The sequence below is a fragment of the Cydia splendana genome, chromosome 11, assembly GCF_910591565.1.
Source record: "Cydia splendana chromosome 11, ilCydSple1.2, whole genome shotgun sequence".
Classification (NCBI taxonomy): Eukaryota; Metazoa; Arthropoda; class Insecta; order Lepidoptera; family Tortricidae; genus Cydia; species Cydia splendana.
In genome coordinates this window covers 3,445,486-3,567,381 of record NC_085970.1, presented here as the reverse complement: position 1 = coordinate 3,567,381, position 121,896 = coordinate 3,445,486, and the positions used below count along the sequence as shown (strand labels likewise).

At 38.7% G+C, this 121,896-nt stretch overlaps 8 protein-coding genes and 1 non-coding gene across 9 annotated transcripts; 6 read left to right on the top strand and 3 right to left on the bottom strand.

Annotated features, from left to right (window-relative positions):
• Positions 1–310: 310 nt before the first annotated feature.
• Positions 311–21,819, bottom strand: LOC134794697 (peptidyl-prolyl cis-trans isomerase D). Its single transcript, XM_063766467.1, has 8 exons — positions 21,543–21,819; positions 18,564–18,701; positions 12,984–13,090; positions 11,478–11,666; positions 8,943–9,059; positions 1,778–1,946; positions 1,128–1,231; positions 311–657 (listed from the first exon to the last, which is right to left on the bottom strand). The coding sequence occupies exons 1-8, from the start codon at positions 21,610–21,612 to the stop codon at positions 403–405; spliced, it is 1,149 nt and encodes a 382-aa protein (XP_063622537.1). The 5' UTR covers positions 21,613–21,819; the 3' UTR covers positions 311–402.
• Positions 21,820–22,009: 190 nt separating this feature from the next.
• Positions 22,010–23,660, top strand: LOC134794696 (AP-1 complex subunit mu-1). The gene is made up of 2 exons (XM_063766466.1): positions 22,010–22,090; positions 22,225–23,660. Exon 2 carries the CDS (start codon positions 22,232–22,234, stop codon positions 23,498–23,500), a length of 1,269 nt encoding a protein of 422 aa, XP_063622536.1. The 5' UTR covers positions 22,010–22,090; positions 22,225–22,231; the 3' UTR covers positions 23,501–23,660.
• A 475-nt stretch (positions 23,661–24,135) lies between these two features.
• Positions 24,136–48,615, top strand: LOC134794700 (DNA polymerase subunit gamma-1, mitochondrial). The gene is made up of 19 exons (XM_063766473.1): positions 24,136–24,508; positions 24,664–24,859; positions 25,261–25,415; positions 25,830–26,029; positions 26,445–26,593; positions 27,955–28,168; positions 28,485–29,005; positions 30,341–30,553; positions 31,753–31,858; positions 32,824–32,954; positions 33,345–33,514; positions 34,103–34,226; positions 35,113–35,202; positions 35,888–35,978; positions 36,800–36,972; positions 41,391–41,526; positions 43,499–43,667; positions 47,192–47,308; positions 48,412–48,615. The coding sequence occupies exons 1-19, from the start codon at positions 24,177–24,179 to the stop codon at positions 48,602–48,604; spliced, it is 3,480 nt and encodes a 1,159-aa protein (XP_063622543.1). The 5' UTR covers positions 24,136–24,176; the 3' UTR covers positions 48,605–48,615.
• Positions 27,651–27,722, bottom strand: Trnap-ugg (transfer RNA proline (anticodon UGG)). The gene has a single exon. It is a non-coding gene; the product is annotated as a tRNA-Pro (tRNA).
• Positions 44,605–45,792, top strand: LOC134795097 (lipase 1-like). The gene has a single exon (XM_063766930.1). The coding sequence runs from the start codon at positions 44,644–44,646 to the stop codon at positions 45,790–45,792; it is 1,149 nt and encodes a 382-aa protein (XP_063623000.1). The 5' UTR covers positions 44,605–44,643.
• A 4,814-nt stretch (positions 48,616–53,429) lies between the features above and the next one.
• LOC134794695 (probable RNA-binding protein EIF1AD) lies at positions 53,430–54,367 on the top strand. The gene is made up of 2 exons (XM_063766465.1): positions 53,430–53,690; positions 54,023–54,367. Exons 1-2 carry the CDS (start codon positions 53,568–53,570, stop codon positions 54,350–54,352), a joined length of 453 nt encoding a protein of 150 aa, XP_063622535.1. The 5' UTR covers positions 53,430–53,567; the 3' UTR covers positions 54,353–54,367.
• A 95-nt stretch (positions 54,368–54,462) lies between these two features.
• Positions 54,463–55,701, bottom strand: LOC134794694 (speckle-type POZ protein-like). Its single transcript, XM_063766464.1, has one exon. It carries the CDS (start codon positions 55,597–55,599, stop codon positions 54,589–54,591), a length of 1,011 nt encoding a protein of 336 aa, XP_063622534.1. The 5' UTR covers positions 55,600–55,701; the 3' UTR covers positions 54,463–54,588.
• A 533-nt stretch (positions 55,702–56,234) lies between these two features.
• LOC134794715 (ras-related protein Rab-30) lies at positions 56,235–71,619 on the top strand. Its single transcript, XM_063766499.1, has 4 exons — positions 56,235–56,647; positions 57,899–58,082; positions 61,431–61,582; positions 63,959–71,619. Exons 1-4 carry the CDS (start codon positions 56,477–56,479, stop codon positions 64,058–64,060), a joined length of 609 nt encoding a protein of 202 aa, XP_063622569.1. The 5' UTR covers positions 56,235–56,476; the 3' UTR covers positions 64,061–71,619.
• Positions 71,620–72,207: 588 nt separating this feature from the next.
• On the top strand, positions 72,208–103,230 carry LOC134794699 (coronin-7). The gene is made up of 23 exons (XM_063766472.1): positions 72,208–72,379; positions 72,851–73,228; positions 74,549–74,735; positions 77,583–77,783; positions 79,525–79,746; positions 80,150–80,277; positions 80,655–80,795; positions 82,783–83,256; positions 84,327–84,435; positions 85,369–85,470; positions 85,885–86,005; positions 87,602–87,700; positions 88,627–88,730; positions 89,188–89,301; positions 95,632–95,874; positions 96,377–96,636; positions 97,162–97,283; positions 97,576–97,714; positions 98,196–98,327; positions 98,831–98,905; positions 99,564–99,699; positions 101,197–101,309; positions 103,081–103,230. Exons 2-23 carry the CDS (start codon positions 72,920–72,922, stop codon positions 103,171–103,173), a joined length of 3,624 nt encoding a protein of 1,207 aa, XP_063622542.1. The 5' UTR covers positions 72,208–72,379; positions 72,851–72,919; the 3' UTR covers positions 103,174–103,230.
• Positions 103,231–121,896: the final 18,666 nt, after the last annotated feature.

The window sequence follows — 121,896 nt, the reverse complement described above, 5'->3', positions numbered from 1 at the left end:
CTAATACCTTTAAACGAGCAATTCTTGTTACTATATTAAATGGTGTGTTTCTACGATTTGACAGTTCGTGGACTAATAATATTAATTGTGACGTTTCACGGCAAAAGGTACCTTATGGCGGTTGGCGCTTACGTCGCATAGCGCCGCAATAATATTGAAGCGGCGTTAATAATAGCTTAAGTGCCAACCGCCATAAGGTACCTTTACCCGTAGGACGTCACAATTTAATATCGTTCGAAAAATGGGCCCCAAAAGTTAAGCTCATATTTTCATTAACGAATAATCAGAATTCATGGTACAAATTAGTAAACTCGCTTTCATCTTTGGCCATTTTGATTTCCACGTCATAAGATCTCATTTGCACATTACTTAAAAGTATAAATCAGTACTTTCAGTCTTAATTCAGTGATGTCCGACTGGGACACTCTCCGTCTTTTGGTCACGAAAAAACTTTGACAAGCGTTGCTTTTGAACGTCGTTGTACCTTTTGTTGGATATCCGGACCTGTTCTAACAGTTTGAGCACCGCCTTGTTGTTGGGGCAGATCTCGTCGGCAGTTTTGAGGTCGCTGAGGGCCGCCTCGTAGTTTTTGAGGGCGAAGTGGGACTGGCCGCGCCGGTAGAGGGCCTTCTCGTTGCGGGGGTCTAGCGAGAGGACCTGGTGGACAAGGTTTATAATCAAATAAATAAATCTATAGTTCGTTTTTTTTAGGCATTAGAAAAAGGGTAAACAATCTTGATGTGTCTTTTAATTGAAAAACACGTTTTAAAAATAAGTTACGGCAAATATGTAACAATTATGAATCTAATACGATCATTTATATTCTTCTGCTTTCATAAGTAATAGTTAATGATTTTTAAAAAGCGTTTTTCAATTAAAAGACAGATCGCTTACCTTCTTTATAATGCTAAAAAAACGAACTATAGATATAGATACAGATAAAGGGAGTGTTTTAAATCGACACGAGTTGCGAATTACCTATCCGCACATGTATCGTACGGTTTACAGTACATATGGCCCTTTAAATTTAGTACATAGTTACGTAACGTGCTAAATATCGCACGAGTGCAGTAAAGTAGCACCATATGTACTGTAAAAATTCAAATAAGTTTGATATTTTGAATTACCTCAGTACAGCATTTGAGGCAGGCCTGGAAGTTTTCTAGCTTGACGTGGCACGCCGCCAAGTTCAAGTTGCACTGCTGTGTGTACATCACTGCCTTGTTGAACGCTGAAACATAATGTTATTGCATATTATTATTTATTGCAATGGAACAAGGTGCATTATTGTAGGAGCATTATTGTATTCTTAATTCATAAGTAATGGGCGGACGACGGATGCAATATACGTCAAAATCATGTCGTCTTATTTAAACCAATTTTAATTACGTATATCGTTTGACATGATTTTGACGTATTTTGCATCCGTCGTCCGCCCATTATTCATAAGTAACTGTCATCTGACAAATTTTCTATCGGGACTGCCTTTCCTCAGCTCACCAATGGAGCGGCAGCTGACGTTCACAAGGTTTCATTAAACACTTTAAGAGTTATCGCTCGAGACGCATAAGATGCGCGATGTATCGTAACTTTTGTCATTATAAGGCATGATGGTTGTAATGTATAGAAACATATGGAGGTGTACTCACACGGCACGAGGGGTTCAGGATGAGGCGCTCGCTGGAACAGCTCCATAAGATGCGCGATGTATCTTAAACTTTTGTCATTATAAGGCATGATGGTTGTAATGTATAGAAACATATGGAGGTGTACTCACACGGCACGAGGGGTTCAGGATGTGGCGCTCGCTCGAACAGCTCCATAAGATGCGCGATGTATCTTAAACTCTTGTCGTATTTCCGTACGGCGCGTTTGTATCTGCCCTCGGCGAAGTATTTGTTGCCGAAGGTTTTTATTGTGCTTACGTAGTTTAATAATGTTTCTATCTGTAAAAAAAGAAAAGAAAAATTAAGAGCCCATCAACGTGCACACTAGCGCCACTGCTAAATAAACGTGATTATTTAAATTTAACGAAAGATATTTAAAAAAGGGGGCCGCTACGTACTGTATTTTGTATTTAATTACCTCTTGAATACATCAAACTAGTTTTGTTGCTGGATAAGCTGGATTCGACAATCTATGCGTCCAAAGTTAAAACGGCCGTTTTTGTTTCGAGTTCATAGATCGACGAATCCAGCAACATAAAAACTAGTTTGGTGTATTAAAAAAATACCTACTTAATTCACGCTCACGGTATGCTCTTATTCTCTTAACAATAAAGTCGCGTCAAGATCATTTTGAACACCTGGCCCGCTTAGCAACTTCTGCTGCTAACTGTACATTCACACGTAGCGGCCCCCTTTTTTTAATATCTTTCTTAAAATTTAAATAATCACGATTATTTAGCAGTGGCGCTAGTGTGCACGTTGATGGGCTCTTAAGAAAACCAAACCTTATGTATAATTTCATTGCAGTTTTCATAACTAGAGAACAAGTCGGAATTGACAAGCTCAGTGACATTATGTCTAATATGAAGGAGCGCTGGTGGCCTAGCGGTAAGAGCGTGCGACTTTCAATCCAAAGGTCGCAGGTTCAAACCCCGGCTCGTACCAATGAGTTTTTCGGAACTTATGTCACAGATTATATAATAGTTCTTACGAACAGATACTTATCTCTCAAAGAAAATGCAAATACCTACCGTTTTGATACCTACGCAATAATACAATGGAATGACCTTCGACGCGCCGCTCCCCGCACCGCGCGCACCGGCACAACGCTAGGGTTGCTGACGCTTAGAAATGATAAATAAATACCTACTTAAACAGCGGAGTGAAATAAAAGGAAAGCTAAATCTTAAATTATAATTAGGTATACCTAATATTCCGTTTATGCGTTAGTGTTTGCGAAATACTCATTTTAAAAGGTCATATGTCCCTGCAGTAACCGCAGTGTTTATGCCGTTTTATTAACCGCGCGCTTGATCCCAGCAAGAATTAGTTTTAAAACTTCGTGTAGTTTAAAACCTGTTAGAGATTTACGTTACATAATAGAGAAAACATCAATACAGGTATTATAAGACAAACGGGCATAGTTTAGTACTTAATACCTACATTGAAATAGCAGTAAGTACCTACTTTCGTTAAAATAAACGTGACAGTACCAAAAGGACTTAAAAGTTAGCTACCTACTTGTTTCAAATAGATACTTAGATAGGTATAGTACATTACTACAGAGGCTGGGAAGTAAGGGGTTGCCGGCCGAATGCATATAGACGGCCGAACGTAGTGAGGCCATGAGGCCGAGAACCCCTTTTCACGCCGAGGTATGTATAGTGCTTTTCTTAAACATGCAATGAAATAATAATAAAAATTGATGATGATGATTGTTTCATGTCCTAATGTGATAGGTTATTCAGTGGGGTTCATAAGGGGAACGAAATTTTTATTATTTTTGCGCTACGACGCACGGTTTAAGAGCATTTTTAGTTTTTTTTTAGTTTTTTTTTAATAATAATTAGGGGTTTCTTACAGAGGAACGAACATTTTATTATTTTTGCGCTACGACGCATGGTTTAGGAGATACAGCCCTACAATTTTTTTTTTGTTTTTTTTTTCTTTTCTTGTGTTTTTTTAAATATGAAGAGGTTTCCGAAAGGGGAACGAAAATTTGATTATTTTTGCGCTACGACGTACGGTTTAGGTGATACAGCATTATAAAGTTTTTTTTTCTTTTTTGTGTTTTTTTTTTTAAATATTAATTAAGGGTTTCCTACAGAGAAACGAACATATTATTATTTTTGCGCTACGACGCATGGTTTAGGAGATACAGCCCTATAAATATTTTTTTTTGCTTTTTTTTTTCTTTTTTTTCTTTTCTTGTTTTTTTGTAAATGTTATTAAGGGGTTTTCTAGAGGGGAACGAAAATTTGATTATTTTTGCGCTACGACGTACGGTTTAGGAGATACAGCATTATAAAGTTTTTTTTGTTATTTTTTTTTCTTTTTTGTGCATTTTTTTTTTAATATTAACTAAGGGTTTCTTGCAGAGGAACGAACATTTTATTATTTTTGCGCTACGACGTACGGTTTAGGTGATACAGCATTATAAAGTTTTTTTTTTTCTTTTTTGTGTTTTTTTTTAAATATTAATTAAGGGTTTCCTACAGAGAAACGAACATATTATTATTTTTGCGCTACGACGCATGGTTTAGGAGATACAGCCCTATAAATATTTTTTTTTGCTTTTTTTTTCTTTTTTTTCTTTTATTGTTTTTTTGTAAATGTTATTAAGGGGTTTTCTAAAGGGGAGCGAAAATTTGATTATTTTTGCGCTACGACGTACGGTTTAGGAGATACAGCATTATAAAGTTTTTTTTGTTATTTTTTTTTTCTTTTTTGTGCATTTTTTTTTTTAATATTAACTAAGGGTTTCTTGCAGAGGAACGAACATTTTATTATTTTTGCGCTACGACGCATGGTTTAGGAGATACAGCCCTATAAATATTTTTTTTTGCCCTTTTTTCTTTTTTTTCTTTTCTTGTGTTTTTTTAAATGTTATTAAGGTGTTTTCTAAGGGGTCATCCATTAATTACGTCACACGTTTAGGGGGAGGGAGGGGTCAAGAAAATGTGACATGTTGTGAGATGGGGGAGGGGGGAGTCACAAACATTGTGACGTCACTTTAACTTCATCAGTAACCGAAAATTGATTTATATTTTTTTATTCGCTGCACAGTTAAATAATGAGTTTTTGGAAGTAATTTTCGTTCCTAATTGGTTTTGTGTTATAAAATTACTAATATTTCTTTTACCAAAAAATTTTTTCATTAAAAAAAATAATGCCGAGTTACTATTACCGATTTCGTTGAAAACAAAATTGCCTAAAATGTGACGTCACACCAGGTGGGGAGGGATTTGCAAAATGTGACCAAGTGTGACAAGGAGGGGGAATGGGTCAAAAAACCTAGAAATGGCGCCCGGCTTTAGAACGCGTACAACGCGCCTCGTACACGCCCGACGCTTTGAGTAAGAGGGCGCCGAAGGCGCCCGGCTTTGGTAAGCGTACAGCGTGTCACGTACGTCGGGCTATGCCCGACATTTAGTATGAGAGAGTCGAAGGTGCCTGGCTTTGGACCGAGTGCAGCGCGTCACGTACGTCGGGCTACATCCGACTCTTTTACTATTAGGGCGCCGATGGCGCCCGGCTTTAGATCGCGTACAACGTGCCTCGTACACGCCCGACGCTTTGAGTAAGAGGGCGCCGAAGGCGCCCGGCTTTGGTAAGTGTACACCGTGTCACGTAAGTCGGGCAAGCCCGACACTTTTAGTATGAGAATGTTGAAGGCGACTGGCTTTGGACCGCGTGCAGCGCGCCACGAACGTCGGGCTACGCCCGACGCTTTGAGCAAGAGGGCACTGAAGGCGTCTTGGTAAGGATACAGCGTGTCACGTATGTGGGCCTACGCCCGACACTTAGTATGAGAGAGTCGAAGGCGCCTGGCTTTGGACCGAGTGCAGCGCGCCACGTACGTCGGGCTACATCCGACTCTTTTACCATTAGGGCGCCGAAGGCGCCCGGCTTTAGAACGCGTACAACGGTTTCTAGGTTTTTCGTGTGACGTAATTAATGGATGGTCCCTAAAGGGGAACGAAAATTTGATTATTTTTGCGCTACGACGTACGGTTTAGGAGATACAGCATTATAAAGTTTTTTTTGTTATTTTTGTTTTTCTTTTTTGTGCTTTTTTTTTAAATATTAATTAAGGGTTTCTTGCAGAGGAACGAGCATTTTATTATTTTTGCGCTACGACGCATGGTTTAGGAGATACAGCCCTATAAATATTTTTTTTTGCCTTTTTTTCCTTTTTTTTCTTTTCTTGTGTTTTTTTAAATGTTATTAAGGGGTTTCCTAAAGGGGAACGAAAATTTGATTATTTTTGCGCTACGACGTACGGTTTAGGAGATACACCATTATAAAGTATTTTTTTGTTATTTTTTTTTCTTTTTTGTGTGTTTTGTTTTTAATATTAATTAAGGGTTTCTTACAGAGGAACAAACATTTTATTATTTTTGCGCTGCGACGCACGGTTTAGGAGATACAGCCCTATAAAGATTTAAAAAAAAAGAAATCGTACCATAAAGCATAAACTGCCTATAGTTTTTTTTTAAAGCGGTGCGATAGTGTGTTATCACTTTAATGGCTGAATGCCACGATGGTGTGTCACACATATCTGTGAAATGGAAATTTAAAAAAAAATTACTTCCCGGCCTAGGCCTTAAATTTTGTATGAAATTCCTTTACAGTTCTCTGGAGTTGCTCCGCCCTAAACGTGATACTTCGAAGCCTGATATAACGCCCGGAGTGACGACATTTCATTGCATGTTTGAGGAAAGTATACAGGGTGGAAAGGCACGACGATCCTTTCCGGAAATGGGAGATAGTTTAGCCTAAGCTCTATATTTTCTCCATAGAAACTATGTTAATATGGGCAACCGTTTCTAAATTATGACCTTTTAAACATCCACGCAAAAAACTACTTTGTTCTAACCCTAACAGGTGACAGGGTCAATGAACTTACTTGTAAACAATCAGTGTTCGACAGGAAATTATGCTAATTTGTTGCCATCTAACCATTTTTAGGTCTGCTTACAGCACGGTAAGAATCATTGCAGGATTTTCGCTTTCTTAGTGGTTCCACTTGTTCAATACTTGAATGAAATAGTTATGTTATTCCTTAATATTAATAATACCAGAGATATATATAACTCCGTATAAGATAAATAAAGTCTAAGAAAAAAACGTGCCTCGGACGGCCAAGGAAAAGTCATTCTCGAATAGATGGCGCCATTACCTTTGGCCTATTCTCGGCTAGATGGCGTTAACGACACCGTTTGGTATTTAACAATTTTAACACATATCAGTGAAAGAACATGGGTCAGTATGGAACAATAAAAAATAAGAATCATTTATCCGTAAACATATTTTGATTATTTTATACATTTTCAATTTTATTTTAAGTTTTAAACGTGTGTCGATAGATGGCAGTAAATGTACCGTGACTACAAAATTGACAATGACAGGACCCCTCTATACTATCTATTCTCTTTGATAATACTAACCACAACATTGTTTACAACGACAGTTCAAATGGTGACATTGACAACCACTCAAAAGTACGCAATCGTCTTATAAATATCTCTGGTTTCCTTGACTGATAAAAAGGTTTTAGTTTCTTAACACGTTTCACAAAATTATTTTCGAATAATTGGAAACTATCTAAAATAATTAAAAATAACAAGTAGGTTGTGTTAGTTGCACCAAATGAACTTGCAAAAATTAAATACTAAGAATAAATCAAGAATAAATACTTCTTCAATACCAAACTAACAAACCTTCTTGCGTGGTAGGAAATAGACAAGACGTCTGATGTTTGAAATTAAATTTTCATTGAACTATACTTATTGAATGTCATATTCTTCAAATAAAAATGTTAGATGCTCGTGGCTATTTAAATTTGTGGGGCTGTGTAAAAGATATGGTGTACCAAACCAAACGGAATGTGAAACTGCGGACGAAATGAGACAAAGGCTAATTGGTGCTTTCTGCGGAGGATAAATGACGAAGAGCATACACTATATCGCATGTGCATCGACATACTCGGGTACGGGCTGCGGCGGCGTTGTAATACACGGAGGTACATTTGAACACCGTATGTGAAAAGAAGATAGTATTAAATATTGGAAAAAAGTAATTATCTAAGAAAGTAATAAAATTGTTTGTAATATTTTTGCATGCATTTGATTTATTTGACATTTATGCGTCATTCATACATCATTGCGATACTGTCAACGATCGGAAAAAAGTGTAAAGTCCCGAGCTTTCCCGACGGAGATCCTTAATCTCGCCGTCATGTGCACATGCTATAGGGTTATCACCACAGTTAAAAAGTAGTATTTTTGCAATTTTTATTTTTTACTCAATTAACGATTCTTACCATTACCAATAGTCTCTGTATCACTTAAACGACCTAATACTTCCGGGAAGGATCGTCGTGCCTTTCCACCCTGTATAACTATAAAATATGTGTCATTAGAAACATTACATCTTTAAAGAAATTTCGTAGCTTTTAACTATCGTAAAAACAACGGTAGGTTTACTTACTTTTCCTCATTTGTCGGAAGAGCAAAAAACGATAATTTATTATTTGATTTGGTATTTTTGCAGCCATAAACACTACAAGCTGTGTAATTTTTTTTTCGTTGCGATGACATTTCCTTCGTATGAATGATCTCACCGCGTGTGGCAACCAACTGGCTTGCTTGTCTACCGTGAACGCGAGCGGATTCGTAGGTATTAATCCGAGCTCGCGCGGCGAGTTCCATAGGCCTGCTTATGTACAGTCGACGTCAAAAACATGTTTACACTATTGCGCCTTATTACTTTGTAATAAGGCGAAAAATGTAAACATATCTTTGACGTCGACTGTACGAAATATCATTTGATATTTACCATTCGCTTTTCGCTGAAGGAAAACATCGTGAGGAAACCGGACTAATCCCGATAAGGATTTACCCTCTGGGTTGGAAGGTTAGATGGCAGTCGCTTTCGTAAAAACTAGTGCCTACGCCAATGCTTGGGATTAGTTGTCAAGCGGACCCCAGGCTCCCATGACCCGTGGCAAAAATGCCGGGATAACGCGCGGAAGCTGATGAGTGACATATGGTATACCTTTATTTTTTTGACGGAGCCCCCCCCCCCCCCCCCCCTGGGGAGCCATGGGGGATATGTGGGACTACCTCCTGCAGCCGCCCTCTCAAGTTGAGAGGGGGAGAGGAGGTATACCCACTAAAAGCCACTCCGGCGTCACCCTTCTTACCGTTTTGAAGGAGCCATGGGATGCCTGGGATTCTACCATGACTGCTTCCGGACATATGGTATACCTACCGAAAGTTCTTCTAACTGTGGATGATCCTCAGGATAGTCTGTAATTTTGTCCTCTTCGTCCCAGATCCAGTCTCGCCAATTTCCTATCACCTCACCGCAGTCTTCTATCACGCAATCCTGAAATAAAAAGAATTAAAATTCAAATTGTTTATTACACACATTAATAAGAAAGTTTACAAACAAAACTCTTAATCTATTATTTAGATTTTAATTGAGTTGAGTCCAAGTAGATCTAATGCATTAATTACATTTACATATATGTATGTATGCATAACAATTAATTACATATAAATTAATAATTAATGACATATAAAGTAATCTTGTCAGTAGAAAAAGGCGCGAAATTAAAATTTTCTTAGAGACGATATCCCTTCGCGCCTACATTTTTCAAATTTGCCGCCTTTTTCTACTGACAAGATCTGCTTGACCAAGTATATAAAGCTTCGAGCAACACGGAAGGGAGGTGGCATTCGCACTATTTCCCCTCTGCCGAGGTACAAGATTAGCGCGTCAATCTAATCTAGCGCGGGTAATAAAACTAGTTGCACTTGGATTTTTCACTAGACCGAGTCCAGACGCGCGCGTGAACACTGCTGCACAAAAATGCCTGTTTGCTCGGTTTTTTGTTATAAAAAGAGGTCGGGGACATCAAATTTACAAAAAGAAAGTGTTATATTTCAGATGTAATATTTTTTTTTTACATATCATACGTTTAATTACATTTAAACACAATTATTATATTTTAGTCTCATGTAATTGTTGGATTTATCGATTTTGCTCGCTCAGTACAAATTGCGGATCGGTCGAGCGACAAATCCGACTTCTCATCTCTCAGAATACAATAACATACTTCAACGAAAATGTGTTAGTGTGCGTGTTGTGACACTTGTCACTCGTCCGTACACAAAAAGAGATCGAGGTTTGCAAGATTTGTCTTTGACGTGTGTCATTTTCTATGTATTTGTGTCGTCATTACAGATTGGATTTTGTATGTAAGTGTGTGAGAAGTGCGACTGCGTGCACCTTTCCCCCCCCCGCGAAAAATGGCAGAAAGATTTGTACGGTGAGATATCGCTTGGGCCCCTCCCTTCCGACGTGTCGGAAGCCGGTGTTGCTCGAAGATATAAAGTAATATTTGTTAAATTTTATTGCATAAAAAATATCTATAGTGTACACTCACCTGCAATAATATGTTACACAACAAAGGCCGCAAAAATATCTGACACGATCTTATTTGTAGCGCAATAAGAGCGTGTCCCATAATTTTGCGGCCTTCGTTGTGTAACATATTATTGCAGGTGATTGTACATGAACTCATAATTAATGTCATTAAGGGCCCATTTAGTTAGACGATGCGAGAACTCGCATGCGAGTTTCATTACATTGCGGTTTTTGATCGGTAGGCTGAATTGGACGTAACCAACAGTCCGTAATGTAACTAAAATCGCATGAGAGTTAGCGCGCCGTCTCGAGTCTAACGCGATTAATAGTACATTATTGTCGAGGCTCGGAAGTAGCTAGGGCAAACCTTGGCTTATCGGTGATACTTGGTAATTCGGTGATAATGCGTTGTTATCTTACGCTGAGCTTACAATGCTGAAATGTAAGCAATTAAATCGCTGCCAACCCGATTGCAAGCATCATAACTGACAGCTGCCCATGATTTTATAGCTCGCATTTCCTCATGGTGAGAACTGTGTACGATTATAACGGAGTATCACCGAATTACCAAGTATCACCGATTAGCCAAGGTTTGCCTACTTGCAGCAAGTAGCCTTCCAGCCGAGTCATATATAGTGCTTTTCACAAAAATGGTGCAAGAAATATAAATATATTATAATAGAAATATTTAACAGAAGAAACCTTCTTACGTACAGAAAAAAGTAGAAACAATTGATAAAGTTTGCTTTGTTTGCCGCCTTTTTATTTTATTCTATTTAAAATAGAAGTGTATTTTTCTGCCGAAAATACGCCAACCTATTTGAGACAGCTAAATAGTCGCGGTACCAACATTAAAATAATAAGTACTAATCATCTGTTTGGCTGTTTAATGGGCCTGTGCCTTCATTTGATATGGCCATTTAAACTTTTAAAAAGTTTGGAACTCTACAAATAATGGAATTTGTATGCAACATTGCATTCCCAAAATCTTTAATTTTTGACTGACCATAAACTCCGCACTTCGCCACCTATTTTTTAAACGGCAAAGTCGACTTTGCCGTCCATTTTTGAGAAAATTTTATTATTTTAACTTTTTTCCGACGTTTGTACGAAACGCGAGAGTTTAAAGTGTTATGTACATGAACTGTAGAGAGTAGTATAGGAGCTTTCCTCTTTATTGGCTCGAAGTATAATAGCAAGTTTAAGTTTTAATTACTTAAAAACTACTAGATGGCGGACCCAGATGATACAGCTAGGATGGACTCAGAGACAGCGATGGTAGAGGGTATAGCACCACATAAGAAAAGCCACAAGAATTCTCCAATCCACAACAGAAGCGTTCGCAAAACCTACTCTAAAAAAGGTTCAACGTACCAGTCTAAGTTTTCCGTCCTGCTCGCCGTATAGCTGCATCTCTGTCACGAGCCCCAGCCCGCTAAGGACCCGGCCGAACACGACGTTCGTGCCGTCCAAGTGTAGACACTGTTGAGACGTGATGCAGAATTGTGAGCCGTTCGTGTGCGGCCGGCCTTTGTTCGCCATGCTAAGGACTCCCGGTTCGTGCTAAAAAAAAAAACCGAGTTAACCCTTCGGGTGGCAGCACCTCCGGTTGAACGGTAGGACAAATGGCGCGGCCATTTTTTTAAATATGCCTCGGCGTGGCAGAGGCCGCGAGAAGGTTCGGTCATAACAAGCCCGTAATTGGCAGAGACCGTCTCGCGGCCTCTGTGCGACGCTGCATTTCGCGCCTAAAATAAAACCGTTAGAACTATGCCTTGCTTGCTCACTCTTGCAAGATGCATTCGTCAATAAACAAGGATGGTATTCCCTAACGGTCGAATTCTCGCGTAAAACAAAGTTAGCTAGAAATGGCGTGATGTTCCTGCCCCACCTCGCCCATTACGCGCCGACCGTCGTCGAGCCGCGAACATTCAAACGGAATACGCACTGATAAAAAGTGAAATAAACTGTGTGAATCGTGTTAAATGTATTGTTTTGTCATAAAGACTGCTTTTTCTACAATCAATTGTTTTATTTCGTAACTATACGTATTTTTACATAAAAGTAGAATAAATATGAGATTAGAACAAGTCTAGCATAATTCACATAAATAGAATAGAATTCATTGGTATACAATCAAATAACCCATTTTATGCTGAATTCAGTGATATATAGTTTGTATATATCATTCATAGATTTTTTTTGGGAAACGGTCATATTTCTAACACGCGCCAAATTCGCGATGATCACCCGTTGAGGCCCCGCCACTTGACGTATATTTTTCCAAACTGGCTGCGCCACTCAACCGGCTTGTTATGTCTGTCCGTCTCGCGGCCACCGCCACTTACCGTAGAGACCTCGAGGAGGACAATGCCACTCGAAGGGTTATCAGATTGGATCAGTGGCTTCCAAAGTTGACTGGGCTCCGACCCACCTAACGAAAACTGCCAATTTGGGGATCCACCTCTTGGCTGTCTTAAAAAGGGGGGCATAACAAATTATTTGTATCGCTCAGATGCCGTAGTAGTTTCAGGGCCCACTCAATATTCGCGCGCGATCCATTTGGGTCGCGACCCATAGTTTGGGAAATGCTGCAGTGGACAAAACTATCGTTAAATATAAACTGTGATTTCATGTGATTCGGCGTATACCAGGAAATCAGAACCTTAGGAGTGAAAAGTTGGAGAAGGAAGGCCACAAATAGATCGGAATGGAGAGACTTGCTTGACCAGACTAAGGCCCACCCGCGGCTGTAATGCCTCTGATGATGATGAGATGATGATTTCATGATTCTTAACAAACACATTTATTGCTACGAATTTTTGCACATTTCTGGAAATGCAAAGCTTAAGTGGCCACTCATGAAGGACAATTACCTACCGGAAGTTTAAAGTTCTCATCTTCAAACGTGGGTCCGTATATGCTCTCGCCGCTTGTGCCATCGTTCTTCACCGTGTCTCCGCCCTGCACCATGAACTGTGACAACCCTGGAATAAATCATATAAATACAAATGAAATATATATATACCACTAGGATCAAATGGGACTGGGCCAGAGCTTACCCACCTAGCCACCAAGTGAATGCCGGTAGAGGGACGTGAACGGGGCAGGCCCAAACGCAGATGGCGGGATGGCCTGGACAGCTTCCTGAACAACTGGCCGGAGGAAAGACCAAATCGGAAGTCATGGAAATCAAGGGGAGAGGCCTTTGCCCAGCAGTGGGACACTCAAATAGGCTAGAAAAAAAATTAACAAATATAAAGAAGCATGGCCTATCTGGAAGGCGCTGAACAGTCTTAGATCTCAGGTTGGCCGTTGTAAACAGAGCATGGTCGGATGGGGATTGATAATTTTACATTTTTGATGAATAAATGTTGCTTCGTGGCCACTTCCCAATATGCTTGCGGCACAGCACAGCAAACCATGGCGCACCTGCCGACCTAGCCAAGGTGACGACCGCTTGCGCTTCGCTATCGAATCGCTTTGTGTCTCTCTATCACTCTTCCATATTAGTGTGACTGTGACAGTGACAATTGCGTTTCGTTCGCTACTTAGCGTTAGCGATTGGCATGTTGTCTACCTGGGCATGTTGGCATGCCCCGCGTGCCCGCACTCCCGCTCTGAATCTGACCTGAGAGACGCCACGGTCAGGGCTGTCAGGACAGCACAGCTGCTTTCTGGGCATCCACTGTTTAGGGGAACCTCGGCACGAGAGAAGAAATAATAAGTTGAAGAATGGATGAGGATCGGGGCTCTAAAAGATACCTGGGACTAACAATTGACGCAAAATTGTATAGTTTTTATATTGATTTATACACGTTTTAATCGAGAGCATAGAGCAAATGCATAAAAACATATACATACACTTAAACTAGACTATATTTACAAGGTCAGACCCTCAACAAAACCTTATGTTTAAAGTATATACAAGGCTCTATAGAAAAAAAATCACGAAAACATGTATAATTTTCATTTATTTTCAGTTGCATGTCCGCATATGCTAAGTTCACAGTTCAGGGCGAACTAGGTACCAAAAATAGTACCTAACTTACACACACACACTTAACACTTGTGCGTCATATTCAGTATTAAAAAAAAACTGGTTTACTTCCAGCCGTGGTAAGTTACACGTGTTCGCTACCTGAAGGTTGTCTGGAAGAGATCGCTTTATTAGCGATAAGACCGCCTGTAGTTGCTTAGCCCGTTATGTTAATTATAATGTATTTAATTTAATATTGTTTTAATTGTGCACAATAAAGAATATTACTACTACTACCAATCCAGAGGATAAACTAATATAGTCCGGTTTCCTCACGATGTTTTCCTTCAGCGAAAAGCAAATGGTACAATTTCTTTTGAGAAATAAAGTTCTTTACGCATCAAATGCCGAGACAAAGCTAGGATGATGATGATGATGATGATGATGTGATGTGCGCGGTGACCTCCTTTAGTAGTGGTATCGAAATATCATTTGCGAATGGTAAATATCAAATGATATTTCGATACGACTACTAAAGGAGGTCACCGCGCACATCACATCATCATCATCATCCTAGCTTTGTCTCGGCATTTGATGCGTAAAGAACTTTATTTCTCAAAAGAAATTGTACATTTCCCTTCATGAGAATACATACTAAAATAAAAGAGAATCAGTGAGCATCGCAATCGCAAGTCATTTTGCCACGACTTGGGAAGCCAGGTCCGGTTAGCAAGCCAGGAATAGCCATTTTTATTTAGTTTTAAGCCCGGCGCCCACTATCGGCACGGCGAGGGATCCTTCGGCATATTATCGAGGCGTCCTTAGGTATGCCGAGGCGTCCGCAGGCATGCCGAGGTGTGCTTGGGAATGCCGAGGCATCCCTCAAGTGTAAAAGTTATACCAAGGTACGTTGGCAGCGATTATGATAGCACAGACTGAGCAAGTGTTATTTTAAACGTCATAATTTCATAGAAGTTTGAATTGTAGCATACCAAGGTGTCTTAGACATGCCGAGGCGTTCTTAGCAATTCTGAATAGTGGGCGCCGGGCCTTAGTGTCCCAGTGCTGGGCAAAGGCCTCCTCTCGCTCCCTTCACTCGACCATGTTGTCTACCGTCTACCATTCTGAATACATCGAAGTTCGCAAATTTCGGGCATCTTTCTCTTTTACTCCAATAAAGGCGTAATTAGAGTGACAGAGATAGTTGCACGAAAATAATGAACTTCGTTTCTCGCGGTTATAGCCCTGTGTAGATGCGTCAAACGACCCGCGCTTAAAAGGTCGCTCCATTGTTACGAATTTTTCAATGACAAGTATCCTGTTATGCTAAACCTACAGTAGACTATACCTAATTAGTCTTACCAAAGAGAATATATAGTATAGAGGGGTCCTGTCATAGTAAATTTTGTAGTTACAGTAAATTTACTGCCATCTATCGAGACACGACGAAAACTCAAAATGAAAACGTATAAAACTATCAAAAAATTAATATATTTGGATAAATTATTTTATTATTTTTATATCATTTTGACCCATGTTCATTCACTGATACCTACGTGTTAAAATTGTTAAATATGAAACGGTGTCATCACCGCCATCTAGCCGAGGATAGGCCAAAGGTGTATGCGCCATCTGTCCGAGAATGACTTTTTCTTGACTTCCGAGGCACGTTTTTTCCTTAGACTTTATTCATCTTATACGGAGTTACATATGTCTTTGGTCTTACTGTCTAGTCGCCAACGTCATTCACAAGGAAACGAGACAGAAGGTCGTTTGTGAAACTAGGTGCCTTTGTAGAAACAGCAACACTCCTAACTGTACATCGGTGGACCTTATTATAACAAAAGGAATAAGGTCCACTGTACAGTTAACAGAGTGGGCGATGGTTGGGGCTTTCATAGGGGCTTCCCACTGGCATCAACGCCTTTTTCTCCAGTGCAAGTCGCTCGAAAGTTCTATCTTCCAAGAACTATGTCATTACTGTAATTTGTTTAACTTTAGCCAGTGGCGGATTTGCCCTAAGGCCCAGTAGGCCCGGGCTAGACGTGCGCGCCGCCGCGGCGCGCCGCCGCCATAGAGAGTAAGCGCGCCGCCGCCGCCGCCGGTAGTCTAGAATTCGCGCCGAATATTTTTTTATAAGACAGTATTATGCAGCGTTAAAATATGTAATAGGTTATAGACCGATAAGAAATAGTTGAAAATTATTGCGGGCGCCACTTCCTACGTAACTCTCACATTTTTGATGTAAAATACTTACTTACTTGGCAATAATTTAGTACGGAATTTTTTTGGTTATTGTATAATTTATTTTCTACAATTTTATGTCGCACCAACACAATACTAACTATTTCTTGTGGCAGTATGATTTACATAAAAATGTGTTGTATGTATGGGTAAAACACATTTACAAAGTATAATGTCCAGTGTTTTAACAGTTGTCGATAACACGGCACTTTTGCTAAGTCCAGTATGTTGGACATTGCCAAGTATGCGAAGAGTAAAATTATCAAATTTTCTGGTAGTTTTTATGGTAAATTAATTAAACAGAGGTATGTTAGGTGTTTCAAAACGTTTTAAAAATTCATTACTTGTAGTAGTAGTAGTAGTAGTAGTAAACTCTTTATTGTACAAAAAGACATATTAAAAATAACATACAATTAGTAAGAAGTACAAAGGCGAACTTATCCCTTTGAGGGATCTCTTCCAGTTAACCTTTGAGTAGATGAGAGGAGAAAGTGAAAAGAGGGTGACAAATGCAGCAAAATGTACAACAAGGTACCAGAAAGATAAAGGATATAAATACATACAAAATTTATAGGATAAACATACATATATTACACAAAAAGGAATGGGGAAAATACACTAACTTGTCGGTTTACAACGTAATGAACGAATGAACCAAATAGATAAAAAAATATTTTTACTGATTTTTTTTTCCTGTGCGTTCATCAAGACATCAAGAGACAGACCCGATTTCATTTGAGAAATTTCTTACGAAAATATTGATAAAATTGCATGTATTATTGTAAAAACCATTGCTCAGATGTTGCTGCCTCCTAGTCCTCCTACGATACCCCGCTAAGTTTGATAAATGACGGTAAAATTTTACCACCTACGAGCTATAAAGTTTTTGGAAAAATATAAAAATAATAGGTTTGACTTTAATTCATAACATAAGTTGACATTATCAGTAAGTGTATTTGTAATTAAAAAATGCAATTATTCTATATTTATTAAAAAAACATGATTTGACAAAAAAAAACCTTATGCACATAAAGTACTGTATGTATCCAAAATACTGGACGTCTTTTCATTATGCGGCGTATCTTTTTATTTACGCCGAACCTGGCAACATCCAACATATTTAACATACGTATGTTTTTTTCGAAACTATTATAAATATATTTTTTTCATGATTTTTCTACAATAAACAACCACATAATAAGATAATAACAGCAAAAAAATTATACTAACACAGTTTTTTGAGATTTTTTTCCCTTGTCGAGGGGCTACCCGAGGTTTTCATCGATTTTTGACAAGTTTTGAATCGTATCTCCTTTTTTTGCACTACAGATAGAATTATAAGACAAACGGTTATCGGTTTTTCAATCTTTTATCTCCAGTTTTGTCCACCGGATTTTGAAAAAAATTAATAAGTACTTATTTTTTTATGAATTTTTTAAACATTGTCTAAAAAACACTTTTTTCGTATCCAGTTTGCGGTGATCTTACATGTACGAAATCTACATATTTGGGTTCGTCTTTGACGTCTCGAAAAACCTGTCCCGGGTTTTAATTTTAAACTAATTAACACAAAAGTTATGGCCAGCAAACCAGTTTTTTAGCCTAAAATTGTTCAACTTAGATGCCAAATATCTCGAAGACAATGAACTTTGAAGTAAATATGGGATACTATATTGCTTAAAGCCTTGCTGTTAATATAATAAGGTACAAAAAACATTAGAAAACTAACGGATACAGATCGAAGGTCATTGGCGTGGGGTAGCCCCTTAAGGGTTAAGCGTAACTTTTCATCATACGTCTTAATATTGAAAAGTTGAAAAATCCCACGCCGCCGGCGTTACGCCGCCGCCGTGGATTTTTTCGTGGCGCGCCGCCGCCTGATTTTTTTCGACCGGCGCGCACGTCTAGCCCGGGCCTAGAGCGGCAAGATATTGGGGGCGGCAGTCTATATATGGGTGCTGAGAAAGGAGAGGCAGTAGTTACTACAGGGCCTGGGGCCTAGGGCGGCCAACACTGCAAATCCACCACTTACTTTATAGACCGACCGCTTAAATGAGCACAATGCAAATGCGCAATAGTGCGGGCGTACGGCGCCCGCACCTTTCCCCGCCGCCCTTAGTCGTCCTACCCCGTCGCCCCCGTACCGCGCAGGCGAGGACTCATTTAAGCGGTCGGTCTATAGCTTTGCAACCCGTATAGCTTTTCTTCTAAAGAAACGAATAATAAGAAAACCATACCTTTGTGAAATTTGGTGCCTTTGTAATGTAGGGGCTTCCCGCTGGCGCCGACTCCCTTCTCCCCAGTGCAGAGGGCTCGGAAGTTCTCTGCCGTTCGAGGAACTACGTCGTTACGTAGCTCGATCACTATGCGGCTAGCTGTAACAATCACACTCTCAGTTAAGTTGCGAATTAAAAAAAAACCGGCCAGGTGCGAGTCGAACTCGCGCACGAAGGGTTCCGTACCATTTACGCAAAAAACGGCAAAAAAATCACGTTTGTTGTATGGGAGCCCCACTTGAATATTTATTTTATTTTGTTTTTAGTATTTGTTGTTATAGAGGCAACAGAAATACATCATCTCTGATAATTTCAACTGTCTAGCTATCACGGTTCATGAGATACAGCCTGGTGACAGACAGACGGACAGTGGAGTCTTAGTAATAGGGTCCCGTTTTACCCTTTGGGTACGGAACTCTAAAAAAGAAAAAAGAGCATGTAGTCCCTTTAACCCATCGATCGAAAAAGACGTCAACAGGGCTAAACCGCGAAAATCGAAGTTCGCAAATTGCGGGCATTTTTCTCTGTCATTCTAATTACGCCTTCATTGGAGTAAAAGAGAAAGATCCCCGCAATTTGCGGATTTCGGTTTTCGCGGTAGCCCCTCTGACCCGCGCAGCTACAGCGCAATATCAACTAGAGATGGGCCGAATATGGACTTTGCCGAATATGGACTTTGCCGAATATGGACTTTGCCGAATATGGACTTTGCCGAATATGGACTTTGCCGAATACGAATATTCGGTTGGGCTAAAACTGCCTAAAACGCTAAAGCAGGCGTGGCTCACTCCGCGATTTCGTCGCTTTGCTACAGGTAGCTAAAAGTACATCCGTTCCACACCAATTTTGGTGGCTAGCCATAAGCTGCGCGTGGCGCTGTCGCCACCTAGCGGCCATATCTGTCCTGATCGTAACGGACCCGTTTTGTTAGAGAGTGAGTCTTCTGTACCTAGTACTATTATTTATTCTGTGCTAAAACTGCCTAAAACGCTAAAGGCAAGTTCATTCAGGTCCGCGGTCTGTACTCATAACGTGTTTTTGACCCTTCTCCTCCCGACCTTTATGAAAAGAAACGGAAACGTCTCATACATACAATCGCAAAGAGCATCCGCGCTAACTAGCGGACACCCTTAAAAAATTGTTTATTCGGTAAATATTCGGAAGTTCGAACCGAACAACTATTCGGCCGAATACGAACATTGAAAAATATGCCGAATACGCCGAATACCGAATAATTATCGAATATGCGGCCCATCTCTAATATCAACCTTCGTGCATTATAATATTTTACTCAGTCTTTCTAGCATTTACAAAGTTTTTGTTTACTTACTCTAACGGTGATATTTAACGGCGCTTGAAATCAATTACAATTTATGACAATAATATTTACGCAGGAATCTTGATAAGAAATACATTTCAAGAAGTTTAGTTAATAATAATATAATAAAATAAAATGCATTTCACGCAAAGGCATACTTTGTTGTAATTTTATTTCCAATTTCCAAATTCAACCTTAAGTTCTAAATGGCATGGTTGATTTTCTAAAATCTATGAGAATTGAGATAAGGAATACCTAGAAATTGTACTTGTAACCTGACTCATTACGGAAGAGATAAGAAAACCATAGAAATAGGCCTAGCTGAATATTGTAGTAAATTATTGAAAATTAACCAGGGATCTTACATTCAAAGTGGACAATAATGGATATTGTTACAATTTTTTAGGGTTCCGTATCCAAACGGTAAAAACGGGACCCTATTACGAAGACTCCACTGTCCGTCTGTCTGTCTGTCTGTCACCAGGCTGTACCTCATGAACCGTGATAGCTAGACAGTTGAAATTTTTACAAATGATGTATTTCTGTTGCCGCTATAACAACAAATACTAAAAACAGAATAAAATAAATATTTAAGTAGGGCTCCCATAGAACAAACGTGATTTTTTACCGAGACTGACTGAAATAGCAGGACACATTTGTACATTTCCTTAAAAATATGAAAGAAAATAATTATGCACTAGATCTGTACAGAACCGCTTGCACGATTTTAATTTTATCAAAAGTTGTTACTCTCTACCAGTAATCATAAATTTATATATATATATATATATATATATATATCATATATATTATGCAAGTAAGTATATTGCATTCACACATTGTCATCATGCATATACATATTTGCATTACAAATTTTAAGTTGATTGTCTGAACAATACATTGGGTCAAGTCACCATTATAATGTGCCAACTAGGTAGTAAGAAATTCATAAATAAATAAATAAATATTATAGGACAATTTACACAGATCAACCTAGTCCCACAGCAAGCTCAATAAGGCTTGTGTTGTGGGTACTAGACGACGATATATATAATATACACATATAAATACTTATATACACAAAATACATATAAAGTAGAAATAAAGCTTCTAATTAAAAAATAAAACACTTAAGGCAATAGACATGTAGGTACCTACATAGTTAAAAAAAACACTTAAACAAATATCACTTAAGGCAATAGATATGTACCCACATAGTTAAAAAAAAACTTTTTTCTAATGCCATTACAGGCTAAGGTACAATAGCTAATACAAAACTCACATAAATCAAGGAGCCTTTATACCATTCAATTACCAACCTACGCTATGGCGGTGTAATTATTTCTATTTTTAATTAGAACAAAGTAGGAAATAATGACACCCTATTTATATCTTTATAAAAAAACATAGTGACTTTTTTTTAAGTAAAGGCGCATAGATACGTAACATAAATACATTCTAATACATAAACATCGCGAACATAAATAAACTTGAAATATACAATAAATAATGCAATGCAGTAACGAGTCTCGCGTCCTTGTCCTACAGAATCGATTGACCTAGAAACGCGTTGCACATGCACTTTAAAAATACACTTAACTTAAAATGTATCCAATACTGACCTTTCTCGCCATCAATTGATACATCTAGGAACACAATAGAATTGTTTTCATTTACTTCTGGTCCCACCATTGCTTTGTTTCGAAATCTAACAAAATATAACAATGGTATAGAACTCTCTTTCTAACGAGAGATATTAGGGAAACATCGCTACTTTAATTGACCATTGTTACGAAAGTTATTTAGTTATTTACAAACAATTATGTGTTCATTCAGCATTCATGAACACTGACAACAACGCGAATACAATACTAATAAAAATAAAAAATTATCCGCCAGTATTGAAGCCATTCAAGCCCTGAAATGTCAGTCTGACAGCCGACAACTTAATGTCAAAATAAGACTGCCCAAGATTTTATTCGGATGTTTTTACACATGACTCAAATATTTCCCGCTACTACTATTCGACCTCTTATTAAAAACGTTTGGATTTATTATCTTACCAAACCCAAAAATGTCACAGCTGTCATTGTGTCGTCCCAACTTGCGTCATCCCACGTACTTATTTCGGAAATAATGAGATTTATTTAAGAAAATAGTGTATATTTCCGTAAGTAAATAAATGTATTTTAATTTCGTCCACGTATTTCAATTTAAGCACTTGAGACAAAGCGTAGTTTTTATCTGTATGCAACTTAGTCACCATATCATAAGTGGATTAAGATTGTGCTCATTTGGTTACAGCCCCAAGATGTCTTCGTCTGCGATATACATTTTGGACGTCAAAGGTAAAGTCCTCATATCGAGGAACTACCGCGGCGATGTGGACATGGGCGTCATCGACAAGTTCATGCCTTTGCTGATGGATAAGGAAGAGGAAGGGATGTTGACACCTTTGCTGCAGACTAGCGAATGTACGTTCTCCTACATCAAGACCAACAACCTCTATATCGTGTCAACTACGAAGAAAAACGCTAACATAGCGCTAGTTTTCGTATTTCTCTACAAGATCGTTGAAGTCATGACTGAGTATTTCAAGGAGCTTGAAGAGGAGAGTATTCGCGACAATTTTGTGGTTATCTACGAGCTGCTAGACGAACTTATCGACTTTGGGTATCCTCAGACGACGGACAGTAAGATCCTGCAGGAGTACATCACTCAAGAAGGACATAAACTGGAGATGCAGCCGAGAATACCAATGGCGGTCACAAATGCAGTATCATGGAGGTCAGAAGGCATAAAGTACAGAAAGAATGAAGTGTTCCTAGATGTGATTGAATCAGTCAATTTGCTTGCCAATGCTAACGGCAATGTGTTACGGAGTGAGATTGTTGGTGCCATAAAAATGAGAGTTTATCTGTCGGGCATGCCGGAGCTACGGTTGGGTTTGAATGATAAAGTGCTTTTTGAGAGCACAGGCCGAGGCAAGTCCAAGTCTGTTGAGCTTGAAGATGTTAAATTCCATCAATGTGTCAGGTTATCCCGATTTGAGAATGACAGAACCATCTCCTTCATTCCTCCCGATGGTGAATTTGAGCTCATGTCCTACAGGTTAAACACTCATGTGAAGCCATTGATTTGGATTGAGTCAGTTATTGAGCGCCATGCTCACTCCAGGGTTGAATACATGATCAAAGCCAAATCGCAGTTTAAAAGACGTTCCACAGCCAACAACGTGGAGATTATCATTCCTGTGCCTGCAGATGCTGATTCCCCTAAATTCAAAACGACCATTGGCAGCGTGAAATACACACCGGAACAGAGTGCTATAACCTGGTCTATTAAATCCTTCCCAGGAGGCAAAGAGTACCTAATGAGAGCTCATTTCGGTTTACCATCCGTAGAATGTGAGGAGGTTGACGGCAAGCCACCAATTCAGGTCAAATTCGAGATACCCTACTTCACTACATCGGGCATTCAAGTCAGATACCTGAAGATCATTGAGAAGAGTGGCTACCAAGCTCTGCCATGGGTGCGGTATATTACCCAGAACGGAGACTATCAACTTAGAACCAACTGAGCAATATAAGTTGTTATTATTACATTCCTTTTATTATAAGTTGCACTTATCATGTTATTAATATTGTTTGCTGAGTTAACACTGTCATTATAGGTATGAAATAATGGAAATAGTATTATGTATTGACACGGTAATAAAATAAAATATTCTTACAAGATAACTTTTATGTAATTATTTTATTGGACACATTACTACGAACAGCATTGATTTGATTTGATTACACACGAAAAAATTGGCAAAACTAGGCTATCAAGACCAAGACTGCCAATGAGACAGATGTATGCACTAAACAGAATGCAGTGTAGCCCGCCCAGCTTGATCCTACATGTTATATTCTCTTTGCCTAAGGTTTACATGAATGGATCCTTTTCATATCAAGTTCGGTTGTCACAGAGGGTATGTTCAGAGACTAAAAACATTTTATTCTTAGGTTATTATATGTATAAAATTAAATTCTTGCCATTTACTGCAAATTTAAACAACATTGTTTGAGCATTTCACTAGAATTTAGTTAAATGAAAACAACTATATTAAAATTGCTACTATAAACTGTACATGACACTTGGAAATTAATGTTATATAAAAACTGATTGAAAATAAATTATAACATGGTTTCGGAACGCACGTTGATCGCGGCAAAGTTTGTGTTTGTAAATATTTGAATAAAAAATAAAAAATGCAACGAATAAACGTTTCGATGTGCATAAAAAACTTTGTAAAACTATCTCGGATTCGTCCACGATGTTACTGTGATATAATTCCCAAAAGTCAAGTGACTATTGTAAGAAAAAAGAATGCCGAATCGAATAACCTCAAAACAGAAAGTATTCAAAAAGAAAATCTTAAAGAAAACATATCCAAAGAAAGTTTTCAAGAAGCTAATCCTAAAGAAAACGTTTCCAAAGACTTTAGAGTTAATGAATATAATATACAGATGATTTCTAAGAACATATACGACCAGTTATTCAAGGGTCCTAGTCCTAACGTAGATTCAAATATCATTAAAAGGTATTTATGTTTATGTGTTTATCTTGATTTTTGACCAAATTTCACTACAATTTACAGTTATTCAAAGGGGCTTATTAATAAAACAGGTCACAATGTTATACATTACATACTACTTTGTATGATAGTAATTTACCGAGTTTTTCTTGCTTTTCAAGTTGTCAAGAAAGTCTAATAAGACATGGAATAGATTACAAGCAGAACCCGTATGTGCCTGACGTAGAGTTGAAATTGCCTGAGCTGCAGGGTAAGGATGTTGTGGAGCATTTTTACAACATCGGTGAGCAGCAGTCTGGGCCTTACAGAGAGCTGTTGAAGACTCTGGCCAGCGCCAGCATACCACAACCACCTAAGGTATTTTTTTTAACTTTTTGAAAAATTCGTCTTTTAATAAATAATAATAATAAAAGACGTTTATTCAAAAAGTTTGGACAATAGGTACATAATGAAAGTACACGATAATGCTTACAAACTAATTGAAAGGGCAAGTGGCTCAGCTTATGCTCTTCACCCCTGTTAATGCGATTCAATTTCTCTTATTCCGATTCTATAACTACAAAATTAACTTTAAATATAGTGTCTTTTCAAAAGGGCTTATATCTCTATGAAATCCATACAAAAATAACACCTATTGGAAAGAGGCTCCTCAATTAGTTACATGTCAATTTGTATATGTTTGTTGCAGGAGGCCTTCACCTAGAAGGGGTCTAATAAGAGGGATAGATTTAACTTCTTTTATTACAAATGTTTTACAGGAATGGTCGAAAACCTACGGGTGGTGCAAGTACTCCGGTGACAGCGTGGAGCAAGTGCCCTGCCCGTCTGACAACGCGCTTATATTAGATGTGGAGGTTTTGATGTCAGCCGGGAAGAGACCTACTTTGGCCTGTGCAGTGTCACCTGATGCTTGGTAAGATATTTTAATACAATGGGGTTGGACGGTCGAAGTATTTAGCAGATGGCGCCAGCATAGCTTGCCCTGGCAATCCCTAGAAATGTGTCAATTTATGGTTTTTTTAATTGAAATTTTTGCCCTAGATGAAAAAGGGGCAAGCTATGAGGGCGCCATCTATGCAAACCTTTGACAGTTCCCAACCCCATTCAGCCTATATTCGTCCCTCACAGGTCTCCCATGCATGAGAGATTGGGCTATAGCCCCCACACTGACTACCCCAAAATGTGTTCAGGAATTCACACTTTCAATTTCTTCGCGGATGTATGCAGAGTTGCAGACCTATACTATTCAGTTCTATTTCAACTGCCATTTTTCTTGTATGAATGTGATAGGGCTTTAGAAGGATAAAGACATGATTTTTCATCACAGGTATGGCTGGGTAAGCCGTCCTCTAGCCAACGGCGAGCCCCACCAAACCTTCGACCACGTGAACTACAAAGACCTCATACCATTGGAGACTGACGGAGACCAGCCTTTTGGAGACCTTGAGAGACCTAGAATAGTTGTTGGTCATAACGTGTCGTATGATCGGAGTAAAATAAAGGAGCAATACTGGCTGGAACAAACAGGTACCTAAATTAAGGTCTGCGCAAACCAGTGGAGCGCAGCGCAGATCACTTTAAAATTATCAATGTATTTTCTTCCCTATTTCAATTACCTTCAGGTATAAATTTAAATACTTTGAGACCAACCTCGGAGCACCACGGAGGATTGTTACTCCGCGGCATCGAGGAGCACACTAGAGGATACCGCGGCGGTAGGCGCCGGCATGCCGCGGCATCCCCCGGCATGCGCCGGGGCCTCCCGAGTGCGACGGAGTAGCGCCAGGACGACGGGGGTGAACTCCGAAAACCCTCTTAATCCGTAATCAAAACTGCAAGAAACGGCCGCCATCTTGGATTTCTTTATTCTTGGCCCAGTTGAAAATGTATGGCGAAACCATTTAAATGGCCATTCAAGTTGATATTTCTTTGTCCGTTACAGGAGTGCGATTCATGGACACCATGTCCATGCACACATGCGTCAGTGGGGTGACCAGCTATCAGCGGACAGTCCTGAAATCTAAAACGAAGGAACCGGACCCTACAGATGACTATTGGATGGAGATCAGCTCTCTCAATAGTCTGACAGAAGTAAGTAATAACAATAACGACGTGTATATCTTACGAAGTAGTGTATAATTATTTTCCATCGTTTTTTCACGGAAACCAGGCGTGGCTCACTCCGCGATTTCGTCGCTTTGATAAGGTAGCTAAAAGTACATCCGTTCCACACCAATTTTGGGAAAGCCATAAGCCGCGCGTGGCGCTGTCGCCACCTAGCGGCCATATCTGTGCTGATCGTAACAGACGCGTTTTGTTAGAGAGTGAGTCTTCTGTACCTAGTACTATTATTTATTCTGTGCGGAAACGTACAAACGTCTTGCTATTTCAGTCATTCTTGGTACAAAAAGTACTGAGGACACCGAGGTTGACTGAAGTAGCATGATATACGTAAATACGCACGTTTCCGTGAAAATACGATGGAAAACGATTATGCACTACATACACAACACACACCACAAAAACAGTTAAAAAAAAAAAGAAATGACATGACAACGTCGACCCGGTCTCGGTTTCAGTATGCAGGGATTGACGAAAGCATGGCAAGCATGCACCATCAAACCGTGTCAAGTGGCGAAAGAAAGGGGTGGTCTGTGCCGCAGTGGGACACATAATATTAGGCTATTAAAAAAAACTTTTGTGAGACTTTTCATCACAGATCAGAATTAATGCGATAAAGCGTAAAATGATTTTAAATTTCTTGAATCATTCGCTTCGTTCAGAATTCAATGTATGCCCTTTTGCTATATTTTTTTTGTGACACATCAATCTCCTACATATTGAACATACAGTACAACATAAGAATTGTGAAATAGGCCATCTTTTCCCTAACTAAAAAAAATTATATGTTTTATATATTAATCACTTTTACAATTAAATATTTAAAAAAAACTATGTCTTATTTCCTTTTAGGTTGTATAGTTATTTTATGATAAACATCTTTGATCTAACTAAATATATATCAAAAAATAAATAAATAAATAAACAAAAATTATTCGTAAAATTAATTTGTAAAAAGCTATAACGCCACCAATAAATATACAATTAAATTATGCATACAATTTTTTTCTAACTAAATACAAAAAGTGGGCCCCTCCGGGATTTGAACCCGGGACCTCCTGCACCCAAAGCAGGAATCATACCCCTAGACCAAGAGGCCACTTATTCAGCTGATCGAAATTTCCTATTACGTTTGGACCCGAGGTTGACGCGACACGAACAATATGGTTAACCGACTTGAACTAAAGGGGATGGTTCTGAATTTGCATTTTTTTCCAGAACTTCCGCATTGAAATATAGAGTGATTTGAATATTTTTGAAGGACCGATAATACATAGCTTCAGTCTTAGCTAACTATACACCTAATAATGAGTTAATTGTTATTTCTCCAGGTACACAAACTGTACTGCGGCGTGCCCGTCGACAAGGCCACGCGCGACACATTCGTGGACGGCGTTATGCAAGACGTGCACAACAACTTCCAGAAGTTGATGTCGTATTGCGCCCACGACGTGATCGCGACGCACAACGTGCTGGGACAACTGCTGCCGCTGTTCTTGGAACGGTTTCCACATCCGGTTACTATGGCCGGCATGCTCGAGTTAGGTCAGTTTATATACTAGCACAAGCCTAGTGTGCAAGGCACTGTCTCTCTCTCTATCTAGTATGACGACGTCTCTCTCCCTCTAACAGGCACAACGCAATACCAACTAAGCAACCAAAACTTACCCGTCTGCAGTTAATATTTCCAGCAATGTTATATTACTTATATAAGCCTTACGGGAGCACCTAGCTACATTTTCGGGAAGCTTATCCTATCGCTGTGCAGCGCTATCTACTTCAGCTATCAAACTTTGGCATAAACATAATTAAAAAGTAATTATTTAGTTCTCATTCAATAGTAAATTAATTTGTCCTACAGGTTCAGCGTATCTACCCGTCAACTCCAACTGGCTCCAATACATAGACTCATCAGAAACTATATTCGAAGACTTAAAACTGGAATCCAAACAAATATTATCCCAAAAAGCCGACGAAGCGTGCAAATTAATGGAAAACGACGCATACAAAAAGGACCTTTGGATGTGGGACCAGGATTGGTCTACTCAAACTTTAAAGTTAAAGAAAACCATCCCTAAAAAGAAAAACGAACCAGAAACACTGGCCGTAAAATTTGAAAATCGAACATCGAACAAAGAATTCGATGTTCTATGCGACGAATACATCGAAGCTATAGAGTCAAATTCTTACCGGCCAGATACTTTTGAAGGGGTTGAAGAGTTGAGTAAAAAGTTTGCATATCTGTTTGATTTGAAGCGGGCTTTGCCGGTAAAAAGGCCGTATTTGGCGGGTTATCCGGCGTGGTATAGGAAACTATGTACGAAACCGGGTAAAGAGGATGACTGGGAGCCGGGGGCGAATAATATTACCACTAGTATGCAGGTATAGTGATTTTTATTGCTCTTTTTGTTTGAAAATTGTCCTCAAAATGTATATAAGCAACAATCTAATTGTTTTATAGCTTATATTTACACTTAATTTCCATAGGTACTTAGGCGCGGATATGCAGCTAAGTGTTCTCGGGTTTTTTAAAATCATAATTTTAATTTTGAGATCAATTTTATCCTAAAATCCTTGTCACTCTACTAATAGGTATCTATGAGTTATAGCCTCTTTACAAACTTAATGGCAATTGATAATTTATGAGTAAGTAATAACTTGTCATATGCATATGCATAAACAAAGTCATAGATCCGTCAAATTTCCCGCCATATCGATGGCACTTGACGTATCGTAGTTAATTCATGTAGGATAACCATGTATTTAGTGGTTATTAGTTTTAATTATGTTTTAACTTTTAATTAATTAATCAATGAGATAATTGCGTGAGACCTAGCCTAATAAGTTTAATTTGGGCTAGATATTAATATTTTTCTACTCCTGATCACCGATTAAAAATCATCGTGTATTTAAGTGGTAGGCAACTTATAGTGTATATGGTATGCATACTTTGGCTAGAAAACTATTTGGCACAAGTCCAAAGAGTCTTTGTATGCAACCATCGTGATATTAAGAAATTATTAAACACTAAACCTTCAAGAAAAGAGCGTACTCCCATCTTAAAGGCCGACAACGCACTTACAACCCCTGTTGCAGAGGTCCATGGGCGGCGGTAATCGTTTACCATCAGGTGATCCGTCTGCTCGTTTGCCTCCTATATCATAAAAAAAACTATAATCACTAGGCACAGCCAGCAGCACAAAAGGCTAAGCAGTTGAGGTTGTCAAAGATATCTGCACACGATTTTACTCCTTTGAAAATAACATTGAAAAATAAGAAATAAAAAAAAACAATAAAATTGTGCAATCATTTTGAACTCCTCGCCCGCTTTGCGACTTGTACTTGATTGATTGAAAATTATCTCAGAGTCTATCTAAGCTAAGCTAACGCACAGACAGAGTGAGGCAGCGCCACCATAAACGACTAATTGCTGTGAAAATCGTTTATAGTGGCGCACATGCCAAGTCGTTGCAGATTCGGAATCTAATTACCTTTTATTCTTTTTATGCAGTAAAAGCGACCTTGAGGCTTTAAATTTAGAATTGAAGTTTGATTATCATTGCCAAAGGTGGTATTCCAATTTCTTTGTCCGATGGGCATTCCGTCTCACTCTCGCATTAAGCAAAATGTGAGATAGATGCAAATACACATTGGAATACCACACCAACACGATATCACGTCGGCACACAAAGGTTTAATCATTATTACTACTTCCAGATAACTCCAAAACTTCTCCGCCTGTCCTGGGAAGGTTACCCCCTCCACTACATAATGGGCGAAGGGTGGGGGTTCCTGGTGCCCTTCAGGAGACAGAACAGCAGCGAGGACCAGCCGAGACTGCCCTTGGAGGAGTTATTAGAGAAATGTCCTGTGGCGGAGTGTAAGGAGGGCCCGGAGGAGGATTGTTATGTATTGCCGAAGACTGTTGAGGTTAATAGCCTTTTTTACCGAGCGAAACGAAGATCTTACTTTGGCTTTGTTCATATGTGTTACCGTTAAAACCCGTTTTATTTTTAGTTAGAACACGTTTTGCATAACTTAAATAGTATTTAAACCTCGTTGGACATGTCGAGTTTTTTGGTGACGGTTTATCTAAAATGCTCCCTCTAGCTTCAATCGTCGTCACACCTGTCTTCGGACTCTTAAGAGTCCGCAGCAAGCTCGGTTCTCCATACAAACGTAGTTACGCTCTCATTTTAAAACGACTAGCTAGATTGCTCTGAAACTTTGGACTTACAATAGGACAAAGTGTAAATCTAGTCCTGTAATTAGTTTATGTAGCTTCAGATACAGTAGTTAAAAAATACGTAAAATAAGTTTTTCATACAAAACTTGTTCTTGCTATTTCGTTTATTTTATCAACTGGAGCTATATAAACTTTACAGGACTAGATATACCTACCTAATGTCATTGTATGTGCAAAGTTTCATTACAATCCAACTAGTAGTTTTAAAATGAGAACGAAACTTTCGTTTGTATGGGAAGGTGAAATTCGGCCGAGGTTACTCTTAAAAGAGAGGGGACTCTTAAAAGACAGATCATCAATGCTTTAAAGTTAACTGATCGTTTTATTTATTAACCTCCTGAGACTAAATGTACATTACAATGTACATATTCGTGCAATCTAATTTGAACCTTTCATGAACCAAATAAAGTAGCATTTCTTTTGTTTAATTGCTTTTTAAAACAAACGAAATTCGTTCTCATTTACTTATAGAATAAGGTTCAAATAAAAAAAAAACTTTATATGGTGGGTCGTGGGTGGTGGGAGCGGTGGTGGCCGAGTGGATATGACGTCCGACTTTCAATCCGGAGGTCGCGGGTTCAAATCCTGGCTCGTACCAATGAGTTTTTCGGAACTTATGTACGAAATATCATTTGATGTTTACCACTAGCTTTTCGGTGAAGGAAAACATCGTGAGGAAACCTGCATACATCTGCGAAGAAATTCAAAGGTGTATGTGAAGTCCCCAATCCGCATTGGGCTAGCGTGGGGACTATAGCCCAAGCCCTCTCGCGCATGAGAGGAGGCCTGTGCCCAGCAGTGGGACGTATATAGGCTGAAATGATGATGATGATGATGATGATGGTGGGTCTTAGGAGGTTAAATAATATAATAATTGTCGTAGGCGGACCTGGGCAGACGAGCATACTTCGCCAGGAAGAAATTAGACGAACAGGCGGCGGCCAACCAGTACCACGGTTTAGGTGTGTGGTGCGGGATACAACTACAAGGTGAGGTAGACAACGTGCATATCCCACCCCTGGAGTTACAAGGGCTCTGGTAACCGCTTACCATCAGGCAGGCTGTAAGCTTGTTTGACACTAACAATGGTATAGTCTTATAAAAAAGTAAAATTGCTTTGGGAGAGCCAATGTGTTTGTAACCGCAAGTCGTCTTATATGTAGACTCAACGGTATGTCAATCAAATACGGGCAATAAATTAAATCAGTTATAGAATTTATCCGTGTAATTATTAATTAAGGGGTATTTTAAAAGTTACACTTAATTATAACACCCGTAATTTTTTTTTTAAATTACCGAGCAGCAATGTACCTACTGCAAACATTACAAGTACCATATTTTATGCAAATAAAAGAATTTTATTTATTTATTTATTTATAACATGATATTGCTAGATACGAGCTTTTTATAGTAACTGCCAACCAGCGTTGACAGTAGACTTATATCGACCGGGATATGAACCGTGATTACCTTTTGTATTGTTTTCGAGCTCCCGATATTTCGACGCGGTTATATGCATCTTGTCTCTATAAGATACCGATCGATATAAGTCTAATGAAACTAACCGCGAATCATTCAAAACTGTCAGTGACAGTTACTTCAAGAGCGTTTCTTTTATTTTTCGCCATTTTTATATATAGTGACCTTTATTGCCACTTTTGTGTTATTTCTACTCAGAATCACGAGCTCTTTCGATCCTAGTGGGATAAAAAAATGTCCCAGTGTTTTTTCCTATTGTGTTACCATTTCCCCATATACTTTGTATGGCGGTAACAAAAAGGAAAATCTGAAAAATGAATGGAAATTTTAGGACACTTATTTTCTCCTATTTGGATGAAAAGGGCTCGCGATCCTGACTAGAAATACCACAAAAGTGGCAATAAAGGTCACAATATATAAAAATGGCAAAAAAATAAAGAATCGCTTTTAAAAAAAGCTGTCTTTTATTTTCTAGGATGTTGCCACTTCCTAAGACTGCCTCACAAAGATGGCCCCAAGTACAAAGTGGGGAATCCCCTAGCGCGCGACTTCCTGGACATGTTCAGTCAAAACGTTCTCTCGGCGCAGGGGAATGACGCTGAAAAAGTGAGAAAAGCCCTTTTTTTGTTTTCTGCCATATTTAACGATAGTGTTAAGGGCAGGTAGAAGAAGAATAATTTATTAACAGTCAAAGAATTAAATTTCCGACCCATTTCATAATTTAGGTCAAACAATAGTGCATGATAATTTTATGTTTAAAAAAAAAACATTTATTGCAAATCAATCATCCATAGGATTTTAGTAACAATTTTGACTTAATAACTAAGTAGTAAGTAGGTACAGAAAATATACAAGAAGGAGAAACACGACAAATTGGCCCGCGATTGGTCGCGGCCTCATCCTATTTGGCCCTGCCGATGTCCACTTCGACCCAGTATTGTTGTTTTAGGAGTTCTTAATCGAGTAATATTTATGTCATAATTTGACAATTTGTAGGTACTCTCCTTCGGCCGTATGATGTCCTACTGGCGCAACAACCGCGAGCGAATCATGGGGCAGCAAGTAGTGTGGCTGCCTGCTACAGCGCTGCCGCAACATTTGCGCGGCATGCGGCAGTACGGCGCCATCTTGCCGCAGGTTGTCGCATGCGGCACGCTCACTAGGAGGTAACATCTACAGGGATATATGTCTTACTGGCGCAACCGCGAGCGGGTCATGGGGCAGCAAGTGGTGTGGCTGCCTGCTACAGCGCTGCCGCAACATTTGCGCGGCGTGCTATAGTATGAATTTTCTGTTAAACAAAAGCCATTGTTTCTTTTGTGCGAGCGTTGGGCTACTGTGTTGAGCGTTGAACCTTAAAACCACCACGATACAGCCGCTTTTTAAACGGCATTGTTGCTTTGGCACGCGCTCAACACGGTAGCCTTGCACACTCACCTCACTCACACCTCACTGCACCTCAACACGCTTGCACAAAAGAAGCAATGGCTTTTGTTTAACAGATTAGCTGCCCTCCTAAGCTAAAAGGACGTATTTTCAAAGAAAACTAAATGCAAATACCGCTTTTTAGCTTAGAAGGGCAGTTAGGGTCTTAGGCGTTAAAAAAATTCATACTATACACATGTTACTATTTTTATAAGGATCAAATTGTATATGGGACCGACTGCATCGACCAATGCGATTTCTGTCAAAGTCCTACATTTCTATAGCGCTCGAACAACCCACCACTAAATGATGTCCTTTGTATGTCACAGGGCTAGCGAACCGACCTGGATGACAGCCAGCAATGCCCAGAAGGACCGAATCGGTTCAGAACTACGAGCCATGGTCCAAGCGCCACCTGGATATAATTTCGTTGGCGCCGATGTCGATTCGCAGGTAAATTAAACATGTAACGCAGGGCGTAACCATGGCAACAAGTAAAAAGAAAAAGCCGAATAATCTTAATCTTAAATCTATATATTTATACTTAACTATCTACGTACCATAACACTTTAAACTCTCGCGTTTTGTACACATATTTAATTACACAAACGGGTCTACCGCGATATAATTTCACTGTTTTTACCTTTAACGTCGGAATTAAAGGTAAAAACAGTGAAATTATATCGCGGTAGACCCGTTTGTGTAATTAAATATATCTACGTACCATAATACAGAATCAGATGTAGTACATAATTATTTTCCATCGTATTTTCACGGAAACTTACGAATGTGTCTTGCTATTTCAGTCAGTCTCGGTACAAAAAGCACTGACATTGACTGAACTAGAATGACAAATACGAATGATTGAGAAAATACGATGAAAAAAAAATACTCACTACATCTGGGACCCGTTTCTCAAAAGCTTGTAACTTGTAATACAAGTGGAAGTCCCTTTCTAACATAAGCTGTCAAAAAGTGACATCCGCTTGTTTCACAAGTTATTAGCTTTTGCAAAAAGAATAGATAGTATAGAGGGGTCCTGTCATTGTAAATTTTGTAGTCACTGTAAATTTACTGCCATCTATCGACACACGACTAAAACTCAAAATGAAAACGTATAAAGTTATCAAAAAATGTATATACTTATATGGATCGTCACGCCATCTAGCCGAGGATAGGCTAAAGGTGTGTGCGGCATCTATTCGAGAATGACTTTTACTTGAATTCCGAGGCACGTTTTTTTCCTTAGACTTTATTCGTCTTATACGAAGTTACATATGTCTTTGGCTTTTGATAAACGGGCCACTATACTGTCTCTATACCCTAGTCTGTATTTTAGGAGCTGTGGATAGCAGCGTTGCTCGGTGACTCGACGTTTTCATCCTGTGGTGGAACGGCGTTAGGTTGGGCAGTTCTGGCTGGTGACAAGGTACTATTTATTGTTGGACGCTTTCCTGACATGGTAGTAAAGAATCAGTGCGACATAACTGCCGTATCCGAACCAATCTATAAGAAATACTGCATATTGTCGATGTCGACATTAAGATGTCTTTTGCTTATCAGCAAGTATTTTGAAATGAAATGAAATGAAATTAAATTAAATTAAATTAAATTAAATTAAATTAAATTAAATGAAATGAAATGAAATGAAATGAAAGTTTATTCACGAGAACATACCACCAGTACCAACAGTACCAACGGTAGATATTATTAAGTGTACATATTGACCCATGATATGTTCGGCCTTATGGCATGTGAAAATTATTTGTATTGACATAGTTCATGCATGTCAAAGGAAAATACGTTACAAAAATGTCGCGTTTACTAAAATATTATCAAAATTTAAATTATTAAATACAAACATCAAGTTATCTTAGTGAGATCAGGTAACCAGCCCCAAAATTTGGCCTGCATGACTGACAATCATCAGCCTCCTATTTTACATAGTTTCTTTGACGTCTGATATAACTTAGGTTACGGAGATGATCAACGTTAGATAATGTCACCTTAAAGAAACAAGGTGTTATGATAAGTATTCCACATCTAATTCAAATATATACTTAAACTTATTCATCGTAAGTTTGTGTTCTAATATTTATTTATATATTTCATAGGCTCGGAAGACCGATGTGCACTCGCTTACCGCTCGCGCGGCCGACATATCGCGCTCACACGCCAAAGTCATCAACTACGCTAGGATATACGGTAAGTGGGTTGACAATACGGCTCGCGAGCCATGGTTTGCCGACCCTTCAGATATAAAAACGCAAATGGAGCCGCGCCTCGAACTTAAATCAGCTGTATTACGACTGCAGAGTTGCTTTTGCCTTAGCCAATTATGTCTTATATTCGGTAAAAATGGAAGCGCTGGTGGCCTAGCGGTAAGAGCGTGCGACTTTCAATCCAGAGGTCGCGGGTTCTAACCCCGACTCGTACCATTGAGTTTTTCGGAACTTATGTACGAAATATCATTTGATATTTACCAGTTGCTTTTCGGTGAAGGAAAACATCGTGAGGAAATCGGACTAATTCCAATAAGGCCTAGTTTCCCCTCTGGGTTGGAAGGTCAGATGGCAGTCGCTTTCGTAAAAACTAGTGCCTACGTCAAATCATGGGATTAGTTGTCAAGCGGACCCCAGGCTCTCATGAGCCGTGGCAAAATGCCGGGACAACGCGAGGAAAAAGTGAAGATGTAGCAGAAATGATACTTGGTCTTATTGTGGAAAGATCAATTGGAATCTAGATTTTATTGAGATTACCTAGTCCGATTTCCTCACGATGTTTTCCTGTACCGAACAGCAACTGGTAAATATCACATCTACAGAAGTAAAAATTACAAAAGTTCCAATAAGTCATTAGTGAGTTCGAACCCGGACTGGTGTACACGACCTCGGGTGTGGACACCCTTATTAAGCTATGACCATCAGTATATAGGTATTCTTAGGGTTCCGTAGCCAATATGGCAAAAACGGAACCCTAGTTTTGTCATGTCTATCTGTCCGTATGTCACATCCATTTTTTCCCAGGGGCGGGTCAAACTTTCGCCGAGCGCCTTCTAAAGCAGTTCAACCCTACCATGACGATGTCTGAAGCCAAAAGCAAGGCCGCCAAAATGTACGCCACCACCAAAGGCAGGAGGGTGTATGTGCTGAAGAAAAAATACATGGAGGGGATGATCGATGAGGATTTAGACGGACAGGTAAATATTGCACCATTAAATCCTTTTTAACTCATCATCATCATCTTAGCCTTTATCCCATATCCTAGGGTTTGGGGTCGGCTCTCCGTATCATTTTGCGCCATTCTTCTCTATTTTGCGTCATGTCAGGGCTTGCGCCTATCGTCCTCAAATCTTTCGACACTGTGCTCATCCATGTCGTAGGGGGGCGGCCTCTGCCCCTCCTATTTTCGGGTATGTCATTTAGGGCTCTCTTAGTCATGTGGTGGTCGTCTCTTCGCATTACGTGGCCAAACCAGCGCAGTCGGCTCTCGCACATTTTTTCGGCAATAGGTGCAACCTTGAACGTTCCACGGATATGATTATTCCGGATCCGGTCCATCAGCGTCACTCCTCCTGCCCATCTGAGCATGCGCATTTCTGTGCAGTGCATTACGTGCTCTTCCTCCTTACGCATTGGCCAGCATTCTGCTCCATACAGAAGCGCCGGACGTACAGCTCTTTTGTAGACGTTACCTTTTACTTGGATTGGCATTCGAGCATCACACAGCACCCCTGTTAACGCTCTCCATTTTTGCCAACCTGCCTGGATCCTGTTTTCTATGTCTGCTTTGGTGTTCAAGTCACTTGTTATTATCGATCCAAGGAATTTGAATTTGGTAACTTTATTGATCGGGATATTATCTACTAGAGGTGATGGTCTATCCACAGGCGAGCCAGAGAGATTGCAGCACATGTACTCGGTTTTCTTGCGGCTTATTCTGATTCCCTTACTTTCGAGCCGGTTGCACCACTGGGACAACTGATCTTGTAGGTCATCAAAGGTCTCTGACACGAGCACTATGTCATCAGCGTATAATAATGACCAAGGAGCTGGTCGCTGCAGATCTTCGCTCACAAAGTTCATGACCGTATTGAACAAAAGTGGACTCATGGTTGAACCCTGGTGCACTCCTACCTTAACCTGGAAAGCTTCGCTCAAGCCTGCGGGGCTGCGCACTCTTGTGGTAACGTTGTGGTACATATCTTTTATTAGATCAATGTACTGTTCAGGTACAAAATGTGCTCTCAGTGCTGCCCATATCAGGTCTCTCGGTATACGATCAAATGCTTTTTCCAGGTCAATAAAGCTGAGATGTAGATCTTTTTTGAGAGTTTTGTACTTCTGTAAAAGCATTTTGATGGAGTGGATCGCATCAATAGTTCCCACGCCCCTAGTAAAGCCACATTGGTTTGGTGTTAATGCAATCAAGTGATTTAATTTATTAACAATAAGAGTTTCCCAAATTTTTAACGTATGTGAAGTTAACTTTACGGCTCTATAATTTCCGCAATCTGCAGCGTCTCCTTTGTTTTTATAAAAAGGAATGATCTCACTGTTTCTCCACATATTCGGCATTCTACCACTTTCTATGATAGTTGTGAAGAAGTTCGCCAGCCAGATTGCACCTGTATCGCCAAGTTTTTTCCAGAGTTCTATCGGAATTTCATCCGGCCCCATCGATTTATTGGTTTTCGCTCTTCTGATAGCATTTTTTACCTCCTGGGGTGTTATCGCCTCAATTGGGCCAGCAATGTAATTTATGGACTCTGACATCCTTTCTCGTGGAAACTCTTCATTCAATAAGGTGGAATAGTATTCTTGCCAACGTATGTTTATTTCTTTATCTTTGGTTATAAGTCTACCATCTTTATCTTTTATGTATTTATTTGATTTTATATCTTTAGTTTGATTATTTCTATATTTGGATAATTTGAAAATATCTTTATCATTGGTTGCATTCTCCAAACGTTTATAAAAGTCCTCCCGAGATGAAGCTCTAGAACATGCAACTAGTTTTTTGGCCTGGTTCTTACTTTCCACATATTTCTTACGGTCTTCTTCTGTGTGAGTACTTTGCCATGTTTTAAAATTTACCTTCTTTTCTTTAAGTTTCGACTTTACCTCATCGTTCCACCAGCCAGTTTCTTTAGTCGTCGGTGGTTTGCCCCTGGTAATGCCAAGGTGTTGTTTAGCAGATTTCATAACCCGTTCGTGTAGTTTGTTCCAGGTTTCGTTAGGGTCCTTTCCTGTACTGTCTGACGATTTTAGGTAGGTCTCAACTGTTATCCGAACTTCGTCACCTTGTGGTTTGTCCAAGCTATACCACTTGACACGCGGCGTTGGTCTAGTTCTTTTCCTTAGGTTACCAGAAGGATATTGCAGACATGTTACTAGTAAGCGATGCTGTGTCGTAAGCGGCTCTCCCGGGATAACTTTGCAGTCTTTACAGTATTTGCGCATCGATCTATTAGTGAGGAGGTAATCTATTTGGGTTGCAGCACGACCGCTTTTGTATGTGATCAGATGTTCGTCCCTTTTCTTAAAGTGTGTATTGATTATTGGCAAGTCGTACGTAGCTGCGAAGGCCAGGAGCGTTTCCCCTTGGTTATTTAGGTTTCCATATCCGTAGCCTCCGTGTATTTCTGTATAGGTGTCACTTTCTCGCCCGACGTGTCCATTGAAGTCTCCAGATATAATCATGTGTTCATATGGAGGTATAGTTTGTATTAGGTCACATAGTTTTTCCCAAAAATGGTTCTTCTCTTCTGCAGAACATCCTGTCTGTGGGGCATATACAGATATTACATTAAGGCATGTAGGGTCCATCACGAGCTTCACTGCGATGATGCGGTCACTGCATCGGTTCACATTTATAATCCTTTGTTTGAGGTTTTCATTTAAGACTATGCCCACTCCGTTTCGTGTTGTAGAGGAGCCGTGATACACAAGTTGGTAGTTTTGCCCAATATCCCTAGACTTCGATCCCTTCCACTTCAGCTCTTGGACACAACAAATGTCGATGTTTCGTCTATATAAGGTATCTGCCAATTCGTGGCTGCGTCCGGTCAGGGAACCAAGATTCCAAGTCGCTACACGCATTTTTATTGCGTTACGTCTTTGATCGTCGCTTATGGGGAACGCCCTAGTATTTGTAGCACTCGATACACTCTGACCGTCGCTTGAGGTCCGCCCTAGCATTTATACAATTTCTATCTTTGCGCACTTTCATGTTGATACTGGAGTATTGTGATTGGCTTTTGTTTTATGGCCGGCTGCCGCCTGACGCCAAGGATGTAGCCCTCGTGGAGAGCTTGGGCGCTACCGTTGACTTAAAGGGTTCATCCGCTACCATCCCTTCTGTGTCCTCCATCCTAAGAACACAGCACGCCGCCAAGCCACACTTGTGCCCTGAAGGTGGGGTTTGTTAACGGAGTGTCCATCTCCGGCCTGTTGGTCCGCGGGAGGTATTTTATTTCCCTCCGACCCGGCATATCTACCGAGCGTTCCCCTATCCGCCACCTGGGGACGCGTTCTCTAGGGGTGAGGCTCCCCCGAGAATTAAATCCTTTTTAACTAATTAAAAAAAAATCTCAATTGGTCTTGATTTTTAGTGTATTTGAGCATTTCTTTTATTTTTGCCATTTTTATATATTGGGACCTTTTTTGACACTTTTGTGTTATTTCTACTCAGAATCACGAGCTCTTTCGATACTGATGGGATAAAAAAATGTCCCAGAGTTTTTTTCCTATTGTGTTACCATTTCCCCATATACTTTGTATGGCGGTAACAAAAAGGAACGTTTGAAAAATGTATGGAAAATTTAGGACACTTTTTTTCTCCTATAAGGATGAAAAGGGCTCGCGTTCCTGACTAGAAATAACACAACAACCAAAAGTGGCAAAAAAGGTCACAATATACATATAAAAATGGCAAAAAAAAACGCTCATTTTCAACTATTTCTCGAAGAACGCTCGACCGATTTGTTTGAAAGTGTTTTATAACTTTTATACCTTTATAGAATAGATGTTCTCGTATTGTGAATTCGTTTCTTTTGTTAACCCTTTGAATGCCACGCCTATCGTGTGCGACGCGTTATCGAGAGCCTTGTCGGAATGCACGAAGGTATCAACAATGTTGCTGTAGCCGCACGCGTCAATTTACGTCTTTGATGGTGAAAGGGAAGCTTATTACTCGATGGGTTTTTGTTTTTAATATCCCTAGTAATAATATTTACTTTTCGCATCACCTATTCGAAAAAGGGCTTTTTCTTCCCCGCTAGGAGGGATCAAAGTGGCACTTTTCTTCCCTGCTAGGAGGGATCTAAGTTGTATTTTTCTGTTCTAGGACACGATTTTTTCTTTCTTGCATACTATTTTTTTTTTTGACAAATAAAACTTAATTTGGAACATAACAATTTCCTCATAGTTGATGTGAAAAGCAGTATGTGTCACACGGTATCAAAATTATTTCGTCTTGGGCGTTAACACTTGAATCCCTCATTACGCTCAGGATTCTACTTTAGAATCCATCGTTTCATTCAGGATTCAATGTACGCCCTTGACGGAAATATATCATTTTGATCCCTTGTAACACAAACTACTATTTTTCGTTCAGGTTGTAGAAATGTCCGGATACCAGGCGATCAGGCTGGCCAAAATGAGCGGCAAGAAAGTCGAAGAAATGTTCGAGCGACCGCGCTGGGTCGGCGGCACCGAATCTGAAATGTTTAACAAACTAGAAGAGATCGCTGGTTAGTAAAGTCCAACTTTGTGCACTGTACCTTTATTTTATATAGGGCATGCTCCCGGGAATTCCCGGTTCTCAAATTCCCGGGAATTCCCGGGAATTTTATAGTGTCAAAAGAACCGGTACTGAAGACTCGGTACCGGTATTTCCCGGTTCTCATCATATGACTATTTATTCCCATTTCTATAGTAGCAATGTTTTAGTAGGTACCTACCTACTTTAGCTCGGGACATTAAATAACATTTAATAATGATGCTATGAAACGTGGGACCCAAATAACCCGACAAACTAACCTATTAATGTAGGCAATATTACGGATAATGGTTAAATTGTAAAAATTCGCCCAATTTTCTATTTCAATTTTGTTTTTATCTGAAACATCGCTCCGTACTTTTTTGCCGGTTACATAAAGGACTATTATTCTTCTTCTAGGAAGTTGCTTTTATATGAAAATATTCCGTTCTCTGGTCTAATTTTAAACTTATTTATGGCGTGCCGTCATAGTGCTGAGTCTGCTGAGTGCATCGACTACGCTACGGCGGCCCAGGTGCCCCAGGCGGAGGCAAAGTGTGCCGGTTAATTTCGTAAAATAGGTTGGAACGCCAATTATGTTTTTTTTTTTTTTATAAAATAAGTCATTTATTAATTCTTATGCAATCATTTATCTGAAAATAAGTCATTCATAAAGACTGTACGCCTACACAAACAATTTCTTAAAAATAATTATAAGGTGCGTTGAGAACCGGGAAGAACCGGGAATCCCGGTTCCGGCCAGGCCCAGAACCGGGAAATTAAATTCTTGGTACCGGGACCGGTACTGCATGCCCTAATTTTATACTGCCTTAAGTAGGTACAGTCGACGACAAAGATATGTTTACATTTCTCGCCTTATTACAAAGGAGTAAGGTGCAAAAGTGTAAACATATCTTTGACGTCGACTGTACCTTTACGTAACAGCTATTGGAAAATTCATTTAAGGAAATCGTAGGTCGGTTAAGCTTTTTACTTATTTTTATCACCACTATGTGTATCAATAGGTATTTATTTAATTTTACTTTGTTATAGAGCCTCTTCTCATATACAAATGAAAAATGCAAAATTTGCCACAGAAATTTGGACCTACACTGTAGGAAATAGAGTTGATATGCGTTGTTCAAAAACTGAACGAAACAAAGCAAAAGCAACTCTGTTCCAATCGAATATGATTTAAATTTCATTGAACTGAATAAGTACTATAGGTAGGACTTTGGGCCTTAGGAGGATAGTATAAGTATCGGCAAGGCAGTTATTGACATGAATAATTACACTCATAGCGACATAGTACTAAGCACTGAAACTATAGTAGGTAAATGAATAAATGAGAAAATGTGACTTGAGTCCATATGGTTACATACATAATTAACCTTGAAGAAACTTTTTGATCAGTGTAACAGTTGACTGTTTAATGTTTATGTTTAACTTGCTATCGGTATAAAAAATAACACTGCCGAATGCCGATAGGATCTTGTTTCCCGAATTCAGCCAGTTGTCGAGCTCTCGGCAAAAATAGTACATTACGATACAAGTGCGAAAAGTAGGAAATTCCCTACTTTTCGCACTTGTATTGTACAACGTTTTACAGTACATATGACTCTTAAATTTTTTGACATAGGCACGTATTGTCCTTAATCCCGCCCTAGGGCGCTTGTTGCCGACCGCTGCTTTAAGCTGAACAAGATATACAGCTTCTCTGAAACTATGTATTCCATCTCATTTATGTTTAACATTTACTTAAGCGTTACGTAACATATCTAGAGTGCTAAAGATACAATTAGGGAGCATTGTGTGATTAGCGCGATAATATTGCTTATTCTGGTACACTGGCGAGCCTGCGAAACTACACACATCATACGTAAAGTAGCACCATATGTACTGTAAAATAGTTCGATCCTACTCTGCAATCTCGTTCCTTCTATGATCAGTACGATATCTTTCAGACTCGGAAGCGCCATCAACAGCATTCCTCTCTGGCCGCCTGTCCCGCGCGCTGGAGCACGCCCGCGGGCGCTGGGCCGGCACGCGGCTCAACTGGGCCGTGCAGTCCGCCGCCGCCGACTACCTGCACCTCATGCTGGCCAGCATGCGCCGACAGGCACCCACAGCCAGGTAATGTACATAATACCAGACACCTTACATCTTCTTTCCTTCTTTTGTCTTTTTCTGATTGAATCCTTATCTACACAAAGGAGTATTCCTTCTATTAACATCATCGTCTTCCTCGCGTTATCTCGACATTCTGACACGGCTCATGGGAGCCCGGGGTCCGCTTGGCAACTAATCCCGAGAATTGGAGTAGGCAGCATTTACGAAAGCGACTGCCACCTGTCCTTCCAACCCAGAGGGTAAACTATACCTTATTGGGATTAGTCCTTCCTATTCCTTTTCTATTAACCTCATCATCATCATCATCATCATCATATCAGCCAGAGGACGTCCACTGCTGGACATAGGCCTCCCCCAAAGAGTGCCACAATGACTGGTCTTGCCCCACCCGCATCCAGCGGACTCCCGCGACCTTTACCAGGTCGTCAGTCCACCTTGTGGGGGGCCTAATCACGTTGCGCCTTCCGGTACGTGGTCGCCACTCGAGAACCTTTCCGCCCCAATGGTCATCGTTTCGTTTTAAAATCTGTGTGTGACCTACGCATGTTAATACATTGTCACATTAAAACATGTTGACCTTGTAACATTATTGGAATTACTATGTAGTTCTGTATTTGAAAGAATTGAACATAAAATGCGAAGTGTATGTGAAGTGGCATTCATACGTTTGTTAATTTATCTTGAGAGGTATATAATTTATATGAGCTTCAATGTTTTCTACGTTCACACTCGCCTCTATTTGGGACTCGTTTTGTCGTCTACGGTCGTGCGTGTAAAAATTTAAAAATATATTATAACTCCACGGCCGATTCGGCCACGGCGACTGCTATATAAATTGGAAAATATTAAAATTACATACAATATGTGTATTAATTAAGTGTAGGTGATTTTGCTTACTGACTTCAAAGTTTCAAATATATCACAGCACACTCCCGAAAAGTTTTTGTGAAATAAATAAAATTAAAGGCAATTCATAAACATGTTAATTACTAATATACTGTTGCTTTTCATAGTGACCAGTGTACCAACAAATTCATTAATACCCGAAGATGCCCGTCTTAATTTTACCGAACTGAGTATGAAATACGGTCATAGCGCAGAAGAGCATAGAGTGACCACAGAAGATGGTTACATACTCACTCTATTCCATATACCAGGGAAAAAACCACCAGTATTATTACTGCACGGATTAAACGACTGCTCAGACACATTTATTCTAAGAGGCAATAGCTCTTTAGCTATTACATTAGCTAATAAAGGCTATGACACATGGGCTGGGAATACAAGAGGCAATAAATACGCACGGCAACATACCAAACTAAATCCAGACACAGACCTATCTTTCTGGGATCACAGTTTTCACGAACATGGATATTACGATCTACCTGCTATTATTGATTATATTTTAAACGTAACAGGACATAAGACTCTTAAAAGCATCGGAAATTCTGAGGGGACAACAGATCACTTCGTATTAGGATCCCTTAGACCTGAATACAACGAGAAAATCCAAATCCTGATAGCAATGGGGCCCTCGGCGTTTTTTAAACATTTGACGCCGCCACTATCTTTAGTAATGGAAATGGGTCCTTTATTAGATCAACTTTCACGCCCTTTTAAAATTGAAGAGTTATTCCGAGAAGGTAGTATTGAAAAAAATTTTTGGGCGGCAATCTGTAACCGTAACGCTCTTTTTTGTCGTGAGCTTTTATTTCAAGTTGGGGGACACGATCCTAAACGACTAGAACGGGACTTTTTGCCTGTATTATTTGGACATTTTCCTACATCAGGATCGAGAAAAGGTTTTATTCATTATTTCCAACTGGGCATGAGAAAGCGCTTTGCCAGATTCGACTATGGCGCTGCTGACAATTTTGAACGCTACGGACACACTGAACCACCCGATTACAATCTTACACAATTCACGATGAAAACAGCACTTTTTGCGGGAAAAAACGACCACGTGTGTGATGAGAAGGATGTAGAATATCTCCGAACTGTTCTTCCTAACGTTGTGCTGTATCATTTAATGGAATCTAAAACATGGAACCATTACGATTTCGTTTGGGGTAATGACATGCCGAAGACTTTGTATCCTCACATTTTAACTTTGTTGGAGAAATTTTAACCTCCTGAGACTAACCCCCTTATTCATACACGTTTACTAAAGTTGACAAGCCGATAATAATCGTTTGTCCCTCTCCATCATACCAATACGTCGGAAAGGGACAAACGATTATTAACGGCTTGTCAACTTTAGTAAACGTTTATGAATAAATGTACATTACAATGTACATATTTGTTCAACCTAATTTGAACCTTTCATGAACCAAATAAAGTAGCATTTCTTTTGTTTAATTGCTTTTAAAAGAAACGAAATTCTTTCTAATTTAGGTACGTATTGAATAAGGTTCAAATTAAGAATTCGAAAACTTTATATGGTGGGTCTTACGAGGTTAAAATTATTTCCTGAATAAAAGTGATTTTACGAGTTTAGAATTTTTATTTTCATGCATTATTTATAGTCCTATTCCTCAACTCCTCAATTCAAGAAGAGGTTTTTGTCGATGTAGAATCCCTGATGCAAAAAGGGGTGTTATAAATTTAAAGGTGGTATTACATCTCTCCAGTGTCATTGCGTCCCACTCTCTCATTAAGCAAAATGTGAGACAAAATACACAAAGCAAAATGTGAGACAAAATGGACAAAGAAATTTGATAGGTGGAATGTCACCTTAATAAATAAATAAATAAATATTATAGGACAATTTTACACAGATCGACCTAATCCCACAGCAAGCTCAATATTAAGGCTTGTATTGTGGGTACTAGACGACGATATATTATATAATATACACATATAAATATATACTTATATACATAGAAAACATCCATAACTCAGGAACAAATATTTATGATTTGTAATGAACACACAAATGAATGCCCTTACCTGGATTCGAACCCGGGACCTCCTGCTTTGTAGGCAGGGTCACTACCGACTAGGCTAGGAGGCCGTTTAAATTAAACCTTAACATATGTGTGCCTCTCTGTAGCTCCCAGGGCGAAACTTTTTAATTTCTTATTTGTTGCTGATATGTTTCTTAGCTACATATGTTAATTTTTTTTTTTTTAATTTTATTAGCATGGTTTAGTGTCCCACTGCTGGGCAAAGGGCTCCCCTCGCTTCCTCCACTCAACCCTGTCTTTTGTAGCTTCCCGCCAGCCCGGATAAAATGCGTCCAAGTCGTCCCGCCATCTCCTTTTCGGTCTGCCTGCAGTCCGGCCAGCACCATCTATGGTTTTCCGTAGGTCCCACTCCATAACCATTATGGTCCACCTTTTTATATATAAATGGCTATTTATAAATAACAATTGACTGTAGGTAGGTAAATTATACAATTTAATCGATAACCACTTATAAATAACAATCAATTGTTTTACACAATTAATTTACCCACCTACAGTCAACTGTAGGTGGGTAAATAATACAATTTAATCGATACCCACAGTTTGATTATGTCCTTCCAGGTTCTGCCTGAGCTTCCACGATGAAGTCCGCTATTTGGTACCAGAGGAGCAGAAGTATGAGGCAGCGTTAGCGTTGCAGATCACCAATCTACTTACAAGAGCATTCTGCTCTCAACGGTAAGTCACGAACAAGACCCGGGCACAGGGCGGAGTGGGGCGGACACGCCATACAACAAAAATCATTTGCGTTTATATGTGTGCGCGGCACGTCTGTACACGCGTCATTGCGTATGTGTGGGTAAGTCGCTTTACTGAGAGGACGCCAGAAGTCCGCCAGATTCATGTTGCGGCCAGTCGCGGGGCGAGGTAATGCGAGTCGGGGCGGGGCGGTGCGTGGCCGTTCTGTATGATAATACTATTACTTATTCTGTGACCCGGGTCAGGGGTGCGAAACTCCTCCCTTCGGGCAAACTCGGCTCCATTCGGCTCAGCATTGCTCCGAGCATTTATTAGGGTTAACTTGACATCCCTTTGCGTGCACGACCAGATATAAGATAATGAATTGAATTTTGACAACCTTAAATAGCCGAAAGGGATAGCATGATTCGACCCTGAACCGCTGTCAAACTTCGGTTTTGTAGGAAGTTTCCTTTCTGTACGGTAGTACTATTATTTATTCTGTGCGGTTAAAGTATCAAGGCAAGCGTGCCAACATTAGATTTCTTTTGACACTGTTGGTATTGTGGCAACGTAACTTTGAGCGCGTGTCGTACGGTCAGCCAAGAAAGTGGTAAACCACTTTCTTGGGTGACTATACCTACATTGAACTTTTAGAAGGTTAGGGGTCATCCATTCATTACATCACACGTTAAGGGGAGGGGACAAGAAAATGTGACATGTTGTGACAGGGGGAGGGGGGAGTCACAAACATTGCGACGTCACTCTAACTTATTTAAATTATTTAATTCGCTGTATAGTTAAATAACAAGTTATGGAAGGATAATCATTTTTATTTTCTTACAGTTTGGTTTATAAAATTACTAATATTTCTCTTTCAAAAATATTTTGATAATATATTAAAAATAGGTACAAACCTACTTAATTCGATTTGCCGATTTCATTGAAAAAATGTGACGTCACACCAGGCCCCCTCCCTGGTTTGCCAAACGTGACCAAGTGTGACAAGGGGGGGTTAAAAAACCTGTGTGATGTAATTAATGAATGACCCCTTACTGTTAGTTTTTAGGGTTCCGTATCAATAACTGTCCTTATATTTTCAGAGTCGGCATCAACGACCTCCCGCTGTCCGTAGCTTTCTTCACCTCAGTCGAAGTGGACCAGGTGCTGCGAAAAGAGGCGGACTTATGCTGCACAACCCCCTCCAACCCGCACGGCTTGGAGAAAGGCTACGGGATATCTAGTGGGGAATCGTTGAATATATACCAAGTGATCGATAAGTGTAAGGTTAAATAAAGTGTTTATGTATGTTATTTGTCGTTTTTATTTCGTTATCTTATTTACCTTGTAAATATCGTGAGGACTAATCCCAATAAGGCCTAGTTTCCCCTCTGGGTTGGAAGGTCAGATGGCAGTCGCTTTCGTAAAAACTAGTGCCTACGTCAAATCATGGATTAGTTGTCAAGGGGACCCCAGGCTCCCATGAGCCGTGGCAAAATGCCGGGATAACGCCAGGAAGAAGAAGATTTCGTTATCTTATTTGACCAATGCTGGACATACTGTACAAAGTATACACCACAGATACCCCCTAAATATGTATATGTCGGAGTCTGACACCAGAAAGACGTATTGCAGCGTTATAGTTCATTATTTTAGACGCCTGTATAAAATCGCTTAGCAATGTTGAGCTACGTATTATTTGGTTGTAACGAAATAAATAAAGTTGCGTAGAGAGTAACGCCGTCTATTGGCGCATTGTTGAAATAAAGTTGCGTAGAGGGTAACGACATCTATTGGCGTGTTGTTGAACTAAAATGACAGGTAGAAGTGATATATATGGAACCGGGAGCGATAGCAAGTAAAACGACCGTTTGCATTGGCGACTGATTTATTACTGACTTGTAGGTAGATCACAAAACTACATACAGATCATATCCTCCACCATTAATTTTGGAACCTGTTAAACAAACAAACATACTCATTAACAGGTGCTTATACTTAAAAATACTTTTTAAAATCTACGTTGACCCTGGGACGCAAGCGTTGTTGGGCGGACGGCAAATCCTCATTATGTTCAGCCGTGTTATCAGACCCGGCGGCTGCCTGCGGCAGATGCGGAGCCTCCGCTGCTGGCACATGAGGCATTTCTCGTTCACCCTCTGTGTCAGCGTCCTCACAGTCATTCCACTCCTCCCTTATTGTAGTTAGTTTCGCTTCTCGGGCACTCTCCGTCTGTTCTGCCAACTCTAAAGCTTTGGCAAAAGTTAATGACGATGGCTTTTGCTCGAATAGTTTATCGCGCACGGAACCTGAGCCCAGACCGAGCACGAAACGATCCCTGAGGTTCGTCTCCAGGGTAGAACCAAAATCGCAATAACTTGCCAGACCTCTTAGTCTTGCCGCCCATTCGCTCAACGTTTCGCCTGCACTCTTCATCGCTCCGAAAAATTTCGCCTTATCCGCAAAAGTACACTGCTTTTGTTTGAAATGTTCGTCGAGTAATAAAACCAGCGCGTCATAAGTTAATGAATCTATCTCCTTCGGATAAGCTAAATTGCGCACTAACCGATAACTTTCATCCGACAAGTGTGTAATCGTGATGGCACTCTTTTTTTCTGCTTCCGATATACTGTTCACTAGAAAAAACTTCGTTAACCGGCTCTTGAATATCACCCACTCGGTAGTCTTATGATCGAAAATAGGCAAATTTCCTAAATACGATTGCGACGACATGATTTAAGCGCGTGAATTATCCTCGTTAGCCAGATGATATATATGGAACCGGGAGCGATAGCAAGTAAAACGACCGTTTGCATTGGCGACTGATTTATTACTGACTTGTAGGTAGATCACAAAACTACATACAGATCAAGAAGGCTTTGGAACGTCAAGAGGTTTCTCTTGGGTGAGCGTCGGCACGAGTTGGCGTTTTTGTCGGTATGTTGGTAGACTGGTCGAGCAGGTTTGCCAACTTTACTGAGGCGGGAGCGGAGAGGCTCCGCCTCCGCCGCTGGTAGTTCTTCTTGATCGGGCCGCGCTAGAGATCGGACGTACTCGTTAGCCAACCTTCGTGCCTAATTCGCCGCGTTCCTGAAGGCTTATACCTGAAGGATTATTCTGATAGCTTATAGAATCCAACGTTCTTTAACCATTTAGCTAAGTGTCTTATTTCAAGTGTTATTTTGATTTCTTATGTTTCAATAGAAGTTTACTTTTGTGAAATAAAGAAAGGATGTTTTATGTGTTGTTTTGAAAAGATTTGTCCCTCTGAGTTTGTTGCCGGTCCCATATTGGGCTAAATCTTCTCAGGTCAGAGGTGTAGGGTTGGAGCCGGCCTAGTTTGACTTGAATAAAGATTTGAACGGTTTTATGTGATCTTTTTATTTTCGAATCAATCCTTTTTGAAATAAAACTAGCAATGAGTTCTTTTATCATTTAGTACTGCAATATAGTAGGCACTAGTGTGGTTAACGAGTCCGAAGGTTTATTTCATGCACTGTTAGCAATGGCAGCATACTGGTTTAGCTGTGAATTAATACATCTAGGTAATACCCCCACGCGCCCACCGCCGTTAGGACCATCGGTCTCCGACATATATTTTAAGTCCACCGAGAGAGCGTGGTCTTCTCCACCTCGGTTGAAGTAGATCAGGGGCACAGACAAGACATCTTCCAGACTGAGCATAGTAGCGCTACCCCCTCTGCCACAAATATACGGTAGTTTTACTCCATTTTGGAGTCAAAGTGTCTTTGTGTGACGTCCGTGTCTTTGAACGGACCAATCACCGCACGGGACTCACTCACCTCTTCCCCCGCACCCCAGTATTTTTGGCAGCATCGGTTTCATGAAATAATTGTTCTTAACTCCGTCTAGAGGATTCCTAGTCTATGATCAGGGGGCCTGGGGGATTGGTCTAGCCAAGATGACAATCGTTGATAGAAATGCCAATCGAAACTTAAATTATACACGGTGGCTAAAAAATAACTGCATTCCCGTTGCCAGGGAGGTTTTAGGATTATACTGAGCAACTTTTACTATGGGACCAACCCCGAAAACGTGAAAAAAAAAAATACTCTCCCACAGAAAATGGACCAACCATAATGTATAAAACAGCCAATTTTTATTTTATGATTTCGTAGTTGGTTCCATAGTAATAGTTGCTCAGTAAAACCCCAAAATCTCCCTGGTAACGGGAATGCAGTTATTTTTTAGCCACCCTGTACAGGTATGGAAATCGTTGACTTTCCGTAGCAGTCGTAGCACCTCATCGTACATTTCTACTTTTTGTGAGTTAATATGAAAGTGTATCTTTCTAAAATCCGAAGGTCATTCTGAGAGTTATCGGACTGTAAGTTTCGTTTGGCATTTGTCGATGTCATCTTGGCTAAGTCCCCAGGTGCTACCAAAAGAGGCGGACTTATGATTCACAACCAATGCACAACCCTCCAACCCGCACGGCTTGGAGAAAGCCTACGGGATACCTATGGCCTATTTTATAAAGCTACAAGTTACAATTTACAAGCGGAAGTCTCGTTCTAACACATAGGGTTAGAAAGAGACTTCCGCTTGTAAATTGTAACTTGTAGCTTTGTAAAATAGGCCACTAGTGGGGATCACATTCTATCTATTTTAAAACAAATATCTCTGAAATATTTTCAGTTCAGTGATTCCTATTTTCTATTTCGATAAGCAATAAGCGATTGCACGTTGAGTGTTGAGTATCCATAGACTTATAATATATAGAGACGGTGTCTCAGCGAGCTGTCACTGTTGCCACTTTTGTTTAGTGTACGATTAACAATGAGGCCCACCTTGCTGTAGCCATGTCGATAAAGTCATATCGATAAACTATCGACATTTCTTGCAATTTTAATTTTACTTCAAAGGCTTAACGATACCTAAAATGAACAAAAACGCTTTTATTTTTTATTGTGGTTATCAGATCACAATTTTATAGTCACGCCCCAGCAGGGAACCAAGGGAAAGTTCAGATATTTAATTAAAATACATAAATACCTCCTAAAATAGGTGTTCCGCAATAATTGAATTATATTATTATATTATAATATATTCATTATCCATTAGCATTTCAATTATGTTTATGTTTAACGAAGATATTGAAGCTTCAATTAATCGCTATTTCGTTCCGCTGTGTAGCGTTTATCGATACATAACATGATTAGAATCGACTTTTTACATCCCTAAAAGAGCACACATATACGCTTTTACGCACACATATACAGCCTGGGCGCATCAAGAAAGGCAACACTTGATTTGAAGTTCATCTTGTCAACAGTATGGTTGTCCTTTTTTGACAAACGGCATTTTTAAAAGAGCGAGGAGAGAGAAATTATACTAGTTGCTGCGCCGTGAAAGAGAACAGAAAACGTTGGACCCTTGTGAGTATCGATAATAAATGTGGGTTTAGGCGGCTACTTTTTTTTTTTTTTTTTTTTTTTTTTTTTTTTTTTTTTTTGGGTTTCCCCTCTTGTGTGTATTGGCAGGAGGGATTTTGCCAATGACGACGTTTTAAGACGTACTACGCACGATAAGAATGTTCGGTGAATAATTTTGATTTGGTGATAGGAATTGTGCTGGGAACCTAAAACAAAAACATTTATTGTTATGGACATCACAGACAACACATGACATATGTAGTTTATTAGAAAAAGAGCGGGAAAGGCGATAGTTTTGACAGTTAGGCAGCATGCCAACATAAGGAGAAAAATAAGAGATGGACAATAGATATAAGATGACAAGTATTATAGAAAGAGTAGAGCAAGTAAAGCCGTTAGTTAAAGTTTTATATTATTTTCTTGTATGTGTTTAAGAATAATTCCAGTGATGGGAGGATCCATGAAGGCGGCTACTTAAATGTCTTGAATAGTTTCACAGGCAAATGTCACTGTGACAGTTCTTTTCTATTATATAGGTTAGCTGACGTATAACTTATTGATCTTTGAAGTTCTTTCACTGTAACTATTTAAAATAAACCTTATTAGGCTGTGAAATGGATCATATTAGAATGTAGTTTAATAGTCAGTAACGTTGAAATTGGTTACTTTATTCCACGTTTCGTGTAATTCACAAAACGTAGTGATTATATTCTCTTTGTAAATCACTGCGTGTTTTTGAATTATCTACATTATAAATTAACTTGATTTCACTTGTAAACTTATATGTTGTTTGGCCGAGAAATAGGAAGATAGAATTTAAACTCAAGCTATTGTTGCAGTGAACAATAATCATTGTTTGCATCATGTCGAAAGTTACTAAAAGGAAACATGTGATGAATGAAGCTTTGTGGGACGATTTTGAACTTCCCAAGGAAAACCAGAGCATTGTCAAAGTTTTAAAAAGTATGGGAAACAATTTGCATCAGGTATTCTTGTGTTTTTTTTTCGTTACTTACTTTTGTTTACTTCCTAACATAACCTAATTTTGTAAAATGCTGACTTACGCTGCGTTTCCACCAGAAATATGCGAGGATGCGTAAAGAGGGTGTTTGTTAAGGACAAATAGGAAATTGCCGAAAAGAGCTACGCTGAGCGAGAATAGGTTATGGAAATGATTCTATTTGCTCTTAATAAACACATACTCGCACATCTCTGGTGGAAACGCAGCGTTATTCGTTATTTTACAACATTTTTCATAACTTATTATATTTTCAATAGAATTTTAAAATTAACTTGTATTATTGTTTTACTTTTTTAGATAACTACACCAACCGGAGAAGAATATTTAGTGTCTATGCCAATAAAATTCAGAAAAAATATATGGGTAAAAAGAGGAGATTACGTACTTGTGGAACCTATTCTCGAAGGCAATAAAGTGAAAGCAGAAATAGTGAAAATAATGAACAAAGACTCTATTAAATACTACAAAGAAAATAATGTATGGCCTAAGGAGTTTGAAGACAGTAAAAGTGATGTAAAACAAAACAATGATGATTTGTTTGAAAATACAAATAGAAATAGGATACAGTATCATAGTGAATCTAGTGATAATAGTTCAGACTCGGAGAGAAGCAGCAATGAAGAATAAAAATATGTTTATTTACTTTTGTATTTTTATTGAGCAAACATAAATATTTAATTTCTAATTCAACACCTTTTACCTCCTTTTACACCTTCATAATAACAACATTTAACAATCATTCAATTCAATAAATTAAAATTTTATCTGCATTCTTTACATTTATAGTTTAATAATATATTAGTTTTGTAATAATGGTATTGCACAAGTATTTCTTTCTAGTTTCATGTTCAATAATAAATATTTTATTTGATATCAGTATCAACATCATCATTCACAATATATTCATAGATTCTCTTAATCAGATCAACAGATTTCACCTTTGCCCAGCCTTCAGTCTTAATAATCAGCTTTGCTTGACCATCCTTTATGAATTCAAGAGTGAGTTGCTCCAGCGTGCTTGCGGAATGCAGTCCGGCCAACTGCAAAGTTTCTATAGCATTCTCAACAGTCAATTTCTTGTGTAAAGCTTCCTCACACAGACTCTTCAGCCTGCTAAGTTGGTAGTAATCCGCAGCAGCCAATAACCTATCAGGATTTTCATCCACGCTCGGAGCTTTATCTGTATAAATGAAAGTTAATACTTCTCGTAATACGTCAGAGTCAAGCGGAGATTCTAAAACGTTTGTATGACATTCTATTGTATTATGTTCAAAGTGTGCTTTTAAAACGGTGCTCCGACTTGCCAAAACAGCCTTATGCAATTTAAATTCGACCCCTTCAACTGATTTCATGATAACATCAGAAAAAAGGCCATTCTCGAGCAAATTTTCAAAGTCATTGCTTAGCTGGGCAGCAGGAATATGCGTTCGGTCAACTTTTATATCATTTGTAATCATAAACTGGAATTTGAGTCTTAATGTTCCATCACTAAGCAGTATGATATCCCGCTCGTTTATAATATCTCTTTTGTATAGAGTTGTCAAGTACTGCCATTTGTTTGCCTGGACTGTGTTGTAGTCTTTCTCAATCACGGAGCGCTCCTCATATCGTTTCAAGCAAATGGTCAAGATACATTTCAGAAAAACAGGACTAGGGGACAAGTAGTAAATCTCAATCAAATTATTGTCTCTTCCCAAAAATTGTATCTTCAACTGAAATTTTGGCTCCTTCAGTTCAACTTTGGAGTCTGAACTCTCAGTCCTGAATTCTCTAGTTGTCTTATCTAAAAGATTAATGAAATGAGGTATTGACCATATTATAGTATTTATTTTCCTCTGGCCTTCTGTGCGTGACGAGTAATTTATACAAGACATATTCAACGTTTAATTGGACACTTAGAAGTTAATTAAGTCGGTTACCGTAATGAATAAATGAAAGGTAATTTGAGAAGTAAAAAGTCCGATTTGTTTTATTTATTGATTGCACTTGATTGTAACGTTCAAATACTTGCATCCTGCATTAATATCAATGACAGAAATGACAATATTATTTTTGGTATTCCTACAAAGATATTAAAGCATTATTGTTCAGTGTTGATTTTTTATTTAATTGATTATATATGTTCGTACTTATTTACAGCAACTTATAAAAATTATTATGAACGATTGATTGGTGTGCATCTGTACTAGATATTTTAATTTAGAGGTAGTATAGTGGTTTCCGAACGTTAAAGTCAATGTGACATACACCTTGTTTATAAAGCTGCATTTCTACTTGCATATTTTTCAAGAAGAATAGATATCATGGATGCGTTTAAATGTATATTTATTACATTTAAAATACTTATTTTAAAATAATATTATTATTCAAAACTTAGTTTGAATCTCTAATTGTAACGACATAAAAATAAAACCAACGTTATAAAATACATTTTATATGTTAAATACCATCAATACTATCATGCTTTATAAATGCTCAAACAAGGTCTTGATTGACGTTGAATTATCGCTTTCGCATCGCAAATCGCACTTTATTTCCCATTGTTTTGGGAAGGTCTGTTTCGCATATTTAATCTTATCTTACCTTATCTAATCAAATAATGATCTTTTGATCACGAAAAAATCGTGTAGATATACAAGTGTTACTAGATAATGTATTAGGTAGTCAATTCATCAAAGCGTAACGTCGCGAGTGGCTGGCTTAATTTATTGTATTAAGTTGGAATTTCGACAAATGTGATTCGGTGTCGCTATGGAGGATTATAAGTTTCTCTTTAAAGTGGTGCTAGTTGGTAATGCTGGTGTGGGGAAGACATGCCTGGTGCGAAGGTTCACTCAAGGGCTATTTCCTCCTGGGCAAGGTGCTACGATTGGAGTGGATTTCATGATAAAAACAGTGGAAGTCGACGGCGAGAAAGTGAAGGTGAGGTATAATTGCGATTTTGGACAATAGTTGCGTCAGTTGTATTGTTTAAGTAGGTGTTTTTTTTACGATTGTGTGCCATATGTTGTTTCCATTTTAAGGCATAACACCTGCTAATAAGTCCTTGAAGTGTTCTGTTTTATAATTCGTAAATCATTATAACTCGTGTTCCTGAAGTTAAATACTTGCATTGTGATTTTGTCATAAACTGATTAATATTGTAAACAGGACTGGAGCATTGTATACCTAATAAAAATATGATAATCTCTTAGAAACCCTATGTTTTAAAGTTGTATGGTTATTTAAGAATTTTAAGACATTACTTATAATAGAGAAAAATAATCTAAAATTTTAAATTGGGTTAAAATGCAAATGTAGTTAACAAGAGCTTTTCTTCAGAAAAAGAATGGCCTTTGGCAAGAGGCAAACAGAGTCGAAAACTGGTATTATTTAAAAAACCAAGTGAATTTGTTTTTAGTTTTATTATCCTAAAAATATTAATTTAATTCAGTGTTAAAAATGTGTGTGTGTATTTTGGTGGCTAGCCATAAGCCGCGCGTGGTGCTGTCGCCACGTAGCTGTCATATCTGTCCTAATCATAACAGACACGTTTTGTTAGAGAGTGAATCTTCTGTACCTAGTACTATTATTTATCCTGTGGTATTTTATTTATTTTTATTTATAGCCTTTCTTATACGAACTGTTAACATTTCATTTAACAATTATAATTTTATGTATGTATATTTCTATATGCATGTTCGTAAGGTCTTTTTGACCTAGGCCTCTTCCGAATCGCCTTTTTCTAATATATTTAAGTATTTGTCCAACATTTTCTTCCATTCTTGTCTATCTATTGCCATTTCTTTCCAGTCTTTTCCTATTGTTTCTATTAGGTCTTTTTCCCATCTTGTTTTTGGTTTGCCCTTTTTTCTTTTACTAATTTTTGGATTCCAATTTGTTGCTATTTTTGTCCATCTGTTGTTTTTCATCCTGGCTATGTGCCCGGCCCAATTGTATTTTTGTTTCAATATATGTATTGCTGCATCTATAAATCTTGTTCTTCTTCTTATCTCTGTGTTTCTAACTCTGTTTGATAACTTTATGTTAAGGACACTTCTTTCTATTGACCATTGACATACTTGAATTCGTTTGATGATATCTCCTGTGAGTGACATGGTCACAAACATGGTCAAACATGGTCATCCTGTGGTATAGTGAGTAAGTAATAAAGGTTATTTTTATTCATTACAGCTGCAGATATGGGACACAGCAGGGCAGGAGCGCTTCCGCTCCATCACACAGAGCTACTACCGGTCCGCGCATGCACTCATACTAGTATATGACATATCTTGCCAGCCCACCTTCGACTGTTTACCGGACTGGCTGCGGGAAATCGAAGAATATGCCAGTAATAAGGTGCTGAGGATATTAGTAGGTGAGTTGTCATATAGGGAACAGATTATTTTTATTTTATTTATTTTACTTTTACTACCAGAGTCTTAGAGGATATAACCAAACGTAGTACCCATTAACCGGCATTCCCCTCTATAGAAAATAGGCAGCCAATGGTCATACACATTGTATGGACTGACGTTTATCTGACATGGCTATTTTTACGTTACATATACATTTGACGTGCCCCTCCCCCGCAAAAATCGGCAGACTATATTGTACAGAAAATTACAGACAAGGCGTCTCCGTTTGGTTATATCCTCTAAGACTAGAGTTCATCTAAGCAAATTTTGCACCTACTTTAACAGAACAAAGTGAAGGAGTGTCAGTATAAATGTCATATTTTTCGTAAAAGTTTGACATTAATGACATTTGCATACTTTGTCATTGCAAATACCATGCAGAGTTGGGTTGGTCTATTAAGATATTACTGGTCAATAAATTTAAAACTTAGAACCTACTAGGAACATCATAAATCGAGATTTCGTTATCTGCCTCTCTATACATATATGTGGCTTTTCATCACAGAAGGAACCTTATGCTCCAAATGCAATTAGGCCCTTTTTATCTCTAATTCCAATAGAAATTCTGATAAAATGGTTCTTATTGCACATGAAGCATAAGGACCCTTCTCTGATGGAAAGCCACATATTATTCAATCAATCCAGAATTTAATGCTTTCTGCTGTTGAGATCAAGGTTCATAATGCAATATCTTACTTTAGTTTTTCATTCATACTTTATTTGTTATGTCACTTGTGTAAATAACTTGTTCAAACAAATGTTTACCATCTCCTTGAACAATAAGTATCATCATCATCATATCAGCCTTTTATCGCCCACTGCTGAGCATAGGCCTCTCTTCGAGTACGCCACTTATCCCGGTCCCGAACCAATCTCATCCAGAAGTGACCCGCAATCTTCCGAATGTCGTCCACCCAATGAGCCAACGGACGCCAGGCACTCCTTTCGTCTGTAAGCGGCCACCATTCCGTTAACATTTTGGCCCACCTGACTCTAACAATAAGTAATAAATTGGACCGTGAAGTGCCGTACTACAAGTACTCACCTGTCGTGGTCGAATGGTCGTGCCACGCTCTATTGGGATCGATCTATCATCACTGACAGGACTATTGTTGCCAATAAGCCTGACATCGTGCTGATAGACCGATCGCAGCGCCGGACCGTGCTCGTCGACGTCACCATCCCCCATGATGAGAATCTCGTGAAGGCCGAGAAGGACAAGTTCAGCAAGTACCTAGACTTAGCTCACGAGATAACCGCCATGTGGGATGTTGACTCGACGATCATTGTTCCTATAGTCGTGTCAGCGAACGGTCTCATAGCGAAGAGTCTCGACCAACACCTAGAGAGACTCGCTGGGTGGTTGGATCAAGGGTCAGATGCAAAAGGCGGTAATTTTGGACACGGCGCGTATAGTACGTCGATTCCTCACTCTGCGGCCCTGACCACCGGCAGCTTGGGCCCTGCCCCGCTGCCGGCGGCACCCTAGGTTAGGTTTATTATAATGTGTTTATATGTATTTTTTATGTGCTTTTGTATTTTACGTTTATATTCATGTTATAAACAACCTAACTTAAGAAGAAAAATAAATAGAGTGAGTAATAAATTAAAATAGACCGCGTAATTATTTGTTGCATTTATGCGCGAATACAAAAGTGCAGTGCAATGTATGTGTGCGGAAGCACACATACATTAATTTTTATGTGCAATAAAGTATCATTAGTGTCGTATTTGTCATAGATACATTGTAAGTGTTGCAAAACAAGTTTTCTACGTGTCAGATACAATAACACTACCTGTTTGTAGTTTTATAACTGTTTATTGGATAGGAACTGTGTCAATGTTGACTTGTTCAAGGATATTTGGAAAAACAATAGGATTGCTACAGGCATTGTTTAAGCATTACCTCGAAGATCTTGCCCCTAAACCCTAAACGCCAGCTTCGTTAATCTCGGCCCAAGCCCTCCTATAATGGCGAGCTTTACTGCATGTCTTGTCTTGCGGCCGGAAGTTTCAAACAAAACTCGGTTTCGCAAGTCACGTTCGAGCCCATGCACGTCAGAATACTCAGAATTCACAGAATACCTGGTTTGTCCGGGTGTCGCCGTCGACGGATACGTCTGGGAGGACATCGTATTATGTTTAAACATGTAAGAAAATATGCAGAACAGATTAAGTATAATTTAATTGTTAATCAGTTGCATAAACTGATACTATTCAAACTGCTGGATCGATTTTTATCAAACATAGTTTAGAACCAACGCAAGGAAACTCGCTTTTACGTAAATTAAGCCGCATCGAAATCGGTACATCCGTTTGAGAGCTACGATGCCACAGATAGACATTGGCGTCAAACTTATAATAGCTCTCTTTTTGCTTTGGGGGTTAAAAACAAGCAATCTTAAATTAGGCAAGCCGGTAGGAAATAGGAATAGAGTTCTATTAAAGCCCCAGCTAAACTGACTGACACAATTAGATCAATGTATGTGAAACATGGTTGGCTGGTTTTAGAAATTTACATAAAAGATTAGCTAACTAATCCACAGAGCCGCTTTAAAGTCGTTAGTCATCCAGGTCGCATGATATAGTTGGCGAGTGGCAATCGGATTAATGTATGTAATTGTGCTACAGAGCTCTGGCTTTGATGTATAAAACTGACTTTTGCAGGCATTTATTTGCCAAAATACTTAGATTCATTTTACAGTTTACTCAAATTGTAAATTAGTTCGAATAAACTGACTTTTACAGGTATTTAACTGGGTAAAATACTTAGATTGAAAGTATTCTTATGGCGTTATTCATAAACGTGTTACTGGCCTGAATGAGCTATGAATCGTTTGTCTTTATCTGTCATTTTGACTTATGTATTTGTAAGAAAGGGACAAAACATAATTTAACTAAATCGGGCCCGTAAAATTTTATGAATAAGGGGGTTAGTCACTCGCAAGACACGTTTGGCAAATACCCCTCCGGTGAGCATTGGATGAGGATGCACGGCGCTCCGGTGAGCGAGGGGGCACACACCGGAGGGGGTGCGGATACTTTACTTTGTTTTTAGGGTGCCGTACCCAAAGGGTAAAAATGGGACCCTATTACTATGACTCCGCTGTCCGTCCGTCTGTCACCAGGCTGTATCTCATGAACCGTGATAGCTAGGCAGTCGAAATTTTTACAGATGATGTACAATTGTACATATTTCTGTTGCCGCTATAACAACAAATGCTACAAAGTACGGAACCCTCGCTTGGCGAGTCCGACTCGCACCTGTCCGGTTTTTATTTTTAACTGCTAACAACCTTGTGGTTTAGGTAACAAAACGGACCGCGAAGATCGCGAGATCCCGCGGCACATCGGCGAAGATTTCGCGCAGCGGCATGGAATGTACTTCCTGGAGACCTCCGCCAAGGAGGCCGAGAATGTGGAGCGGCTGTTCATGGAGATAGCTGTGGAACTTATGGAGGTACGTCTATAATTATAACACAAATAAATGAATGAATGAAAATCTTTATTTCAGGCAACTAATGGCCCATACATAAATACCTTAAAACTAGCATACATATTATATAAAAATATATTTTATAACTAAACTTAAAAAAAAAAAAAAACTAAACACTACATATCACATTATGGCTGCGATGCATTACGCAACCCCGCAGTGTCAGGGAGCCGGCCGCGGAACCGCCGAAACTTGACACCCTTCGGCCAAAACTCCTCCTTGGTGAAGGTCGCTAGATGGTCAGTCGGAACGCTCACCACAAACGAATTAAAATTCGCATTGTGTCGAGATTCCAACTTCGCGACCCTCAGGATGAATCCGGTCTTCGTTTTCACATACTTTACGATGTCATCGACCTTCGTAAGGTAATGTAGACGGGACACATACAGCAGCGTCGACGGTGTTGCAGGACGCAGCAAATGGTTCGGTCCAGTCGGTGCGGTACCACACTGATTCTGACGAGCCGGTTTTCTTCTCTTCTCCACCTTCTTGAAACCGTCCTCGTCACATCGCGACTCCCTTAGAGTCGGCTGTGATTGGTCCTTGTGAACAGGATCACGAAAGCTCTGCACCCCTTTCTTCGGCCGCTGCTTAGGCTTGGACACAGCAGGCGGCTTAGCGGCAGTACTAGCGTAGGAACGTTTCGGGGTTAACGTACTCTCGCGTGACGTGCGCGTCTCCGGTGACGTAGACGGGCGGGCGGCGGGGCGCGGGTCGGCGGTCGCCTGCTCAGCAATTGCCGACGCATCCAAATTCGCGGGTTCAAAACCGCCGATGGACACATTCTGCGCAACGTGACACACGGCTATGTTAGAGGTATCTGACCTACATTCCGAATGTGCGCTACGTAATAACGCCAATTCCGAACGTAGCTCACTGATGGTATTATTAGATACCTCTAACTTAGCCTGTACTTCTGCCAGACTCGTCTTCAGGAATGTTATGTCCTTCAGCAGCCTGGTGACGTCGACGTGATCAAAGGTAACCGGCGGTAACCGGTCTAGCCGCTTCGCAACGAAGGTAGGCACGTCGTCTGGATCGGTCTCCTTGAACAGTTTTATTATATCCTGGAGACTCTTCACGCCGCCATCCCTCCTACGGGATGGCATCTGGTCACTTTTGCCGAGCGTCTGGAAGAGCAGCGCCTTGCCACTGCAAATGTCGTCTTCACTGAAACTTGATTTGCAGATCTGCCTGATGCTGACTTCATCCATGGTGTCTACGGCGTTCTGTACAAACGCCAGTAATTCATTCGCTATGAGTTGTTGCGAACTCATCGCGAAAAGTACGGGGCAGCGACCTAAGTCACGCCGATCGCGAATAAATATTTTATTCGATATTATGCAGTGAAGCGCGTCCGATTCCAAGCGCGCATCACATTGCACTCTGAAATAAAATAAACATTAACAATTTCCAGCTCTCCATTTCATCTTGTTAGGATATAGATTTAAGAAATAGTACATCAATAAATAATAATATCAAATAAATACTTAAATATAAGTATTATAGGACATTTTTACACAAATTGACTAAGCCCCACGGTAAGCTCAAGAAGGCTTGTGTTGTGGGTACTCAGACAACGATATATATAATATATAAATACTTAAATACATAGAAAACAACCATGAATCAGGAACAAATATCTGTATCATCATACAAATAAATGCCCTTACCAGGATTTCAATTCAACTCAATTGCTGTCACCAAAGGTCAATCATGATGGATCGAATCAAGCATCGATTCCCACTCGGTAATTTGATTTAGTTAATGTTTCAATTGGCAGTAAAACCTGTGCTCCGGTAATAATATATATGATGTAAGCCAGGGGTCACCTATTAGTTGTTCAGGGGTCCGGTTTTAAAATAAAATGATTACCACGGTCCGTTTCTACTTGAATTTATTAAATAAGCAAACAATATACAGCACAAAATAGGTCGGCGGTCCGGATCCGGAGCGTGGTCCGCCATTTGGTGATCCCTGAATCCTGATGTATGCTATTTGTAATTTGTGAAAATGAAAAGATACTACCGTAGGATCTGTATTCCTTTTTCTGTTTCCTACGCGTAAAGTAGTGCAGAATATTGTAGACGCAAAATCAGCTGAAGTAGATAACCCTACCGACTTAGTACTACTGTGAGGTGTAGTGGTGTAATTTGCACTATTTTACGCGGTATAGTCCCAATCAAATTTCAGAAACTAAAATAAACGTTCAAAAACTCAAGTAATACCTTTGTCATACTGCAACGAAATTACCCGTTATTTTTCACAACAGACTCCGTATGTTCTTTTTTACTCACTTTTGTTACTCTGTCTCTTTCTCAACGATATGTTTTTTTTCAGCAAGCGAAATGCAAGGAGCTACCGAAGTACGACGGCAGCCTAGGGCCCATCAACGGTAAGACGACGTCCGTCGGCGACTCCTCCTGCTGCTCGCGCTCCTAAACTACACCTTATAACCTTGCAATAAGAGTTACATATAATCAGTTAGTTTTGATGACAATTATTAGTATAGTTGAGTCTAACATTCGCTGCACGTGAATATGTAGTGTGCTCTCTGTCACACCTACTTGCGGCGGGCGGCGTTCTGTCTTTTTTTTACTTGCTATGGCGTGCAGCGAGTTTTGAACACAACACTTATGACATCAAGTTGTACCTTAACTCAATGTAATATGGTTGAATATTGACGAAGTATGACTGAGGGCCTACCGCGAGCCACGTTCGACGTGTTGCCTCCCTGTCACACTTACGTACGAATTCACAAGTGCGACAGAAAGGCAACACGTCAAACGTGATTCGCGGTAGGCCCTCTGCTTAGTGCTTAGGACCTATCGTTAGATCCAAACATTTGACGGGGTATCTGTGTATGTATTAACTGCCGTTTCTGATTAATTTAAACCTATTGTATTAAACAATGGGTTTAATGCGCACTGATCAGTGCTTAGACATACGAAGGGTTACAATACAATACAAAATACAATACAAATACTCTTTATTGCACACCTCATTACAGAAAACAATACAAATAATACAGGAAGAAGAGGTTACCACAGGCGGTCTTATCGCTAAAAAGCGACAGACAACCTTTAGGTAGCGGAAATTAATAAATTTATGTCATGTCAGTAGGTGTTTCATATTCAGTATAAGAATTCTAGAACAGAAAATACAACAAAACAAAGGTTAACGCAGTATCTATTGGCCGGAAGTTGAGTTATTTGTAAGCCCCTCTCATCCATCCATCGGGCGCTCAGACCTGTGGTAAAGATATCTCAACTATTCACCTAATAGCGCTGAATATTGAAGGATCGTGATTATGTATACGTGATACTGTGTCACGCTTCTTGTTTTATTACTTATTACCCTCTTATTCATAAAACTTTACGGGCCAGATTTAGTTAAATTATGTTTTATCCCTTTCTTACAAATACATATCTCAAAAGGACAGATAAGGACAAACGATTATTAGCTAATTGAGGTTTGTAGCGCGTTTATGAACAAGGGGGTTAGTCCATGATTGACAGCATACTTATTGGCGCTGTGGACACGAATTACTCGTATCTCTGATGACCAGCCCTAGTAGCACGGTCGCATTTTTATCATTTGTCACCATGCCTGTCACGTTCTAACAAGTATGTAAGTGCGAAAGTGACGGACATAGTGATAGTCGATAAAAATGGAACCATGCTGAGCCCGCAGGGCCCGTACATGTCATGCCGTTGACGGAAAAGCGACGTCTTCTTCCTCGCGTTATCCCGGCATTTTGCCACGGCTCATGGGAGCCTGGGGTCCGCTTGACAAATAATCCCAAGAATTGACGTAGGCACTAGTTTTTACGAAAGCGACTGCCATCTGACCTTCCCACCCAAAGGGGTAACTAGCCCTTATCGGAATTAGTCCGGTTTCCTCACGATGTTTTCCTTCACCGGAAACCAACTGTTAAATATCAAATGGTATTTCATAGTTAATACATAAGTTCGGAAAAACTCATTGGTACGAGCTGGGGTTTGAACCCGCGACCTCCGGATTGAAAGTCGCACGCTCTTACCGCTAGGCCACCAGCGTTTCACTGAATTGACGGAAAATTGCCTTCAACGGCATGACATGTACGGGCCCTGGTGATGACTTTAGGCGTTCTAAAGGGTTAAAGTACATTGTCGTTTTGTGAAGATATTTCTGCAGTCGTCTCACATTTTGCTCAATGAGAGAGTGAGACGCAATGCACATTGGACAAAGATAAACTGACGGAATACCACCCTCATTCACAGATACCCCGGCTTCATAGTATGGACCTATGGACGTATCATAATTTTTTTGTTGTTACTGTGCAGTGGTATTATTGTAGCAGTATTGTCTTATGAAGAGATTTTCTTATTTTTTATACATTTACAGTATTTCTCTTTGAAATACATTTTCTTTTACTTTTTTTATTGTTAGAATTACTTGGTTTAATTTGGAAAATTAATGAAACGTTATATGGTAATAATACCTGTACCTATAATAATAGGGTGCAGTTTGGATGTAAAGAAAAAACAATGCAATTTTTGTTAACAAAAAATGATTTATGATAAGATTCATAAGTACTTTGGGGTGATTTTAAAGATTTTATATTGGTTGGTATGTCTATTGGTGTTTCATCAGCCGTTTTTACGTACCTAATTCCCATTTGTTGCGAACCCAACTTTTTATTTATATTACGCAGAAATAATTTAGAATTAATTATTTATTTGAGAATTGCCCCAAAGCACCTTAGGAGTAAAGTTAATTAATAATGAATCATCAATTGATATTATTTTAATTTATATGTCAATAACGATACCGCGCAGGGTAAAATTTACAAGGAATTGATTAGACTTCGTTTAATAATAAGATACTAAACCTTGTATTTATAATTTACTCGTACCAAAGAGAATTTGAAATAGAGGAATATTCGAGAGTAGGCCAAAAGTATGGCGACATCCATCGCTCGAAAAGATGGCACCATACCTTTGGCCTATCGTCGAGTAGATGGCGATACTTTTTGCAATTTAACACATATCAGTGAAAAAATAAGGATCATAAATGGCGTTCTACAAGTGTTAATCATTTGTGTCGAAAGATAGCAGTAAATGTACTGACTACATAATTTACTTTGTCAATATTCCTCTAGTCTAAATTCTCTTTGCTCGTACCTATATATCCCAAAAACAAATTGACAGTTCAATTGCCCTTATTTATACAACCAATTTGTCATTTTGGTACAAATAAATTGGCCAATCTATTTTCCGGTTGAATTTCAAAATGGCGACGTCGTCTCGACTGTCTCGAGTTTTTGTTTATTATTTCTCATTAATGTTGTTTAAAGTGCAATATTGATAGCTTATTATCAAAAAACAATACACTCCTTTTTTTGGGCAGTCGTGTAATAAAATGGGGCCAATCGAACTGTTATTTTAGTACAGTCAAAAGTCAAACATCTCAAAATACATGTACCATAGCTCTTATGTCAGCGAATTAAGAATTATTTTTGAGTAATTTGTCTACACCCATATTTTTACCCTTGGCTGTACCTACCATTGTACACTCTGTTAACTGGCGATTCTGAACCTAATTGTAAAGATATAAGGTTCAGGACGGATATGATGGTCGTTTTTGTCTACGCGACAGCGTGTTAAAACGGTATCCGTCACTTTCTATCCCGCGGTGTTAAACAGTGACAGTTATTTTATCACGTGGATAAAGCCATCCATAATACGCCTGCAGTTCAGTTAAGAGTGTTGAATGTCTGGGATAAAAACACAGCTTAAAGGCTCAGTTTCATTGGTCGATAAACAAGGTGCGGTAACTGGTGAAACTCATAATTACATGTGTGTGGGTATCCTCCGCACCCCGCATGCGGGGTCTATCGACTAATGAAAACCGTTCCCCGAATCCTACCCTATGGTGTGTGTATCAACCAATGAAACTGAGCCTTAATATCAGTAAGTGCGAGAATACCACTGCAGGTGATCGTATTTTGTGCGAAAATCTTGATGAATCAAAGCGGAACGTAATGATCCAGGAAAATAAAACTTATTGCTCATATTTAAAGTTCTAATTCGAACAGCAAACTTAGTTGAGACTGCGAGGTAGTTTGAGCTGTAATCACATAGTTTTGGCCTTAAAATTTACTTAGCTAAACAAAATTGAACTTTAACTATGAGATGTAAGATTGAATTTCCTAATCACTACTAAGCTACTCCGTTACTCATTTTATATATAAATCGTATTCTAGTTGCCGAGGTCATTCCAATCTCTTTTGAAATTAAATAAGGTATCGTGTTGGTACAATGTCATAAACAAAAATTTGTCATAAATGCTCTGCGGGCGTTTATAGTCGCGCTTATCGCGCACGATAAGATATAATAACTAGCGGTGTCAGAAAGAGACATATGATATTTTTTGTCATGTCACGCGCGATAAACGCTGTTTATAATGCAGCTGCTTTTATAGATTTAATTGGTATGTCAATTGAGTAGTGGTAGTGTAAGTTGCATATCAAATATTGTAGATTTGACCAAAATATATAGTCTTAGCTTCTTGTGTATACATTAGTATGGCTGGAGGTATGATAGCTAATAATATGATATGAAATTCATTTTTGCTCAGTGAGCTCTCTATAAATTAATCTCATAGTAAAACGTCTAGTTACTTCAGTTCAGGGGTTTTTTAAACGGTTTCATAATGGTGATGAAGCTAAAGGCATTAAATTTAATCGGTCATCGCATCCCGGGCAATGGCAATGATAATGAACTCTGTCGATGTCAGCTGTCGCTCCGTTGGTGGGTTGAAACATCAGCAGCCAAAAAAAGTAGTCTTCGCATCATGTATGCAACCCGCCCGGCTTGATCCATCGTGTAAACACAGCCTTATATGATGACTTTTTTTAGTCTGTGGTTAGACGGACCAATGTAAACGGGCCGTTTGGAATGACACTTTTTATTAACGTTTAAAAATATCTCTGGAAATTATATAAATGAATGAGCATTACAAGGTTTCAAGTGTGACTGATAATGTTACGAGTAATTAATATAATGTAGACCCATTGCATAATAAATTAATCATTATAAAGAGGCAGTTACTTAAATAAATAGAATTCGTAGCGGTGACATTGTACCAACACAACCGAATAAAAAAATAGTTGCAATTTTGTTTTAAAATAAATATTTATTATTGATATCAAACCTTGTTTGGTTTTTAGTTTATACTAGGATAAAAATCAAAGGGAGCAGGATTTTATCAAGGGGGGCTCAGTGCCCAGAGGGGCCCCTGTGGAACCCCTGAGGGCCTACCGCTAACATCGAAAATTTAAGAAAAGTTATCTGCCTCTTTGTCGCTTGAATACGCAAGACACGCAAGAGCGATAGAGAGACATAACGATTATCGATTTTTCGATGTTGGCGGTAGGCCTGCAGGTTTAGACATAGGGCTGAAATATTATTTTGTAGATTATGGTTGTTTGAGGTTAAAGTGGATGTAACACAAAGTTTGCTTTACTAAAATTAATGAGTACATACTAAAGTAAGAACGCTAAGCTCGAAGAATTTCGGACATTGACCCGCAATTTCCTATCTCTATCGCACGCGCATAATTATATTGCTGTCCCGCCCATGATGTAAACATATCTTTGACGTCGACTGTACGAAATTTTCCGTGCTTAACGTCCTTGCTTTAGCAATTTCTTTGTTTTAAAACAAACATGGAATACAGTAAAAAAGTACATGTGTTTGTCAGTGACAGCAGTGACGAGTGATCAATAAAAACTGCTAATCTTCTAACAAATAACTTGAAAAGCTTATCTAGATGAGTAGATGGCGCTGTCTTTTCTATTATAGCGCCATCTAGTAAAACTCACTGAGTATTCTCAATAGTTTAAATATTAACGCAAGTGGCACTTCAATCGTTTACAAAAAACATGACATTGTTCTTAGATATGCCAAATCCAAACAAGCCACAGACTGACTTTCATTTGGTTTTTAATTTGTATAGTTCGTTTTTTTTTTAGCATTAGAAATAAGGTAAACAATCTTGATGTGTCTTTTAATCGAAAAACACATTTAAAAAATAAGTTACGGCAAATATGTAACAATTATGAATCTAATACGATCATTTATATTCTTCTGCTTTCATACGTAATAGTCACTGATTTTTAAAAAGCGTTTTTCAATTAAAAGACATGTCAAGATCGCTTACCTTCTTTCAAGTTCTTTCTAATGCTAAAAAAACGAACTATAGGCAATTTAACTTATAATCTGTGGGTTTTCAACCTTATTTTGCGTGAAGATTAGCAGTCTGTGATTGGCTTTAGGTTGTAATTATGTGGAAGTTGCATTAAAAGGTGCGGAGTTAAAGCCGTAACACACTACCGCACCGCACCAAGGTCACGGTGCGCCGCACCCATAAGTGCCCATAAGAGATATCTTTTTTTCGCTCTAACTTATGGGTGCAGCTCACCGTGACCTTGGTGCGGTGCGGTAGTGTGTTACGTCTTTTATACATCGTACTTAGTTGTATATTTACTTTGTGCATTTGACAGTGATTACTAAGCTTTACAATAAATATACATTCTATGTTAGAAACCAACTGCATGTAGTTGTTGTTATATTTGTAATTGGTGCATTATTTTGCTTTGGCGAGTTGGTATTCAAATTTTATCGAAGTCTTAAGACTAGTACACATATAGGGCCAATGTAGGCCCTTGGTTAGCCCCGATCTAAGGCACTTGGTTAGCCGTTAAAGGGAGTTATTGTTATCTCTTTTCACTGTAAAGCGCTCCTTAGATTGGCAAACTTTGGCGCAATATGTGTACTAGGCATTATATTTCATCTTTCATGATTACACGGGGAATATAAGTATTTTATTGTAATACATACTGGGCAAATGAACGCTTCATATCGCATGACAGTGATATGCTGTGTGGCTATGAGATTTGAGAGTTCACATTTTTTATATTTCATTTTCTCAGTTTGTACACAGTAAGAAATTGGTTATTTGTATTTTTTATTACTCGTTGGTGTTGCCAGATTAAAACCGCCTTCTTATTTAAGCAACCATAAAAAATAAGGACGTTAATAGTAGATTGACTACAGCATTATAACTTATAAGCCCTAACCCCTAACTTGTTCTATCATTTTGTATGGTTGTTTGTATAGCCGTGAAACTTATGAGATATGTTACTTATAGTAAGCTATGCCGCAAAGTGATTTAGACTATTTTAAAGCTTTAGAAATAGTTATGTATATTAATTAATTACGCTACAAAATAGTGTTTTTGTGAATTGTTAACTTTAACCTAGGGTTACTGATATATTTATTATAATTGATATTATGCTTGTTCTAGGTGTCTATTTTGGGAATACATATGGTTTTTTTCATCACATATACTTCTTTGTGCACTTACTTACACGCGAGGTTGTTTTTAAATTGTCTGTTTAATTAATGTTGAATATGTGCAATACGATTTTTTATGCTGGTAACATTGTTAATGATGGTACTATAATTGGTATAAATGTTTTATTGCTAAGCTAATACAGATATGAGATATGAAATAATAACTGCTAAATATTCAACAAATAACAGAACTAGTGTGTCTAGTTGATGTGTTACATAATTATGGAACTATACGAATTATGTGTCTGAGATTCTCATTTTATAGAAAGAACAGGTGGAGAATAGCAGTCTTTATTTTATATTTATCTCTGGCTATCAGTATGAAATTCGGAGTAGAGTATAGTAGATGAGCTTCCTTATGATTATTTCCACCTGTGACTGTGACGTGACAGCTCTTTTGTAGAAATCAAGTTAGTAAATGAAATAGGTACGTGCCGAATGAAATATAATAGTCGTTTGATTATAATTATTGGATCTGAAAATACCTATCTTGATGTTTCCTGGTAATTATCATTGATTAAATTAAGCCACCAAAGAAACGGAATTATTGTAATACTCGCAATTAATAAATAAATAATAAAATGATCACTTTGGATACAATTTTCTTGTTTTATTTATGATCGATCGAGTGAATCGAATAACTTGCATTCTCGGGGGTCTGGAGATACTGGACATTTCGTTACGAGCGTTATCTAAAGAAAGTTTAGTGGAGTTATAATACTTATGGTACACAATGAAAGTCCATGTGGTTAAAATTCGGAATCGCGCTATGAAGATTTTTCTTGGGATAATGTTTTTGAGTTTTCCCCTCCTACATCCTAAGAACGTAATGTAAACTAGTGCCGCAAAGATAAGCATTGCATGCACTGTCCGTAGTTTATTGCATTTTTATTTTTCGTATCGTTGCTCGATAGTTGCTCGTTTCTATTTTTGTCAAATTAACCAATTGACATTGGGAACCGTAACAAGCGTGGAACGAAACGCAAAGTTCTCAGTGTTGTACCAACAACGATTATCACCGACTCGATACAATCGAACATTTTTTTCTGATTAATTAATTTAAAGAAATTAATCTGCACAAAACCAATTTATAAACACTGTTTACTTCAAAATTTCTTTTTAATTGACTTTACTGAATGAATTTGAATTAATTTATACGATGTATTTTCAGTTTACAAATCATTAGTATCGATTCAAATGACAACCCTTTGTTTTGACATTGTGTGATTCGATTGTTAGTTTTGTTTTGGGTTCATTATTGATCGATACGGCACTAACGTCGCTTGAAATGGCCGACGTCTAGGGGGAGTGTCTAGTGTTTTACGGAAATTGGATTTCTTCGTAATTTTAACTCAATAAGGTAACTTGTTTATTACGACTTTTATTTTGACCAATACTCTTGTAAATGAACAGAAAGGTGTAACAGTTTTGTGTGTCTGTTTTGATGAAATTTGATGGTTTCCGGTCGTACTGCCGGGCAAGTATTTCAAAACAAAGGTGTTTATAATAATTTTTCGTGTCTCTACCCCGTCTTTGCCTCACAGATTGTCTGGTAACAGCAAAAAAATCATTTGTTATTCGCTCGAGAGCCCCTAGATCGCAATCGACAGTGTGTTGAAATTTAGTAACTTTTTATGTTAATTATTTTTGTGCTCCTAATTAGAGATGCGTTAATGCAGTCATTACTTTACTGTTACAGTTTAGAAATCTGTACATAAAAACGCTCGCTTCTTTATCGAACTTCCGGTAATCTCTTTACAGATAAGTAAAAAACGAACTTGACCATTAAAGTAAAATTAGAAGATTTGTTTTACTTTTTTAATTGTTCCAGCTCTTACCGCCACTCCCGAGGCCAAGAACATTCCAAACAAAAGACTGACTTTACAAAAAGTGGATTAAAATGGCGTGGCGCTTTAAAGCCTCTAAGTATAAAAATGCAGCACCGATTGTGCCTAAGCCCGAGGCATGTATTCGGGACATCTGTGTGGGGTCGTATCAGACCTTTGGGAACAATATTTGCGCTTCGGCGTCTTTCATGGCGTTTAACTGGGAGCATGTGGGGTCAAGTATGGCAGTGCTGCCGTTGGATGACTGCGGGAGGAAGAGCAAAACAATGCCGCTGCTGCATGCACACTCGGACACAATCACTGATATGGAATTCTCGCCGTTCCATGATGGTTTGCTGTTGACCGGATCTCAAGACTCTTTAGTAAGTCAATTAGTGATATCGATCTTTATTGTAACACTGTGTGTAGTGTGAGGACTCTTTAACATCTTACATTATGCTAAACACTTGCTTCTTATTAGTTTTAAACTTTTTTAATAAGTTTGTTCACTTGACAAAGCAACAACTCTAATTTTTGTGACTTCTATTGATTTAATATGCAGGGCTTAAATTTTGAGCTATAATTTCTAGAAATGAAGATAACTACTACAAATATGAAATCACTTTTGTAATAACCAACATATTAAAATAAATACTGTGAGCCCCTTATGGGTGCAATCTCTGATGGTTGAAAATCCTAGTATAAAAGCCCCTCCACCTTCTTCCCAGTTCCCAAAGGGAATTTCCTACCAATAGGAAGGATAATGCCCTTATATGGATTTGTACAATTATATTAATTTTGAGGATAGTATAATTGTAAGTATATTAGTTTACAGGAAAATAACCTTATATGGATTTACAATGATCATCCTGGTCCGTAATAATTAAATTTACATTGAAACCAGAATACTTCCTAGTTTAGCCATAATCCAAAAGGCAATACCATTGACAATATCTCTTATATCACTGATAGATAAATCACAGATAAGATAATATCACATCTGTTTATAAATTATCTCAGTATAAGATTAAGTAACTGATGTTGTAAGAACTGAAATTTTGGTTATCTTTTTATATGAGCCTTATGTAGTTCTTGCTTTCAAAATACTTCCTGGGGGCCAATTTATGAATTTCGACTGCTTGATTGTTCAATAATATCTCCACTACTAGGCATTCAAATTCTACTAATAGAATTAAAAACGAGTGGTTAATACCACTAGATTCCCAATTTCTATCGCTCGTATTTCAAAAATAAGCATTTCGTTGATTTCCACTGATTTTCGAGTGACGAAATCGAGGGAATGAAATTCAAAAATCGCCCCCTGTAACGGATATGATGGTCGTTCTTGTCTATGTGACAGCGTGATAAAACAGTGTCCGTCACTTTCTATCCCACGGTGTTAAAAAGTGACAGTTGTTTTATCACGTGGATAAAGATGGATAAAGCCATCCGTAATTGGTCTATTTACAAATGACGTGTGACATAATATGTACGAGTATTAGTAGGCATATCCATAAACATGTAGATTTGTCTTTGTTTTGTGTTAAAGCAGTGTTGTGACTGCACATTTTCTTTTCAATAAGGAAAAGAAAATGATAATGATATTATCTTGAAGATTGCTGTCTTATTAAAAAAAAACCTCCAGACAACTTGTGTAGTTCCTAATTTTATTTTCGAACGCTCATCTTTCCATTCCTTTACAGGTAAAAGTATGGCACATACCTCCAGAGGGTCTGAAAGAGTCTCTCTCGAACCCAGAGTGCACCCTGTCCCAAAAACAGCGGCGTGTGGAGAATGTTGGCTTCCACCCGGTGGCTGACGGGCTGATCCATGTGGCTTCGGGCCATGAGCTGGCTCTATGGGACTTGACTAAGCAGAAGGAAGCTTTTGGTGAGTTCATAGTTCTAGCTCTGCCCATGACTTCATATATGTGGGATGAATCTCCATAGCATTTCATCTAAATTGATTCATCGGTTTAAGAGTGCAGAGGTAACAGACAAAGTTATTTTCTCATTTATAATATTACTAGTACGAGTATAAATTGTATGAGGATGGTGTATTAAGTCAAATCAGGTACTCTTTATGAAACAAAGTTAATACTTTATGAATCATTCTTTGACGTCATAACGAATCCACGCTTTGAATGAGTTTTTGTAGGTTTTTTGAAATAATTTAAGAGTGAAATAAATGTCATATACTAAGAAAAAGTGACCAAGGCGTCCAGTGCCCCAGGCTGGAATCGAACCAGCGTCCTCTGCTATCGCGGCAGGTGTGGTGAAGTGGGACTGGGCGGGACACGTTTGCCGCATGCCGGATGACTTGTGGGCTAAAACAGCAACCAATTCCCATTCAATTCCATTCCCACATCAAACCCGGGGTCGCGGCAAACCTCGAAGGCGTTGGCGAGATGACCTCGACGCCTTTGACAGGAACTGGTGGGAGACGGGTCAAGACCGGGATACGTGGAAAGGGAGGAGGGAGGCCTTTGCCCAGCAGTGGGACACTCTAGGCTCATATAAATAAATAAATAAATAAAAAAATTATATAGTAGTGTTTCTACTTGATAAAAACAAATTAAAATATCTTCTGAAAATAATTTAATTTTTTCTAATAGTAATTTAAGAGTGCCAAAACAAGTTTGTTAACTTTAGTCAAATCAGCTGCCTCCCCGCTCATGTCTGCCTACGCCCATATCGTCACCGGACTTAATAAAAAATGCAGTATCTACATAAGTATTATATTGTTTTTTGTACATAATGAATCATACATAGGACATTAGGGTAGGCGTCGCACAAATGTTCTACACAAGTACATACACACATCATATCACATAGATAAGTAAGGCATTAGTCCCAAGTTCCGTAAGACGGGCATTCTCTCCAAGAACAATTGAATGTAAGCCTTTGTCGTTGGCCGGAAGTATAGACGTTTCCGGCGGTCTGACCCGGCCCGATAAGGGCCACAAATACAGTCATGCTTTCACTTTTTGTATTGGCGAATTAAATATTGATAGCAACTGTTCTATCCTAATTGGACATTACTGTAACGGTTTGTGGAACTAGGTGAAAGACGGCTTAAAACTGTTTAATGATGCATATACACGTATCCTAAAAAGGCGGTAAGAGCGTGTGACTTGCAATCCGGAGGTCGCGGGTTCACACCCTGGCTCGTACCAATGAGTTTTTTAAACTTATGTACGAAATATCATTTAATATTTACCTATGTATAAACCTATTTAATGTATTATAAGGCCTAGTTTACCCTCCGGGTTGGTAGGTCAGATGGCAGTCGCTTTCGTAAAAACTAGTTCCGACGCCAATTCCTGGGATTAGTTGCCATGCGGACCCCAGGTTCCCATGAGCTGTGAAATGCCGGGGCCACACGAGGAAGATGACGATGATGACACGTATCCTAAACCTCGTCATGTACGGTCAAGGAATTTTATTTCCGTACCATTTCGTACCTTGTCACAGTGACAATCAATATGAATGTCGGTAGGGACCTCACACTATACTCATACTACGCCATAGAAGGTAGGATCCTATGGAAGTGGTATACGCGTGTCTCTGTGAGGGACAAAACATACGCAATGGGACACTATCATCATCATCATCTCAGCCATAACACGTCCACTGCTGAACATAGGCCTCCCCCTTGGACCTCCATTCTCCATGGGACACTATGATTGGTCGCATTTATTTATTTTATTTAGAAATTTAATTCAGGCAACAAGGCCCATATTACAAATACCTTACAGACTAATACATATGTATTTTATAAACTTAAAACTAAACACTATTTAGTCGACAAGACGGCGTGGCTCTGTTGCATCGGCTGCTCTTGTGTCGGATTCGGCAGTTTGCCCCGGAACCTCCGAAACACGACACCTTTCGGCCAGAAGTCGGCGCACTCGATGGTCCCCCTGCAGCGGTCGCGGCACGCGCACTACAAAAGAGAAGAGAGATGATGTCTAAAAATTATTATTTGTTGCCCACCATAATAAATACATACTAAATTTACGGTGGGGAATAGAAAAAAAAGTTAGACTGTGACAAGGACAAACAATAATAGTGCTTTTGCTGCTACTCTTACTGAAAGATACATAAGACTATCCCGTTCGGTCATTTCCGTCCACCCCTCATGCAGGTCCAGTTACATACTAGATTCAAATACTACGCGCATTATTATATTGCTGTCCCGCTCGCACAGTAGCATTGACCGCCGGCATCATCCGTGTGCGCTAGAGATAGGAACACGCCGGTCAGGTCAATGTATGAAATTCTACGTGCTTAGCGTCCGGACTTTAGTTGTGACTTTTATACGTGACCTGTTTAGGGTTCCGTATGCAAAATGTAAAAACGGGACCCTATTACTAAGACTCCGCTGTCTGTCTGTCCGTCCGTCCGTCCGTCCGTCCGTCCGTCCGTCTGTCCGTCCGTCCGTCCGTCCGTCCGTCCGTCCGTCTGTCCGTCCGTCCGTCCGTCTGTCCGCCCGTCCGTCTGTCTGTCTGTAACTCGAGAACCGTGATAGCTAGACAGTTGAAATTTTCACAGATGATGTATTTCTTTGCCGCTATAACAAGAAATACTAAAAACAAAATAAATTAAATATTTAAGTGGGGCTCCCATACAACAAACGTGATTTTTTGCCGTTTTTTGCGTAATGGTACGGAACCCTTAGTGCGCGAGTACTACTCGCACTTGGCCGGTTTTTTATTTCAATATCCTTTTTTCTCAGTAAACCGAGACCACGGCGACGTGATCCAATCCACATCATGGAAGAAGGACGGGCGTCTCATGGCGACCTCGTGCAAAGACAGAAAGGTCCGCATAGTGGACCCTAGAGCGGCCTCGGCCGTGTTGGACGCGGCCTCTAGCCACCATGGCATCAAAGACAGCAGGGTCGTATGGTTGGACCAAGACCGAATTTTGACCACTGGTAAGTACTGAGACACAGGCCTTAATGTTAATTGTTTTTTTAATTGCCTTAATATGGAACAATCGTATTTAAATCGCTTTACCTACCTATTATGTATACCTATAGTCACAATAAATATATTATGATTATGATTTAATTAACAAACTGCACAACGGGACTTAATCGCGTATTTAAGTTTTAAGATTTACCTCCGACGTTTCGAGGACGGCGTTGTCCCCGTGGTCTCGGAGAAGACTGGCTCAAGTTGACATCAACATCTTCTAGCCGCGCGAGTTTTTCGAACTACCCGCACTTGGTCTTGTTTATCAGTTTGAACGTTTTGCGCACTAGGGATGTCACTCTGTCGACACACAACACTAACGATATTCGATTTATCGACTGTCGATATTCGTTTCCGCTTACATTTACTAATGACTGGATTCCATGTGGATGAGATCTTAAAACCCTCGTCCCGATTAAAATTGCAATGTTTTTTGATTTCAATGGCTTCCCGCACTTTTCTACTGTAGAAATGGCGATCCGTGGAGAGGATTTTAGGGTTATGCAGCTCAATCCAGTGGTTTGGTCCTGACTCCAGCAAATGCTCAGCCCCCGCAGACTTGTTGACCTGACGATTTTTGATAGCTGCGATATGTTCCTTAACTCTTTCTGCTATGGTGCGCTTAGTTTCTCCGATATAGGAACTACCACAACTGCAATCTATTTTATAAACGCCAGGTGACTGGAACGGAATAACGTCCTTCGGTGACCTTAGGCTCCCTGCTACTTTGGATAAAGGTGTGTACACCGTCTTTATAGAGTACTTTCCAAGTACTGTGCCAACTTTATCCGTTACCCCTTTTACATACGGCAAAAATGCCGGCTGTCTGGAGACATCAGGACGTTTCCGCGTTGCCTTTCGTCTGGGTTGCCACTTTTTTACCTTGTACCCGTTCCTCCTTAGTACCTCCTGAATATGCGACATCTCACTCTCTAAATATTCAGGGTCACACAGATCATGTGCTCTGTTTACTAGCGAGGTAACCACCGATTGTAAGTGACGAGGATGGTGGTGAGAAAGGGCGTTCAAATACCTGTCAGTGTGTGTAGGTTTCCTATAAACAGTATGAGTTAGGGTTCCATCCACTCGACCAATCACTTTCACGTCCAAAAACGGCAAACTGCGCTGTGATTCCAATTCATACGTGAACTTCGTCTTCGGATGAATTGAATTTAGATATCGGAGTAGTTGCTCCACCTCCTGCTTCCCACCCTTCATAATACAGAAAACATCATCCACATAGCGCTTCCACAACTTCACCGCCCAAGGCTGCAAGTTTATACTGGCTTCGATATGCTCCATCCAGATATTTGCCAAAACCGGTGCTACAGGGCTACCCATGGCTACCCCATCAATCTGTCCCCCCGTCCTCGAAACGTCGGAGGTAAATCTTAAAACTTAAATACGCGATTAAGTCCCGTTGTGCAGTTTGATAATGTTTAATAATCGTGAAAGTTTAAATCAGTATGATTTAATTAAGTCCCGCAGTATTTTTTATTAGAAAGGTTTAAATATGTACTTGATAAACATCCACATCATATTGACCCTGATTTTGATGCTATTTCCAGGTTTATGTTACTTTATTTTTATATTTAATTTACAGACTGTAATATAGCACCTAGAGCAGAGTATCGAATTTTTCCTGTATAAAAAAAAATCCGTAAGCAGACTTAGATTCTCAAACTTTTCTATTACTTTCAGGCTTCGATGCAGCCCGCCTCCGTCAGATCATGATCCGCGACGTCCGCAACCTCTCCCAAACTCAGAAAACACTCGAACTTGACTGTTCCACTGGCATTCTGATGCCTCTCTTCGATCCTGACACTAACATGCTCTTCCTGGCTGGCAAGGGAGATACCACCATATTGTACATGGAGGTTACAGATAGAGAACCATTCCTCATTGAGGGATTGAGGCATTCTGGTGAGTAGATACTGAATAAGGTAAACGTACTGGTGATCGACGTGGTCCCAGTACATGTCATCTTGAAACTTAAGTCATTGTCAATAGAGTTGACAGCAAGGTGTCATCTATTGGGCATTAACATGTCGGGCACTAGTACGTTTACCTTATATGACCATATACTAGAATGCTAAGTGCAAAAATTGATAGCCGTTTTGAGAGCAAGTCGAAATAACCCATAAAATCTTATTCTATTGTTCATATTCAGTGTCATATTAGCAGGTTTTAGTGGAAATATATTTTGTGATTTTGTTTTTATTAGGGCAAATATAGATTACGAAAAATGCTAATTATTCCCGAAGGATTCTGTGAAGCTACATGTCAAAATATAGTAAATAACTCTATTTCTGTGTTTTTTCGACAGGCGAACAGACGAAAGGCGCCTGTCTGGTCCCGAAGCGAGCTCTCCGCGTCATGGATGGCGAAGTCAACCGAGTACTACAACTGACTGGCTCCAGTGTTGTGCCTATCATGTACCAAGTGCCAAGAAAGGTCAGTTTACTATACTCTGTATCTTTAGATATTTAAATAAAAGTAAACAAAATCTACCCTCAAATGCCTCCTTAAGCCAGTTGAGGGTAGATGAAAGCATTACATGATCAAATAATGTAGGTTAAAGTCAGGTCTTTCAGTGACTGACCCAGGCGGTTTTGTATTTGGTGGATTAACCAATAAATGATTTAACTACCCGAAAATTTACAAATTGTTTGTTTATCTTTATTTAAACACCTAAAGATACAGACATAGCGTCTCTTTTATTATGTCAGTTTCGTTCTAAAGGTGTGATTTGATAGAACCTGTTTAGTTTAAAATGTCATTTTATATAAGGGAAGTTTCTGAACATTATTGAAAATTTTCCGTTTCCGCAGAGCTACCGCGAATACCACGCCGATCTGTACCCCGACACGGCGGGTTCCATGACGTACCTCAGCGCGCCCATGTGGCTCGACAACCAGGACCATCCCGTCCCCAACATCTCTCTGCATCCGGATGCCAATAACTGCACACAGGTAATTACTGCACTCCAATACATTATGCACCGATGTAATATTTTAACACAGCTGGTTTATTGACTGTGGCTGAGATACTTCAGCGCTCCTATGTGGCTTGACACCCAAGACCATCCCATCCCCAACGTTTCTTGTCATCCGGACTTCACATGGGTAGTATTCTGAGCTGATCTCTACCCAGACATGGTGGGTACGTCAAGGCGTATCTAAGCGCTCCCATGTGGCTCGACAACCAGGACCACCCGTCCCCAACATCTCTCTGCATCCGGATGCAAACAACTGCACACAGGTAAAGTTTAAACATGTGATTTTATTATGGGGTCTCCAGACTTTTTGATCCGAGGGCCACGAGACTTTCTGTTCTCCCGCTGCTTTTTTGCGGGTCAAATGTAAGGGCTTGCGGGCCGGACTTGCTCCGCGGGCCGTAGTTTGGAAACCCCTGTTTTATTACTTAACTAAGCACATAATATATAAACTGGACTGACCGTTGTTTCACTGAAACTGAATGGTATGGCAATAATATTTAAGCAAAAATATAATTTTTCTCAAAAATGGACGGCATAGTCGACTTTGCCGTTTAAAAAATAGGTTGCGAAGCGCGTAGTTTATGGCCAGTCAAAAATTAAAAAGTTAAAAACATTGCAGTCTCGATTTTGGGGCTGCAATGTTGCATACAAATTCCATTATTTGTCGAGTTCCAAACTTTTTAAAAGTTGAAATGGCCATATCAAATGAAGGCACAGGCCCATTAAACAGCCAAACAGATGATTAGTACCGCGACTATTTAGCTGTCTCAAATAGGTTGGCGTATTTTCGGCAGAAAAATACACTTTTATTTTTTTATTAAAAAAATAAAAAGGCGGCAAAGCTAATTTTTTCAATTGTTTCTACTTTTTTCTGTGAAAATATATACGTAAGAAAGTTGCTTTTGTAAAATATTTCTATGATATTTATATTTCTTGCACCATTTTTGAGAAAAGCACTATATATGACTCGGCTGGAAGGCTACTTGCTGGCTTCGGATTCAATTAAACGGACTCCCAAGGTCGTCCGTTTAAAACGAATCCTCAGCCTGCAAGTAGCTACTTCCGAGCCTCGACAATAATGTACTATAAAACGTTTTATGTGTGTTTGATATACCTATTTCTTTGGTGATATTAATGCAATAAACAATATTTGTGTTTCAACTTTTCAGTTGCTAGACATTAAAATTTGAAATTATCTTAATAATTTAAATATTACTTATATTTTTGAGTTGTCGCATGATTTTTTAACGGGGTTTGTTATCGGTCATAATGGTATCATAAGATATAAAATAAAATATTTTATTTTCGGCTATTTTCACAAACTTATATTTACATATTTAAATACCGGTGACTGTTGTGTGTTTTATATGATTATTATATATTTGTTTTGTTGTGTGGTGTTGTGTTGTTTTATTTGTAGTCGGGTTAGTTTTGTGACTTTTGTGTTGAATGAGTAAGTAATTTATTTTTATTTTATTTTTACATTTTAATGCTTGTGATACATTGCTTTACATTTTATATTTCATATTATCTTTAGTTATCTTACATACGTACATAAAATTTATTAAGTATTGAATATACCTGATTGGTTAAGGGTTAGGGGATATAATTGGTTAGGGATTATTGTTTTTTTTAACGTTAAGCCCTACTCCGCGAGATAAATATATAAATCATCTTCAACTAAGTTTTGAACAACCCCAAAAACACAAGTTGTACGAAACGGTTTTTTTTACTATTTCAGGATTAGTCTTGTTGTTAGTAGTAAAGTCGTTAATTAATAATTATATTAGTCATAATTTATGACTCATAACTACCTAATTAATTATTTATCTTACAAGTTATGGCTAAATGTTGAACAATAACTTTATATGTAACTCATGTACTTAGACCCTTTACTCTGTACTTTTATCGCAACACTTACTAAAGCCTCTTTACACAAAACATCTTCTAAACCTTTTTAGATCCACCGCGGAAACCTAGAAGAACTAGTCAAATCCATCCTCGCTATGCCTCCACCCAAAAAGGCAGAAGCCAAAAAAGCCATAACCCCAGTCATCGCCCAAGAAGACCCGAAGCCTAAACCCGCACCCGAACCTAAAGACGAAGACCGGATCGACTTCGTTAACGTCAAAGACTTAATCAAAGGCATGGAAGGGAAGAAAGAAAATGGTTTCCATAAGAAATTGGATAACGGGGCCAACGGGCATGATGAAGATGACACAATTGACACAGAGGATAAAGATAAGATTCTAGAAAAAACTGAAAGTACTGACTCAGAAACGTGTCTTTCTAGAAGCAATAGTTATGTTAATGGGACTCCAGTACAAGCTCCTAAGCCGTTGCCAAGGTCTTCGATTTCGGAGCCATCGGGAGATGACAGTGAGGCGCCGAAACCTAAGCCCAGGACTACGGCGGTACCGATTTCGGGTTATAAGGTATAAAATGTGTTGATTGGTTTTGTTGTGTTATTTTGAGTTTTGGTTTTAGAAACAGGTAGGTGTGCTAGCGATTTTAGCTAACATTTTGTATAAAAAGAAGGCCCTTTGAAAATTTTGTATTAAAAATTACCTGTTTTGGTAATGTTCCATTTGGTACTTTTGCATGCGCTATCAAACGAAGTAGCGTATCGTTGCGGTATTTTCAAATTTAAGTATATAGAAAAAAAAATCTCTACTTTTTTTGTAATACATATGGTTTTTTATTTTATTTCTATGTTTAAGTAATCCTAAATTAAATTTCAAATGCATGCACGAATAAGCTAGCGTTTTACTCAGCTGATGGTAAATTATGTGTTTTTTTATCAAAACCAGATACTAGAGCTGGCGTATTTTTCAGTACCGATCTTGCGTCACCTCTTATGAATCAATATATCGCTGGCCCAATATTACAGGGTTCTATGATTCACTTTTATCGAACTGAAATTTGAACATTGTCATAGTGACATTAAGTTGAATTTCAACTATCTTGAAATTGTAACATAGAACCCTGTAATATTGGGCCAGCGATATGTAGATTGATTCATAAGAGCTGACGCGAGATCGGTACTGAAAAATAACCTAAAATTTAACCTCGTAAGTCTCCGCTTTGTTTATCTTTGAAATTGTAGTGTGTGTAGGAAAACGAACAACGTATTTTTGCAACTTAAATAGCACCTAGTTCTGTGTGTTAGTGGTTAGTAGTTAACCAACAACCGGGGAGGGGTACATCAAATGTAGACGTAACGGAAAAATAGCCATGTCAGATAAACGTCAGTCCATACATGTGGTTGACCATTGGCCGCCTATTTTCGACAGAGGGGAACGCCTCTCACCACTCCACACTGTGCCACTCCGTTTGGTTATATTCTCTAAGTTTTAATCCCTCAATCTGCAAGCAGTATGAAAAATCTTCTACTTCTAAGTCATTTTTTGGCCTTGATCCCTGGGATTTGAAAGCTTAAGCAAAGAGATAATTGACTACTATTGCGATTTTGCTATGCCTAATAGTCGAAACTCTATATTTGCAGCCTCGCCTGGGCCCGAAGCCATTCTCTGCATCGTCTGGCAGTGAAGAATTCTCATTCGACAAGGTGTTCTCTGTGCCAGTTGTACCCGGCGTGCCCAAATCTGACTCAGGTAAGTACATACATAGAGTTAGACCAAGATAACTCTGCAACGATTTTGACAGCACAGACTGTGCAAGTGTTATTTATACGTCACAATTTCATGGAAGTTTGACGTTTAAAATAACACTTGTACAATCTGGGGCTATCAAAATCGCTGCAGACTTATCTTGGTCTAACTCTAACAATAGATTGTTTATAATGCGACCACTTTGAATATGATAATTATACTAAGACCATGAAGGCGTTCAATAGACGTCACACCGTTTGGGTAGCATTTGCGTGCGGTGCGTTGAGACGTTTCTAATGAGGATTCGAACATTACAACTTTTACATGAGGTATTCTACACATAGGTACGCATCCGCAAAAGAGCGTTTTTTTTATTTTTTGCCATTTTTATATATTGTGACTTTTTTGCCACTTTTGTGTTATTTCTAGTCAGGATAGCGAGCCCTTTTCATCCTTATAGGAGAAAAAAATTGTCCTAAAATTTCCATTCATTTTTCATACTTTCCTTTTTGTTACCGCCATACAAAGCATATGGGGAAATGGTAACACAATAGGAAAAAAACTCTGGGACATTTTTTTATCCCATTAGGATCGAAAGAGCTCGTGATTCAGAGTAGAAATAACATAAAAGTGACAATGAAGGTCACAATATATAAAAATGGCAAATAATAAAAGAAACGCTTAAAAACTTAGGGGATATAACCAACGGAGACGCCATGTCTAAAATTTTCGGTACAAAATAGTCTGCCGTTTTTTGCGGGGGAGGGGCACATCAAATGTATAGCTACGTCATGTCAGATAAACGTCAGTCCATACATAAGGTTGACATGTGGTTGACCATTGGCCGCCTATTTTCGACAGAGGGGAACGCCTGTTAATGGCGGCTCCATTGTTAATTACTCCGAGCTTAAAAATGTGTATTGCTTTATTCTACAGCAACTTCGCCATTGACACAAGCGGCCTCCACGCCTGTAGGCAAAGACGAAGACAAGGACAAATCCCTGTCTCCTACCAGTGACGTTGAAATTGCACCTAAAGGTAAATACAACTAAACAACTTTTCAAATTTGAATCCTAATACTTTTGCAATAAAGTCCAAATAAGGTTGACTGATACTATAGTTCGTTCGCGTTAAGAATGCAGTACGTTACGGGCGTGGCTACGCCGGCGGGCAATGAAGATTTTACTGCATTTTTAAGGCGACGAACTATGGTTTTATCCTCGTAAGGCCCAATGTGCATTATAATGTACACTCTGTTTCAATCTAATTCGAACCCTTCAAAAACTACATAATGTAGCATTTCCTTTGTTTCATTGTTTTCTAAAACAAACGAAAGTCATCCTAATCTACTATACAACAAGGTTCAAATTAAAAATAGGGAAACTTTGTATGGTGGGCCTTACGAGGTTATACTAACATCAAGTGTAGAGTTATTTTGACATTCTCTTACAGAAGAGTATACGAACGGGAAATCTGACACGAGTTTGGAAGAAGAAGTGAATTCTTCGGACTCCGGCTACATTCCTAAGACTCCGAGCACTGCCGACAGGAGGAAACTCTTTGAGACCACTGAGTAAGTATTATCATGATTCATGATCAACCGTTATTGCAATAAAACTAAGTCTTTAATTCTATTTTTTGTGTCCTTACGTAATGTTGTTTCGTTTTTGCTCTATGTGCGTTAATTTTACTTAAATGCATTAATAAAATATTCCGACTGCTGTCGGTTTAGTCTATGTGATTTCGGATACAATTGCAGTAGGGCTAAGATGGTCACCTCTTTATCGTCTGTCACCGTGCCTGTCACGTTCTCCACAAGTTGTAAGTGGCGAATGACACGACAGGCGATAAAAACGCGACCACGCTATCCATGCTGACTGGACCAACTGGTTGGTGGTAAGCTTGCTACGCCTGCAGCTCTGCATAGGCAACACAGTATTCCCATTATCACAGAATAAATAATAGTACTAGTACAGAAGACTCACTCTCTAACAAAACGCGTCTGTTACGACTAGGACAGATATGGCCGCTAGGTGGCGACAGCGCCACGCGCGGCTTATGGCTAGCCACCAAAATTGGTGTGGAATGGATGTACTTTTAGCTACCTGTTGCAAAGCGACGAAATCGCGGAGTGAGCCACGCCTGCCATTATGTATTTTTGTAATTTATGCAACTTACACGGTTAGTTTCACTAGACTTATATCGACCGGGATATGGACCGTGATTACCTTTTGTATTGTTTTCGAGCTCCCGATATTTCAACGCAGTTACATGCATCTTGTTCACGGGTAACTGAAGATAGCGGGCGGGTGTCAAAGTTGTGTAGACCGCGCTCGGTCTACCCTCATTCGTGCGCGTCGGCTGCGTTCGCTTTCAACATTACCACCGGACGCGTTCACACTCGTTGGTCGGGTCGCGTTCACACTCGTTACCCGCCTTCGGTTACCCGTGAACAAGATGCATGTAAAGTTGCGTCTGCGTGTGTCTGTGCAGTCGTCGCATCATTATTGCCTTTCTCGGCAGAATTTTGGGTGATAAACACGACATCTTTTTCCACTCTATTAATTTTTAATTGTATGTTTATTCTGGCACTCGTCGAATAGGAAATAAAAGGTATTAAATTGTATCCACTTTGTTCATATAAAGTGCGCGGTTGCACTTCCGACTTCCGAACCCGACACCGCACGTGGCAGGATCGCCATGTGGAGCGGGAAGTAGGGCAGGGGGCCGATTTTTGAATTTCGACCACTCGATTTCGTGTATTTCGTTCAATAATATCTCCAATACTAGGCATTTAAATTTTACTAATAAAATTTAAAACGAGTGGTCAATACCACTAGATTCCCAATTTCTATCGCTTGTATTTCAAAAATTTGCATTTCGCCGTTTTCCACTGATATTCGAGTGACGAAATCGAACGATCGAAATTCAAAAATCGGCCCCCAGCAAGGAAACAACACGAGTATTGCGTAAATACTAACATTTATTCAGAAAAGCGTTACCTATTTATACTTACATTATTAGAGACATGCACTAAATATAACTCCTCACACTGCGTCGAAATATCGGTAGCTCGAAAACAATACAAAAGGTAATCACGGTCCATATCCCGGTCGATATAAGATATTATAAGTATTTGTGTTGTTGACGCTTCTGTATTGTCTGGTAGCGGGAACCAGTCCATAGCGGACCGGCGGCGCGCGTACGAGTCGCGCTCCGTGAGCGTCGCCGTCGAGTCCGACACGCCGCCCTCGCCCGCACCTCTAAGGTATGGTCGCAGATTATATGGGCTGGAGATGGCTGGATACCGGATATCCGGTCTGTCCATCGGCCGAATATTCGGTACCCAACCGCCGAATATTCGGCCGACGGAACTATACCTACATTTCGGTATTTCAGGTGCGAATTGTGCAGGTTATGATAATTAATTTATTTTTAATTTTAAATTGACCTGTTTCCTAGTGAACGTTCGCGCGGACTCGTTTCTAGGTTCGAAATGAGTGCGTGTGCAAGTCGGTGGAATGTTAAATTGTTTTAAAATAATAAACGAGTATGATTATGACCCTGACTGTTTCTTAAATCCAATTTTGTTTACTCCGAAATCAAGCAGTGTTACTATCCGGGTTAGGCCGTACACGTGACATACAGGCCTATTCGGATTTCGAGATAATCACAAGATCTTGAGACGATTTAGAGATCAACTAGATCTACATTAGATATCGACTAAATGTGACTTGGATATCTAAGTCATAACTTGTTGAGATCGTTCAAGAGGACCTCCAGAATCGCGGAAACGTCAAATTTGACATATCTATCTTACAAATATCTTTAAATTATCCGTATCGTAACTTGTTGAAGTCTAGTAGAAATCTAATTCATTTTCCGAATCGAGCCGATAGTTGCGTTCGGCGCTCGAGGTCACCAACTTGGATTATTCATTGGACCAACATCATAAATAAGTCTGCAAAAAATCAGAACTACCGGATTTGACGCAAACGCTAAATGTATAATTTTACTGTATTATATGGGCCATACATAGAAATTACATGGTGGCCCTAAAATACGTTGAATAAGAATTCTTACTTACACGTCTTTTAAAATATGCCACTAAAAATTAAAATAATCATTTAACTAAGGGTGGTATTCCATAAACGTATTATATTTAAAATATACTAATGAAACGTTTTTATTCAGGCGGCGAGACTCGCTGAAATCTCGAAAGAGTCCAGATCGCGAGGAGAAGGACAAACGCGCCTCCGTACCGAACGTGACCACCAAGCGGACCTCTACTGTCTTTGGTGAGCTCTATCTTGTCTTATCCCCTTATTGAATAAATATAGATGGTCAAGCAAATCTTGTCAGTAGATAAAGACGCGAAATTAAAATTTTCTATGAGACGATATCCCTTCGCGCCTACATTTTTCAAATTTGCCGCCTTTTTCTACTGACAAGATCTACTTGACCAATTTTATATTGAATCCTTTACAGTACATATGGTGTTACTTTGCCGCTCTAGTGCGGTAAGTAGCACAATACGTGCCTTTGTTGAAAATTTAAAGGGCCATATGTACTGTAAAACGTTGTGCAATACACGCGCGATAAGATAATTCGTAACTCGTGTCGATTTTAAACACTCCCTTCGGTCGTGTTTCAATTTATCCCCACTCGTAGCGAGTTTCCTACTTTTCGCACTTGTATCGTATATTAACGTGGCCTTCTGAATAAAAGTTTACATTTGATATCTCTTGTTTTTAGGAAAAGTATCAAAATTCCGTCATCTGAAAGGAACGCCGGGACACAAGTCGACACACGTGGAGAATATCAAAAATATCAGCCGACAGATATCGGGAGAATGCAATGGATTTTATGGTGAGATTTCAACAATTTGTATGATATGGCTATGAAAATTCGTTTTTCCTTAGGGCACAGACCAAACATCCTCCAGACTGAGCATAGTCGCGTTACCTACCCCCTCTGCCACGCATACGGTAATTTTACTCCATGTTCGAGTCGAAAGTGTCTTTGTGTGACGTCCGTGTCTTTGAACGGACCAATCACGGCACGGGACTGTGAGCGCACCTCGTCCCGCGCACCCCCGCATTTTTGGCATCATCGGTTGCATGAAATAATTGCTCTAAACTCGGTCTAGAGGATTCCTAGTCTATGTTATAGGGTGATATTTGTATTCCACATAAGCAATTTCTTTGTCCTATGTGTGTTGCGTTTCATATTCTGCTTTAATGGGAGAGTGAGAGGCAATGACATTGGACAAAGATGGACAGGTGCAGTACCCTTAGAAATAGGTATGAAGCAAATCGGTAAAAGCACGTTGTAGGATTCCTAAAAGCTTACGTCGACAGTTTATTGTCACGTCTTTATACATTTTCCAATTTTGTTACATTTTAGTATCTATAGTATTTATTTATTTATTATTATTTATTTAACTTCCTTTGAGTACAATTTTAATCTTACAACATGATGTTCATGAGAGTAGGAAACGATTCCTCCGTACTAGTAAAAACTGTATGACGGCAGGAAGCACCACCTCTCCCGGATCACATTTAATCTAACTAAGTCTAGACGCAGTATACATAGCATTTATGCATTACTAAATATAAATATAAGTATCATTATAAAAGATAAAGAAAGAAAAAAAAAAAAGAAAAAAAGAAAACATTACAAATGGTAAGGGAAATAAGTGTTTATGTGTACGTGTGTACGTGTGTGTGTGTATGTGTGTGTGTGTGTGTGTGTATGTGTGTGTGTGTGTGTGTGTTGGTGTTATCACCAGTGAGATTCTAGAGACTGAGAAGGATAAATGGATGTATATATGTAATATATGAGGGAAGCACAACGTATATACAAAAATATGAAGTAAAATATATCAAGCGTTGCATGAACTGATGGTTTAAGTTTTAGGAGGACGATAATATTTTTTAAAGTTTAGGCATTATTCAAGTCAGTGTTTTTCTATTTATGTTTTTTAATTGTAATTAATTAGGTTTAGACAGAAATTTTTAGAAGTTTTTCAGTTTCATCGTAATCATATAATTTCAAAAAAGAGGTAACGGCCACTTTACACCGGTTCACTGTTAGCTGGGTTAGGTTGATCTTTATGGAGATCTTGTTGTACAGAAATGGGCCAAGGAAAAAGGCAAAGTCATGTGCAAAGCTAGTTCTACTAGGTGGATTGACAAAAATCCGATTTCTCCTTCTCTCAGAAACTGCCGCAGATGGCGCTTTCTTGTGTTGTTTTAATATCACGGACTTTATAAATAGTTGTCTTACCGATAGAACATTAAATTCCTTATATATAGCGGTTGTTGAGTATCTGAAATTTTTTAATGTAGCCACCTTAATAACTGCTCTTTGAGCTCGTTCAATTGCAATCATATGAGACTTTTTGGCACCTCCCCAAGCTTCAATACCGTATGATATGATGGACTGGCATAGTGCAAAATACACATTCTTGACAACACCAGGATCCCTTAAATGCCTAATGTTTTTAAATATATGCATTAGTTTTCTTACCCGAGAACATAAAGAATTAATGTGGTAGTTCCATTTTAAGTTTTGATCTATATTTATACCAAGATATTTTACAACATTAGTTGCTTCAAGTGTGTAGCAGTTACAGGGAGCTGTGTAAGTGCACAGGCCTCTTTCAGCAGTGCACTTAACATCATGCCATGATGGTCCATCAAACATAAGCACAGTATCATCAGCAAAGGTCACAATAGCGGCATTTTGGAGTTTAAGGCGACAGAGGCCATCTATATATATTAAAAATAAAGTAGGGCCAAGAACGCTACCCTGCGGTACCCCGAATTTTACCAGCGTCTCATCACTTTTATGTTCACCTATTTTAACCACTTGAGTTCTGTCAGTAAGATAGTCAGTGAAAAGTAGGTGAGGAGTTCCTCTTATGCCTAGGTTCAGTAGTTTATCAAGAAGGATTGGGATAGAGACAGTGTCGAAGGCCTTGGCTAAGCCAAGGAATACTCCTACGCATTTGGATTTGGAATCGAGTTTATTGACAATATGTCCGACAACGTGATTAATTGCATCTGTAGTTGAAATATTATTTCGAAAACCATATTGATTACTTGACAGTAAGTTAAAGCTTTGCAGGAAATGTATAAGACGTTTATTTATAACTTTTTCGAGGATTTTAGATACAACAGAAAGTAGTGAGATCGGCCGGTAGTTAGTGACACTGTCTTTATCCCCCGCCTTGTAGATAGGAACAACTACAGACCTTTTAAGCGCTTTGGGGAATACACCATTGGATAAGGCTAAGTTACAAATGTGAGCAATGGGTTTAGCAACGGAGGAAGTTGATAGCTTGAGAAGTGCAGATGGTATACCATCCCAACCAGTAGAAGAACTATTTTTTAGTGTCATAATTATATTTGTTACTTCAGTTTCATCAGTAGGCAACAATACTAGTGAATTAGCTGGGGTCTCTATACAAGGTTGTTCATTAGGCACATTAGAGGGAGTGTGACAGAGACGTGTAGTAATATTCGCGGCAAGCTCTTGTCCTATATTGGTAAAATATTCGTTAATAAGGTTGACTGACTCTTTAGGATCTGATTTATTTTTAATTAGGCTAAGCGGTTCAGTCTGAGGTTTTTTAATATAACATATCTCTTTTATTATATTCCAGGTCTTTTTTAAGTCATTTTTGTGCTTATTGATCATGTCACGTTCATAATTTCGCTTTAGTTTATTAAGTATTTGATTACAAGTGTTTCTATACCTCTTATATGAGATCTGCAGGATTTGATCTGTAGGATACTTTCGCGATTTTAAATGAAGTCTGTCTCTGTGTCTCATACAGCGAAGTAAACCAGGCGTTATCCATGGCTTGTGTCTTCTTTTCCTATTTGAAGTCCTAGTAATAGTCATGTTTTTTTCTATAATGCTGGCGACAGTTGATAGAAAGTTGTTTGTAGACACATTAGCATCACTACAATTTAAAATAGGATTCCAGTCAGTACTTAAGAGATCCTGTCAGGCAGCTTCATAATTAATTTGGGATCTCTTATTCTGTGTCGAAGAGAGAGTATAGTTTGTTGTAATGGCCGTTATAACACAGAAGTGGTCTGTTAGACTCGTTTGATACACTAATGTAGTAGTTGGGAGGTTAGTTTTAATAATTGAGTGATCTAGGCAATTGTTTTGCCGGGTAGGGAAATAGTGACTAGGCATAAGTCCATGCATGGCAACCATGTTCAGCAGGTCGGAGCATCTCTGATCAGATGAGTCATGTTTGATATCAATGTTGATATCACCCATTAATACAACATTTTTAAAACTTCGAATCGAATGCATAATTTTATCTAATGTAGTTAAAAATCGGTCAATATACCTATAGCAGGGCGGTCGGTATATACCAAAGATAGCAATATCTTGATCAATTTTAATCAGTAAACAGTTGGCATCTTCAAGGTCAGGTTCACACACTCGGAAGTTTAAGTCGGATTTAATATAAACTACCACACCACTATTTTGGTTAATTCGTTTCAAAGTAGAATAACATGTATAATTGGGTAATGTGGGAAGTATCAAGTCATCACTTAACCAACATTCAGTTAAAATGATTATATCGAATTCAATTTCAAAACTAGCTAGAAAACCCTGGAAATTGTCAAAATTGCATGATATACTTCTTATATTTTGCGTAATTAAAGTTAGGCTACGTTGATTTTTGTTAGTTTGTAATAAATGTTTACATTGGCTGGGGTTTTCGACTAGGAATGATTTACCGGCGGTAATATTTTCATCAATGTCCTCAATAACGTTATTTAGTATCATACCAAAAATAAGTACTAGTTAGATATGCAGAAAACACAGTAAGGAGTGTTTTCTGCGAGAATAGATGTATTATAAAACAAGTGAAAATACTATCGCCGCACGTAAATAGGTTACCCACCCTGCCACTATAAAAAACAATAAGAAACAGTAATACATATGGGGTTTTTAATTCCATATAGGTTATCTTTTTTAGAATCTCTCTGGTGTGGTTTTTTTGGTGTGATTGTGTATAGGTTATGTTTAGTGTGATGCGAGGTCTAGTATTACTTACGACTATAAGTATAAATATGTAGTATGAGCACATATGCATGTTAATTAATAAATAAAAAGAGGCACTAGTATATTCCAAGTATAAAACTAAAAGTATTGACAGTCATGCTTGAGTGTTTTCCAACTGTTTGGAGTCCGCAATTTCAATAGCTGGCTGGCCCTCTTGCTTCCTCACGAACAGTCTTCCCCCGGAGGTCCACGAAGAGTAGAAGTCACCTTTTTTTACGCCGGATCTCGCGAGGAACCGTAGTTGACTACATTTGGGTGTGAGCCGCTCATTTATAAATACTGTGTTTATAGGTTGACAGTCAAAGTGACCTGTATTGAATTTGTCAGAGGGGCTACCGCGAAAACCGATATTTGCAAATTGCGGGGATCTTTCTCTTTTACTCCAATGAAGGCGTAATAAGAGTGACAGAGAAAAATGCCCGCAATTTGCGAACTTCGATTTTCGCGGTTACAGCCCAGTTTTATTAGCAGCATTAAACTTCTTGTGTCCCCTAAGTAGGTTATTTTTTTGTGTCACATTACAAAATTCAACCACTATAGGCCTTGGCTCATTTTGTTTGCCGCGCGCACGAAACAAAGAACGAATAAAACATTTATTATAATCCAAGTTCAGAGCCGTATGTATTTTTTCTACGACGGCGAATGCCTCTTCTGTGTTCTCAGTGGGGATATTACGTATTTCTACACTGGTTTCTAATAGTTTTCTCTGAAGCGATTCTACTTGGCGGCCCATGTTGTTCACAACCGATGTGGTAGCTTGTTCTTTAATTTCAAGTGTTCCTACACGGTCTTGTAGCTGAGTTTGTTGTGCACGTATATCGTTCAGCATAGAGTATACACTGTCGTTTTGCTCCTTAACTTGTGCGATATTGTTTTCCATCTTAGCGAAGCTCGTAGCTTGTTCTTGTTTCAAGTCTTGGAACATTGTAAGTAGTGATTCCATTTGGGAGGCAAGACAATAATCACGATCTTTTCTCTTTCTAGATGTTACACTGGATTCCGACTTTTCAGAGTCCGACATCACAGTAAGATCTGGGTTTGACTGCGTTTCCGACGGCAGGGAATTTTGTGGCGTTCGTGTCAGTGATGACATGTCCTTCATTTATTTATTGGTTTAGTTGTAATAGTTATAGCGAAGTATTTCGTAGTAGATACTAGACGATCGTTGATGGCGTGCGCTGCGTAGCGCCTCGTAGCAATTTCGTAGCAGCGCGTAGCCGATAGCTCCGTTGGGTGATAGTCTAACTGGATATACACTTGTCTCGTTTTGACTGCACTCACGAGGATAGATTGCGACAGGGACACTGCACTTGATAAAGAGTATGTGATTACCGCGACCAATGAGATTTAAGATAACTATTTTAGCATAAATTAAATGTGCGCGGAGTATTGGGACGCGTCCGCTAGCTACGGTATCCGAGAGGGGAGGGGAGTAATTTTTTAATTAGAATTTAAATGTTGGCAAATTAGAGCGTTTTAATCGCGCGTCATTATTCTCTGCACGACAATTGCCATAATAGAAGGACTGTCGTTTATGTAAAAAAATATCAGAATTTTAATACATATTTTAAACAATATTTGCTGTTGAAGAAAATGATGAAAAAACCGGACAAGTGCGAGTCGGACTCGCCCACCGAGGGTTCCGTACTATTTAGTATTTGTTGTTATAGCGGCAACAGAAATACATAATCTGTGAAAATTTCAACTGTCTAGCTACCACGGTTCATGAGATACACCCTGGTGACAGACAGACAGACGGACAATGAAGTCTTAGTAATAGGGTCCTGTTTTTACTTTTCGGGTACGGAACCCTAAAAATATCCGCAAAAAACTAATGTTCACCCACAGACAAAACATCCTCCTGACTGAGCATAGTCGCGCTACCCCCTCTGCCACGCATACGGTAATTTTACTCCATGTTCGAGTCGAAAGTGTCTTTGTGTGACGTCCGTGACTTTGAACGGACCAATCACGGCACGGGATTTCGCTCACCTCGTCCCGCGCACCCCCGCATTTTAGGCATCATCGGTTGCATGAAATAATTGCCCTAAACTCGGTCTAGAGGATTCCTAGTCTATGTGTTCACCGTTCTGTTCGCAGCTAACGGCGTCCGCTGCGCCGTGCCCGTGTCGGGCGGCGGCGGCCGCGTCGCCATCGTGGAGCTGCCGCGCGGCGCCACGCCCGCCGCCGTCGCACCCCCCACGCACCCCTCAGGGCTACACCCCCCCGCCTTGCTACACCCCGCGGTGCTGCAGGACTGGGCCTGGGATCCCTTCAGGGATGAAAGGCTCCTAGTGGCCTGCGATGATGGCATGATTCGAGAATGGATTATCCCGGAAGGAGGTAAGTCTTGACCGTTTCTTTCTGGGTCTCTATTGTTTCCCAAAAAGTTTTAAGTCTATGGTTTGTCCGCATTTTCGTTAGTCATAATTTGTTTTTCTCAAAAACGCGTAACTTTTCAGGATTACCATAAAACAAACCTAACCTATCTATAGGATAACCTTACGAAAACCCTGATAATATCAAGTACCGATGCAGAATACATGTCTTGTACTAAAGTAATTCACTTTTTATGAGAACTACCTAACAGGACCTACTCGGATAAAATGCAATATAAGAACTGCAATTTTCAAACATGAAACCCACAAAAGGATCCAGTCCAATCCAGGATCCACGAGATTTTAACGCTATTCTTTAGGTTTTAGTTCGTTTAGTTTTGTTTTAGGATTTCAAGACTTGACACACAATTATTAAATTGGAATATCATCAATAAAAGTAATCAAAGAGTAGCGTTACTCTTGCGAACTTTTATCAAAGCGACACTCACCAAATAAATTATTTCCAGGCCTCCAAGAGTCCTCGAACACGCCAAACCGCACGTTCTCCGCGCACCCGGACAAGATCTACATAGTGCGGTTCCACCCGACCGCCTCCGACGTGCTCACCACCGCAGCACACGACCTCACTATTAAGATATGGGATCTCAGCCTAGATGTACCAGAAGCGGCTATTACTCTTACTGGGCATACAGAGCAGATATTTGCCTTGGATTGGTCGCCTTGCGGGGAATATTTGGCTACAGTGTGCAAGGATGGACTTGTCAGGGTAAGACAGTTTTAAATAATAAATTTATAAATAACTTAACTATTAAGATTATGGGATCTCAGCCTAGATGTGGCTGAAGCGGCCCTAACGCTTACTAATAGACATACAGGGCAGATATTCGCTTTAGATTGGTCGCCTTGTGGACATTATTTGGCTACTGTCTGTAAGAATGGACTTGTTAGGAAAGGGGCCCACAGATTACCAGTTCGCCGGACGATATCGACGAAAAGACAGTTCCGAACAACTGACAGGCTGATATCGTCGGGCGAACTGGTAATCAGTGGGCCCCTTAAGTCGAAGTTCAACATCAAGATATCTTTATTACAGATATGACAATTCAGATTAAAATGTTATTTGCTCAATACAGAATATAAATAACACTTAACTTTGTACAAGTCTAAATGAGATCATAATCGCTTGTTTTGCTAATATTCTTGCGGTTTGAGTAGCTTGATTACGTACTTTTGCCTTTTATCTGTATGGGTTGAATCACACAGTGAATGCAACCTTTTAATTTCGCTTCAGATCTTCAAGCCACGATCTTCGACGGAAGCTATCCGCAGCGGCCCCGGACCAGCGGGCAGCCGCGGTGCGAGGATAGTTTGGGCTCTCAACGAAACTCATCTAGTCGTCACTGGGTTTGACAAGTAAGTTCTAACTCTTCAATCGTTAGACAACAGCATCATTTAATTTAAAACATATGGTATCTAAAGAAGAAGTTGAATGTTTATGAGTGCCTAGGGAAATTAATTAGTAGATAATAAGATATCTAAGACCATATTACATATATTATGTTTGACAGAGTTATACTTCAGACCAATAGTATCGAAACATCTCCAATATTGGATTTATGAGTACTAAATATAATAGTTTTAACGTTTTTTTCTTATTTGGCTTGTTTTTCCATATTATCGATTGACGTTTTTTACTTGTTTGCAGAGTATCAGAGCGACAAATCTACCTGTACAAGGCGAGCGATCTGAGCGGTCCCGTGTGTACTGTGGGCTTGGATGTGTCTCCGGCAATATTACAGACGCATATCGACCATGATTCCGGCACCATCTTCCTCACGGGACGGGTAAGTTGTAGGTGGTTGTTCTTGTTGTTCTTCTATACTTTCTATAGTTATGACTGCATCGGACAGATTACTTAGACTCGGGTATACTATAATACTTTTATTTGTAAAGTCGGTTAGTTCTTAATATCGTAAAATGGACAGTCATCGATTGGTCCTCTAACCTTAGGGTCAATTGCACTAACCACACTTGACGGGCTGGTCGTCGTCACTCAGCAGTGAGCCATGGAACTTCCCATTAAACATGCGACCGTTTTAACAGTGATAGATGGTTAATTTGGTGCAATACACCCAAAGTTCTTTTTTATCAAATTGTTGTAAAATAAAGTTGGTCAAGCAGATCTTGTCAGTAGAAAAAGGCGGCAAATTTGAAAAATGTAGGGGCGAAGGGATATCGTCTCATATAAAATTTGAATTTCGCACCTTTTTCTACTGACAAGATTTGCTTGACCATCTATATTTTACATTTTTTATATTATTTCAGGGTGACTCAACAATCTACTGCTACGAGGTGACAAGCGAAGCTCCCTACCTGTGTGCTTTGTCACACCACCGCTCACCGACGCTGCACCAGGGCATCTCCTTCCTTAACAAGAAGTTGGTCGCTGTAGAAAAGGTACGTCGCCTTATTTTATTCTACTCGTCGACTTTAATGGTTGAATTAAGACTTCGTATACCAAACGTAATCGCATACTATTCAATCTGGGCTCCCGGCTCGACTGTAATGACTTCTTACGAAACGCTTTAGTCAACAGCAATTCGACCAATCACGTGTCGCCAAGGGATAAAACAAAAGACATCAACGCGCTAATATTTAATTAATACGAAGTGCGTTGATGTCTTTTGTACTATCTCTTTATCACGATTGTATAAAATACTATCAGCGGGAGACTTTTATCTCATGGTGCTGGTGAACCATTATAGCATTATTATAGTGACATATGTGACATTCTCCAAAAGGGTACTTATTGTCGGTTGTCAATAAGGCGCTATTTCCATATAGCGTCAATTTGAAATCAACCTTATCGACAACCGACAAGGTGGTACCTTTTGGTTAAAAACGTCACATATTGTAGTGAAATGCAACATTATGAATTTAGGGATGATTATTCATTGCAGGTGGAATTCGCGAGGGCGCTGAGGCTGACCAACGGCAATATCGAGCCTCTGTCCTTCACTGTGCCTAGGATAAAGGTTAGTTAACCCTTTAACGTCAGTCAGTGTCAGAAATTATGCAAAATTGAATCCTAACACTTTGAAATATAGTTCAAAATCATAGTCGGAAATATATTCCATCTCCCTTAATAAATTAAGTAGGTTAAATCCTACACCATTTATTACTACAACGGTTTATGTTCATGTCTAGAACTTAATTTTTGTAGATATTTCTTTGAGTGCAATGGATGCAACTGAAATAAACTGTGTTTCTCCTACACTAAAGTAGTGTGGAAGTAGCTTCATTTTCTTGTAAGTCGTAAGCGGAGTTTGCTTGGAGTAGAAGCAGCCCGATCTTGGTTTAGGCTAAGAACGCACTGCGATTAATTTCTTGCGGTTTCAGAACCACAAAAAGTGTAACGTACGGCATGCTTCATAAGCGCACGCACTGAAACCGCAAGAAATTAGACTCAAATCGCAAGAAATTAATAGCAGTGCGTTCTAAGCCCTTGTTACTGCAGTCTGTTATAACACCACATTAATCTTTTTTTTTTTTTGTAGGGGCTAATTGACAATATGTATATCGAAAAATTCAGGGAAAGACTTTTTAGTTTTATTAACAAGTGGGTTAAGCTCCGGTCTGTCCATTGACATCTTGACACATTTTCTGCAAGTTAACGAGATGGTTGGTTTTCAGAGCGAGCTTTTCCAAGACGATCTGTTCCCACCGACACTAGTAACGTGGGAGCCGTGGCAATCATCGCGAGCCTGGCTTTCTAATAACCACATCAACCCGCGCACAGCCAGTCTGCAGCCGCCTGGAATGCAGCCATGTGAGTACATAAAGTGTCATTCTATGGAACTTGCTAACTATGTAAACAAACCGCCATATTGAAATTGTCTCTGAATGTTGAATTTACTAGTGACTTTTGTTTACATAGTTAGCAAGTTCCATAGAATGACACTTTAAATAGATACACACTACATTTCCACAACACACATGCAGCCCAATTCGAACAATGCTTATAAGATGTCACAGCGGTACGATACCGATTTGCCAGTTGCAAAAGGTGAAATAATTAAATTACCTACTTATTATTCTCTCTTTTTAAGCTAAATTTGCTCTTTACTTTTGTTTCGGTTAAGTTATTTTTTTTAATCTTATAAATAAATAAAATATATTAATTCATATAGTATAAGTTAGTACTTAGCAGTCGCCTTGAGTCACCGCCTCAATTTCGGGCAGGCTGAAAATCAGCGCTGAAACCACGCAGCTTAAGTGTGTAAAAATAATTGTAACCTAAAATCCTCGTTGTGGCAATACATTATTTATCTATCTATCTATCTATCAAAAGTGACATTTCTTCTATCGAAAACGTCACTTTTCACTTGACTCTGACAGATCGGCATCGTATCGCTGTGACGTCATATAAGCGTTGTCCGAGTTGTGCCTATGGTAGATATTTACAAAAGAAAAGTTTGTCAAAAAGAATAAAAGAAAAACTTTGAATTCCACAAAAAGACGTAAAAAGGAGTTAATCATGTGTTTGTGCCTTATCTAATACCTTTAAACGAGCAATTCTTGTTTACTTATATATTTCGGGGATCTCGGAAACGGCTCTAACGATTGAAATTTGCTATATGGGGGTTTTCGGTGGCGATAAATCGATCTAAAGTGTCATTCCATGGAACTTGCTAACTATGTAAACAAACCGCCATATTGAAATTGTCAAAGAGTGATGAATTTACTAGTGACTTTTGTTTACATAGTTAGCAAGTTCCATAGAATGACACTTTAGCAAGGTCTTATCTCTGGGAAAACGCGCATTTTTGAGTTTTTATATCTTTTCCGAGCAAAACTCGGTCTCCCAGATATTAAAAGCTTAATCATCTACAAATGTTCATGTTGTGTATGTGTGTGTATATCTGATAGTCGCGGCAATATTTTACTATTTGACCTTTTTATACTTATTTCAATTTTTAACAAGCATAAACGTCTGCTAACGATGCTACTGAATTTAGAATAAATTTAAAAGTGGAAAAATTACTGTCTTGGGTGTGACTTGAACTCACGGCCTCTGGATCGATACTCCAGCGCTCTGCCATCTGAGCCACCGAGACCTCATCCATAGCCGGCAAATCTTTCCACCATATTACGGGTCAAGGGGACCCTAGCGACATCTACCTTAAGAGTGTTACACTTCTTAAACGGCTACCGGAGTTCCACGTTACATTGGAAATTCACCAGTTACGATGTGCTCCCCATACTAATTTTAATTTTTAACTTTTATATGTATTCTAAGCTCATTTTATACTTGTACACTTTACAGTGTCAGCGCATTCCGTGCCCGCCGCCAAGGAGCCGGCGAAGCCCCCTCAGAAGCCCAAGCCCGACCTGATCAAGTCACACGTGCCACTCGACCCTAAGGAGAAACAGGACAGCGTGAGTTTCCTTTACACCTATCCTCCTAAAAATCGGTTTTCCTAGGATAGCGGTGCCGTCATATAGCGGCCGTCTCCATACTAAATAATACGGCTAAATATGGATGTCGTAGTATTTGTATGGAGACGGCCGCTATATGATGGCACCGCTATCCTACGAAACCAGAGCATAAGACCCAGAGTCATTTTTGCAGTTTTGTATTTGGATCCTTCTTTTTAGTTCAAAATTCGATTTTAATTTGTTCTTTTTAAAGGAACTCAGGACTTAGGAGGCTATTCACTATTAAAAGTTATTTACAAGTTAGTAGTAGTAGTGGTAAAACACTTTTTGTACAAGAAATAAAAACAAAACAGGAAAAATAACATTCATCATTAGTACAAAAGCGAACTTATCCCTTTAAGGGATCACTTCCAGTTAACCTTTGAGCAATTGAGGGAGAATTGGAGACGGTAGACATAGTAAAAGCTAGTATAGTAGTAGTAGTTTGGTAGGTTAGTTATAGTACAAGCTTTGCTTGGTTTGGGGCTAGGTTGATCTGTGTAAGGTGTCCCCTAATATTTATTTATTTCCTGCTAGATTTGGACATTTTGAAGGTCCTAAAAAATTGTTCTCCAAAATTTGAACACTGTACAGTAGTGCATAATTATTTTCCATCGTATTTTCACGCAAACGTACGAACGTGTCTTGCTATTTCAGTCAGTCTCTGTACAAAAAGTACTGAGGTTGATTGAAGTAGCATGACAAATACGAACGTTTCCGAGAAAATAAGATGGAAAACAATTATGCATTACATCTGTAACTGTTTATTACTCCGAACTGCCCGAAAATCATTCCAGAGTTTTTAGGGTTCCGTACCCAAAGGGTAAAAACGGGACCCTATTACTAAGACTCCGCTGTCCGTCCGCCCGTCCGTCCGTCTGTCACCAGGCTGTATCTCAAGAACCGTGATAGCTAGACAGTTGAAATTTTCACAGATGATGTATTTCTGTTGCCGCTATAACAACAAATACTTAAAAGTACGGAACCCTCGGTGGGCGAAGCCGACTCGCACTTGTCCGGGTTTTTATACATAAAAATAAATAGCAATATGTCCTTATTGGTCAACAAATCAAAATGTTGTTTTTTGCAACAAAGATTGAAAATAAGTCTGTGTTGTGTAAAAATTCTGTGCTAAGTACCTATGTCATTAAATGTTGTAATTATACCACAGTGTAAAAAGTAACAGTGGACCGACGCCTTTGATGTTTGAGTAAATGCCGACACCGCACAAGATCACAGTAGGGTTTTACACAACTTTTACACACTGCCCAAAATTAAAACATTTCAAATAAGACACGCTACCTCTGTAAGGAGTACAGAGCTACTAACAATGGCGATGTATGCAGCTCGGGTGCGCGCGGCCCACCCCTCGCTCCTCGCACCCCGCACGATTGCCCTGTCTAGACGGCTTCGTCGTATGACCGTATTATTTTATAGTTTTATACTGATTATACCATCGTTCTTAATAGGGTATTTTCCTACTAGTCAAATCAGTTACTTTTTTAGAACTGTCAAAACGATTTGCTAATGTGGAATTTATATGAAACATAACATCGTGACGTCACGGTCAACTCACCTACTTTTTATATTTCTATCCGATTTATTAAATAAAACTTGTGTTTAAAAATAACTCCTATCTGTGTTTTTCTAATAATTATCTGGTGCTTTATTTCATGCATGGTGTAAAATAATTTATTTTAAATATGACAGTATAATACACTATTGTCAACAGATAATGAAATCCATGAGCGCCAAGGTGGCAATGGACTTGAAGTTAGAGCAGGACAGCATGGAGGGCGTCGACCAGGCGGAATGGGACCAGTGAGCTGCCGACCAATTCTTCTTACACCGACAAAACATACCTTAAGTATAACACACTAAAGCTCAAAATAGGTTGACACACCCTTAAGAAATAACCATAGAGTTGAAATGTAAGCCGAGGTAGGGCTGGGTCAAAATTATAGTCGTTGTCCCCAAAAAATGTGACGGGGTGGAGCTTTTTGTTTGGGGTTTAGTTTTTGATTTTTCTCAAAAGTATTATATTATAATCTACAGCTAGAAAGACGTAATAGCACTCAGCTTTTTTTTGTTAAAGACGAAAATAGAAGCGTGACAGAGTGGCCAGAAACAAGACAACGTCAAGAATTTTGACCCGGCTACGACAAAACTTATTTCTTAATACGTTTTTCTCGTGTTTATACGTGATACGCACACATTCGCAAGTTGAGGTCGAGCGGTGAATGCCTCAAACCCGATAAGTATGTATGCGTAGGAACAAAATCGGCTTGTCGTGGAGTCACAGTTTTGTATATCGGTTTTGTATAACCTACCTCTGTATATCAGTCCACTCCGTGGGACAAATCCTGTCATAATCCATGTGTAAGGAGATATGCTGTTTCTTCTAAGGTTTATTACAATTCGGTATAGTAATGGTTATCTACGCACGGCAATGACGTAAAATAGCGATAAAGAAACAAATCCTTCAAATTTAAAACTCTTAACTCCATTTGAAGGAAAGAGATTTTACCCTTAGGGTGGTATTCCACCTATCCAATTTCTTTGTCCAATGTCATTGCGTCTCGCTCTCTCATTAAGCAAAATGTAAAGCCCCGTCTCCATATCGCGCGGCAAGCCATCGAGTTGGCTCGCGCGGCAGCCCGGTATCCATTGCGCGCGGCTGCCGCGCGAGACAATGTTCGATGGTTTGCCGCGCGATATGGAGACGAGGCTTGAGACGCAATACACACTGGACCAAAAAATTGGATAGATGGAATAGGAACCTTAGGAACCTCCCTTAGGAACAGACTGTTAGGTGTAAGAAGTTTTCTATGATGCTTTCAGTCCCAGTTTTTGTATATCTTTAGATATAGATTAGCTATTTAGAAATGATTAACTCGAGGAATATATTGGCAACGATTCTTAGACCTATTTGTTACAGTATTTAATTTATTTTCGTCAGTTTCCTAATGTATCTAGAAACTCTGCTGTTAAGAATCAAATTGTTTGTATAGTTCTTCACAATACATATGGTGCTACTTTACCGCCCTAGGGCGGTATTAAGGACAATACGTGCCTGTGTCAAAAATTTAAAGGGCCATATGTACTGTAAAACGTTGTACTATATACGTGCGAAAAGGTAATTCGCAACTCGTGTCGATTTAAAACACTTCCTTCGGTCGTGTTTCAATTAATCGCCACTCGTTGGGAATTTCCTACTTTTCGCACGTGTATCGTAATGTACTATTCCTAAACTTGTTTCACAAACAACGTTCAATGACAAAATGTTATATAAGCATCATTTCAAATAGGTCTAAAGTAATACCACGTTTTCCGCTGCCGTTTGCCGTATGTCATTATGGCATTTCGCGTGCGGTTAACGTATAAATGTAGGAAGCATAAGACTATAGTTATACGAATTCCATATAGGATTCCCGCCCCTATGATTACGGACCTTGATACATATTTTATAGAACTTTTTCCCGACTTGCGTAGCTTTTCGATAATCGTAAGATAGCTGGACTAAATACGATTTGTTTTAAAAGTATTATTTCAGACGTAAATGTTTTGGGAGATACAGTGAAGTTTAATACAATTGGATTTTTTCTTTTACTCATTTTATCGCTAAGCTGTAGTCATAGCCTTAATAAGATACCATGAGTTTCCCGGTATGTAGCGAAAGTGCTTTGTGGAGGCGAAATAGCTATATGTTATGATTACCTATGGCGTGAAATTAAGGATTAACCCAACTCTTACTAGTTTAATTGTAAAGGCTTTTTTTTTGTAAGTCTGTATAGTGAAAATTTCATTGTATCTCACAAAACATTTTAATGAACGGTCTTCAATACTATTTTCATTAATACGACCAACACTATCAACTAGGTACAACTTAAAATGCACCTTCGCGCTTTATGATAAAGTATAAAATTGCGTGCTAAAACGGAGTATTATCGTAAAGTTTAACCGCCTTATTCATAAACGCTCTACAAACCTCAATTAGCTAACAATCGTGTGTCCTTATCTGTCATTTTGACTTATGTGTTTGTAAGAAAGGGATAAAACATAAATTAACTAAATCAGGCCCGTAAAGTTTTATGAATAAGGGTCTGGTTAAATAAATATACGGTCTGGTTAAAATCATGACAAAACCACGCGTGTTGAAAACCGCGCCAAGTATTTATTCTGATCTCACCTACGACCAAACTCTGACTGCGAAGCGATGCTCATTAATGCTCACTAATTATACACTGAAAATCAATAAACACAGGTACATTTTATATAGGAGCCGTGCGTGTTGGAAGGTCTGCCATCTTGTGGCCTGAAACGGAAACATAAACTATACATTGACACTTCACGCCAAAAAGCATGTGCTGCCCTCTAGAGTTCACGCGTTTTCTTGTGAATTCAAGGTTCTGCCATCTTGTGAGCTACATTGGAAGCTTAAACTTGACATTTACACTTCGCGCTAATTAACAGAGGGTTCCTGTGCTGCCCCTCACTATGCACGTTCCCTACGAGATCATTCAAAAAGTACCAGTTTTCATTGATTTTGATTTTAGCATTTCGTTTAATTCCCAAAGTGTTGTGGCGAAGTGATATATTAGATAACTTAATGTAATCTACAATAAATAATGCACTACGATACGAACTATGAACTAAATTAATTTAATAGTTATCGCACATATTCCAAGGATCACATTTAAGGTTTTTTTACGCAGAAAACGTCTTCATGTCAAATGAAAAAGACACAATATAAAACCACTTATGGACGGTCAATTTTATATAACTACTTCTTTTGAAAGTAAAATTCTGATGTCTTCGATGCAGCATTTAGTAACTGGAGACGCCTTGTTTGTAATTTTTTGTAAAAACAGTCTGCCAATTTTAGCGGGGAGGGGCACGTCAAATGTATGTATGTGTACAAATAGCCATGTCAGATAAACGTCAGTCCATACAGATGTATGCACAATTGTGCAAGGTTTTCGGCAGAGGGGTAAGCTCTCAAGGGTGACTCCGGTTATTAAATGCTCTAAGCTTCGATGTTATGTGATTGTGTTTTCGATTTTCGTTATGAACTCGCTTATTGCCTAAGAATAGTCCCCCAACTCAGAAACGTAACATTCCTACGTTTGCCATATGAAATGCATTTATTTATACGTACTTTATGTATTTAAATATTGTTACTATGTAAATCGTAACGCGTATATATAGATAAGGAAATATAGGGTACTTCTGCGGTTATCACACTGATGCGGTTTCGCAGGTGGTGTGAGCGAGATAACGCTATTCACGTGTATAGTAATGTCCCGCTCGCACACCGCGTCATGCGGCTCCGAATCCAATGTGAAGACCGTCTTAGGGAATTGACGATTTTTTTTCTAAGTAATATTGTATTGCTATATGATTGTTAGGGTGGCGATCCACTGCGTTACACTTTTTTTTAACCTTTTGACCGCCAAAGAAGTCTACTCGCGCGCGGATACAGTCCAATATCAACCTTTGTGCATTCCGACAAGTTTCACGATGACGCGCCGCACACGATAGGCGTGGCGCTCAAAGCGTTAATAAAAGAACCGGTTTCTCGGAATACCGGTTTTAACCGGTTTCTCGGAATACCGGTCTTAACCGGTTTCTCGGAATACCGATCTTAACCGGTTTCTCGGAATACCGGTTTTAACCGGTTTCTATATATTCAGTGGATGTTCATATTGTATACAGAATCATATATATTATTATATTAGTGCGTTTAGTATTGCTAGTTGATGCCATACATCACACGTTTTGCTCAAACAGCCAAAGAGTTCTGTCTCGTCAACATAATTTATTTACAATGTTGATTTGTACTCGGTTCCTATTACGCTATGTCAGATGGAATTGGTCTAATTGTTTCATAGCATTTTTTTAAATTCAATGATTGCTCAAATGTTTAGAGTTAGACCAAGCTAAGTTGTCAGCGATTTTGATAGCCCAGACGGTGCAAGTGTTATTTTAAACGTCAAACTTAACTCTAGCTTAGCTTCAAAATAAATACAACCGTTTATTTTGTCTTGACGTTTCTGACTGTATGTGTATGCTAATTATTTATAGACCACATAGATTGCTTGAAATAAAAGTACTATCAAACCTTTTTGTCGACAAAGTCCTGTTTTCTTAAAATTATGTATAATAATTTGCAAATATATAAAATGTGCTCAATATAACAGTGTGAAGGAACCGAGTCGGCTACTATTCGTTATCTCCAAATATTTAGCTTTTTAAAGGTCATGCCATTCAAATAAACACAACGAAATCCGTGCATCTTTGGCATAAACGACATTTAAAACAGTAAAATCAAGGAGTTTAATTAATAGTAGTCTTAAAAAACATACATATAAACCCTCATGGGTTAAACTATGTGATTTGGTCTTTTTGATTATGTACTCTATATTTTATTGTAGGCATCATTATAGGTCCTATTAAACAGAATCTCGTAACGACATTATTTATAATGTATTTGTAAGTTTTGTAAAGGAAATTTGGTAAATTAAATGACGGTACTGATTGAACGAGCTAAACTATAGTTGTCCCTTTCACTTCTAATTATAGAAGATTTAAGTAAGAGGGAGTAAACTGGTGATTCTACTTTACCGGTTTCGGTAAACATGCATTTAAAAATAGATTTTATTGACTACCGCAAATAGCTCGTCTTTTGTCTAAAGTGACATTTCATCGGCTATACTGTTAACGGACAATAAGCCTTATTGCGAAGATATAAGGTACACCAAAGATCAGTTAAAAGTCAGATCAGTTCTTTTGACTGATATTAGTTTGGCTCGTTCATTCAGTAGGTACGATTCTTCAAAGTTTGTAAGTGGCAATGAATTTTTGTAAATTGATTAAATATCGAGGTATTCCTCATATCTCCCATCTCGTTCCAATTCAACGCTTACGAGCGAGACAGGGAGATACGTACGCTTTCGTATTACTTAAATATAGATAGAGTAGATGTAATTTTATTACTAGTCAAAAAGCTATTCCTTATGGTTTCATGCGTATTTCCTTAATATTAATTTATGATTATAATTCAAGAGTATTTTCTTTTAATTAAGTTGGTCACTTTTTGTCAAAACTTCTTGTTTAAATATACCGTTATCACCTTACAGTATACTGATTTACAAAAATATCTGAACTTGTTGACGATATCCTGGATGTTTCGATATTTTGAGCAGTCTGTTTGCTCAGGTTCGATGGTGGTATACGTGTAGTTTGACAAGTAAATTTTGACATTTGCACATATCCATATCATGGCTATAAGCTATTTCAATATACATAATATTAAAATACGCACCTTTGGTATATCTTAATACTTCCAAATGTTTGATATGGCATTTGACATTCATATTAAATGTTATATAATGTTTTTAAAAAAATATTTGAAACCTATAACTTGAATGACAAAAGTTAAATTAACGATGTAAATTGTAATTAACCCATTCGTATGACATTTTCATCGTTTTGATATTTAATCGCATAAATTAATTACATAGATCACCTGACATTTTTATATAATCAAATCCTAATGGCGGTGTGAAAAATCTTATGATTTGGGTGTTGATTTGGATTATAAACGGGTATTGAATAATAAACTGGTACAATTCGAAAGGACACTTACATTTATATGACCTTTTTGGATTTTTAAACCTTAAATGACTTTTTTGTGCATTGTCTGCAAGGAAATCGTGTAGATATTTTTCAACTTTACGCCCGTTGAGATGACGTATTGTTCCCAGTATTCGAGATTTTTCACACCACTAGTGTATACCATGTTAATTGTAAGATTGTATGGCAGGTAATTTTGTATTTTGTAACGAATTGTCATGCAAATTGCTTTTGCACAAATCCTGATCCGTACCAAAGTTGTGGAATGACAATAATTTGTTTCCTAGAATCTTCCAAATTATGACAACTTCTGTTTTCTGCGCATTCAACACAATACAAATATGTATGGCTCGAGTGTCTTCAAAATAGTAGAAATAAGTATTATTTTCATGTGTTATTCGCTGAAATAAAGACTGATACCGGTTAAATTTCCAAACCGTTATCATGTGTGACATAAAATATTTTTAATACGGTTTTGTTGCAAAAAAAATAATATTGAACCGGTTTTTAATATTAACAGTTTACCGGAATAACCGGTTTAAAACTATTAAAACTGGCTATAGACAGTAAAAGGAGAGGGGCTTCTAAGTTCTTTTGTACTCACCCAGTCGTCTCCTATTGTACTTGTCGAATAAACAGGTTAATTTCGGTTGAGATAAAGTTTATTTTTTTCTGGACCCTGTCATTGAATTATTCAATGCTATTTGTGTATGTTAAAGTAAAGAAAATACTGTTTACCATCCTCCAGAATCTTACTGTTTGTATTGTGTACCGAAAATTATAATCTGATTATTTAGAAACTTACTAAGTCGATATTGTAACGGATTATGTACTATAAAATTACTAGAAGTATAACTTTGGCATGAGTCAAATCATATCAGGGTTATGTTGTTCACCTTTTTTGTATTTTATTGAAGTTTTCAATGAATTTGCTAGTCTTACAAAAATGCAAATTTTAGAATCCATTTTTTTATCTTTAATGAATTGGATCGCGATTGCTACAATTTTTGGTAAACGAGTGCCAATGTGTTTTTTTAATTTTGTATAAAAATTGGCTAAATGTATAATAGTTCACGCCTTTACCAATTAAAGTTATGCATGATTGAAATATCAATCTAAAATGAGTCTTACAGCTTTATGAAAGGGTTGATGTTTCTGTGAGCAGGTTTGTTGGTAATGTTTAGCAGACATCAGGGAATGTGTGTGTATTTTTCATACTTTTGGACGTTAAGCCCTACAGATATCCTAGTGTTAAGGCAATATTTGGAGATATTTTTATTATTTTGCATTTTTTTATTAAACTCTTGCTAATAAATTATGTGTTTTATTTATGAATGTGTTTTCATTAATTGGCGCCTTATAGGACATATGCACCTTTGTAGGATCCCTTGTAGTTTCGTTATGTCCGTCTGTTTGTGTGTAAATATTTTTGATAATTATCGCTCGAAATTGTACAAAATGCTATAAATATGGGGAAATATAAATTTCACGGCAAAAAGTAGTTATCAATACTACTATACTTCAGGGGGCCTAGCCAAGTGTACGACTGTCACCAAATTTTGCATTCCGAGAAGTGGCTGGCTCTTTCAAAACTTGGCGCCTTCATGACACTTTCCTAAAAAATATACAGCTACTATGATTCCGATGAATGAAGCTCCTTTGAAACCGGTAAAAAATACGAATACATTTACGGCTTATTTTATCCTACATATGTACAGTCAAGTGTAAAAATATGGGTGCATACAACTTACTCAAAAATATGTCCCATAGTTCTTATGGCGGTCAGCATAATATAATCAGCGCGTGTCGATAGCTTAGTATAGATTAGAACGGAGTCTGTACTCACCCAACCCAGTTTCCCTAAAGTGGTGACCCCGAGTTGGGGTCTCTACGGGGACGTGCACGGTTGCCACTTTCCTTATAGTGGTAACCGTCGAAGGACGTCGTGGAGCGTGAGTGCACCCCATAGATGGTAGGATCCTATAGAAGTACTATACGAGTGCCTCCGTGAGGGACAAATCATACGCAACGCACTATGATTGGTCGAATTTATTTGTTGCCCACCATAAGGCCTGAGTTACACTTGTAAGTTTTACTTACGTAAGTAGGGACACTGCTATACTACAGCTTAAACTAATAACGCATAGACAGATAGTCCCCATACGGCTAACCTGCCAAAAGTGAAGCCGAAACACGATCGATGTGTGCGTGGGAGGCTCGTGTTTTACGCTCAGCAACACACACACATATACAAAAACGTGTTGCCAGTATATAGATATTTCCCTCAAAATGGGGGATTTAACAACATCCTTAACACTTGGTTATTAATAATTTGTGTGTAGATTTAATAGCAAAAGCTTCTTATGTTTATTTAAGGAATTTTGCATTTCCCGCCTTTGTGAAATAAGGTTTAAATAAAAAAAATTATACATTTTTACAATTTTTTATTTATAATGTGCATAAAATGACTAAGTACATAATTTGAAATAAAATAATGAAATATTTAAAAATATGTAATTTTTTATATAATTATACAAGGAACTTCAATTAAGCGTATTCATTTTAGAATATAAAAGTCATGTCCCATTTTGAGGAAAAAATATTCACTACACTGTCAACATTTATAACAAATGGCGGCTGGCGAAACATTGGATTTTTGTAGTTACGATTACGTAAAAATATCACATTAAACTCTATACTTACGCGTGAAATGTAATGTAAGTCGGTTTGTTTTTATGATATGATGCGTTGTGACACCCATTCAATGCACAAACAACCATTTTTCCTGTGTTTTTGATTTTTAAACGGGAGGTGTACACAAACCGACGTGACCTTGAGTACTGCCAGGGCCGATCGAATACGGTGACACGAGTGCGACGTGACGTCGCACTTGAAATGGATTCACTAGGGATGTACGAACACTCGATCTATGCCTTATAAATCTATGTACTACAGAATGAGAGATGAATATCGTTATCTCATTCTAACAAATAGCTTTGTCCCTACTTACGTAAGTAAAACTTACAAGTGTAACTCAGGCCTTATTCATACTAAATTTACGGTGGGGTATAAAAAAAAGTGAGACTGTGACAAGGGCAAACAATAATAGCGCGTTCGCTGCTACTCCTTCTGAAAGATACATAAGACTATCCCGTTCGATCATTTCCCCCCACCCCTCATGCCTGATCCAGTTATATACTAGATTCATGGTGCATCCATATTTTTACACTTGAATATACCTATGCGTGACTACTCATCTAATTGTTGATTTTCCTCCGCCGAGGCTCCCGCCTCAATCTGGGGACCTTCGCTGTCAACTCCGTAATCAACGTGATCCCTTGTAACACGAGATCAATGTCAACACATCGTAACACTAATGTGTAGCACGCGATTATGTGACGCGTAGAAGGAACGTTTTATTCCTGTGTTTATTGTGAACGCTATTGTTTTAGAATAAAATGGAAGGGTCATAATATAAGACGGTTAAAAATAAGAAAGTTTTTAACACTCATAATAAACTTATTCTATTTCATTCTAATTCCATTTAAAAATAAGTTTACACACAATTGGCCTGATGACAGTAACAAAGAATCATGGAAATAATAGTTTCAAAGAAACATATATGTTAATATGGTTCTAAAAAATGGCCCAATCTCAGTATAAACATTAGGATTATTAATATATTCAATAAAATAAAAGCGCTAAATTCTCCAATCAGCCATTTTGACTGAAACGCCAATCAGAAGCGACCTAAGGAGTGACGTCATCAATCCATGACGTATTTCTTAGAGGAGCATAGACTACCTCATTGACCGTAATCCATACATCCTCACCAAAGAGTTTGGAGGTTCAAAAAAATGTTATTTCGCCACTAAACATTTATTACGTCCAGAAAATATTATTACACGATGTAAAGTAAATATTCATTTGTTATTAAATAAATAAAATGCTAAATAATATGATATTTCAACAAAAAACTTTTTTAATTATTTGGCTGAATGGAACTATCATTGCCATGTTGGCTGTCGTAACCAGAAAAAATTAAAAATTAAAAAGTATAACCGGGGCTCGGTGATTTTCACTCAGAATTTGCATGTATCTAAATAATTCATCTTAAATTGCAACCGTGTGAGAGTTTTTGTATAAAATGAGTTATTGTGATTAATGTTTGTAATGTATTTATCATCCCTAATCATAATATATGGTGCTGAATTTACAATATCATTCGGATTCAAGGGAAAATTCGTAACTGTAAGTATGTAAACAATGTCTATCACCCTTCCACCAACTAATTAATGACGTCACAAATGGCTTCCGAAGCGTTTTCGCGCGAGGTATAAACTAGCTATAACTAGTAGTTCGCCCCGAACTGAGAACTCGCGGTTTTCCATAAATTATATAGAGCGATTGATTTTGTTCATCTACTTACTCGTATAGTTCGACATAAAATAGTACAAAGTAATTTTCAAGAAAAAAAAAACCGATGTCTATGGGGGCCGGTGAAAGATTATTGTACCTACATAGATGGTGCACTATGTAGAAAAGGAGGTAAAACCACCCACTTTTCTAGTAGGTAGCATTTCGTTTCTGTAAGGGTCTCAGTTTTAGCCTACGAACCCACTTCTCTGATAGCAGTTCGGTTCGGTGAGGATTACAGTTCGAACCTAACCAAAACCACTTTTCTAGTAGCATTTCGTTTCTGTAAGGCCCGCAGTTCTAACCTAACCTAACCCACTTTTTTTGGTTCTGTGAGGATCGCAGTTCAAACCTAACCTAACCCACTTAACGGCGCGTACGGTGCGGTGTACGGGGGTTTGAGCTGGAGAGGCTAGTAAGTTTGGCATCATTATACTTTATGCCTACATTTTATGGTAGGTAATCATAGTGGTTTATTTAGCTTAGGTATCAGTGGTTTTTCGGGTCAAGGTCCGAGTCCGGATCCGAGTCCGGGTCCGGGTCCAATTCCGGGTCCAGGACCAAGTCCAGGTCGAGGTCCAGGTCTAGGTCTTGGTCCAGGTCCAAGTCCGGGTCCAGGTCCGGGTTCAGGTCCAGATAAGAGTCCGGATCCGGGTCAGGTCTGGCTCCAGGGCCAGCTCCGTCAAAATCGAAATTCGAAATCGCCAAACGTGTAGTCATTGAAGAGTTCTGTTCTGATCATCATCAGCAGTTCTACTTCATCAAATGCGACAGTTTTTAATGTAAATTCTTGATTTTCTGATGAAAATACACAAATCTCTATACACATGCCTTTAAGATTTGAGGAGTTTCCTTCGATTCCTCATGGATGCCATCATCAGACCTCGAGCTTGACAAAAATGTGGCTTAAAAACTCAACTTGCTTAACAAACATAACGAGGAGGACAAATCGGCAAACGTGAACTATGCTTCGTTGAAGAATTGAAGTGGAACTCATCATCATCAGCAGTTCCACTTCATCAAATGTCACTTTTTTGAATGTATATGCTTGATTTGTCGATAAAACACATAAATCACTATATGTATGCCTTTAAGATTTGAGGAGTTCCCTCGATTCCTCATGGATCCCATCATCAGAACTGGGTTTTGACAAAAACGGGACCAATCTGTATACATACAATTAAAAAAAATAATTTTCAAAATCGGTCCAGTAATGACGGAGATATAGAGTAACCAACCATAAAAAAAAATCACAATCGAATCTCCTCCTTTTGAGATTTGGAAGTCGGTTAATAAATGAGGGCGCCACTTTCTACGTAGCTGTCACATTTTTTACGTAAAATGCTTACACATGGCAACAATTAATTAATAGTCTGTCAAGCCATTTCCGTCAGTACAAAAAAAACGGCTAAAAAATGTAGGCGCGAAGGGTTGTCGTCCCATAGAAAATTTGAATACCGCGCTTTTTTCTAGTATAATAGTATGGAAATTTTAGAGTTCCATTTTATTTAATTTCTACTATTTTATGTCCCACTATAGGCGGCAATGGATCAAAAATCGCGTGGATATATTACAAGGTCTGTGGAGCATTTAACTGGTGCTGTGGTAAGCCGAAATATTTCCTGTCAAATGTCAAATACCTATATTTTGTTTATTTTTATCTTGCTAATTATTTCAAAATGGTAAATTAAGTATAATATAAAAGTGCAAGCCGAGCACTTTCATTTGATACCAAACTCGACCAGACTTTCTTGCAAAAAGATGACCAGAATAGCAAGACCCCTCACAAATAGCTTTTTAGCCTTCTAAGCTCTTCTAGCTCAATAACCCCTTCATCGAGCCTGCTCATAATTTAATGACTAAAATATAATGCCCTCAATTACACGTTTACCCAATTTCATTTAAATTAGAACAAATTTACTTAAGTTTTTGAGTATCAAACTATCCTCTGATAGCTCAGCTTAAAAACATCGGAATGCCGGGACGTGCCCCTAGCCAGCCGCGTGTCCCAAGTCGAATGTAAGAACTTCGTTCGCTTCGCTCGCTCGTTCGAAAAATGCAATTATTTATGTTAAATCTTATGAGTATAGCTGAAATATTGTGTTTTTCGGAACCAGTACAAGTGTACCGACAATAATAAAAGGGATTTCAAAATTTGTCATCAGGCCAATTGCTAAAGTACGACATAGATTGGTTATGTCGACGTCAAAAGTGACGTTTTTGTTTGAAGAAACGTCACTTTTGATACTGACATAACCGATCCATGTCGTACATGAATCTAGTTAGGGTTCCGTACCCAAAGGGACCCTATTACTAAGACTTCGCTGTCCGTCCGTCCGTCCGTCCGTCCGTCCGTCCGTCTGTCACCAGGCTGTATCTCACGAACCGTGATAGCTAGACAGTTGAAATTTTCACAGATGATGTATTTCTGTTGCCGCTATAACAACAAATACTAAAAACAGAATAAAATAAAGATTTAAATGGGGCTCCCATACAACAAACGTGATTTTTGACCAAAGTTAAGCAACGTCGGGAGTGGTCAGTATTTGGATGGGTGACCGTTTTTTTTTTTGCTTTTTTTTTTTTTTTTTTTTGCATTATGGTACGGAACCCTTCGTGCGCGAGTCCGACTCGCACTTGCCCGGTTTTATTAAATTGGATTGGGCATGAGTGGTGGGGATAACTGCTGGGGATACATCCTACCTTCTATGATGTCGTATCTATAGCAATTTTTTGACGTAGGTATTTTAAAATTCGAATCAGGCCACATGTTTATAATTTTGAGTACATAATTTATCAGCGCTGACCGTACTAAACTTCTGGCGCTCACCGTACTCAAAGTTCGTGCTATAAATTTCTCAATGTCATACGAATGACCATCTTCAGTGGTCAGCGCCACAGTATATATTTATACTGTGAAGCAGTAAATCAACTTTATACTTAACAAAAAAATCTGTGTGCACAATAAATTATAAAATAAATCATCAGGTGTCAAGCAAAAGTCACTAATACCTAAAAAACTTTTAAACAAAAATCGACCGTCTTTTAGTACTAATATGGTTCACTATGGCTATGAACTTGTGGTGGTACTTAGTGACGTTTGCTTGCCACCCGATGAAATATTATAGGACAATTTTACACAGATCGACCTAGTCCCACAGTAAGCTCAATAAGGCACAAGCCTTATTATATATCGTCGTCTAGTACCCACAACTTGTGTTGTGGGTACTAGACGACGATATATATATTATACACATATATACAAATACTTATATATATATATATATAGAAAACATCCATAACCCAGGAACAAATATTTGTGATGAACACACAAATAAATGCTTTTACCAGAATTCGAACCCGGGATCTCCTGCTTCGTAGGCAGGGTCACTACCGACTAGGCTAGGAGGCCGTTATTCAGATTCTGACTTAGACTGACGTTAGCACATCTTCTGACTTTTAACACATTCACTGCCAGCGCAAGGTACGCGCTACGGGTGTTGCATTTTCCGCTTTGTAGCAAAAAGCGCCTATGAACAGAGAACCCACCAAGCGGGGCGCTGGCAGTGAACGTGTTAAAAGTCATAATAAATAAATAAATAAATAAATATTATAGGACATTCTTACACAGATTGACCAAGTCCCCCAGTAAGCTCAAGAAGGCTTGTGTTGAGGGTACTCAGACAACGATATATATATAATATATAAATACTTAAATACATAGAAAACAACCATGACTCAGGAACAAATATCTGTGTCATCACACAAATAAATGCCCTTACTGGGATTCGAACCCAGGACCATCGGCTTCACAGGCAGGGTCACTACCAACTAGGCCAGACCGGTAAAAGAATGACTCACGCTAGACCGGGCCGGGGCCGGGCCGGAGTTTCCGGCGCTTCGTTTTCTATGGAAAGCATCACGTGATCAACGATCAGCCGTATAGAAAATGACATGTCGGACGCCTCGGCCCGGGCTCGGCCCGGTCTAGTGTGAGTCATCCTTAAAAGCTGTAGCAGACAGATATTTTACGTATTTTCTGTAGTTACCACTGGTAACAATTCGGTAGTGGGAGTAATCCGATTTTTTAGGAATATACTTAGTTCGTTTTTTTTAGCATTAGAAAGAAGGTAAGCGATCTTGACATGTCTTTGTCTTTTAATTGGAAAACGCTTTTTTAAAATCAATAACTATTACTTATGAAAGCAGAAGAATATAAATGATCGTATTAGATTCATAATAGTTACATATTTGCCGTGACTTATTTTTAAAACGTGTTTTTCAATTAAAAGCCGTCAAGATTGTTTACCTTTTTTCTAATGCTAAAAAAACGAACTATAGACGTTGACCTACTGCTATAATTGCACTTGTGTATTCTGTGACAGCGCTTTATGACAGGGACCCAATTACTGCTCCACGGAATTGCGGACATCAATAGCGGACTAGTTGGACCCCATCAATTTATAGAGAGTGTATCGATTTCACCGTTCACGTGACCTTGGCTTTGAGGTTAAAGTGGCATTGTCAAAGAATCTGTCTGTAAAGTCTATTTTTTTATTCGGTAGACTAAAATGATATTTCCTAGTATGAACATAAAATGACATTTCATAGTATGAAATGTCATTTTAGTCTACCGAATAAAAAAAAATAGACTTTAGTTTGTTAGGCTAGTTACTAGAGTAAGAGTAGAAAAGTCTGCAATTATTTGGTTAGCATACGTAGTGCATGTGTTTAATACGTCATGATTTGATAGAAGTTTTTTCACTGCGTGTGCTATCAAAATCGTTGCAGACTTATCTTGGTCTAACTCTAGTTTACTACTACTACAGAGACATTGAATTGTTTAACTGTTAAACTTGATTTTAACACATTCACTGCCAGTGAACTAGGTACGCGCTACGAGCGTAGCGGATAACATGGGAAATCAGTATGTAGCGAAAATTGTCTGCGAACTGAAAATCCGCCTAGCGGATCGCAGACAGTAAATGTATGAAAACGAAGAAACGCGGGAAAACCATAGAAATAACAAAGAAAGTTGAGATTTTAAATGTTGGAATAGGCGTTTGGAAGAAAGAGAAATCGAACGAAGGATGCGGAGGTGGGTTACAAGCGCTACACCGTAGCTTGTAGCAATTTTATCACTATAGTGAAAGTTGGTTCCGAAGTATTATTACTTATATATACTACATACTTACTTTACAGTTGGTAAGTTTATAACTATTAGTGGCTCTGTGAGATAAGAGTCATAAGTTTAAAAAAATTAAACCAAAAAATACTTAGGCACTTCGTTGAGTGATTATCACAGCGTACCACCTCACAATGGTCTTAAGTGCCATTGATCTTAATGGCACTAATTATACTTACTGAACAACTTTGACAAATATATGTATATTATGGTAATAGAGGAAAGGTTTAGGATACATTTTATTGATTTTACACCAAGTAAAGGCAAAAAAGCAAGGTTCATTTATTTTTGTAAACATTACAGCAACAATTACAAATGTTTTCAGGTGCCTATGGAAAAGCAAAGCAAATTAAGTAGTAGACCACGTAATTTTACACAGAACGTGTAATCTTCTACTGGAATTACCTACCAACACTTACTGGTAGCAACTTTAGTCAACTTGTACAACGTTTTACTATTCGAATAAATAATGTTGTTTGACTCGTCAAACGTCATGGCATCGGGAGCTATATTTGAAACGCGTTTCAGTGTAGACTGAGAAAGAACGTTGCCTAAAGTCACTTTATATATCCCATCTACATGCCACGCGTATACTGTTCCTTTCGCATCAACAGTCAAACCTCTGATGAACCGTTCTGTTGATAGTCTCACATCTCTCTGGTTTTTACTATTGAATGAAATATATAATCCAGTTTCATTTAAATACACAATATTATACCCTATAGTTTTATCCAAAACAAAATTATTTATCCATTTATTTCCTAATACTTCGACGTACATTCCGTTTACATATTTTTGGATTCCTTGACGATCTGACTTGCTAAAATACACAAAGTCCTTTACAACAACGTTAGTGATGAGATTAGCTTTCAAGCCAAAAAATGATGGGATATGGCTAGTGGAATTAACAACCCATATACCGTCGGTACCTCCAAGATATACTTTTTTATCTGTTTGATTTATATCAAAGGGACCAAAGTTGAAATTCTGCCAGCCAGAGATGACGCCAGAGAATTTCGTAGAGTATAACGACACGAAGGCAACTTTGGAGTATTCTTTATCACTGAACTTAGGTTCGAAGGTGTAGTATAGAACGTTGGTTGCCTTCATGATGCCCATTCGTTTAACGACGGGGTGTTCACCGAAGGGGGCGGGGAGCTCGAATAACAGGGTGTGGTTGTAGCAGATGTTGTCGATTTTGACGCAGGAGTGGCAATATTCATTCCCGTCCACCTCGGCTAGGTCTTCGATATCGGTGGCCGCTGTGCGCGGGCCCAGCAGGGAGGAGGAGGCTGGAATGTGAAAAATTTATGTTAGCTTCGGTAAATAGATTTTTAATCAAGATGTCGAAATGGATATTGTCACCGGAGAGAAAATCATTTTGACTCGTATCGGAAGATTTTAAAGTAGGTGAATCGCCTGATCTAAAGTGAAATAGTCTACCTTGCATTGGGAATATTAGAAAAATTATGCCCAAAATAAGATTGAGGAGTTCGGTATTGGAATTCAGAGCAAAAATATGTCTTTTCTGCTATAAAAAAATAATTCTCTTGGCTTTATGTTTCCTTCAACTGAAAATTATGTGAAATAGTATACAGAAATAAGACATGATTTTGATTTATTTCCTGATACCGTAAAATGGGGTGAGTAGGGATTGCGTGGAGAGTTGCGTTATGAATGGGGAAAGTAGGAATGCCAGGAGGGTGAGATGGTTTTTAAAGGCTACTGCTACCTAAATAATGTATTCGTATTAGAAATGGAAGTGATATTCATAAGAAAAAAAATCGATTTTACAATGTTCCAAAATCACCTTTGTATGAAATCCCATCTCACCCCAACTACGAGGTACTATGGGGTGAGGAGGGATTTTGTGTTTATCGGTAAAGTTATGAAATGGAACTACCCAAAATCATAAAAAAACTAAAATACAAACGCCTGGAACATTTATTATATATACCATTCAGTTTACATATGTAAAAATAAAATATTGTCGAGGTTTGAATGTCAGTTTTCTCCCTACTCACCCCATTTTACGGTACTGGTTAATTTCATGTACATCATAATGAAAGGTTTCCGTTCATGGGACACAATTAGATTACATAATTTTTCGTATTTTTTTCTTATTTTAAGACTACAAAATCGCATTGAGTTTGAAATTGTGGATTTTTTTAAAGGCGCCTTGATTTCAGGTCGCTGAGCGCTAGGTGGACGCCTGGACGGCCGTGTGTGCAGCCTGCCGATTTTTTTTGTGTAATTATATTTTTTTAGTGTATAAATAAATAAAAAAAACAATGACTTCGCACAAAAATAAAATTATGTATTTTTGGAAGCAATTCTCATGTTTTGGGAAAAAATAATTGTAAACATTTAATGGTGCGTTTTAGACCTATGTTTGTGATATTTGACTATCGAGCGAAAGTTCACCACCAACCCGTCGACCCCCGTCTTTGCTAATCGTGAAAGCTTAACATGTAAAATAAAATTAGAAATAATTTGTATGCTTAGTTATTACGCTAAAAATAATGCGTTACTAATTTGATTAATAAAATAAAATACAATAAAAAAATAATAAAACCACTTAAATAAAAAAAAATACCTAAGTCGTAGGCGCTCGGTAGGGTGCCCAGAAGGCTGACCGCATAAAATTAAATAAATATAGATGGTCAAGCAAAACTTGTCAGTAGAAAAAAGCGCGAAATTTAAATTTTCCATGAGACGATATCCCTTCGCGCCTACATTTTTCAAATTTGCCGCCTTTTTCTACTGACAAGATCTGCTTGACCAACTATAAATAATAATGATACAAATCTATACCAAGAGCGAAACTAACTGCTTTGCATTTTTGGCAGTATGTACTATTTCAGTATTGTAACACCTATTCCGTGTTCTATGAAAATAAATGATTACTAATAAATGATAAATTAGAAGTCTACGGCTTACCAGAGCCCCATAATGCTTGAATCACCAGAGTGGCAAAAATCACTGGCAGTGCACGTCCCATGGTGACTTTGAAATGTACCATCAACATTAGTTTTGCCCAATTTATACCCTACTTAATTAATCAATTCTAATAGCATCATAATCAGTGTTGACGGAAATCATGAAAACAAATTAAAATTAACTAGGTACAATTATAATAAAGTTAATAACCGCATTTAGGTACCTAGTTATTTTTATCAGCATAAATATATCAATTTAAAAATAATTCAGGATCGATAAGGTATCAAACTGTCGCAAATATTACAAAAAGAGAGGTAATGAGACATATATTAACCTACCATATTTATTAACTAACCATATATATATATTACT

What these genes read in the sequence shown, in the direction of transcription:
- LOC134794697 (XM_063766467.1), bottom strand. Translation starts at nt 21,612, where the DNA reads ATGGTGGGACCAGAAGTAAATGAAAACAATTCTATTGTGTTCCTAGAT. An exon ending in AGGCACCAAATTTCACAAAG is followed by an intron (nt 13,091 to 18,563) that starts GTATGGTTTTCT and finishes GATTTATTCCAG; the next exon opens with GGTTGTCACAGTTCATGGTG. An exon ending in ATGAGAACTTTAAACTTCCG is followed by an intron (nt 11,667 to 12,983) that starts GTAGGTAATTGT and finishes TTTTTTTTTTAG; the next exon opens with CACGAACCGGGAGTCCTTAG.
- LOC134794696 (XM_063766466.1), top strand. Translation starts at nt 22,232, where the DNA reads ATGTCTTCGTCTGCGATATACATTTTGGACGTCAAAGGTAAAGTCCTC.
- LOC134794700 (XM_063766473.1), top strand. Translation starts at nt 24,177, where the DNA reads ATGCAACGAATAAACGTTTCGATGTGCATAAAAAACTTTGTAAAACTA. An exon ending in GGCCGGCATGCTCGAGTTAG is followed by an intron (nt 28,169 to 28,484) that starts GTCAGTTTATAT and finishes TTTGTCCTACAG; the next exon opens with GTTCAGCGTATCTACCCGTC. An exon ending in ATGAGGATTTAGACGGACAG is followed by an intron (nt 36,973 to 41,390) that starts GTAAATATTGCA and finishes TTTTTCGTTCAG; the next exon opens with GTTGTAGAAATGTCCGGATA.
- LOC134795097 (XM_063766930.1), top strand. Translation starts at nt 44,644, where the DNA reads ATGTTAATTACTAATATACTGTTGCTTTTCATAGTGACCAGTGTACCA.
- LOC134794695 (XM_063766465.1), top strand. Translation starts at nt 53,568, where the DNA reads ATGTCGAAAGTTACTAAAAGGAAACATGTGATGAATGAAGCTTTGTGG. An exon ending in TGGGAAACAATTTGCATCAG is followed by an intron (nt 53,691 to 54,022) that starts GTATTCTTGTGT and finishes TTACTTTTTTAG; the next exon opens with ATAACTACACCAACCGGAGA.
- LOC134794694 (XM_063766464.1), bottom strand. Translation starts at nt 55,599, where the DNA reads ATGTCTTGTATAAATTACTCGTCACGCACAGAAGGCCAGAGGAAAATA.
- LOC134794715 (XM_063766499.1), top strand. Translation starts at nt 56,477, where the DNA reads ATGGAGGATTATAAGTTTCTCTTTAAAGTGGTGCTAGTTGGTAATGCT. An exon ending in GGTGCTGAGGATATTAGTAG is followed by an intron (nt 58,083 to 61,430) that starts GTGAGTTGTCAT and finishes CTTGTGGTTTAG; the next exon opens with GTAACAAAACGGACCGCGAA. An exon ending in TAGCTGTGGAACTTATGGAG is followed by an intron (nt 61,583 to 63,958) that starts GTACGTCTATAA and finishes GTTTTTTTTCAG; the next exon opens with CAAGCGAAATGCAAGGAGCT.
- LOC134794699 (XM_063766472.1), top strand. Translation starts at nt 72,920, where the DNA reads ATGGCGTGGCGCTTTAAAGCCTCTAAGTATAAAAATGCAGCACCGATT. An exon ending in CCGGATCTCAAGACTCTTTA is followed by an intron (nt 73,229 to 74,548) that starts GTAAGTCAATTA and finishes ATTCCTTTACAG; the next exon opens with GTAAAAGTATGGCACATACC. An exon ending in TGAGGGATTGAGGCATTCTG is followed by an intron (nt 79,747 to 80,149) that starts GTGAGTAGATAC and finishes TTTTTTCGACAG; the next exon opens with GCGAACAGACGAAAGGCGCC.